The 144,179-nt window shown below is 43.2% G+C and overlaps 1 protein-coding gene and 1 long non-coding RNA gene across 2 annotated transcripts; both read right to left on the reverse strand.

Moving 5' to 3' along the window:
- Positions 1-26,620: 26,620 nt before the first annotated feature.
- Positions 26,621-48,514, reverse strand: LOC138829077 (uncharacterized). Its single transcript, XR_011372481.1, has 3 exons — positions 48,291-48,514; positions 48,126-48,195; positions 26,621-26,816 (listed from the first exon to the last, which is right to left on the reverse strand). It is a non-coding gene; the product is annotated as an uncharacterized lncRNA (long non-coding RNA).
- Positions 48,515-73,391: 24,877 nt separating this feature from the next.
- On the reverse strand, positions 73,392-111,966 carry Apob (apolipoprotein B). Its single transcript, XM_070025064.1, has 29 exons — positions 111,822-111,966; positions 111,526-111,564; positions 110,101-110,216; positions 108,659-108,804; positions 105,976-106,129; positions 105,124-105,279; positions 103,182-103,306; positions 102,454-102,539; positions 101,063-101,282; positions 100,187-100,414; positions 99,836-99,953; positions 99,578-99,724; positions 98,666-98,877; positions 98,194-98,431; positions 97,624-97,800; positions 95,399-95,590; positions 94,220-94,387; positions 93,510-93,721; positions 90,943-91,125; positions 90,239-90,360; positions 88,790-89,000; positions 87,841-88,016; positions 87,542-87,729; positions 87,005-87,150; positions 85,150-85,523; positions 77,099-84,622; positions 76,466-76,580; positions 76,180-76,363; positions 73,392-75,294 (listed from the first exon to the last, which is right to left on the reverse strand). The coding sequence occupies exons 1-29, from the start codon at positions 111,895-111,897 to the stop codon at positions 73,675-73,677; spliced, it is 13,653 nt and encodes a 4,550-aa protein (XP_069881165.1). The 5' UTR covers positions 111,898-111,966; the 3' UTR covers positions 73,392-73,674.
- Between the last annotated feature and the right edge of the window lie 32,213 nt (positions 111,967-144,179).

A 144,179-nucleotide genomic window follows, 5' to 3' on the forward strand; every position in this document is an offset into this window, starting at 1 on the left:
AAGGTTTTGATATTTAAGAAGGTCAAAGCAAGGGTGAGTAATATCATAGCATATTCCACTTAACATCAGACCAGTATTCCTGGGTTCTACTGTTTCTGCTCCTTCTTCATGCTGGAAGAAATAGGCTTTCTGTACATTTGGTTTATATTGCAAGATTATGGGCTATTCATGGTTTTTATGAAACCATCACCATATTTTAGTTATAATTGGATGACTGGTGTGGGAAAGAATTGGAAAATTGCCAGAAATAACTCTTTTTTGCCAACTGTCTTAATATTCTGTTCCAACCAATTATTCACTGGATAATTGGCATATTGCCAAAGAAGAGGCCCCAGGAGACAGACGGCTTTGCTCATCTTAGAAGCTTTGGGATTTGGCTCAGTTGGATTTCCTGTCTTTGCAGACCTCATCTTTATCTTTTCAAGGAATAGAAGAAGTCTGGCTTTCAAAGCTGGACTTAGTGTAGTTTGTTGGATTGGGGCTACGCAATGAGATTGGAAAGGACTTTGGGATTATAAGGCTGGCATTCTGATGGCAGAACTTCAAGATCTAGAGGCTTGGAAAGAAGAATCCGGAAGTAACGAGAGGATGAAGGATGCTGAGTCTCACTAGGATGTCCGCAGGCCCAAGGAATTTGTTCCTTTAGGTCCCTGGGCACCTTAATTGTTTTTTTTTAAATAAGTTTTTTTATTGTGAAAATACTGCACAGAGGGGTTACAATTACATGAGCAAGGTAATGAGTCCATTTCTTATCAAGCATTGTTGCCTCCTCCTTTGCACCTTAATTGTTTAAGCCAGGACCACTATGTATGTTATGCACAAAGGTGCTCAGTCAAAGAGATGAGAAGTGAGTGAGTCTTACCCTGTGTTCCCTTTGCTATCCCTGGTTCTGGGCTTCATCTATTCAGAGGAAGAGTGAGCAATCTATAGTCCATGAGCGATCAAATCAACCAATTGATTTTGTAAATAAAAAAAAAATATCTGGGGCATAGCCATGCCTATTTGTTGATGTGTTGTTTGTGACTGTTTTTGTGTGATGATGCCATGATGGAGGAGTTGTGGGAGAGACCTTACAGTCTGCAAGTACTACATACAATATTTACTATCTGCCCTTTGACAGAAAAGGCTCGCAGACAACTGATCTAGAGGTAAGGGCACCTTTTTCTAATTTGCAAAAGGCTCTGACTGCCTGCCAAGTTGGATCTGCATCTTAAAGATAAGGCTGTCTTTTTCTAATTTGCACAAGGATGCCTTACAGGTTAGCAAGGCCCAAAGGAGGAGACCTCAATCCAGTCTCTGAGGGTGGAGCCCTTAGGGAAGCCAGGACTTCTGGGCCTCACCCAGCATTCTGCAGGCCTATGCTGGATTCCCAGAGCTCATTCGAGGCAGAACTAGCTCTCTGAACTTGAGCTCAGAGAGACTGGTTCAGAAGCCAGAGGCGGTCTGTAGAAGCTCCCGGAGGTAAAACAAAAGCTTTCCTTGTTCCTTTTCCAAATAGCCGTAAAAGGGAAAGCTTGGTTTTTGGATCTTTGTCACTGGCCACTCCGTAAAGAAATGCAAACTGTCTCATGACTTATCACCAACCACTTGTTTGCACAGCAGGGCTGATTGACACGGTTTATTTCTCTGTGGTTTTTCTTCTAATCCACAATGAAACATGAACTAGAGAATTCATAGAATCCCATCACCTTTTGTAACCCAGAACCGGCAAGGGAGGAGGTGCTATTGGTCCTGTCTGTTGCCCTCTCACTCTCTTCACCAGTGGTCAGACCCACATAAAAGGTCTGTACCATTGTACCTGAAAATTGGCAGAATCCATCATCATCCTCATGATGGCAGGACAATCAATGGGCATAGTAGCAATAATGAATTGTTCAACAGAAGGCTGGGAGGGAACTCAGAGAAGCTCCATCTTTTGATAACTCTGTAATCCTTCACACCTCAGTAGAGATATAGCATCTACTCAATGATACACCTCTACTGAGCTATAGCAGCTTCCCCAAGGTTTCATGGGATTGTTGCTGTCTCATCAGGTCAGCCCCCCATTGGCAGGACATGAAGTCAGGGAAAGATCTTCCATCATGGTTCAGAACACAGGGAACAGGAGTCTGGTAAGAGTCATAATGTTAACACTTTCTGCATGCTCAGTGTGTGACAAAGCTGGTTTTAATGACCTCTGACTTCTGATTTCATTTAGCCCTCCCCACTGTCCTCTGAACATTCCATCATATATATCTATATGTATCTATATCTATCTCTCTCTCTATACTTTCTTTTGATATAGGATATCACTATATATTCTAAGGTAGCCTAAACTTTCAGTCCTCCTACCTTTGCTTCCTTGGTTCTAGGAATATAGGCAACTATCGCCCATACTAAGCTCTCCATAACTTGTATATAGTTCAGTGTTCCTTTTAAAAAGCCATATGGATGGGATAGGATGATTAATTTAACAGGTCGCACATGGTATAGGAACAGTACAACTGTTGTTTTGGACTAGTTTAGAAAAAAGCAGATAAATAAAGTAAAGCCTTCCAATTTTGTTAACAGTGCCACAACCTACTTTGAAAAAGTTGACCACACAGATCAGAACAAGAATGGCCTGAGTAAAGAAAAGGTCATGAGCATCACCTTGGAATCTGAGGTGAGGGTCTTGAATTCAGGATGAGGAGGCTGCTTGTAGAGGATAGTGGCACAGAGGCTCCATCACTTGGAACATTGAGTCCTGGGCTGTTAGTTGCTTTTTCTCTAGTGAAGAACTAAGATGAGTGGGATTCTGTATTCTCGAAGCATTGCTATAGCACTTGTAGGGCTACAGCCCTTTGTGTCAGACTCTGAGAAGTCATATCCTTCTCTATTTTTTTTGGTCTTTTTCTACCAACTTTTTGTCTCCAACCCCTTGGAGCTCTAGAATATGGCCTGGGTGTGTTTTGTGGAATATATCCAAACCCTAGATCTGTTTGGAGGCTGTTTTCCCTAGAACTTCATACCATGTTGCACTTACATATGTGTACTCCCTCCATACTTACATACATGCTGACACTCATGTAGAACATGTATTGGCTATGGGAATTGTGAGGTTGGGTGCTTCTCTCATAACTCAGATACATCAATTGGTCTTAGTACCAGAATAAATTCTAAAGCAATTTGGAGGAGTACTATTGTTCTACTGTCCCTAGATCTCTCTCCCCCCCTCATATGTGTGTGCATGTGTGTGTGTGTGTGCATGTGTGTGTGTGCGTGTGCGTGTGTGTGTGTGTGTGTGTGTGTGTGTGTGTGTGTGTGTGTGGTGTATGATATGACCTCATAAGAACATCTGCCTTCACTGGGACAACTTGCATGCATCCAGCAACATTTCAGTAGAAACAAAAGAAGCTTTTCAGTCTTCAATCAGAAGCTCTTGAAGGAAGATTTGCCTGTTCAGGGCCAGCAGTTGTGTAATCCTTTGACTTCTCCCTCAGTGCATGCTTCTCCCTCTTTTGAGTTGGGTGAACCATCTAATTTTGACCATATTAGTCAAGGCTCTCTCCAAAGCTTCTGTCTCTGGAATCCAGGACAAAGAAGAATTGTGCTTCTTCTTCTCAGAAGTTAGGAACACAGTCTTTGGGTTGTATCATCTGGAGAAAGGACTCTTCCAGGACCCATTTTCTCTGATGTAAGAGCCACAGATTCCTAGGGGGATGCCTTGGATTGGGGTATGGGGCGAGGGGACTAAAAATGAATGTGGTGCATGGTGAGAGAGAGTGAGAGTCCAGCATTTCAGAGGGGACATAGATTTTTGTTACGCACAGGAACCCTGAACTGTGGAGATTTGTCTAGATTAGCTGAGTCATTTGTACACTAGGAACTTGGGCTCTCCTCCTCTGCACATGTATTGCTGACACAAGCAGAGTCTTCTCCCATTCTCCATGCACTCGCTTTTAAAATTTAATTTTATTGTCAAGGTAATGTACAGAGTGATTACAGTTACATATATAAGGTAATGAGTACATTTCTTGTCAAACATCATTACCCCCTCTCACTTTTCTCCCACTTTCCCTCTCACTAACTACCCGCCCCCCAATTGTAAAGTTCATTTCCAACATAGTGCCTTGTGAGTATCACTCTTGCATCGGTGTGCTCTTTGTCTTTTGTCTCACCGTTTTGTTGTTCCCCTGCACTTCTCCAAATCAGATAAATGTATATACAAGACACAGGGTACCAAAATCAAATACAGTGACAACAGGGGATAAACCAAAGGAAGTAAAAAACAAAAGAAAAAAGAAATAACTTCATACAGTACATTAAAAAAAAACAAAGAAAAACCTCTTGTTTCCATATCTTGGAGTTCATTTTGATTAGCATATGGTCATATGTATATAGCTATTGCGCTATTGTGATCCTTTGCTAGGTCTAGGACTATCCTAGACATATACTAATTATTACAAATGAGGGAAACCATGGGATCTGATTCTTTGGGTCTGGCTTACTTCAATTAATACTTTTTATCCAAGTCTTTTCATTTCCTTATGAATGGGGTGATGTCATTCTTTCTGATGGAGGGATAGAATTCCATTGTGTATATATATCACATTTTTTTGATCCATTCATCTACTGAGGGGCATCTGGGTTGGTTCCATATCTTGGTTATGGTGAGTAATGCTGTGATAAACATAGTTGTGCTGGTAGCTTTAGTGTGGCCTTGTCTGTGGTCATTTGGGTAAATGCTCAGGAGTGGATTGCTGGGTCATAGGGGAGCTCTATGAGTAGTCTTTTGAGGAGCCTCCACATTGCTTTCCAGAGTGGTTGAACAAGTTTACACTCCCACCAACATTGTAGTAGCATTGTTCCCTTTTGGCCACATCCCCTCCAACATCTGTTATTAGCTTTCTTGATAATGGCCATTCTAACCGGGGTAAGGTAGAATCTCTGTGTTATTTTAATTTGCCTTTCTTTTATGGCCAGAGATATGGAGCATTTCTTCATGTGTCTATTGGCCATTCTTATTTCCTCTTCAGAGAAGTAACTCTTTAGCCCACTTGTTAATGGGGTGGTTCTTTCCTTGGGGATTTGTTTTGGGGGATTTAATTTCTTGGCCCTTGTCTGTCATATGGCTAGTGAAGATCTTCTCCCAATCCGTGGGCTTTCTATTGATCTTGCTGTCTATGTTCTTTGCCATGCAGAAGCTCTGCAATTTAATGCAATCCCATTTATCTAACCTTTCTTTGATTCATTGTGCTTCTGGGTCTTTACTAAGAAAGTTTCAACCTGCATGCACTATCTCTTTACCACTCTCCTTCCTCAGACTTTTTCTTCTTCAGGTAGGCTTTCCTGTCTACCTTTAGTTACAACCCTTTAATGACCCAGTGTCTCTTCAGTCTTGTTGTCCTATTGATGATAACTAGCATAACTCAACTTTGCTTCCACACTCTTCCTCCAAAAGTCTTCTTCTCTCCTAAGCCATCACAAGCTGCAAGACTGGTCAGTTTTGGATCCAGTAGCATAATCAGATAGGTGGGGGCAGACAGAGGCCAGGTCATATATAAATCAGGATATATTCTTGGCAGTGCAGTACTGACTTGGCCCACTGAGTATTCCAAGATGTGGTGTGACTTTGTCTCCAATTGCTTGCTAGATGGGTCACTGGTCTTCCCAGACTTCTCAGGGCCTTCTGTCTTATCATGGATGTAGTGGAAAGTTTTGGGTCCCATCTCTTTGCTAAAATCACTATTTTGAAGAGTTTATTTGTACCTAATCATACATCTTTTCCCTTAAAGGAACAGAAGCCCTTAAATGACCACAGTTGTTTTTACCCCTGTTTCTTTTAGACATTCAGGATTTTAGGGGCTGGCCAGGATTTCCCGAGACCCAGAGTACTTTTGAACACTTATGACAAAATAAAGAAGTAAAAGACTCATGGAGATTAAAAGAGAGGCTAGAGCATTTATCTCTCCAAAAAGTACACAAATGGTTTTTAATACATAATCTTTGAGTCTCATTCTTTGATGCTATTGGACATCACCAAACATCTTTGAGAGCATGAGCAAGAACCAGTTATATATCAATTTCTTGCCACTTTGTGCAAAGGGTTCTTTTTATTTCTTTTGTTTCTATGTTTTCTGCCTCAGATAATGTCTGCGTTGAAAGACATCTGACTGTTAAAAATTTAGTAAGAGTACATCTCTGATTATTGACTGGCCTGTTTTGCAAATACTTTCTGGTCTTACAGAGAGAAGAGCACACTCTTCTCTTTAACTTAACAGAGAGAAGAGTGTACTTCTTTAACTCAGGGAAGATGGGAAAGGTGTAACTTGCAAACACTCATCTGAGTTATTCAGGGAATAGGAGATCACCAGGACATAGGGCCTGGGGAATGGATGATATAGAGGACAAGTCATGGTCCTCAATCCTTTTACAGAGAGTAAATAGGATATATGGCTCCAAGAGGTAATCATAGGACCAACAGAGGACTCGAGATGCTAATAGAAAGTAGAACTTTATAATAATGAAAGAGCAGAGTTGTCTTGAATCCTGAGATAAGATATCAGAGGCAAAGGGAATAATCAACACAATGTTCCTAAAATATAGCATGAAAGTTAAAAAAGCCAAATGTACTAAAAACATACAAACCTAGTGACCTTTAATAAAATGACACACATACGCACACCCCTAATGAAGTGCTATCCTTTAAAATTTAATGATATTTCATCACTAGTATAAAAATAAGGGAGCAGGAGAATGGATGGAGGGAAGAATTCTACAAGACATTTGGTTATCATATATTTCATTAAGAAAAAAAACCCCAGTGCTTGATCATCCAAGATGAGCATCATCTTGGCAGTCTTGGTCAGAGCTTGACCCTTCTTTCTAGCTCAAAGGAGAGTGGTTCCTGCTGGAAGGAAACACTATGCTAGTCCCCCTCTTGAAAAGAAGAGTCTATAAGGAAGGTTCCTAAGATGAGGAAGACTGGCTTGTGTCCATTTTGTACCTATCGTTTGCACACAGCTTGCTTCAAATAGTGACCAGTGAAAGGAAGTTCCAAGGGCCTCCTTGCACAGTAAACCTCAAAGGCCATCCAGTGTCCTCTCTCACTCCCACCATTCTCCATCTCTCTTTGAGATAATGCTGGTTGCTGGGTTACAGTTCCACCCTTCAACTGCTGCACAAAGGACACACTCGGGCAACTCAACAATAAAAACAGCTCGAAGGGAGACCAGCTGTACTTATAAATAAACATCCCAAGTACATTAATCTGCTGAAGGTTTTTATGAGGGGAAGCATAAAATTTCAAATAAAGGGCTAATGGGAAATATGTCCAAAATGTTGGAATTAGTGATGCTGTACAGTAGGGAACTGCCCAGCTAGGTCCATAAAATAAAATGTGACTAACAACTGATTGAGTTTTAAGACCCCCAGCCCTCTACTCCCACACCTGAGTTGTATATTTTATCTGAAGGGCTGTTTCATGTTCCAGAATCAGCTGTGTTTGCAAGAGAGCTGTCACAATTTTATGGCCTCGACTTTAAAGAGCAGGACATTTCTTTCCTGGAGAAGAAGGCTAATAGGAGGTAAAATGCAAGGATTATGGGCTCTCCCACAAATCCAGGCCAGCAGATGCGCCTCTTTCTGTAATCAAAATGAATGTTTTCTTTGGAAACAGCTAGAAAGGTCCTTTTGTAACATTCCTAGGAAGAGGAGACATGTGCCAGGCCAGAGCGCAGATGGAAGCAGATGGTGAGGAAAGCAGGTGTTTAGCTCTTGGGAGTACCTGCTGCATCCCCCCCTCCAGGACAGGTAATGTTTAAAAAAAGTCACAAGGTGATTTTCTTTTTTAAAGTGAAAAATGAGTGATGGCATATGGTTAACACTGCTTCCTGCCCTACCCTTCACCCCTGTTAACAATCTGCCTTCTCCTTCCATCTAGGGTGATGCCGGCTCTGCTTTGCATTTTTCTCCTTTTTAACTTTGTGCCAGGTCAGCCTGGACTGAAGAGGAGGAGCCCCACCCCCCTTCCCTTGTTGAATTAACAGCCTTTGGTGCAGTGTAAAGAGATTGGTCTGGGAATTAGTGTGAGTTCAAATCTGCTGTTCTCCAGACTTGTTTGGCCTCCAAGCAAGTCACTTAGCTTCCATTTTCTTATAGGAAGAAGGAACAAAACAAACCCACCAAACCACAGCCTTACTGTGGGTATAACAAGAGGCAGCACCTGTTCAGCTAAGGTCACATTGCTGAAGTTTGTAGTCTTAGCTCTGCCTCATCAAACAGTTGCCTGTGTTGAAACCTTGGCTTCCCCATCTATGAAACAGAGCTAAGAATTCTTCTCAGGGTTGTTAAGAGGATTAAGAGACATATGCACAGAAAGGTCCTAGTGAAGTGCCTGTCATGTAGTGGCTACTCAGTGAAGCCTTCCTAATGCTGCTAAACATGAGCGGGAATCCAGCTGTTTTATAGAGTGTCTGATTCACTTAAACACCACATGATTCAGGGCTCACAAAGGCCAAAGGTCATTCTAGACCATCCCCCATCTTTCGCATTGTGCTTTAAAATGCCTACTGAATTCCACTTCTAGCATATCTATGACCCTGGACTTCTCTTCCACTTATAGGGCACTTCATATGCATTGGGCTCATCAGATAAGCTTTGTTGCCCAGTTTAGCTGACTCTGAACCTTGTCTAAAGATCTGGCTTTGATTTCCCACTGGCTATATCAGCCCTTAGATGTCTTAGAAAGTATCTTCTGCATCCCAATATAAGGTCTGGTCTCCTCAACCCACTTTCCATGGTCAGAACAAATGATTAACAGAAGGGAAGGAGAAGTTAGTTCATCCTGGATCTTTTCCCTACTTCTAACTCTGAGATCCACCACTCCTTTTATTACCTGCTTTACTCCCCCCTACTTTGATATCAAGAATAGACGAAACACAAAGAAAACAAACAGATTTTCAGAGCAGTGGGAAGAATGACAGCTCCAAAGCTAGCATCGTGGGGTCAAGTTTATGTTCTGGCCATTGTGAATCATCTTGATAGTGTAGGTCACTTTCCCTCTGTGCTTTAATTGAAGTAACTCATTCTGTTAGCATTTATGTGTTTTTAGGTCTCAAATTTGGGGCACCCTCTCTATAAGAGTGAGACTGAAGGGGGGCTGGGAACACCATGGCCTATACCTTTTTATTTTCTCATCACAAAGAAGGCCGTTAATAAAGACAGAAAGAAGAAGGCCAAGATCACACAGGAGGGCCATGTTGGACATGCTCAGGCTAATACCACAGTGGAGGAGGTCCCAGGCTCCTTACCTGTGGACATGAGAAGGAACAGCTTCCAGGACATCTCCTGTCCCAGCCACTGCCTGACCATACAAGGCTATGGAAGGAGAACTGGCTGAGTAAGTCCAGTCAAACTTAGATCCATGAGAAATGCCCATAACAAAATTTTTAAAAAGTAAAGAAATAACCCTTTGGGTTTGGAGGCCTGGTTCAGTTGGTAGAGTGCTAACCAATGAGCAATAACATCAAGTCCCAGTCTCAGACCAAAAATTATAAAAGAAAAGAGAAATTCCTATAGCAAATGCTGACTCCTGATCTCTTAACTCTTTTGGTTAGTCGTATGGTCATGATAGCCACACACCAAACTTATTAGGCTTAAAATGCTGCTGCCAATTGGTAGTAAGCAGTGGCTCTAGGATGTCACAGCATTTCTGTTCACCCTGTGTTTCCAGCCTTGGGACTAACAAGACACAAGGGATTCCTTTGACTGGACCCCTGGCCTGGGAAGGCGTTGGCTGTCTGGCCCTGGTGTGGAGTGGACCACCCTTCCTTCTCCAGCAGAGCCGGGATGATATCCAGGGCCAGCTGTGTGCTTTGGACAGTGGCTTCTCTGATTCCTCAGCAATTTTCCTGGTGCAGGAGGATAGGGTTATCCTCCAATTTCACACCCTGGAACTCCAAGAATCAAACAAGGCACAGTGTTTTTCAGGTGCATGTTCTTTATTTGGCTTTTAGCAAATGAGTACAATAACAAGCTAGAACATGCAGATCCTCAGGGGATGAATCTGGGAACCACAAGAGTAAAGGGTTTCCAGTTACCCTCTGGCCCATGCTCAAAGTCTTCACTCTCCCCAAAGAATGGGTGTGAAGGCTGGGGCTATGCAATGGTCTGGGAATGGAGACTTGGAAGTGAGAATGGAGGTTCCCCAGACTTATAATGCATGCCTTTAGCCAGCAAGCAGGTGGTCAGATAGAAAGGAAGGGATGGGAGAGCTGTACTGAGGCTGTATGATAAGCACTGTCTGTTCCTTTGAGATCCCCTGCCCAACAGCTGTACTCAGCCATCAGCCCTGCTATGGACTGAATATGTCTTTTATTGGAAGCCTGAATCTCCTAAATTATATTATTTAGAATTAGAGATTTGAGAAGTAAATAGGTTTGAACAAAGGCGTAATGATGGCCCCATGATGGGATGAATGCCCTTCCAAGAAGATGAGGAGAACAGAGTTTCTCCTTTTCCCCTCCTATGCTCCTAGCATTAGAGTACTGTCATCTGCAAACCAGGAAAAAGGCCTTTCCTTTCTCACCAGATCCTGCATCTGTTGGGCAAGGGATGATCTTGGACTTCCTGGCCTCAGAGCAGTTAAAAACCTGTTATATAAGCCACCTAATATGTGTATGTATACATATTTGTATGTACAGCAGTCCAAGCTGACTGAGTCAAGTTCTAAGAACCTATTTTTACTTTGTTTTTTTGAGCCTTGAAGGAGCCCAAGTGATCATCTCCTCCAGTCTGATCCTATTACAGGCGAAAGTTCCATGGCTTAGGGACTTTCTCAAGGTCACGGAACTGCAGGTAGAGAAATCTGCATAATGCCGTGCCTGTCACACCAAAGCTTTGGCTTTCAACTCAGAGAGACACTCTGACTTTCAGTGGTCATCTTGTCCATCTGTACAGAGAAAGTAGAGAAGAAAGTCAGCGTCTCAGTGAATCCATGAAGCAAGTTCCATGGAGAAAGGAGAATTTCTTCCCAGGGATTTGTTCTCTTTAGGGATTAATGTAGTAGTAGCTCTTCCTGGGGTTGTTATGCAGATTTTATTCCTTCTCCTTTCTGTCACTATCTTCGAGATGTTCTTGGTCATTAATTGCAGTACTATTGTTGGGTTATTTTAACTTTACTCTCCATTGTAACCAGCACTAGTGAGCTCACAGCCTGCAGAGGGTATACCTGGTGTGTTTTATTTTGATAGCATGGTGTTTACGTGACTGATGTCTACTTACTCTCAAGCTTGTTGGTTCTCTGATGTTTATGATACCATAAACACCACAAATTTTATGACACCAGTCAGGCCTCTCTCTCCTCTTTTATTTTTCAGGTTTGTCACTTCTGGTCTATTAGGGAGATAGCAGACATGGGTGCAAGGATCTCTGCTAAAGGAGGTTAGGACTGAGGCCAGTGGAGTGTACTGTGGTAGGGGTAAGATCATGTTCCCTCTTTGATGCTGCATTCAATGTCCATGGTAGTAATGACAGAGCCAGGGAAGTCTGAAGCAGTGACTGCTCACACGCAGGCCCTTGCATATCCTTGCACCTTCAGGCACCCGCAAGGATCAACCCTAGTTCAAAGCCATGCAGCACTGGCTCTGTGGCTGCCTCATAACATGTGACTTGTTCAGTGGCCTCTAGTGAGTCCTCAGTGCTGACAAATCCTCCTCCATCTTCCAGGACCATGCATCATAGAATAGCTCTTCTGCAGCAGTGAAGGAGTTCCAGGTGTGGGGCCTGGGGACTGAGGCTTCCCACCGATGACTGGCCAGAGTGAGCAGTGCTTTGTGTTGAGGTTTCCTCACAGGATAATTTTCTTTGATTCCATTAGGATGGAAGGGTTATTACAGCATTTGTGACAATATGACAATGGCTGCAGGTGTAAAGGCCCCTTTTCTTCATTGGAGCTTCAACACAAGAATATAGAGCAGCATGGGTACTTACTCTTGTATTCATTTGTGTCTTTATCTTATGAATGTTGAAGGCCTGGATTCTAGGTAGTAAGAATTGTTCTTGTCTTGAATCCCCCTGTTGCTGTTGGCATGTTTATTTTGGCCTCTGCTACTCAGATCTATCATTTTATGTATATATATATATTTTTAATCAATAAGTTTTTTTATTGTGAAAATACTGTACAGAGGGGCTACAATTACATGGACAAGGTAATTAGTACATTTCTTATCAAGCATTGTTGCCTCCTCCTTTGTTTCTCCTTCCCATCCCTTCCCATCTCTCCCCCCCACCCCTGTCTCCGTCCTTGCCACCCCCTAACCCCCATCCCCCCACACCAAAGTTGTAGAGTTCATTTTTCAACATAACATCTTGTACATCTCATTGTTGCAATAGGTCCACCTGTATACCTATTAAAACAATTTGTTTTCCCCCTTCCCCTTCACAAATTATACCAACATCAAATACAATGAAAGCAGGAGATATACCGTGGGGGAGGGACATACAAAGCAACAAAAAAATCACCTTCTAAATATGTTAGAAACAATAGCAAGAAAGAAAAAACATTTGAGGCCTTATCTTGGGGTTCATTTTGGCTAACATCAACTTATCTGCTGTTTCTGCTTGTCTCAGACATATGCTATATATTGCAAATAAGGGAAACCATGAGACCAATGTTTCTCTGGGCCTGGCTTACTTCACTAAATATCATTTTTTCCAAGTCTTTCTATTTCCTTACAAATGGGGCAATTTCATTCTTTCTGATGGAGGAATAGAATTCCATTGTGTATATATACCACATTTTTTTGATCCATTCATCGACTGAGAGGCATATGGGTTGGAGATCTTCACTAGTCATACAACGGACAAGGGTCTCATACCTAAAATATACCTGGAACTCAAAAAATTGAATCCCCCAACAACAAATTCTCAAAGAAACAACTGCCCAATAAATAAGTGGGCTAAAGGTTTACAGAGAAACTTCTCTGAAGAGGAAAGAAGGATGGCCAATAGATACATGAATAAATGTTCAACCTCCTTAGTCATAAAAGAAATGCAAATCAAAACAACATTGAGATACCACCTCACCCCAATTATAATGGCTATAATCAAGAAATATAATAACAACAGATGCTGGAGGGGATGTGGACAGAAGGAAACCCTACTGCATTGTTGGTGGGAGTGTAAACTTGTTCAACCACTTTGCAAAGCAGTATGGAGGTTCCTCAAAAGACTTCACATAGAGCTCCCCTATGACCCAGCAATCCCACTTTCGGGCATGTACCCAAATGATCACAAATAAGACCATACTAAAGCTACCAGCACAACTATGTTTATTGCAGCATTATTTACCATATGGAACCAGACCTACAATCTTGATAGCCCAACATGCCTGTCCTTTTTCTGAATTGTCTCAGCAAAAAAGTAGCTATTTCTCAAATCAAGAACTTTTTACAAGAATGTCATATTATTTTAGGTCTAGATTAAATATGTGCACAAAAGATGAAATATTTATTTTTCTGAATCTGGCTTGTCTCACTTAACAGGATGATGTTTCTCATTTTCCACAAATGACATCTGTTATTCTTCTTTATGGCTGAATAATAATCCATTGACTATATGAATCATAGTTTCTCCATTGAAACACTGGTTACTGGGTATCAAGGTTGTTTCCATATCTTAGCTATAGTGAATATTACTGAAATAAGCATAGGTGTGCAGATATCTGTCTTGTATGTTGATGTAGACCCAAGAGTAGTATAGCAGAGTTATAAGGTAGTTCTATTTTGAGTTTCTTTAAAAAATTTTTTTTATTGTGAATATATCATACAGAAGGGATACAATTACATGGACAAGGTAATGAGTACATTTCTTATCAAGCATTGTTGCCTCCTCCTTTGTTTCCCTTCCCCCTTTCCCATCCCCCCTCCCCCCGGCCAAAGTCGTAAAGTTCGTTTTTTGAATAACGACTTGTACGTCTCATTGTTGCAATGGGTCCACCTGTATCCCTATTTAAATGGTTTGTTTTTGCCCTTCCCCTCCACAAATTATACCAACATCAAATACAATGAAAGCAAGGGTTATACCATGGTGGGGGGTGTCTATTTTGAGTTTCTTGAGGAACCTCCATACTAATGTCCATAGTATCTGGATCATTATATTCCCACCAATTGTGTATTAGGATTCCCTTATTCCATTTGTTATTGTTTTCTTTTCCTTTTTCTTTTTTGGGTCCGGTCGTGGGACCTGAACTCTGGGCCTGGGCGCTGTCCCTCAGCTCTTCAGCTCAAGGCTAGCACTCTACCACTTGAGCCACAGCGCCACTTCCGGCTTTTTTCTTTTTGCTTATGTGGTGCTGAGGAATCGAACCCAGGGCCTCAGACATGCAAGGCAAGCACTCTACCACTGAGCCACCTTCCCAGCCCTTGTTGTTGTTTTCTTAATGACAGCCATAGTGACTAGAGTGAAATGGAATCTCAGTGTAATTTTGATTTGCATTTCTCTTATAGATAAGAACATTAAGCATTTATTTATATATTTATTAGTTATTTGCACTTCTTTGTTGCCCATATATTAATTGGGTTATTATATTTTAATGTTTAATTTTTGTGTTTTTAATATATCCTGGATATTAATTCAGGTGAATAGCTTGTGAAGATTTTCTTCCATTCTTTGGGTTTCCTTTGATAAGCAGATGCTTTTTAATTGGATACCATCTATTTGTCAATTCTTGCTCTTATTTGCTAAGCTGTTGGAATCCTCTTTAGGATGTTGTTGCCGAGACTATCTTCCAGTGTTTTCCTTACACTTTGAAATTGGCAGTGGTTGGTTGTTGTTTCACTGTCTTCTATGAAATGTACGCCATCTCCCCGGCAATGCATGAAAATGCCAGTTGCATCACATCTGCACCAAAAAGTGTGATATTATTTTCATTTTTATCAACCTTCTAAGTCTTAATGCTGTAACAGTGATTTTGTATGCATGTATATATATATATATATATATATTTCAATGCATCTCTGTATTTCCTTTTCCACATTGTTCATCTCCTCTCCATTTTCTATTGTATTGTTAGAATAGTTTATTTTTCTACTAATTTGTTGGGACTTATTGGAAGGAGGAGGATTTCCCTTCTCCATGCTTTATTTCCAAATGACAGGATGTTAATTAATGTCGTAGTTTTATTCTGATCCTTTTCCTCTCCAATTGTGGAGAGGAGTGAATTATCCAAAGGTAAATCTGAGATGAGGAAGTATATATGCCTGGTTTAGCCGTTTCTCTCTTCCTTCCTGGCTTTGGAATCTGCCACCAGAGAACATTCGCTCTTGGCAGCCCTTGGCTATGGCATAAGCTTAGTGGCAGAGGTCTGATTCTGCCAGGAGAGGTCTGTGGACTTCCAGAGCTGCCTACCACTTTATATGTAGATCGGCTTCATTCTGGATCTAAGACCAGGATGATTGTTGTTTGCATGCCAAAGCCACATTCTCCAATAGCTGCATTGCTAATAAAGCTGGTTTCTGAATCGTTATTTGCATACTCCTTTGTTGGTGGAGAATTTTGGCAGGAATAAGGACAGCACTTATTAGACTTCTTACCCCCCAAGAACTTTATAAGTATTATACATGATATGAATTCCAAGTGTTTTCTTCAAGGTTCTCCTCTAAACTTTTCACTTGTTTATTTAAATTTTTGATGTTCTAATTGGCTTAATATTTTATAGACATTGAGGTTTTTGTGCCATTCTTTATTATTATTATTATTATTATTTTGTTGATACTGTGGTTTGAAGCCAGTGCCTTGTGGCTTTTTGATGACTTTCCTGCTTGGGCTGGAAAAGATCTCAAACTGAGATCCTACAGATCTCAGCCTTTTGAACAGCTTGGATTTACAGGTGTGAGCCATCAGTTCCCAAGGTTTTGTGTAATTTTTCTTAAAACCTTCCCCACTACTAGATTATAAAATACATGTGCCTGTGTTTAATTCATGTAAATACCAGGTTTCATTTTCCATGTTCAAGTCCTTGTGAGGTCTTCCCTGCATCGCCTGGAATGGCGTTGAGGGAGGTGACTTTCAGAGTAGAGACATAGGAACAGAGGCAGAACAGAGACTCTGCATCCATGCTGCCTGGGAGTGTGCAGTTTCTGTCCAATTACAAGCCTTTGCAGACATCTGAGCCCTACAGTGGTCATTTCTAGGGAGACAGCCAGGAAGGAGCCCTCTCTATTTACACTATGAGTTAGTGGGAAGACTAGAACCCAGAACCCCCAGTAGCAATGCCAGACTCACCAGAGTAATTCTAGTAGACCCAGAGAACACAAAAGGCCCTGGAAGGCCTCGCTGTATGTCTTTGCCCTGGCTGAACTAAGACACCAGTTCTGCTGGCATGATTAGAAAACCAAGGCAGCGCTGTAGTTATGGCTCCCAAGAGGAAAACAAGTGGTGATTTGCCTCCATTCTTCTCACCAAAATGAACAACAGGCTGCAAACGTGGGATCACTTAGAGACCAAAGTCTTCCTGCATCGGGTCCTAGTTACTTTCTAAGTTCCTTTCACGTGTTAGAAGGGAACATGCCTTCCGGGGAGCAGATCAGGCATGTGCTTCTTTCCCTGCAGCCCCTTGAGGCTCAGCTGACTGGAGACCACATCCACCAGCAGCTTAATTTCTTCCCACCTGTCTGCCAGCAGCCCCTCCTTTCCACCAGCCCATCCCCAGACAATCAGACCACTGTGAGCATTTTGTTTTTTATAAGCATAATTAAACACTGCGAGTTTTCTTCTGTCCTGCTCTGAAACTTCTTATATGAATTAGTATGTCTAGATGTATGTAAAGATGCCTTATTGTGTGTGATTGTGTGCTGTGTGCACCTTTCTGCTTTGTGTGTTAGATCCTGTACTATCTTTTCCAAGGGTTGTGATCAACTTGCATGATCTTTGGTTGTTGTTTCTCCCTAGCCATCTTCTCTTGTTGCTCAAATAGCCCCAAACAGCCTCTATCAAGACTTCAATAAACAGCTGAATGAGCTAGGCACTACACAATGTCCTAGCTGCCATTGATTTTCTATTCTAGATTGCTGAAAATTTTCCCCTGGAGTCAAGGACTCTGGCAGCCCTGCCTCCATCCATTGTGTGGTCATGATTTACATAGGCAATTCTAATTCCTTTGTATAATTAATGACTCATATGTTATATTCCAGAGCCACATGGAAACCTTTCTTTTGGATTACCTGCTGTTCTGTATTATCCATGCTTAACTCTTCCACTAATGCATGTGATTAAGAGTTACTCCCACTCTCTCAGTTGAACCAAATCAAGGGGATAAGAAGGAAATGTCAGATTAAGCTGATCCACACTGAGGTGTGAGTGACAGAGGTGCCACCAGGGCCCTGGAGAGCTGGGGAGGACTGTAGTGATTTTGAAAGGGACCTCACTGACTGAAGGAAGGTTTCAGCTGTGGAGTGTGACGAAGGTACAGAGGAGTGGGGAGAGTTTCTGTCTCTGTAGAAGAAAGAAACTCTTTTTTAAATGACCCCAGAGCCCATCAATGCTATAGCCAACAGGTGTGAATGGAATGTTTCTCTAGGGAACACCTTCGGTACTTGGTCACATTTGAAAAATTCCTGAGTTTGTGAGCTTCCTGACTCCTGCTATGAAAAGCAGAAAAGGCTGGGGGGGAATTATTCTTCATGATTCTGACTGTGAGCTTACAAACACAGGCCACAGGCAAGAGAAACCAAGAAGCAGCAGCCGTTTAGATTTTTCTCTGGCAGAAGGGGGATGTCACTGTCCAGAGCAGTGGGGACTGAGAAGAGTGAGATGAGGGAGAGGAAGATCTATAAACTACCTGCCTGCTCTGTCTTCATAATCCACTGCTGCTTAGGTTCATCAAAGTCAGCTTCTGCTATTTGCAACCTGGAGCCCTGGGAGGAATCCCATCTGACTGAAGTCAAAGTGATGCTCTCTGGAAGCCAGTAAAACATTCCTATAGGGAGGAAAACACAAGTTTTCATTCATAGTACTTGGTGATTTGCAATTTTTAATCCATCCATGGGCAATTTTGAAAATGCCAACTTTCAACTATCAACATTCCTGAATATTTAACTATTGGCTGTCATGAGCCACCCAGGCTGGCTTCAGCTAGCACTAAGCCTTGGAACCTAACGGCTTAACATGAGCCATGAGGGATGCTGTCAGAATGTGGTCAGCATAGCACTGAATGCCATCAGCATAGCACAGCCAAGGTTACAGCTTCGCCAGGCTGATTGTATGGAACCTGGTGAGGCAGAGGGTGAGCGAGGTCAATGGGGAAACTGAGACATTAGAATTGAGGCCAGACCCACAAGCGAGACAGCTCTTTCAGCCAAGGAGAGCCCCTGGAGAAATCTGTCACGACGCTGATTCTAAACCTTGACTGGCTATTAAACAAGGTTCTATGACTTTGGGTAAACTGCTTCTTCCATCCCAGACCCAGATTCTCCATACAAAAATGGAATGGAACCTGCTGTGTGGATGTCACAACACCCTTGTATTAAGCAGCCCTCTTTTTTTTATTGTGAGAATACCGTACAGAGTAAGCAGCCCTCTTATGGAGAGTCCATGGTGAGATGGCTGTGCAGGAAGAGCTATAGACTTGTGGGTTTGAGGTTGATGGACAGCCTCCGGAGAGCCTCTCACTGTGCATGCTTTGTAGCATCTGTAGGAGGCAGGCCTGGTGTGTGTCCATGTGCTGTGGTAGAACAAGGCCCCTGGGGACAGCCAGTGCTTGGTGGCTCTGGCATGTGTCTTGGATTACTGGGCCTCAGTGGGTGAGCAGACGACAGAATCCTGTTTTCGAGGACATGAAGAGGATTTGAATGTTTAATAAGAAAATGATGGTCAAAACATGCTGCAAGAAATCCCCCAAATGTCATTGGCATCACTGGCCTGCTCCCTCTGGTGTGTGTTGACAGCGTTCTGTAAATAGATTGATGAATCCATGTGCTCTTGTGACCCAGAAATTCACAACTGGATTGTTGAAAGTTACCTCTGGAATCAAGAACTGTGGAAGCCCCTGGTTTGTTTTAGCTTTTCGTTTTCCTCCTAGGACTTAAATGTGTTGGCCAATCAGGGAGAAACCAAAAGGGGTGCTTGATGATTTCCTGGCCGCACATCAGTAAAGCCATATACATGACTCATGGGCCATGATGAGCCACTTGCCTCCACACGCCACCAAAGCTCACCTTCCTGGGTGAGCTTCATGCCCTGTGTGTCCCCAGACAACTTGGATGAATAGCCTGTACTGGGAGATAAAGATGGAGCTGCAAAGGCCCTGCATGATGGTCTTTACCCATAGAAGGGACTCAAGTCTACTACTCTTGCCCATTTCCTTCTCTGCTTCCCAAAGCATCATACTAACATTAAACTGTAGAGTGCTGGGCAAGAGTAGAGGTTGTCAGTAGCAACTTTGACATTTGTTTATTTATCCAGTACTGTCTTTTTAAGTGTTTTTTTATTGTAAAAATATTGTACAGAGGTGTTACAGTTATGTACATTTCCTATCGAACATTGTTACCTCCTCCTTTGTTTCCCCCCTACCATCCCTTTCCTCCCCACCTCCTCAACTCTGTCTTTTTACTCCCCCAATACTGTCTTTTAACTCAGGGTCTTCCACTTTCCCTTGGTTTCATTGCTCAAAGATGGTACTCTACAACTTGAGCCATGCCTCCATGTCCAGCTTTTTGATAGTTAGAGATAAGCATTTCATGGACTTTCCTGCCCAGGCTGGCTTCAAACCCCAACCCTCAGATCTTAGCTTCCAAAGTAGCTAGGATCACAGGTGTGAGTCACCAGCACCGTGCTAGAGTATCTTACAAATTTATAAGCCACTTGATTTTAAAACTATTCCACATCAACAATTTTCTAAGAAAGACTGTAGTTTACTTTACATTTGCTGTACCACTAGGTGTCTCAGCATTCTTGGTTTAGCCAAATTCAGTACCAGCTTCACTTGCATCTATCAGGTCTTAAAGCTGAAAAGGAGTTGGGCTGAAGCCTCAAGAGTCAAATGGAAGCTGCCTGCCCTACACAGCTGTGTGAGGGTTCCAGGTGAGGATTATACTGCTCCCATGACTTTCCCAGAGACCCAGGACAGCTTCCCAAGAGAGAAGTCAGATCTCAGATTTCTAGCAAGCAGACCCACCTGCCTCCTAGTTCACTACCCACTTCCCCCTTGGATTTGTGCTGGGAGTTTCAGTCATCTATCTCCTAAGGGCAGCTAGAAGGGAATATCCTGGCCTGTTCTCATTCATGGAAAAACAGACAACACATTATTTTGCTCATAAAGTTGAGAAAGAAGGTAGGTTCTCTAGACATATATTTGGGGAACAGGAAATTTCCTCTATCATTCCCCTTTCTCCTTAAAAAGCATGTTAAAGCAAGAGTCCAGCTATCCAGCCTTGAATGAGTGCCACATCATTCAAAATTACTGTTTGTCTGAGTAATCTAAGTAATAACCCCCTTCACCCAAAATAAGCATTACACATGCTTAGCAATAGGACTGCAGAATCTCAGAAAGTGGAACTGGCATGAATCTTTAGAGGTTACTTTTCTGATGAGAAAATGGAGGCCCAGTGAAGGATATCTGTTTAGTCAAGTGAAAAACCAGAATCAAGAACTCCCATGGCCATTCTGGGGGCTTCTCAGCACATAGCATCAAAGTGTTGACATAGGAAACTTATCTGAGAGGGTAAGTGGGTTCCACTGTGCTGGTCTCCTTTGAATGTTAGAAGCACTTGCGTATAGTCTGTGGGACCATGACAGGAGTGTAGGCGTTTGCTACTGTTTTAGATTCCTGTGTCGATTGCAACATTCAAAGTGATTGGATTGATTGTGGTAGGGGAACCTTTGTGTTGATAACCAGTGTGCTTAATTATTTTTTTGGTTAAGTTAAATGGGAAAAATGGGTCTCATTTGGAAGGGAAAGCTCTGAAAATGTCTGCCACTTGAGCCTCTGTGGATGATCCCAGCAAATGCCAATGGTTGCTGGAGAAGACAGGGCACTTTCAGCTGTTCCTAAGATTGGTGAAGCTGTTTAGGAATGACCAGGAGAGCCCAGCAAGGCAAGTGACCCCAGTGAGGACTGAGGAGCCAGACTTGACCTTAGAGTGTGGTGGTGGGGGGGTAAGAGGGAGCGAGGGGTACATATAAATGTGATCCGGTAGGGCAAGAAGACCTTTCCCCCATCATGGAAGGCCTGTGGTAATTTGATGATGTCATATTGCAATAGAGATTTCAGTGGCACTAGAAATATGATATACTATCTTTTGATTACTAAAGAATGTGTGTGAAAGTGTTTATCTTGCAGAGATAGGTAGGTAAGGGATGATAAATGCTGGAGGGGATGTGGACAGAAGTGAACCCTACTGCATGGTTGGTGGGAGTGTTCAACCACTTTGGAAAGTAGTATGCAGGTTCCTCAAAAGACTCCACATAGAGCTACCCTATGACCCAGCAATCCCACTTTGGGGCATTTACCCAAATGATCACAAACACGACCATACTAAAGCTACCAGCAAACCTATGTTTATTGCAGCATTATTTACCATAGCTAAGATATGGAACCAACCCAGATGCCCCTCAGTAGATGAATGGATCAAAAAAATGTGGTATATATACACAATGGAATTCTATGTCTCTATCAGAAAGAATGACATTGCCCCATTTGTTAGGAAATGGAAAGACTTGGAAAATTATATATATATTTCTTTTTTTATTGTGAAAATACTGTACAGAGGGGTTACAATTACATGGGCAAGGAAAATGAACCCTAAGATATGTATTCAAATGTTTTTTTTCTTTCATGGAAAAAATTATATTAAGTGAAGTAAGCCAGGCCCAAAGAAACATAGGTCCCATGGTTTCCCTTATTTGCAATAACTAGTATATGTCTGAGACAATCAGAAAAAGTCAGATAAGATGATGTTAGGTGAAATGAACCCCAAGATAAGGACACAAGTGGTTTTTTTCTTTCTTGCTATTGTTTCTAATGTATTTATAAGGTGATTTTTTTGTTGCTTTGTGTGTCCCTCCCCGAGGGTATAACCCCTGTTTTCACTGTATTTGATGTTGGTATAATTTGTGGAGGGAAAGGGAAAAAACAAATTGTTTAAATAGGGATACAGGTGGACCATGGCAACAAGATGCTATGTTGAAAAACAAACTACTTTACAACTTTGGTGGGGGTGGGGGGAGTGTAGTTGTGGAGATGGGAGGACAGGGATGGTAGGGGAGAAACAAAGGAGGAGGCAACAATGCTTGATAAATAATGTACTCATTACCTTGCTCATGTAGTTGTAACCCCTTTGTATGATATTTTCCACAATAAAAAACTTTAAAAAATTGTGACATTATTTGGTGAAAACAAATGAGAAAGAAAAAGAGTGGTTACTGAGATATCAATAGGGGCTCAGTCCCAAAGAAAATGAGAAGATGCTACATCTAAAGCTCGTGCTTTGTGTCTGTAGTTGCCCATAGTTGTGGGAGAAGCCTGAGAGGTACTCCTGTGCCAATAGGTACTCAGAGGCCCAGGGCTTCAGCTGCCTTCCTATAACCACCCTCCCTACTGCTCCTGCACACCCTCAGGGTAGCTCCCATCAGGCCCTTGCCTCTTTCAGGAAGGGCTCCATGCTCCAATTAATTTCTCCTTCAGGATGTGCAGGAGGCTGAGGCTGTGGAAGGTAGTGGGGAGGAAGGCTTGGGCAGTTATGGGGTCCCTGAGTCCCCTCCTCCTCTATTGCTGTTTGTCCCCACTTGCTTCTTCAGTCCACGGCTGATTCTTGGATATGCATCTTGTGGTGGACTCCAAAGAATGACTACTTCAGGGATGTGTCTACGAGCCTTGCTGTTCCTGGAGCTTCTAGATTCTGGAAAATGGAAGTCTTTATTCAGAAAGGGCTCTATCTGAATACTGTACTGGATTTGTTGTCCAGAGTAACATGGCCTTAGCTCAACCTTGATACGACATGCGTATCATAGTTACTGTACTAACTGTCCCAAGTCTTTGCATTGGTCTTGACAAATGCTTGAAGAGGGGATTGGGTCATCAGGCCTCTGATTGCCATTGAGTTCACATTCCTTAGGGCTCCTTCATCTCCTGGAAGAGGTAAACCTACATAGAGATGCAGACAATGAAGGAGTGTGTGCTAGACAAGTCTATCTAGACTGGGAAACTAGAAGGTGAGGCAGACCAGAACATCTGTATACAATAAAGACCTAATTGAAACATTGAACAGAAGAGGCTTAATGACACCTTAGAGAGTCTTTTCTGGTTTCCAATGGGCTTTGTCTAATCTTTGGGGGGTACCTTCCTCATAGAGGCCTCAAGAATAACCTTTTTATGACAGTGCATTAATCTCAAAATTTTTACCCCCACAGCAATAGCCTAAAACTTAAAGATTAGAATCATTGCTGTCCCTCACCACCTTCAGTGATTCCATAGGTTTTCTACTCTGTGTTCTATAGATTGTTTGTCTGTCCCTTGTGGTGTTCCTGAAAGATTTGTTTTGGTGGTCATGCTAGTCTTGAGGATGAACAAGATACCCTGGAATACTTCACAGTCCTGATAAGCTTTTCAGGGAGAGATTGGTTTTCCTTGCTTGCACACAAAACACTAGCTCCCTGTATTTTCCCCCCACTTAACTCCTATTAGCACAAAGCAGCAGAAGGGGCATATTTTGGTTAACATTAACCTAAAGTAAAACCAAACAAATTATATAAATTAAATAATAAAATTAAATATAGTAGAAACCCACAGATTCAAGAAATGTTCATTTTGAGTAATGGTACTCAATAGATTTTTGAAACCTGCCTTCAACTAAGGCTCTCCCTGTCTCATAACCACATGCTCTTCCTTCCATTACCCCATGGATCCTCTATCTGGGGTGCTCTGTGTGCTGTGGACTAATTTCCCCAACCCCCAATTTATGTGTGGAAGTCCTAACCCCCAGTACTGTGGAATGGGAGTATATTTGGAAATAGGGTCTTTGTAGAAGTCATGTAGTTGAAATGCGTCCATTAGGGTCAATTCTAATCTAATATGATTGGGTAGAGATACCAGGATGTATGCAAAAGGAAAGGCCATCTTCTGGACTGGGAGCCAGGTCTTAGAAGGAACTAGCCCTACCCTAACAACATCTTGATCCTAGACACCTAGACTTCAGAACATTGAGAAAAATACTTCTGTTATTTATGCTGTCCATATGTGGTCATTAGTGATGGCAGCTGGAGTTGCCAATCCCCAAGCAGACTCAGGACTGAGAGTGCTCCACTCCATGCATGCTTAGGGGCCATACTTCTTCTGCAACCATCAAAACTACCGTTCAGCTGGGTGCCAGTGCCAGTGGCACAAGCCTATAATCCTAGTTACTCAGCAGCTGAGATCTGAAAAATCACAATTTGAAGCCAGCCCAGACAGCAAAGTCTGTGAGACTCTTATCTCTACTAAATTATTCTCAGAAAGCTAGAAGTGGAGCTCTGGTTCAAGTGGTAAAGCAAAAGGATCCCAGGCCCTGAGTTTTAGCACCAGAATGCACACACACACACACACACACACACACACACACACACACACACACACACACACGCACACATACACCACCACCACCACCACCACCACCACCACCACCACCACCACCACCACTACCAACAACAACAAACTACCCTTAAATGAAGCACATTATTCCTGTCTTTTAGAGCTCTCTTAAGTGTGTCTCTGTCCTGATTCATCCATTTGAAGTGAATGCCTTTCACAGTGGTGCCTCTGAAATCCTAAGGTTGTCAGTTTTTCTCCTCTACCCTCTGTTATGGCAAACCGTGCATGTTTAATGTTTCATCACCTTGTTGGAGCTCTGTGTCTTAGTATGTAGAACATTACTTAGCACTTAGAAGTGCTCAATACTTCTGCCTCAGCCAGGCAGGGGAGACCTGAGTATCCCTTGCCCCTGGCTGGTGTTCCCCGTTGTCTGATGCTGGCCCCAGTGTCTCTGCTCTGGGCCAGGGAGGGCTGTGTTTGTGGAGGAGGCCATTTTGACATAGCTTTGAAAGATGCAGTAGGTGAGGACAAAGTGGTCATGCCACAGAGAGAGCAAGGGAGCAGAGAGCCACTTTATGTGAGTTTTAGACATTGTTTCCGGACTTGATTTCCCAGGGACTCTGGGCTGTGTACATTGAAGACACCCAATAACTACAGGATGAGGATGAGGATGGGTAACAAGCCAGCTCCCCAGGGCTGTGGGCCCAGCGGCCTGGAGAAGTTCCTTGCAGTGACCCGGTTGCAGCCAGGAGGCACAGGCAGGGGCAACCTTGCTTGCATATTCGAGACCCAGCTCCAGGAAGGGAGCTCTGACACCCTCCACTCTGATCTGAACACGGGTTTTTAATGTCTCAGGGATTTGCCTTTTCTCCCTCTCCCTGGTTGGCTTCCCTGTCACTTCATTTCCTGCCGAGTTCTCATCTTACAGCAAAGGTGAAAAGAACTGACCTCTCCTTGCCCCAAAGCGGAATAAAATACAGAACAGATTTTTGTGAATAAAAATAGGACTGAATACCAGCAGCCAGTCGCTGTGGGTTCCATTTGGCCCAGCTGGCCTAGTCCATCCCCAGTCTTCCTGCGCCAGCCCCTCGGCAGGGCCACACAGGGCAGGGGTCAGCAGCCAGCAGAGGCTAGCTCTCCGAGCCTCATGAAGGCCACGTTGAGTGCTATTGGACCATGAAACCATCTTCCAAGAGGTGAGGGATTGTGCATCTGGAAGCGTGAAGACCTCCTCACAGGTTGCCCTTTCTAGGAGTCCAAGGAAGAAAGATTAAAATGTCAACACCTACTGGGAAAGAAATGTCTGGAACATTCAGGAAAATTCCAAGAGCGATGCAGTTGCCCCAAATAGTAGCAGGGCCTGCGGCTTAGGGCCAGATACATACCAGGTCTTGTCCATGCTCTCTTGCAACTAATGTGCTGTGCAAGGAAGTTCATCCCCATTAACTCCCCGTTTTCCCACCTGTTTGATGAAGGGGTGGACTGCAGGTGGGCCATGAGGCAAGACCCCATGAGGAGGTGCCCAGCACAGGACCTGTGTGTCCTTGCCCTTCAGATTTTAGCTTAAACAGCAATTGGGTCATGTATGAACCCCCCTCCCCGCTTTGTTTTAGATCCTCAGCACCATCTTGAGGTTCTGTATGTATGTCAGATCTTTGCACAGAATGGATGCTTTTATCTCATCTCTGTTTTTGTGTGTTGTCTGGCTCTCCTTTCGAGAGGGAGAGCCATTAAGCCTTTGTCAGTATCCAGCAATGCTGGCATACAAGCAACTCAGGAATGAGTTGATGCACAAATAATACTATTTTAAACATTGTGTTACGTAATTTTTTTTTTACTGTGTGAATTTAAGTGTGGTTCCTCCCTGTATTTTCCTTCCCTGCTTCAAGCACTCAGCAGGGCTGGGCTTCTTGGCTTCAGGGGAGTGTCTTGGTTTGGTGAAAAGCCAAAGTTGCCTGCAAGACACTTTCCTTCTTGGATCTTTGCTTCCAAAAATTCAGGCATCTATATGCCTGAAGGCTTTGAGGAGACAGCCCCCAAATGAATGCATACAGAGAGAGGGACAGGGAAAGCAAGAGAGGGTCAGAGAATGAGAGGGAGGAAGAAAGGAGGAGAATGCTCAGGGATTCCCCAGCTAGATCAGAGATACTCCAAGAAGTGTCCAGCGCTCAGAGCAGGTGACTGCATTGGGGTGTCTCCAGGGGAGCTGGGTAGGCCGGGGTGAACAAGCTCTGATGACTGGTGCCTGTAGAGCCTCCAGATGCTCCTTGCGACCCTGGTAAAGGCAAAGACCCTGGAAAGACAGGAGATAAGTGAAGGCTCAGAGGCAGAGCCCAGTTGTCCATCCCATTGACACTATGTAATTACTGAGTGTTTTTGTTTTTGGCCATTCCTGGGGCTTGAACTCCTCAGGGCCTGGGCACTGTCCCTGAGCTTCTTTTGCTCAAGGCTAGCACTCTACCACTTGAGCAACACTGCCACTTCTGGCCTTTTCTGTGTAGTGGCTTCATGCATCCTAGGCAAGCACTCCACCACTAAACCACATTCCCAGCCTGTGAGTATTTTTTTTTCCTGTATGAGATTTCCTGTGTTTGGAGAAAGGTATTTATTGATATGAGCAAAGCCCTTCTTGGTCCCAGATATAGCGGAGACACAGTGTCCATGTTCCCACTAGCATTCTGGGCTGTGGTTTTGTTCAGCTCAGGCTGTCATACCTGTAATGATGGGAGGAGCTTATGTATCGGGATATATTTTGTTTTCTTTGGTGGTACTTGGTTTTGAACTCAGGACCTCAGGCTTGCTAGGCAAGCACTCTATTACTTGAGCCACCCCCATCCCAACCCTCAGGGGTACATTTTCTCAAGCATGAGAATGGCTTTTGTCTTCTATAGCACAACTCAATCTCATACAAAGACCCTCTGTACTGTAGTTGATATCTAGAGCCTGCTAGTTTTCAAAGCTCTCTTCCTTACTCCTGTTATCTCAGAACCTCAGGGAATTGCAAGTCATGAGATACCTGGAAAAACCTAATGCCCTTTTAGGCTCAAGAGCAAAGTTGGAAGTAGCTCCTGCTGCAGGTCATGTGATCCTTTAGTAGAAAGCCAGCACCAGTAGTCTTGAACTTGGGCTTCTGACCCACTCCAAGCAGTATGTTAGTGTTTGCTGAGGGAATAAATGAGGAAGTAACACTAATACAATGAAGCTAATGGCTAGTGGTAGCTGTCACAGTATACTTGTTGGATTGTTATTCTCTGTCTTAGACTGGAGAAGTTCGTCCTAGATGCCTGAAATTCTTGCAGGCTTTGGGATTCTGGGTGGACAGGATACTGAAATGCTTTATATTTCTTGGAGGTCTGTGTTCTAGGTTACCCTTCAAAGCACAACTGGTGACCAATTAGCCTAATATTAAAAAAACAAACAAGGGAGGGATGAATGTTTTGGAAGAGCAGCTGATTTACGGTCTACTAAATGTAGGTTGTGATGGGACATACACTTCTTACCATAGATCAAGATGAATAAAAACAAGTTAGAACTTTCTAGAATCTTTGGGGAATTCCATGTTTCCTGAAAATAGGTGTTGAGATCCGATCAGGCAACATCTTCACTTGTAGAGTAAAAGTGCACAAGCTATTCACAGTGTTCATTTCCTGACACCTTTGGGGCAAGTGAAGGACAATTGGCTGGAAGTTGGAGGCTGAGGTTCAGAGCCTGGGTCTGTTGTGTATTTGCTAGGAGCCCTGGGCACAAATGTTAATGAACCCCTTTTCTGGCCTCAGCTTTCTCTTTCCAGTGGGGTTACCTTGTGTCTGAGTGCACTGCTGCCCTCTGGTGGGAAATCTATGTAACTGGCTGTAGCCACTACTCACTGGTTTATTGATTGGTTCTGTCTGTCTAGATTGTCAGGCCCCCTTGTCAGATGGGACAAAGTGGAGCCTCTCCTGGGTGAGTGTGCAGCCCTCCATGTGCATATTATGAGCTCTTCACAAAGGCCCTTGCCATTTGAATACTGCTTCTTGAGATATATTTCCATATTGCTGGGCCAAAGGGCACAGCAAAGGGCACGGGGACCCACTTTATAGTCAAGGGTTTGATAAAGTCCACCTACTTTGGGACACTTCACTCCAGGTACTCAATACACACCTGACAGGTCTGAGAAGTGTTTTCTGAAGCTGAGAGAGTGGGATGAGATGTGTATAAAATGAGCTTATTTGTCTAGTCACTGTCCCGTTTTTTTTTTTTTTTTCCTTACCTGCACCTAATTGTACTTCTCAGTAGTTTCTGGTGAAATTCCCTTCTGGCTGTAATATAACCTATTTTAAGAAAAGTGATTTTTGCAAAAGAAGTGTTTACTTAAGCAGCATGCTGTGCTGTTCTAAGATAAATGTCTAGCAAATTAAGAAAAGTCTGAATGTTTTCTAGCCTTGTCCTTAAGTTGAGAAAGCATCAGTTGTCTGCATAAATGTGGTCTAAGCTCTCTCAGAGGTTTTGTATTTATGGCTAATGACTCTTCAGATATCTTAAAGCAAGTATCTTGAATTGTTGCATTTACCAGGTGCTTAGTAATTATGTATTTGGATGAATAGATGATGTCCACAATGCACTTTCTAAGTTATAAAGTCACAGTGCATGAAGAGGAGTTTAGGACAAAGCCCATCATCTAGGAAACAAGTTAGGGCATTCAATCAATGGGCTTGAAAGACACATGAAAATATTTGTCAAAACTAGACTTAAACTATTTTCCAAACAATCATTTAGATTTATTAAGCCACTACCCAGGGAGCAGGTAGGGTAGAGGTATGAAGAAAAGTGTTTTATTTTTAAATAGTTTACTTTGCTGCACACTTCAGGAATTCTCATGATGGTTTGGTTGGAGGGTATTACTAGTCAACCACAGCCAAAAAGTGACTAGCAAGCACCTGCTATATAGACAAGGGGCTGAGCTCAAAGCAGACTTCATAGTTTAATAATAATATGGGATTAGTTTTCTTTTAAAAGTTCACATGCTGGAACCATTTTGAATACATATGCATGTGCAAGCGTGCGCACGCGCGCACACACACACACACACACACACACACACACACACACACACACACACACACACACACACACACACACACACACACACACACACACACACACACACACACACACACACCCCACCACCACCACAGAAATATCAATGGAAGTTTGTAGGACAAAGAGGTGGAAAAAATGTTAAGTGAATATTTGAGTTTTTGTCCTCAGCCATGAAGAACATGTTCCCCTTTTATTCTCTTAGTTGGAAATGGTCATTGTTTCCGAAAAGACAAAACAAAACAGGGCTTTAATCCCTCCCAACATCAAGGAATACACCACAAATCAGTTCCATGCTCACAGAACCATGGAGAAGGAATGTTAAAATCTTGCCTATCATTTATTACAGTGTCATTCACATGAATCTGATTATCTGAGTACTAGTGGCTCATGCCTGTAATCCTAGCTATTCGAGAGCGAAAGCATGGGGGATTCTGGTTCAAAGCCAGTCCAGGGAGAAAAGTCTACAAAGTCCATGTCCAGTTAACCAACAAAAAGCCAGGCTTGGAGGCATGGCTCAAGTTGTAGAGCCCTAGCCATGTAAACAAATGAGTAAACATTAGCTCTGGGTTCAAGCCCTGGCACTGGCACAACAACAAAGCTGATTTAAAGGGTTGGGAGAGTAACACTACTCTTCAGATGTTTGGAACAGATGTTTAGAAACTACCATCTATTTGGGGTAAGATTCAGGCACTGTGATTTGGTTTGGTGGAAGCCTGGCGATGGCAGCCACCCTTTTTCTGTGTGTGTGGGCCACAGGAACTGTCGAGAGCCATGTGCCCAGCAGGTAGAACGACCTTTCAAGGAGTGGCTCTTCCCTAGATTGGCTCTCAGAACTCCTCTCAGGTAACCTGACATTCCAGAACTTTCCCTCTGTGCAGTCAGTGTGCAGCTTCCCACCATTGCACTAAATGTGCAATGCACTCATTGCATTAAATGAGTTCCAAGCTAGCAGCAAAGTGACTCCTCTAGCATTTGAGGGTGTGACGGTTAGTTCTGAGCCCCCCTTGCATCTTGGGGAAAAGAGACAGGAGAAGTTGGCTCTGCCTTTTCTTACATTGCTGAGGCTTTGGTGATAGAGAAGCAACCTAACGAGAGAATTTTAATGGACAGTTTGACTACCCAGGATCTTTTCTATGGCTCCTCCTCATGAGGGAATCTTGCCTAGAAAATGTTCTCCTAAGCTGGTCTTGCTCTGTACTCTCAGAGAGAGAGAGAGAGAGAAAGAGAGAGAGAGAGAGAGAGAGAGAGAGAGAGAGAGAGAGAGAGAGAGAGAGAGAGAGAGACAGAGACAGAGACAGAGACAGAGACAGAGACAGAGACAGAGAGAGAGAGACAGACAGAGACAGAGAGAGACAGAGACAGACAGAGACAGAGACAGACAGAGACAGAGAGAGACAGAGAGACACAGAGACACAGAGACATACCGAGAGAGACAGAGGCATACAGAGAGACAGAGAGAGACAGAGACAGAGAGAGACAGGGAGAGACAGAGAGAGAGGAGAGAGACAGAGAGAGACAGAGACAGACAGAGACAGAGAGACAGAGAGACACAGAGACATACAGAGAGAGACAGAGACATACAGAGAGACAGAGAGAGACAGAGACAGAGAGAGACAGGGAGAGACAGAGAGAGAGGAGAGAGACAGAGAGAGAGAGAGATGGGACGTGGGAGGCACCGGGAGGTCCCAATTTGCTAAGTGAGACCACTTCTTTTCCAGCAAAGGGACATAAACAGTGCCCAGAGCTGGTGCAAGGATGCCATTTGGTGGTCTGGGAGTTTCTGATTGCTTTCTCTGTCACAAAGCCTTTGATTTCCACCGGCTCATGTGTACACATGTGGGTATTCCTGGTGGCCTGACCATTGAGCATAATTAAAAGAAATGATTGGCTTTCTCTTGATGCAAACATCTGGTTTTACTTGAAACAAGATGACTTAGCTGTTTCAGAAACATTCTTGTAACCCTGGATTCACATTTTCTTCTTAAAATATATATTTTTTCTATTCAGGCAGCATGTTAATGTAAACACTCCATGTAACTGACAACCGACAGTTTTAGAGGTATGTGGGGCTCCAAGCACCGGAGGAACCGCAAGAATGATTGCATTTTTGATTTGATGGCTAGAAATCTGTTTCAACAGTCACTCTGATTTAAACAATTACTCTGATTTATACTCCAAACGCTGTAATTTGCAGAAAATGTAACCATGTGAGGACATTTTTGTAGAGTAAGTCTTGGCAACTTTGTTTTGTTGTGATGTCATTCCCTTCAGCTTCAAGGAAGCAGGGAGGGGATAGAAGAAGGAAAACAGGGTTCCTCTTTATCCTCTTCCTGACTGCCAGGAAAAATGTTCTTAAGTCTTCCTGGATTACCCTGGTTTGCCCCTCTTAGCACCAACAGGGCTACAAAAGGTGTTACAGGGAGACCAACTTCGCTTGAGGGTCAAAGAATTAGGTCCAAGAGATAAGGTAGCTGATTTGGTTTTTATGCCTTCTATTTCACAATTTGGGCAGGACAGGTGGAATGCTTATTTTTGTACTATGTTCACGCTTCAAAGCCCAGCAGAGTATTAGGTTTAATCCCTTGATTGCTCAGAAAGGAAAATGAAGCTGAATTAGGGAAGGCTGCCAAGGTTTTAGAACAGGTTCTAGAGCAAGCCAGTGTTGGAATCCAGTTCTAGAGAAAGCTAGTGTGAGAGCTGAGGAAAGGATCAAATTGCTGGTTTTGGTTCATTGTAAGCTTGTAGATGTAGACATGTAATCACAAGTTGGTCCCATTTTGTATACAGAGAATGCATATCAACAAAATTATAAGACAAAGTTATAAATAAAAACAGTTAAGTGGTCTGTGCTTTGTGAAGTACACCTGTAGGAGATTAGTGTTTGGGTATTAACCCTAGTGCTGCTGGTTGGAGGGCCAAGGAAGGCATGCAGGGGGCTTCACAGTGAAGAGGTACTGTGCATCTGGTGGTGATGTCATTACCCACCGTGGTGGTGGGATGATTCAGCTCTCTGACTATGTAGTACTAGGCCATCTGTCTCCAACAGAGCGTCAATCACTGAAGAGCCACAAAGAGATAGTTTTATTTAAGGTTCATCTCCTGACATCTTTATATTTCAGTTATTTTTTCTGTAATTCATTCAAGTCTACTTATGGGCTGCCATTGCTGGGTGCCATTTTGAGTTCCAACTCCACCTCTGATTCACTGGGTGACCAACAAGGCAGTTAATTCCCTTTGGCCTCAATATCCTCATCAGTCATCAAGGGAGCAGATCAATAGAAGAAGACTCTTCACCGTTTGAATTTGTGGCCTGTGCGTTTTGTTGGTCTGTTTATCCAAGTGATAGACACTTTCACCCTAGAGTTGGAAGTATTGAGGTCTTCATGTGAGTTGGCCTTTTCAGAGTCTGGGAAGAGGGCACTCAGCCAAAAGCATGCCTCACAGCCCAGTGTGTCTCCTTACACTGTCCGGAGTAACACTCTCTATGTGACATTCCTGTATGCTTCTGAATTACATTGGTCTCTGTGGTCCCTGTAAAATGAAGGGGGAACCTATCAATTACTCAGGTCCTAATGCAGGAGTTGGCACACAGGCAGCACTCAGAAATGTTTGCTAAATAACACTGGATTGCCTATTGGATTAAAATGTCACTGGGTAAATAGGTTTATTGATACTAAACCACACTGACAATGGAAATGATTCCTTATTTTCTTAAAACCAATCTGATATGCTACATGAGACCTTATTCACTGGGTAATGTAGGAAAAATAAAACTAGATTCAATTCAACATTGTAAAACTGATTCCTGTATTCAAACGCTTTACTTACTTAACTATCCTGTCATTCAGTTCCCTTCCCTTCCCCTCTATCTTATAACCTATGGTATTTGGCTATGTATCAGTTAGCTTTTTATTGCTGTTGACAAAATACCTTCAGTGATCAACTTATAAGAAGCAAAGGTTTGTCATGGCTCCTAATGTCAGAGGTTTTAGTCTTAGGGTCACTTGGCCAGGTGGCCTTTAGGCTTGTGACAAAGCAGTTCATTGTGGTGGGTGCCCCTGGCAAAGGAGACTTTTCACCTCATGGCAGCAAGGAAGTGGAGAGAGTAGGAGCAGCATTCCAGTGTCCTCTATCTAATCTAACTTTTTCTCCTAGGTCTTACTTCTTCAGAGGCCATTTAAGATCCGTATTATAAAAGGGGTATGTAAAGAAAGAAGAGCATGTTCTCAGATCTCTGAGCCACTGATGATCCTTTATTCATTTCTTCCATAACTGAATTAGGCACCCCTCTTCATACCACCCCAAAAATATATGCCTTCGCTGGCTAAGGTACAGATCATGTACAGGAAAATACAAAAGAGAAAATATACATATTTTATGTTGTTATTTCTCAAAATAGTGCTCTGTTACAAATGGAAACATACAAAAAGTGTTCATTTGTTATGAAAAATAATACCCCACCCCTCCTTCTCTTCCTCCTTTGGGTGGGAGGATTTGCTTTTGCTGGTTGGCCTGTTTGCTCTGGCCTGGGCAACTGCATGTTGATCATCTGCCTTCTTCCCTGCAGCACAAACATTACCTAAGGTGGTTTCTACATTGATACAAAGGGTTTGACTCCTTGCAAATTAGCAGAGAAAGTTAAAGGTAGATGTGTTAGATTCTCAGAAGCCATTTTAGTCAAGACTCCAATTTTCCAGTGTTAACACAGCCTGTGTTCTCACCCACAGGGTCAGGGTAAGTTGTGTGATTCTTGAGCATGAGTACACACTCATTTTGGTTAGTCTCTGTGCACAGGTCTGATTGTGCAGTTGTATATGCATTATACCCATGCTTATATCCCAGAGGCCAAAGGTAAAAACAGGAAATGCTATTCTGAGTGTCAACCCAGGGAAGGAGGAGAGCATGAGAACAGCATGTTCAATACGCACACCTGGTATTGGCGACATGAACTTCTATCACTTGTTTAGGTGGCCTTTATTTTATAATTTATATGTAAATGATCTAGGTTCAAATCTTGTTTCATTTAGTTTTAGAAAATTATTTTTTATGAGCCTCTATTTCTTGATGGGAAAAACACCATTAATAATTCACTTATGACAGTCACTCAAATACTAAAAGCTCAGTATCCCTCATGATAGGATGCTGTATCCTATCTTCTTTTCTCTGGATAAAAATCATTTGCCTTGCCTGATAGTTCTGGAGGCTTTATTTTCAGGTGGAGGATGTGAGGGAGGAAAACCATAAAGGTTTAGGGGATTTCTGTTTTGTTTTGTCAGTGCTAGGATTTGAGCTCAGGGCCTTGTGCTAGCTAAGCTGGTCTCTACCACTGGAGCCATACCTCTAGCAGATTTTCATTAGTTTTTGAGTAGGGTCTTGCATATACATTCACAGCAGCCTGGACTTCAACCCTCCCTATTTATGCTTTTCATGTAACTGGGTTGACAGGCATATACCACCTGGCATTTATTCACTGAGATGAATCTTGTCAATTTTTTTTTGCCTTGGTTAGTCTTGAGCTGCAATCCCCTCTCTTACTATCTTCTGAGTAGATAGGATTACAGGCATGAGCTACTGTGAGTAGATAATTTGTTTTTTTTCTAGATGAGTCTCATATTTTTTTCTGAGGGCTGGTCTCAGACCCAGACTCACCTACTTCCACCTCCTGAGTAGCAGGGATTATAAACATAAACTACCATGCCTAGCCTGGCTTAGAAGCAAATGGATGGTGTTTCTTTTTGAAACACAGGACACAGTGAGAAAGGGAAATGATACAGGGAATGGTGATATTGGTGGCGGGGGGGAGTCTCAGATAAGCATGTGAGACAGTGATAGAAGGAAGCAGGGAAAGATCATTTTTAAGAAGACTGTCCACGTGTTATGATGGCAATGCCACGTGAGTGTTTCCTCGAGGAACCACAGTGCTCAAAAGAAGAGCCAGAAAACTAAACTTGGCTCAAGTTAGAATCAGTTTGCACTGTTGTTGTAAGGAATGAATATGGATTGAGTGCAATTTCATGTATAAACCATCAGCACAAGAACTGATAAACGTTAAGCACTAAATAAATTACAATGTTTATTTATAAACCCACAATTAGGATATTAATCACTGTCTTGTCTCTCCACAGACCGACTTGAGCCTCGTAAGTGCACATTCTTATTTATCTAGCACTTAATGTTTACCACTTATTTAATGACTTGTTTTTAGTGGTGTGGACTTTCCTTTGGCACCCTTAACCCTGGCTCAGAGCTGCGTGTGCATCTACAATTAACTTTTCAAAATTTCTTAGGGAGCTAGAGAAATGAGGCTCGGCTTTAAAGGATACTAAAAGGAATGGAATGTTTGGACCTTTGGAAGTACCTAGTATAATCAGGAGGTGTATTTAGGATGGGAAGTGCACGTAACAGCTGGGTTCTCACCACACAGCCTGCTAAGAGGTCCCAGGAACCCTTCTTTGAGTGAGATTACCATAACCCCCGGACTTGCTCCATGGTTCAGGGACTATGATTTACTTCTTCACAGTCTGACAGACTTAGATCAACTTAGTCAGCAAAACCTGGTGATATCTCAGGACAAGGCACGATCCAGGCATGGACCACCTGTAGAGAGTGTTTATGTTACCTCAGGGCCTGGAACAGTGCTCTACCCTGCAGAAAAGCTTCTTCTAGAACTTGGCTACTTGCTTGTTACAGCCTCTGGCCTCTGCAGTGTCCATCCTTCTTGCTTAATCCTCCAGGCCCCTCGTGTCCTCTTCTCACAGGGCAGTATTTATCATGTTCTGGTCTCTTGTAACACAGGTCTCCGTCTTTCCTGAAGAGTAGCCTTGTTGAAGGGAAAGAGCGCAGACACAGGTGCCAAAGCCTGGAAGTGAATTCCCCTTCCACTACTTAGCAACTGGATGCCCCTGCCAGTGCCTGAACCTGCTTCATGTCTCAGTTCCATCTGTTGTTCCAACACCAACTCTTTGTTTTCTTATTTTTGAAATGGTCATGGAAGTTATCTCTTGTTATGTATTTGTTCATATGATGATTGTCAAGTTCAGCTGAGGAAGTGTGGGGTTAACCTCTAATGTGCTAGCAAGTGTTCTGTCCCACAAAATGTCTACAAATGCAGAAGAGCGAAGACTTAACACTGCTTGAAATGTAGTGAGAAAAGTATTTGGAACAGATGGAAAAGAAAGTTCTAGATTACATCTTGAGTTGGAGGATAAAAATTGCAGTGTGAAGCCAGGCCTTTCCCCAGAAAGGCCATCTTTTACTTCTTATCTCCACTAAGCTGCTTCTAGGGATGATCTGGTGCCATAAACAGTGTGGAAACATGATCCCTCCTAATATAGACACTTCTTACCAATGGTGCCTCAGTGGATTGAAGTATGTTATGGTCCTGATTCTCTCCAGGAACCCAAGACTTATGGTCAGGTGACCCAGCTACTTTGCTTCTAATTGTGTTAGGGACTTAAACTTCTATGGAAGGATCTGAAGTGTGTTCCTGGGAATCATTGGGTATCATCTCAACCTTGACTCTGTGTGTGTGTGTGTGTGTGTGTGTGTGTGTGTGTGTGTGTGTGTGTGTGTGTGTGTGTGTAAAAGGATATCCCAGTAAGGGAGCTGAGAGAGGAAAACAGACTCATCCAAAGGATAGGCAGAGGAAGATATGTGGGGCTAGAGGGAAAGGGATGCAGCCCACTGTGCTGAGGTAGTGTCTCCAGACTGGCCAGCTCACATGAATATTTGATCCAATTAAGTGGTGAATATGGAGGAGAGGTCTCATATATGAATTACCTAATTGTGTTCTACAGGCTCAGATGTTCCCGACCTTGGCAATTGTGGAGGAGGCTCTGCTTTAGGGAGTCTTGGTTAGTCAAGTTAAAGAATGTAGTGTTCCTGGATAGGACAGGGCTCCCCTCTCTGGGGAGCTAGAGGCTGTTGGGGTATGGTTGGATATCAGCAGCATTTCAGAATTAACAATGACTTTGCTTACACAGTTTCTGATGGTGGAAGCAAGAAGTGTACACATTGAGACGGTCACAAAGACTCAGAGGAGAAGTACAAAGAAAGTGACGCATATGCTGTCACTTTTTTGATTATAAGGACACAGTGTTGTTGCTGTTGTTATTACTATTATTATTAGTTTTGGGGCTTGAAATCAGGGCCTGGGCACTGTCCCTGAGCTTTTATTACTTAAGGCTAGTGCTCTACTACTTTGAGCCACAGCTCCACTTCTGGTTTTCTAGGGGTTATTTGGAGATAAAAGCCTCACAGACTTTCCTGCCCCAGCTGGCTTCAAACCTCGATCCATCTTAGGATCTCAACCTTCCAGAGTAACTAGGCTCACAGGTCTGAGCCACCAGCGGCCATTATTTATGCGACTTACAGTAACAACTATTAATTTAACTGGGTCCTGTGGGTCAGCGATTTGGACTGGGATCTCTTGGGCAGGCTAAGCTTGGCTACTTTTGGTCAGGCTCTCTCACACCTCTATAATCAGTGCTGGATATACAGACGGGTGATGGGTTGAAACAGAATCAGTGGGATGACTTGTCTTGCATCTATGTGGTCCCTCATCCTCCATTAGCTAAGTCTAGACTTTACCATGGTGGTAATAGGGTCCCCAGGGAGAAAACAGAATTGTACAAAGATTTGAGCCCCAGGTTTGGTACTCATATAATGTTGTGGTATCTGCATTCCATTATTCAAACCAAACCACAAGGTCAAGAAATAGATTCCGCCTCTAAATGGGAGAAGCTGCAAAGAATTGTGGCAATTTTTGCAATTGACCACAGGTGTCGTCTGTGCTTTTGCTAGCTTTAAGGATTTGCTTCCAGCCTTTTGAAGTTCATAAAATCATTCATGAAAGGGAAATCTGAGAAGAAAGCTAGTGTTTGAGAGATTACAAAGATTCGTTTTTAATGTCAAGAAATTTTCCAAACACCATAGAATAATTCATGGACTTTTACAATTGGATCTTGGAAAAATTACTTAGTGACCAAACATTACTGTAAGTTTGAGAGTCTTGACATAAATTTGTAACTTTTAATCATACTAGCATTGCTCTTCATTAAGATGTATTTAAAGTTCATATGAAATAAGGCATATTAAGGTATAGGCATTGCTTAATGTGCAAACAGCCCGAAGCACCACCCTTAGTTGCCCTGAGGCACAATAAAGACTCCAGAGCCCTAGCGTGGGGACCTCTGTTCTAGCCTGGTCACTTGCTGGTGTATTTTGCCCACCCTGTCTCTCCTCTGCCTTTAGGGTTTGTGCACTTACACATAGTTGCCCTTCTTGAGAGTCTGAATAAGAAAATATGGTTCTTCTCTGAGTGGGATGCAGAGTTTGGCCTCGCTCCCTGACTTACTCTGCATCTTCCTGTCAAGAAGGTGAGCCAGGTGGGAGCTGTTGTACACAGCCATTGACGTTCTCCCCTTCCCTCCACACTTCAGGTCTCCTCAAAGAAAGTGAAAGCTGAGAAAGGTGTCATAGGAGTGGGGCTGGTGGGCACACCTATAATTCCAGCACTCAGGAGGCTGAGGCAAGAGGAGGGTGAGTTCAAGATCAGCCTTGGAGTATATATCAACACGCTATCTCAAATAAACAAATACCCTCCCTCCAAAGTAGAGAGGTACTGGGGAGGAAACTTTTAGGAGAGTTAAGAATGAACCAGTAGAAGTAACAAGGAAAAGGTGAGTTTCCTAGGCCAGGTACACAACAGAAACCAACCCTCATCACTCTCTTGTATTTCTGTTTCTTCTTCTTTCCCTCAAGTCTCTCCATGCCAGACGTGGTCTCTCAACAAAGTGCAGCCATTCAGGGGACCGTCTTTCCCTGCCTTGCCTATGGATTTCTGCACAGGAAACCTGTAGCTCTGGTACAGGGCATTCTGATGTGTGCACAGAACCCTGCCATCACAGCTTCTCTGGACACTCAGGAAGAGACAGAGGCAGGACACCATGAAGAGGTGGTGAGTACAGCGGGAGTGAGCAGGCATCTTGGCTTGGGGCATTCTCCCTCCTGTCTGGCTGAGTTTCTTTGAGGCTGGACTTCTGTTGTTGTTGTTTTGGTGCACCTCGAAACTTTGTTAGCTTCCAACACACTTCCTTTTGACTTATGTAGTATGAGTAGAGCTTTTACAGGCAAATTGGATTGAGCTCAGAGCCTCCTGCATGGCAGGTAAGTACTCTACCACTTGAGCTATGCCCCAGTTCTTTTGATTTTAGCTTTTTTTTCAGATTGAGTCTCATGCTTTTGTTAGGGCTGGTCTCAGTCCTTGACCCTTTTCCTTCTGCCTTATGAGTATCTTGGATTATAGGCATGTACCAAAGGCATGCTCTGCTATGCCCAGCATTACTGGCAATCTTGGTAGTGGTGATTAAGATACATTAATTCAGCCAGTTAATAAAACATGTCCATCTGATATTTGTCTGTGCTGGGCCTGGGAAGCTATTATGTTTGCCATGAATTCTACTCTTCCAGCTGAAGTCTATATCAGGAGACTGTTAAAGAAACAGATAATTGTAGTGTCACTGAAAAATGTGCATGTGGAAGTTACAGGCTAATGATGAGAAGGGGCCAACATAAGTAAAAGAGGAGATGATAACATGGTTGGATTTTGAAGGATCACTAGAAGTGCAACAGGAGCAATAAGACTAAAAGTGAGAAGTAAAATAGGGTGTTTCCAGGACTAGCAGGTGAGGGATTTTTGCATGGCTCTGGTGTGTAGGGAAGAAGAAGGAAGATGCTAGGTTTCTGAGGACAAAATGGCAGCAGCAATTGTAGCAGTCTGCTCAGAGAGCCTTCCCAGGCTTGCTCCACGGCTCTTAGCTCTTGAATTATGAAGGAATGAGCAGGTGTAGTTTCATTTCTCACAGTCTCAGTGAAGGTATAACATCAAGTGATGTTGTCATCTGACCTGAGGAAAGCCCATCACCAATTTATAAAACAGCATCATTTGAAACATTCTTGACAAATGCTCCCAGCATCTAATTTAAAGAATTCAGTATCACTGGGTGCCAGTGGCTTGTGCCTGTAATCCTAGCTTCTCATGGGGCTGATATTTGAGGATTGCAGTTTGAAATCAGCCCAGGCAAAAAAGTCCTCATGAGACTCTTACATCTAATGAATCTCTCAAAAACTGGAAGTGGTGCTGTGTCTCACAGTGGTAGAGTGCTAGCCTTAAGCAAAAGAGCTCGGGGTCAGTGCCTAGGATCTGAATGCAAGTCTCACGACCAAGAACAACAAGAAAAAAATTTCAGAAAGGTGGGAACAAACTGCTTAATAAATGATTTCTGTCCCAGCCCTTCTCCCTCTGCCATGGAAGATATCTTTCAATTCATAAGCACGGATAATTGTCTGGAAATAACTGTCTGTGCTGAGCTCAGGCACAGCCTGCTGGTATTAGAAAATATATGGGACTTGCTGGCTTACTTACATTTAGAAAACGGGGTCATGGATGTCCTCGGCTAAGAACCACTCTTATCTTGCACCGTGGTGAAGACTCATGGGGAACTGAAGGTGATAAATCCTGTCCAGCCCCCCTCAGAGCCCCACTTCAGATGCCACCTCTAGCAGATGAACTCATGTCAGGGTCAGTAAACTAAAACCACGGAGCAGCCCATAATTCATTTTTCTCTTTCAACTGGAATATCAAAGAAGCTTTTACATTTCCTACAAAAGTGCACTGCAGAGTTCATGTTTCCTCCTGAGGGACGCTTTGGAGGAAAACTCCTCATTTGGAGCCTGATTTAATCCAGGAAGTGCTTGGGAATTAGGCAGTGCCAACAACCACCAGCAAGCTACAACCTTAGTCTGAGTGGCTTTCTGCTGTTACTGATGTACCCAAGTTAGGAGGCCATTCTGCAGCTAGTTACTGGGCAAACATCCCTATACTCATTGTCCCTGCTGCTACCATCACCTGCATTACTATCCCCACTTTTGTAAAACATCATCACTTCAAAATCATTACCACCATGGACTCTGTGAGCTCTCACAGTGGAGCCTGTCCATCCTGGGCATGTTAATTAACATAGAGGGCATCATGTCTACAGGTCTGCAACTTCCCCTTCTATAGAAATAGAAGCAGTCAAGGTTGATTTAGAAACTCCCTGTGATATCGGAATGAGGTTCTAGGATCTGTCTTTGTGGGAGGAGGATGCAATCCAGAGCTACAGATCTCATCTTATAATTAGGAGACATAGCACTATACTACAAACCCTTGAATCCAACAGCTTCTGGTTGGTTGGGGGCATTATGGGTACAGAAATCATTCTTTTGTGGATCAGTAGTGGCATGAGACTCGTTCATTGATAGGACCAATGGGACAGAGGTTTTGAAGTTCAACACTCTTGGAAAATCTAGGATATTGGAATATTGAGAAGAAGACTCTAAGAAGACTCCTGGAAGACTGGTGGATGAAGACCTATGTGTGATTTTCAGCCTTTGGAATAGTGGCAGAATGGAACCTCTCTAATTCATATATTGACACCTAATCCCAAGTTGAGGGTGCTATGGGGTGAGTTTTAGAAGGTGATTAAGTGACAAAGGCTCTGTCCTCAAGAGTGAACAAGTAAGTGCCCTCATAAAAGAGGCCCAATAGAGTGAGGACACACAGAAGGTGCCATCCATGAGGAGAGAGCCCCCACCAGATACTGAACTTACTGGTGCCTAGATCTTGGAATTCTAGCTTCTAGAGCTGTGGGTGATAAATTCCTGTTGTTGATAGAGTACAGTCTAAGGTATGTTGTGGAAGCAGCCCAAATGGACTAAGACACAGATGTCCCAAAGACTGAGCTGCCTCAGAGACTCTCAAGAAACTAAGTGACTCCCTGTATCCTTTTGGAAATAAATCTATTCACCTCATGAAGTTGAGTTGTATACTTAGGGGGGGTGCGCTGTTTGTAGAAGTTCTAAAACAGGCAGATTTTGCTATTCAGGAAACATTTGGCAGTGTCTGGAGGAAATTTTGGCCGTTACTTCTGGGAGGGAAGTCTTGTAAGCCTCAAGTGAATATAGGCCTGGATGCTATTACGTGTTAGAATGCATAGGACAACAGAGACTTATCTAGCCTTGAATGTTTATAGTACCAAGGCTGAGAGAGTCTGCTTTGGGGAAGATCCAGTCAAACTGCATGACTAAGGGTGGAGCTTGATGAAAAGTAAGACCGGGAGGGAGGGGCGGGGGTAAACTGGCTAGTATTATAGCCAGAGTATGTTGGATTATAGTTTGGACTTCCTAGCCTTCATAACTGTGAGCAATAAAATAAACTGATCCAGGAGCCTGGAACAACTGAACTTGACACCAAGTTTTAAAAAACAGAAGGAAACTTAGCCAGAAATAAGCCAAATGAGTTATACCAGAATCCAGATTTGTTCTCGTAAGTGTCTTTCTCTGCATCTATTGCCACAGTGGGGCATCCAGAGGGCATGAGTGTAATCAGCTCCCACCAAATGAAGTATCTATCAGACATGGCCCAAGGTACTGACTGCTGGATGGGGCGTTAGCTTCAATAAAATAATCTTGCTTATTGAAAACATAAGTGTCTACACAAATGGCTTCTGACTCTTCCTTATGGAAAGTTGGCTATTTTCAGGAGCAGGAGGTATGTAGGAGGAGATTTTGGGGATTTGGGGCTGCATGCATGAATGAAATACTGGCTCTGCAGTCTGAGGTCCCAGAGGCCAGAGCCTGGATGAGCACATTTCTCCTGGTGGATATTTTTGGCTTTGCCAGGACTTGGTAGCTCCTGCCTTTCTTTCTAGCCAAATGAACTCACTGAGGGAGCCACAGGCTTGTGTTGCAAAGTGCAAGAGCTTTTTCCAGGCGTGGCCTTAAACTTGATGAGATTGGCAATCACCATCACCCTTTCATATGGTACAAATAGATGCAGGCATTCCTGTCCCCACACTGTAGGGAAGGAACATGTTAGCATGAAGATTATAGGGCAAGGCCAGAGTAGCTCTCCCTTTTCTGTTTCTGACTATACCTGTTGAGTAAGGTTGAGCACAATGGCCCGAGAAGGACTCAAATGATGAGCTCTTTGAGAGCTGGGGCAACTCAGTGTTACTTTGGTTCTGTATTCCTAGTCCTGGTGATGCCTAGTTAATACAGAAGGAACAGATGAATGGATGAGTGAAAGGACAGATGAATATGGATCAATATATTAGCGAAATGGATGAGTGAATGGATGGATGAATATGAATCAATATATTAGTGAAATAGTGAATGGATATATTATGAAACAATCATCACTTTTGCCAGATACTTGATGATCCCCAATAGGTTGTATGATCACTCTCCCCTCTCCCTGGTATGTTCCATTCCAGAGATGTCTCTGAGGGATATGAGAATCGACAAGAAGGATGTTAGATAACTGAAGGACTCTGGTAGGCCACGGTTATATACTATGATTGTTGGTACAGCGGACAGATTTGAAAAAGTAAAAGTCTTGTTAGGGAACTAGAATGCTGTTGGCAGGTACCTCCATGTGTGCTAAGACTGGCCTTGATTGGAGGAGACTGGGATGAGAGGAATATGGAACCTGTTTTTCAGAGGTGTCCATCGAGTTAGGAAATAAGTCACAAATATGGAAAATGTTAAGTAGCTATGCTAAGGTTTGGCTCTTTGATTATAAGAAACAAAAACTACTTAAGCTGAAGCAGTGGGGATGAGCAGCAGGAATAGAATGTTGCTGAACACATAGAGAAAGTTATTGCTGGAACTCTCAGAATGTGGCAAATTATCAGGAGTATCTTGTCATCCTGTATCTCCTTGTCCTGCTCACTGGCATGCCATTTTCATTCCTTTTGGCTTCTCTCAGCTCCAGATTCCCTCTCTGGAATGTCCTCTACCAGGGACCTTTATTTCTGCTTGCTCAGAATTTCAGGTTGTCCTAACATCTAAAGAGACCAAGTGGCCTAAACTCTACTTGACCTCTTTCTTTCTAGTTCCCCCAAACTCTTTTTTCAAATCTTTATTGTAAAGGTGATGAACACAGAGGTTACAATTACATAAGTAAGATAATGAATACATTTCTTTTTAAACACTGTTTTCCTCCTCCCTCATTTTCTCCCACTTACCCCTCCCTACTCCCCTTCCCTCCAAGTTGTATAGTTCATTTCCAAAATCTGTGAAGTATCACTGTTGCATTAGTTTATCCTTTGTACTTTTCTGTGATTCCCTTTCCCTTTCATAGATAGGATAAACTTATATACAAGACAAAGGGCACAGAAAACTAAAACAGAACAAAAGAAGTAACTGCACACAGGACATAATAAGAACCTCTTGTTTCTAATTCTTGGAGTTCATGTTGATACACTTCATTATATATGGTCCTATGCACTTAGCAATTGGGTTATTGATAGTCCCTGGTAAGAATATCATAGACATATTCTAGTTATTACAAATGGGGGAAACCATGCAACCTACTTTTCTTTGGGCCTGGCTTACTTTGCTTAATATTTTTTAAAGGTCTTTCCATTTCCTTATAAAAGGGACAATGTCGTTCATTCTGATGGAATCATAGGACGCCATTGTGTATAGATACCACATCTCCTTGATCCATTCATCTACTGAAGGCATCTGGGTTGGTTTCATATCTTAGCTATGGTAAATAATACTGCAATGAACATGGTTGTGCAGGTAGCTTTAGTATGACCTTTTTTGCAGTCATTTGGGTAAATGCCCAGGAGCTCTATATTTAGTCTTTTGAGGAACTTTCATACTGCTATCCACAGTGGCTGAAAAGTTTGCACATGTTGAAACATCCTTAATAAAGACCCAGAAACACAACAAATCAAAGAAGCATTGGATAAATAGGATTGCATTAAAGTACAAAGCTTCTGCATGGCCAAGGACATAATTAGCAATATCAATAGAAAGCCCACAGACTGGGAATCCTTATCTAGCCATACAACATACAAGGGCTTCATATCTAAAATATACTTAGAGGTCAAAAAATTAAAGCCCCCTAAAACAAATCCCTAAGGAAACAAACACCCCATTAAATGGCCGAAAGAAACAAGAAGAAATACTCAACATCTTTGGCCATAAAAGAAATGAAAATCAGAACATGGATTATCAAGAAATCTAATTATCAAGAAATCTAATAACAACAGATGCTGGTGGGGTTGTGACCAAAAGGGAACAATACTACACTGTTGGTGGGCGTGCAAACTTTTGCACTCCAATTATCTCTTAGTTCAGTTCTGGAGAGAGAAAGAAAAGAAAGAATAAGAAATCATATTGAGTCAGCCTGGGTCATATTACTTTCTCTCACATTCCCTTTACTCAGGCTGATAACTGTGTTGAAACTCTCCCAAAAGGTGTATGAGCAGTGAGGACAGTTCAGGAAAGATAGATGCAACTGATGCTGCAAATGCATGCTGAATGAATGTCAGATGAACCAGGACATATATGGAGGATATCAGGATGTTAGAACTATGAGATGGGGAGAATGGGGAGAGTGGACGTTCACTAGATAAGGAGGCAAAGTTACTTTTAGGGCCACTGAATTTGACATACTTCTGGAACAGAGATGCCACTGAAATTCATGGGAGACCAGAAGCTTTATAGGTATGCTTTCCTCTCCTTGTAAGTTTTCTCTACTACTTATAAAGGTAGACAGGCTTTTAGGATGCAGCAGTGAAAACTCTTCTGAGAGAAGCGGAGTCAAAGGTTACTTGCTATGGGTGGGGATAGAATCAGACCTCATGGTTTCCTCTAATCTTGTCCTAGGAAATGTGTTTGGAATGCAAAGCCAATTTGATTTGAAGCCCCCCAAAAGCCCCCTCTTTGAGATCTTATGAACTTTGGCTGGAAGGTGAGATAATGGTTTGAAAGACCTAGTTTGAAGACCAATTCAGACTGAAGGAGTATCAAGGAAGGAGAGGAAAGGAAAGAAAAAGGAAGGGAAGGAGAGAAAGAGAGAGACATATACACAGAGAATGAATTAGAGGAAAAGATGAAAGGGCAAGTTGTACAATAGTAAAGAACATGGGAGCTAGCTGCAGGGTTCTACAGGAAAAGAAGGAAACATTGGGACTTGGTGCCCAGTGACTATGCAGGATGGGAACCAAGGGTCAAAATCACTGACATTGTTCTTTCTGTTAAGGATCGCTTTTACTATTCAGGGTCTTTCATTGTTCCATATGCATTTTTGGATTGCCTCTTCTATTTCCTTGAAGAATGAGGTTGGAATATTGATAAGTATCGCACTGAATTTGTAGATAGCCTTGGGAAGTATTGCCATTTTCATGATGTTGATCATTCCATTCCAGGAGCATGGGAGGTTTTGCCACTTTCTAAGTTCTGTTTTGATTTCCTTTTTCAGGTTTTTAAAGTTTTCATCATAGAGATCCTTCACTTCCTTGGTTAAGTTAATTCCTAGGTATTTTATTTTTTGTGGGGCTATTACGAATGGAATTGCTTTCCTGATTTCAGCCACGCTTTTCTCATTGTTGGCATACAGAAAAGCCATTGATTTTTGAGGGTTAATTTTATACCCTGTTACTTTGCCAAAGTTTTGAATCATCTTGAGTAATTTGGGAATGGAGTCTGTGGGATTCTTTAAACAAGATCATTCTCTAGTGCTTAGATGGTCACAAGTCCAAAGTAACTGGAAGGTAAGATTTGAATCCATGACTTTCTAAAGACTGCCTGGCAAGAACTTTGTCTTAAATCAAGCCAGCTTAATAACTCTTTTTAGGGTTGAACTGATGCCTGGTGTATGTGTGTGTGTGTATGTGTGTGTGTGTGTGTGTGTGTGTGTGTGTGTGTGTGTGTGTGTGTGTGTGTGTGTATTCCCCTTTGTCTACAGACTCTCCTTTGTCCACAATGACACACTGAGAATCTGTTTATCCTTTGGAAAATCATTCAATTCAGATGACAAGAAAGAGGAGAGCAGATTCTGACAGTTCTTGAGCATTCAGAGCAGAAGCACCTGCAAGGATCCTCACCCCATTTCCTCCTGGCTTGGGCCACCCGGAGATATAGAAGATAGTAGCTGTGGGAAATACGAATCTGTTTGGAGGAGAAAAGTGAGACCTATGACAAATCTCTATGTTATTATCTTATGTTTATATTGAAAGACACCATCATGTGCTGTGCTATTATAAAATTTCTCATCTGCCTGAAAAAGCAGTCTTGATCAGTTGCAGGGACACATTGACAATTGTGTTTTGGCCTTTGCCTGGTATTTCATTCCCCACTTACTTGTCAATAATTAGCCACATACTTATTCAGTTTACTCATGCTAATTGCAACATTCCTGTCTCCTTATCACAGCCATGTCACTTCTGTTCAGTAAGAGCTGGTATTCAAGCTTCACTGCCTTGTTTGGGCAGGTAGAAAACCCACTATGGAACTACAACTCCAGAAATTCTTGGGAGAAGGTCAAAAAGAAGTTCTGATTTGTTGATTGTTTTAGATTTTCTATGGCCCAAATAAAGACTTAAGCCAGGAGCCTCTGGGGATAAAGTGGAAAGAAGGGGGTGGACCGAGACGACAGACTCGAGTTAAACATGGATTCACACACCTGCTTTATGACCTATTAGCTGTGAATCTTCGGGCAATTAGCTTAGCCACTCCATCCTCCAGGTCCTAGGCTGCAAAATAATAATAATAACAATAATAATAATAATAATAATATACAATACCAACCTCAGGGAGAACTGAATTTGAAAATATAGCAAATACTCACCCCCATAGCTGCTACTAGTGTGTACTCCAAACACAGCTTTCTTAGGGTTGGATCCTGATGCTGCATTAGCATTGCCTAATGTTTAGAGTTTGGTGCCAGTACTTCATGGAAGCAGGGAAAGCTGGTTGCCTGCTCTACCTAACATCTGGGAAGACTGTCACGTATTGGAGGTGCCAGCCAAAGAACATTTTCTTTCCAGCCAAGCACGTTGTTTGTTCAGCTACGAAGTGTTGGCCTAGTTATCAGAGACAAACTCACCCCAGCCTTATTTTTTCCTATTTTCATCTCAGGAAGTACAGCTAGAAGAGGAAATGGCCTAGCCTTTTGGGCAGCTCAAGATAAAGATGTTTCCTTTTAGATGGATGCGTGCTTCCTTGCAGTGGCCCGGGGAAAGTTGTAACTGACCATCAACTTACAGTCAGTGTCTCCACTGACCATCTCGACAGCCTCTGGGAGAGGACTGAGGAAAATGCACTGTGCTGCATAGTTTCTTGTAGCAGGAACAAACCAATTAACTAATGGAATGTGGAACATCTAAGGGAACTGCAGGGGCCTTGCAAGGCCAAGAAAAGCAGCAAAATAGGTCCCCACATGAACAGCAACATGCCACTGGTACAAAGTTTGTCCAGAACTGAAGCTCGGTGACTTCATGCTAGCTCTGGGTCATTCAACTGAAAACTTCTTTTCTTTCTAGCATTCCTCTGGGGGGGGCACATACCTCTTTGACAAGTTAAATTTCTATATGGGGGCCAACATCAAGCCCAATGCCTCCTTTTCAGGAATTCTGAGTTTCTATCCACTAGTGGCTGTGCTGCAGTACTCATTTGTGGCAGGTGTGCCTGGATTTGCTTTTTTTTTTTTTTTTTTTTTTTTTAAAGTTCTACCTCACATCAAGGCTGCTAAGTCATACCCAGACTTGAATCCCAGAGATGGAGTGGATTTTCAGTGGGTTTTTAGAGCACCAAGTAAAGGATGTTTGGGAACATATTAAATTGTCCATTATAAATGTCTGCCATGAACAGGGACACATGCAACACAGGTTACTTAGGAATTTGTACACAGTGTGTGATTTAGAAATACTTGTAGGGTAAGTAGTCAAATGTCAAGTGAGTCAAATAGACAGGTGAGATATCTTGTTGAAGGTCACAGAGGCAAGCTGTTAAAGACTGCAACACATCTTGATTAGCAGCTCTGAGTTCTCCCTTGTGCAAATTACTCTCAAAGCATGAGAGTTAGTGGGTAATCAACAACAAATATTGGGAAAGGAGATAGTATGGGAAGGACCACAGCTCCTGTTTGATCTGGTTGGAAGCAGGTACATCTGGACTCATTCTGGGGAAGAAACATCTTCTGAGAAGAGACCACTAGACCAGGGAGACTCTTGGCTTCTCTGCTACTCAGAGTTCAATGAAAGTTTCAATGGGGATTTCCAGACATGTGCATGCTCCATCTAGAAACCATTTGTAAATCAATGAATACACATTTTCTTGTATGTTGAATCACATCTGGAAATGATCTGTCTCCATAAATTGATGCTCAGGAAGATGATTAAAAAATTCTGATTGTGTTCAAGTAAGTATGGAAATGTTTAATAAGGAGCTGAGACCTTAGGATGCCCGTAAGGCACATTCTTCATGGCCTGGACCTCTTTTGGGACAAAGGGTATTCAGTAGAGGATTAGAGAGGTGGTGGTTCAGTTTCCTATTCTGCTGTGGAACAAAGGCTCCCTGAGACCTTGATTTCTGGTCGTCCAGCCTTTGAGTACTACTTTTGATGGCCTGTTTCTAAGAGCAGAGTGAAGGGAAGAAGGAGAACATATGATTGTCAAAGTTTTGGCAGAAACACCATGAGGACCATGGACATGGTGACTACTATCCTTCTTCCCTTTGGAGAAGTTAAATGGTGACCTCTCTGGGGCCTAAAATCCCATAGCTATCACTTACATTAGGTCATATAACCAACCAGAGCCCAGTTGCTCAACTCCTAGTCAGTACTTTTTGTACAATATGCTCTTCACAATCCCCTTTCCTTCTAAGAAGATTCCTGAGGTAGATTGGCAGGGGGATTGTTCTCATGAGATAAAACCAGTAATTCAGAGGAAGGAGAGCCTACAGCCAGTGTACTTCAGAAAGGGAACCACAGACAGCAGGAATAAAGAGAGCATTCCCTTTCTGCATTGTCTTAAATCCAAGAGAATGTCTTGAATGAGGCCCATTTTATTTTATTTTATTTTTATTTATTTTATTATTTTTATTTTTGTCGGTTTGTGCTTGAACTCTGGGCTTGGGCTTTGTCCCTGCGCTCTTCAGCTCAAGGCAAGTACTCTACTGCTTGAGCCACAGTGCCACTTCCGGTTTTCTGGTGGTTTATTGGAGATAAGAGTTTCACTGACTTTCCTGTCAGGGCTGGCTTTGAACCATGATCCTCAGATCTCAGCCTCCTCAGTAGCTAGGATTACAGGTGTGAGCCACCGGCGCCTGGCTGAGGCCCATTTTAGAAGTCAAAGGTGACTAGCACTCCTTTTACTACAGCTATTGGATAGGTAGGTTACTTAGGGACTCACTATTCCCCCCTTATGCCCAGCAACCCAGGCTTAGTTCCTCCAGCTCCTGACGTTAATAATGGAGATTGCTGGTTGACTATGTTAGGTGTGCCAGTCATTGAGCTCAGTGCTTTCTAACTAGCGCCTTTGCAACAAGTTATTTCCTACTGTAATACATCTTTTACACATGAAGAAATTGATGTTGAGGGTTTAGAAGCTCAAAAGTGACAAAGCCAGCAGAATGTAGAAGTTTCTAGACCCTAAAAACTCAGTACTCACCATCATACTCTTCGTGGGCCTTTCTCCTGATGGTTTGGAAAAGGAACTGATAAGAAGAGGACCAAAGGATATTTCTGAGATTTTTTCAAAGGCATTTTTTATCATATATTAATTATACAAAGGAGTTTTACTTATTTATTATTCATATATACTTTTATTATTATTACTAACTTATTTGTTATTGTTATTACTTATTTATTTTCATATATACATATATTACACATATAATATGTATACTTTTTTGCTTTGATCAATTTTTACCCATCAATTATTCTTTCCTAGCTCCTTCCACTCTTTTTAAAATTTTAATATATATTTTTATTGTAAAGATACTGTACAGAGGGGTTACAGTTACATGAGTAAGGTAATGAGTACATTTCCTATCAAGCATTGTTACCCCTTCTTTGTTTTTCCCCTACCATTCCTTCCCTCCCCACCTCCCTAACTCTTCTTCCCCCCACCAAGTGGTAAAGTTCATTTTCAACATAATGTCTTGTACATCTATGGTTACAATGGATCAACCCGTATTCTTGTTTTAGCATTTTGTTATTTCCCTTCTCCTCCCCAAATTAGAAAAATGTATATACAAGATACAGGTGTAATCCTAGCTACTCAGGAGGCTGAGATCTGAGGATCATGGTTCAAAGCCAGCCTGGGAAGGAAAGTCCATGAGACTCTTATCTCCAATAATCCACCAGAAAACTGGAAGTGGCAATGTGGCTCAAGTGGTAGAGTGCTAGCCTTGAGCTGAAGAGCTCATGGACAGTGCTTTAAGGCTGACAAAAAAAAGATGCAGGGCACTGGAATCAAATACAGTGACAATAGGGGTTGTACCATGTGGGAAGAACATACAAAAGAAACAAAAAAAATCACATAGTACATTATAAGTACATTAAAAACAACACCAACAAAGATAAAACCTCCTGTGTCCCTATTTTGAGGTTCATTTTACTTTTTGGGTCCGGTCGTGTGGCCTGAACTCTGGGCCTGGGCGCTGTCCCTCAGCTCTTCAGCTCAAGACTAGTGCTCTACCACTTGAGCCACAGCACCACTTCTGGCTTTTTTCTTTTTGCCTATGTGGTGCTGAGGGATCGAACCCAGGGCCTCATGCATGCAAGGCAAGCACTCTACCACTGAGCCACCTTCCCAGCCACACTTTGCATTATCTTATATGGTCATATGTACATAGCTTTTGTCCTTTTCTGCTTGTCCTAGACGTATACTAGTAATTGCAAATAAGGCAAACCATGGGACCCATGTTTGTTTGGGCCTGGCTTACTTTACTTAATATAATTTCCAAGTCATTCTATTTCCTAACAAATGGGGTGGTGTCATTCTTTCTGATGGAGGCATAGAATTCCAATATATATATTTTTATGTATATATATACACACACATATATATACATATATGTATATATGTATGTATATGTGTATATATATGTACATATATATGTATGTATATATAGCATTTTCTTGATCCATTCATCTACTGAAGGGAATCTGGGTTGGTTCCATATCTTAGCTATGATGAATAATTCTTTAATAAACATAGTTGTGCTGTTACCTTTAGTATGGTCTTGTTTGTGATCTTTTGGGTAAATGCCCAAACATGGGATTGCTGGGTCATAGGGAAGCTCTGTGTGGAGTCTTTTGAAGAATCTCCATACTGCTTTCCAAAGTGGTTGAACAAGTTTACACTCCCACCAACAGTGCAGTAGGGTTCCCTTTTGGCCATTCCCTCCAGTATCTGTTTTTATTCTATTTCTTGATTATAGCCATTCTAACTGGGGTGAGGTGGAATCTTAATGTTGGTTTGATTTGCATTTCTATTATGGGTAGAGAAGTTAAGCATTTCTTCATATGTCTACTGGCCATTCTTATTTCCTCTTCAGAGAAGTCTCTCTTTAAGTCTTTAGCCCACTTATTAATGGGGTGGTTTTTTCTTTGAGAATTTGTTGTTGGAGGACTTAATTTTGTGCGTTCTAAGTATATTTTAGATATGAGGCCCTTGTATGTTGTATGGCTAGTGAAGATCTTCTCCCAATCCATGGGCTTTCTATTGATCTTGGTAGCTATGTCCTTTGCCATGCAGAAGCTTTGCAGCTTCATGCAATCCCATTTGTCCAACCTTTCTTTGATTTGTTGTGTTTCTGCATCTCTATTAAGAAAATTTTGGCCTGTTCCAAGGAGACCTAGGGTTTCTCCTATTTTGTCCTGTAATGTTTTCAGGGTATCTGCTTTGACTCTGAAGTCTTTGATCCATTTGGAGTTAATTCTTGTGCCGGGTGATATATAAGGATCTAGTTTTAGTTTTTACAGGTAATTAACCTATTTTGCCAGCACTATTTACAGAAGATTATTGAAGATTAGGTGCCTATTGGTCTGTGGGTTCATTTCTGTGTTTTCAGTTCTATTCCATTGGTCCTGAGGTCTCTTCTTGTGCCCGTACCAAGCTGTTTTGATTACTATGGCTTTGTAGTAGAGTTTGAAATTTGGTATTGATATTCCTCTAGCACTGTTCTTTCTGTTAAGGATTGTTTTTGCTATTCGGGATCTTTATTGCTCCATATAAATTTTTTGATTGCTTCTTCTATTTCCTTGAAGAATGAGGTTGGAATGTTGATAGGTATTGCATTGAGTTTGTAGATAGCCTTGGAAAGTATTGCCATTTTCACAATGTTGATCCTTCCAATCCAGGAGCATGGGAGGTTTTTCCACTTCCTAAGTCCTGCTTTAATTTCCTTTTTTAGGTTTTTAAAGTTTTCATTGTAGAGGTTCTTTACTTCTTTTTTTTTTTGTTAATGATTTTTTTATTGTGAAAATACCATACAGAGGGCTTACAATTACATGAGCAAGGTAATGAATACATTTCTTATCTAGTTAAGTTAATTCCTAGGTATTTTATTTTTTATGGGGCTATTACAAAAGGAGTCATGCAATCCCATTTGTCCAACCTTTCTTTGATTTGTTGTGTTTCTGGGTCTTTATTAAGAAAATTTCAGCCTGTGCCAAGGAGCCTCCCTCTCCTCTTTTTAAAACAATTTTGAATTATTTTGTTTTCATACATGCATATGAAGTATTTCAGGCTTATTCACACCACCCATCAGCCTTTCTCTGTTTCTCTCTCTGTCTCTGTCTCTCTTTGTGCTGGTTCTGGAGATTGAACTCAGGGCCTACGTCTGTCCATGAGCTTTTTCACTCAAGGCTAGCAACTACCACTTGAACTACAGCTCCACTTCCAGCGTCTTGGTGGTTAATTGGAAATAAGAATTTAATGAATTTTCCTGCCTGGGCTGGCTTAGAACAGATCTCCGCCTCCTGAGTAGCTAGAATTAGATGTATGAGCCACCGCCAGATTTCATCCTCTCTTATTCTCTCCCCAGTCATTTTTACCTTGAAGCAGAGAGTCCCCATTTTATACCTGTGCCATTTTTTGACACAGATTCTGCATAGGAGAGAGAATATGCAATATTTGTCTTTCTCAGTAGGCTTATATTGCTTAACATAATGATCTCCTGTTTCTGAGATTTTAATAAACATTGCTCCAGATGACCTGACATTTGACAAACATTCTGGGCCTTGGATAGTGTGTCTCATTGCTCTGTCTCCTTTTCCTAACTTTGTACAGAAGGAAAGCAGAAAACCCTTGGGAGAGTTCGGGTTAAAGGTAACTATGCCACAACTTAATTCCTTCCAGCTGAGAAATGCTGACTTTGACCAGTGTGTTCGATTGGCTCTCTGGGCGGTGTCTACAGGGGGACCCTGTACTAACAGGGACCAGAAAGGAATGAAGATTAGGGAGGGGCAGAGTACCAACCCATGGTCTGGAAGGAGGGTGAAACACAAGGTTCAAGACTTGGGGCTTTGAGGAATCATTTATCCTTTAAAGGCACAGGGCTTAAGGTCCCCTTTGGACCCTGGAAAAAATGGAGATCTGATGGAGAGAGGCCTGGATGTAGACACTGTTTTAGGTTGAATTGTGTTCCCCAAATTCACATGTTGGAGTCCTTACACCTAGTTAGAACCTTCACTCACCCGTGAATATGCCTTTTTTTCAAAGTAGACCCTTTGCAGATGTAATTATTTAGGATAAGATTATTTATGGGTGGGCCCCAATCCAATACTGCTGGTCCTTGTCAGAGTTTGGATACAAGTACACCAGAGAACACTATATTCAGACGAAGGCAGGAGTTGGAGATATGCTGCCACACATCAAGAAAAGACAGATTGCCTGCAACGATCAGAAACCAGGGTGAGAGGCATGGGGCAGGTTCTTCCCCACAGCCCTAAGAAGGAGCCAAACCTGCTAATGCCTTGATTTATGAGTTCTGGCCTTTAGAACCAAGACAATAGATTTGTGCTGCTTAAAACACAAGAGCGCAGTGATTAGTTACAGGAGCTCTGGGACTCTTAAGCACAAGGTACAGCTAGAAAAGCAGAAGAAGAATCCAGGCTCATTGTAGTACTTTCTTGTACAAGGTTCTGTATAAGATCCTTGCTAAGGATGGAGCTGAGAAGAACAGGCTAAAGTTCATTTTCTACCAGTTTTGCAATTTCTGGTTAATTGGGTAAGGATATGTTTTAGCCTATAAGTAAAGGCTAGTTTGGTATGAGACTATATAGTCCATAAGAATAAGATGACCATGTAAGTTTGAAGGATTTGGATTTATGACTTAGGGTCTGTTTGAGGTTTTAGGGCTTACCAGTCACATCCCTAGCAGGCTAGAGGCCAGAGTTCAAGAAAATGAGAGTCTGCATTTAGCGAGGAAAGGAGTGGTTCTGGCTCCTGGAGTTCAGACCTGTTGGTTTGGGGATTGCGGACCCCAAGTAGAGATGTTGCTGTGCATGCTGTGCACACTCAGTCCTTGATAAATTCATCCTGAAGTCACAAGAGTGAGATGAAGTGACCCAGATTATCTTCAGAGCTGCAGAGTAGTTCACTCAGCTGACTGTTTCCCAAGCTTCCTCCCACTGTGCTGGCCTAAGGCGAGGAACACGGACTGTAAAGTCAGGGTATGGTAAGGCCAGGGGAGAGGACCTTCTGCTCCACAGAGAGGATTGAGACTAATTCTCGGTCTGCTCTATCATGGGTCTTCCATCTCAGTGAGCTCTTCATAGTCTTGAGAATTCCACTTGGCAGGGAGTGGGCGGGGAGCAGCTGTGAAGACCATGACAGACTTAGGCTGTGGGTATGTAGTTTGAGTTTTGACTCTGGCTTGAAAGCCAGTTTAGCCGCTCTAAAAATGGATGCTATGTATAAGCTACCAGTCTCCTTTGGGTAGAGATGGACAAGTTGCTTTCTCAGCCCACAGCTGCTTATAGAAGCAAAGGGCTGGTCACAGTGAACAATGGGGAGAATTCTGGTCCGCTCCATGGATCTGCTGGTCCACGCCACCCAGGGATCTGCTTCTCATGTTCATTTCCTTCTTTCCAGCCAGGTGGCACAAGGGTAGTGAGCGGAGGTAGACTCAACACGTGCACTTTGCAAAGTAGACTCTTCTGAAGGCCCAAACCGTCAGTGAGTTTATGGGGCCATGGCCTCTGTTGTGAAGCACGAGTTTGCTCCTTGCTGTGCAGAGATGCCAACCCTGTGGCACTGTAATTGTTGGCAGCTCTCCTTGCATCTGAGGCTGAGGAGCCTATCTTCACTTACTGCGTGGGCTCGGACTTTTCATTCTGTCAGGCTCTCAAGGTCATTTTAGGTCAGAGTGCCTGCAGACAGCTTAAAGAGGTTTGTTTTTAAATCATGTTTGCAGAGGGGTTGCAGTTACATAAGTAAGGTAGTGAGTTACCCCCTCCCTCATTTTCTTTCACGATGCCTTCCTCCCAACTCCCTTTTCCCCAAATTGTAAAGTTCATTTCTGACATAGTGTCTAGTGAGTATCGCTGTTGCATTGGTTCCCCCTTTGTCCTTTATTTCACCATTTTGTTGTTCTCCTTCCCTTCCCTGAATCAGATAGACACAGGGTACCAAAATCAAATACAGTGACAACAGGATAAACCAAAGGGCAACAATGAAAGAAAAAAGAAATAACTTCACACAGTATATTAAAAACAGCCTCTTGTTTCCATATTTTGGAGTTCGTTGTGATTGGCATCATTTTATATGGTCATATGTACATAGCTATTGAGCCATTATTCCCTCATTTGTAATAATTGGTTGTTTTTTCTTAAAGCAGGGAAGCTTCTGCTTTGTGGCTTTGTTTCATCTCTGTGCTAGGTCTTCTGCCAGGGGTGGAGATGCCACAGATGTTGTAACACATGATCTCTGCATATAGCAGAGGTGCAGTGCTCACTTCAGGCTAAAGGCAGGTGGGTGGCCCCAGGAGAGAGTGGCTTGGTTCAGGGGCCGTGACTCTGGAGAATGGCTCCCGAAGCACAGCTCTGTCCCTCTTGTCAATCAGGCATGAGAATTGGATCCATCAGTGTCACTTCTGGAATTCCCCAGAGGTTCCTCTGCATGGAATGGAACAGGGACAGTGTGCATTTCTCCACCAGCAGGGCTCTGGCTGGCCCTAGAATGGGGTCTTTCAGGTGGGTTAAGTTCAACTTTTGGAGAATCTTGCCATAGTCAAACACTCTGCAGGAATTTGATTCTGGGCCCATGTGAAGGAGCATATCCTTTCTCCAGGAGAGAAAGGGCAATTATTTCTATACCTGACGCACTCAGGCACTGCACATCTTTCCTTGCAGTCTCAGCTGTGTTTCTGGCTATAAGATGAGATGTCTCTGGAAGTAACTGAATAAACGGTCTGAGCTGAGAGGGACGTGTGTGGTTCTGAGGCACAAATGACTTGTGATGACTCTAGCAGAAGTCGCAGAGGCTGACAGCTGTGGCATTACTGTGACACAAGGGGAAGTTGATGATGGAATACACTCCATCCCTTCTGCGCTTGTTGCTTGGCATTGAGTGTTACCAGCTGGAATAAGAGGTAAGGATCTGAGGCAGTGCCGGGCCTCCTTGCTCAGGGCTGACTTCCACAGTTGATTGGAGAGCAAAGTGCTATTTATAATGCTGTGTGCTGGAAAGTTCAACAAATGTCAGAGAACCATATCCACTGTGTGTCTTGGAGTACCCCCATGGAGAGCAACGGACTGTCTGAGGAATGATCCAGCAGGAAAATTGGTATCAGGCTGGTCTCACATGTCACAGGCAGAACCAAGACTCCTTATCTCCTTCCTGAAAATAGTTGCATGAATACGTGGTCCAGCTAGAAGCTCAGTGACTACTGGCCACCACAACTGGCTGCCTGTGACCAGGTGTCTTCTCCTTAGTTGAGGGAGCAGCTCTTAAGCCAAGCATTGATGTGTACTAGTCCTGTGTGAGTACTTCAGGCCAGGGTGATAAGACTTTCTTTTGGTCCTCTCCAAATCAGACCATCTGAACAGGGCTGCTGAGTCCCCTCTGCTTTCATGTCCCAGGTAGCTCAGCTCTTGGTTTCTAGAGTAGAGGCTGATAATCAGGCTTAGAATGGGGTGTCTCTGGCAGCTGCAGAGATGCACCCAGCGGAGGCTGAGCTGTAGTGTATGTAGAGGGTAGGTGGACGGTGATGTTTGTGTGTGTGTACATAGGGGCATACGTTTATGTGGTGTGTGTGTAGAGGCCTGTGCCAGCACTTAGGCAGTTCTGTATCCTTGTGTTCTAGCTGTGGAGGTATCAGGCAGTTAAGAGTGTAATGTGCACCTACATGCCTGTGTAGATACTTAGGGAATTGTCACCAAGGGGTAGCACTTAGAATATTTAGAATCCAGCCTCCTGCAGGCAACCATAATGGATACTTTCAGTATCTCAGAATTGGCCATGGAAGGCCCACAGGAACCCATGGGAGGGTCCAGAATGACAAATGCACAGGAGCATTTGCAGAAATGAGGCAGCAGCTAGGAACTAATTGGTACAATTATATTACCATATTTTAATAGTTGGAAGCTTTCCTTATGTTACTGGAGCAAATATCAGTTCTGCTTGACAGCAGAACTTTGGTGACCAAAGATAACCTTGGGCAAATCGTTAGGACAATGCCATGGTTAAAGTGGGTTTTTGATTTACAACACAGATGTAAAGCAATAGGATTTGCATGTTAAGAGATCTCTGTTAATTAACCTTGGATAAAATTGGGATAGTTGTAACCTTCTTTAGTAAGGTTGGTATAAAGATGTAGTACGGTAACACCTATGCAAATGTGCCTGACATGAGGAACTTGTAAATGCTATTGGTGCCATCATTTTTTATTACAAAATAACATAATGTATGTTTCCAGGTATCATCTAGGAGCTGATGCAGATCTAGATCTTAATCCCACTTAGCTGTTTATAAATCACACTTAACCCCATCTGTAAATACAGATTACCCTAGGTTACTGTGGGTTTGCTGTTACCTCATTAGCACTGCCTTGCATCTACAGATGAGTCTTGTCATGGTTTATCTTGGTGATGATGGTGATGAGGATGATAGTGGTACAGCCTTTCAAGACCATTTGATGCAACCATGTCATTGCACAGACTGGCCTGCTGCGGTCTCCAGAGGTGTCACAGGGACTTAACAGAGGCATAAGAAACTTCCACGTGAGGACGGCTATGCTTCCTTTGCTGAGTTCTGGGTTCCATGGCTCATGGTGGGACTTTGTGAGGCATTGATGCCAGGTATGTCTTCATTACTTTCATTGAATTTCTAAGTTGATCACCTGGGTCACTTGCTTCCATTCCTTTCTGTGGACCCTCCTGTGACTGTGGGGGAGGAGGTGCTCACTGAGCATCTTCCCTATTGAATGGAGCGGCTGACTTGTCCAAGTCCACCATCTACGCTGACCCTATCCCCAGAAGAACTTCTCATTCACTTGTAGACCAATGTACGTGCTTGCCTTTAAGTGAGGAGAAGAGGCAGAAAATCAGTCAAGACATGGCTCTCAGGACCCAGATACTACACATTACAGAAATCAGTAGGTACTTTTGAGGACAGTGTGGGAAGGAGTGGTGGATGGCTAGTGAGACAGGTTTCTGAAGGCAGATTGTAAGAGAATGAAAATAGCAAGCACTTAATAGAACACTTATATTAAAAATATTATAAAGGTGATATACAGACTTACAGTTACGTAAGTCAGGTAATGACTACATTTCTTACCTTGTTTTCTTCAAGTCTTGTCCCTCCTGATCTCTCTCCCCCACAAGTTCTATAGTTCATTTTCAACATGGTGTCTTGTGAGTATCACTGGGAGCATTTACATTATGTGAGATACTACTCAAACAGTTCCCACACAGTAACTTTTATCATCTTCACAGGAATTCTCTGAGCTAAATACTCTTCTTTTTCCTACTTTCTATATGTAGAAATGGAGGTACAGGACAGCTCAGAAGCCTGCATTAAGCCTTGACTGTGCATGAGTAAGTAGAATCTAGAATTCAGATGACCTGTCTGTTCTTTCTAGGCCTCAGTTAGAGGATAGGAAAGAGGGCAAAACCTCTTTCCCTTTGATGAAATTTGGGCTGAATGCTGAGAATCTGTGAGTGTGGACATTTCTTCAGGCAGAGAACGAAGCCCTGGCACTTCTAGGAGGGGCGTGGAGGCCCTGGAAGGCAGCTCGCACTGCATTCCATGGCAGCCCAGGCAGTTGCTTGGAGAGCCTCAGGGAATGCTGGGAGCATCATCAATCATGGTGATCCTCTCTTATGAGGACTGGCCCCTCCTTCCCATGACTTCCCTCTCACTGGCCTAACTCTCATTGGGAGATGGACCCCAGGAGGGGAGCTCAGCCTTTCCTGTTAGGGTGGGCACCGAGCATCCTTGAAGACCTGTGGCTAGGATTAGCTCTGCACAAATTGATCTCCGAGGTTTTGCTGAGCCTTGTTAGGGGTCTGGGTCCCACATAGGGGCTTTTGAGAGGGGGCAAGCCTGGTGAATCTCAGGCCCAGCCACACCCATAGGAGGTGACAGCCAGAAAAAGAGTGGGGTCTCTGTAGAGGTGAAGTGTGGGAAGGCTCACTGGATGAAGTGTTCTGGGAGCTTTATGAGGGTATAGAGATGGCATATCACCGAGGAAGAGAAGGGAAGAGGTGGAAGCATGCTGGGAAAGTTCTGGAGGTGCAGTTGTGAACCGCTTTCATTTTATGTCCTGGGGCTGGTTGTGACTCACTGAGGGGGAGGCTGCCATTGGTCCAAAGGCTTCCTCCTGTGGTGAAATGCAGTTCATTTTCTTATGCCTGTGTGTTGTTTGTGTTACCTAGCCCCTTTGTGTGCCCTGTGGGGTAATTCCTGAAGCCCACACTAGGCTCTTGAGGTAGATTAATTGACAGAGAAAAGGAACTAAGAACCAGGAGTGAGCATCTCACCACTCTGACCAAAATGTCGTAGCAGAGTCCACCTGGGGTGGAAGGCTCTGCCAGGTGTGCATGGATTCCATGTGGCTCTTCCCTGGCCCTTTGAATTTCTGGAATTAGATCTGTTTAGGTAGTGTGACAGCAGGGCCACATCTATTCTGGCTCCTAGGATCCTACTTATACTCTTCCTGGCTGCCCAAGGAAGGCTCAGATCTGACGGATGCATCTTTTTCTTCACCTTCTTGGGGGATGGCATGACTGGCCCCATCTTAACGGGGCCACGGAATTTCCTGGGAGACAAGCTGTGGATGGGAGGAGGCCTCTGTTTCTTATCCAAGGGAAGGTCACAAAAATATCTTCGCTCACCTTCCTTCCTTTCCTCTCAGTGTCTTCCCGAGTCTAGGGCAGGGAGCCCATGCAGGTTTGTACACACTGAAGAATTTTAAGTTTGATTTTCTATCTGTGGGCAGCAGGGGAAGCCAGTGGCTAGTTTGTCCTGGTGAGCAAGTGGCTTCTTCCTCCTACCCTTCAGCAGGCCTGAGTGGGCAAACCATCAATCCTCACCTCTCCAAGCCTGTGGCAGCAAATTCTCAGGGGTCTACAGGCCTTAGATCTGAGCCTCTTCTGGGGGATTATCTTCTCACCTCCAGCTTGGTATTTGGTCCACAACTGACCACATTATACTTTTGCATTTCATTCACCAACCATAGAGGATATGCCCCTTTTATTTATTTTTTTTCTTTCTTGTTTTTTTTTTTTAAATCTTTTTGACCTAAGATCATGTTGGTGCCAATTTCCTTTTAAAATAATTCATTACCTGTAGGCTACTGGTGCGAAGCCCCAGCCGTAGCTCCCGCCTTCCCTCCCTCCACAATTCCACAGCCCCGCTGGGCTCACCCTCCCTTCAGGGGCCTTGGCCTCTGTGTTTATACACTAATGTTTTTTTTCTCACACATTCATTGTCGGGCTTTCCTTAATTTGGTGTCCTGCTGGGTGCCAGTGGGAGACCACTCAAACATTATGTCAGTGATCTCAAAATTGAACCCCAGGGCTTTCTTCTGCCAGTGGCTTGAGCAGATGTGTGGCACACTTTATTAACTCAAGTACTCATGAGTTGAAAATTTCATTAGTTTGAAGGGAGGGCTAAGTCTCATCAAGAGACCTGGTCCGGACAGATTCTTTGTGTCAACCTGACCCCTAGCAAAATGGATTATTGTTCTAAGTGAGACAAGTGACCTAATGTTCTGCCTATTATGCACACATGGTCTGTAACCTTTTAAAATACGAGTGTGGGAAAACAGCGCATTCTGCCACATCCCTGACCGCACATTCCTGACAGGTGGCAGCCAGCCTCTTAGCAACGCCTCAAGGAGCTTGAATTATCCAAGGGCCATGGTGGTTCTCTTAGGCCAGGTATGGGGTGGGGTCAAGAGACCACCTGCTGAGGAGGAAAAGGAGCCCCAAAATGGCAGATCTCAGCCTCCAGTGCCACCCTGTGACAGGTCAAGGGACAGCCTCAGCCTGGTGGTGAAGTGGGGTGATTTGGGAGCAGCCCCATTTTCCTTGCCTCGTCACTGTGGAGCTGGGCTTTGCAGTAGGACTGGAAGGTGGATGGTGTGTGTGTGTGTATGTATGTGTGTGTGTGTGTGTGTGTGTGTGTGTGTGTGTGTGCGTGTGTGCAAATCTAGAGAATTATCAGGGCTCTGTCCTGAGCCTCAGATACACCCTCATGAGAACACCTTGCCAATCATGCGTTTTCCCCCATCCCTGTTGTGTTTTCTGTTGGTGTATGTATGCTTGTTTACCTGTTAGACATAGATGGTCTGTAGTCTTTTAAAACGAATGTGATAGAATCACATTTTGTGCCACAATCCTGGTTACCCATAGGGAGTAGTAAGTAGCCAGGCTTTGTGGGAAAAGGAAGACTTGCTGAGTTGAGTTTGGATCCTGACCCTGGGGCTGTAGAAGGGATAGGGGAGCTCCTCCATGGCCCAGGTGTGTGCAGATTGGCTATAGGAAGGAGGAAGGACAGCGGGGAGGAATAGTTCACATGTGGAGGGTAGATAGGGAAGGGTAGCAGTTCTAACCATGGGCCTTGAAGGTTTACAGGGAGGAAGGCTAGAGCAAGGCTGGAACAGTCAGAGGTAAGGAGTGAGGAAGCATTCTGGGAGTAATTCTGGGACTAGGGTTGGGTCTTGAGGAGGGTTTCTGAGAGTACACAGAGTGCCTGTGATTGTTCACAACAACCTTCTCAGGATGCCATTTGGGCTCAGATATATGTTGAGAGAAAGCCTACCAGGGAGCATTCAGACAATGTTTCTAGTGGCCTCTTGATGTCCAGCGGGGCCTGTGATGGGGATCTAGCTTTTGACACACTCAACCTTTGTGAAGTGATTAAGAAGGCTCTCCAGACTCAGAATGCAGCCTCAGGATCTCAGCTTTGCTCTCCCAGAGTCTTAGTGACCCGGCCTCCCAGAGAACTGAGGGTAGTGAGCGCTGCACTGGAATCTACCTTCTGACAGACACAAAGCAGAGCTGGTTGTAAAAACTTAATTAAATGAAATATTTTAACAAGAAATTCCAAGAACAGAATGCCCTGCTTGTAAGCAAGCTATCATGCAAATAAAGCTGACGGGAAACGTGTGTTCTGTCCAGTGAGAGAGTTTCTGCAAGCAACAAGACAGTTCAGAGAGCTAGGCTGTATGGAGACGTGTATAGTGGCTGGCTTCTAGAGGCAGACCCCTGCAGATCCAGGCTCACCTGGCTAGGGAAAGCCATGGGTTCCTCCCCATTCATTTGTACATTCAAACCTTTCCTTAGTGCCTACCATCTGCCAGCCAGTGTGGTTGTACAATACTGTCAAGTCTGTCATGTGCTACTGTGAGAGGGATAGCTCACAGGAAGAGGACATGGGGGGTCAGGAACATGGTATGACACAGGGTACTGCTGAGGCTGAACCAGAGTTCACTTCTAGGACTGCAGATCCATAGTTCTAGGCTATTTTGCAACCCGACCTCCTCTTTCCACCATGCCTCAGGTAGAAGTGCTGAAGAGGACACCCGGGAGCTTCTGTGCTTCCAGGAAGTTGTAGTGGCCCCAAGCAGGATCACTTCCTGAGCTGGAGTTTGCCACCCAAATTTCCTGGTGGCAGACAACCAAATGTCTTCATAGCAGACTGAGGTGGTCCAGAGACATTGTTCTGCATTGAGGCCTGCAGACTCTATAGAGTGCCCAGGGACTGAGGGGCCAGGTTGAGGTGCCTCACCTCAGATAGATGCATAGAGCTGAGGGAGAACAGGGCGGATGGTTGGTGGGCCAGGTAGTCAAGGCTAAGGGAGCTTAGGAGAGGGGTAGAAGGTCTCAGAAGGCTTCCTTCAAGAGGTGGATATGAGAGGACCTGTGTAGTGAATGAGTCCTGAGAAGAAGCAGCAGGCATGAGGTTACTAAGGGACAAGAGGAGCCTTTCCTGGCAGAGAGAGTAGAGCCCCAGTCAGGTGGAACTAATGGTGCCGGGCAGTGTTGGCCTCTGTATGATTCAGCATTGAGGAGGCCATGACGCATCTCCTGCCACCGTGACAGTCTGGGTCCTGTGTGAGGAAGAGGCTCTGTACATACCAGGAAAGTAACTGGCCTTATTTCTCTTGACTGATTATATCATGGAAGGAACTGAAATATTTCTATAATACAGAGATAAATCCCATTTGTCTCCCAGATATCCATTGTTACCCTGTCTTCCATTGGCCTTAGTAGACCTGCGTGGGTACAAGCTAGATTAAGAAAGCACCTCAAGAACTCCTGAATCCTACAAGAAAAAACTGTTTGGTGGAGTGGTTCACAGAGTAAGAGGAAACTTTGCAAAGTAAACCAGGTTCCAAAGGACATAGGTTGCATTTTTCCCCCTCATATACATATTCCAGATCCAAAAGATATGCAAGCAAGCAAGACATCTACCTGAGGCTCACCCCTGTAATCCTAGCTACTGGGAATCACAGCTTGAAACCAGCCCAGGCAGGAAAGTCATGAGATGTTTTATCTTTAATTAACTACCAAAGAGGTGGAAGTAGAGTTGTGGTTCAAGTAGTAAAGTGCTAGCCTTGAGCAAACAAGCTCAGGGACAGAACCCGTGCCCTGAGTTCAGGCACTAGGATTGACATAAAAAATTTTAAAAAAATATACAAGCAAATACAGGAAAACACACACACACACACACACACACACACACAAAACCATGCTTGTAATTGGGGGATTGTTAGAGGGAATTAGAGGATATAGGGAGAGGAAAAGAGAATGTGAAAGGGTAAACAAGACTGCAATACTTTGTGTCTACTCACTGAGAGCTGTGGATAATAGGTGGTAGTAGGGGTGGGCAAGGTGAGAGTAAGCAAACAAGGGGTCAATCTGATTAGTGTGGTAAGTATACATGTGTGAAATGCCATGGTGGAACCCCTTTCAATGATTAATAGATACTTAAAGTATGAATGGCAGGGATGTAAAACAGATCCTTTCCTGGGAGTCAGTTCTTGTGGGAGAAGTGAGGGTGAATGGAGAACATACAGGAGGGTGAAGGTCATCATGTTTCATACACATGTAGAGGACTGGAACAGTGAGGCTCTTTGAGATAGGATTGGGAAAAGTGGGGAGGGAGGAGGGAGAATGATGGAGGCATCTGATCAGGGTCCATTGTGTGCCTATATGGGCATGTTGAGATGAATCCCCCCTTTACAACTAATTGATGCTGATAAAAAATGTGGAAAACAATATTTCCCATTGGGTTCTCTTATCTTGTAAGCTTCAAGTTTTATTTGATTTCTCTAAGTGAACACCCAAATGTCCTGCGAAAACTTGAAGTAAAGCAGCGACACGATCAGTTCAGAAATCATGTTGCAAGGCAAATGACTCCTTCTGAAGAATTGCCTGCAACTTTCTATCTACCCACTAGGAGTCTCCATGTTTGTTCTTCCTTTAGCCACAGAAAGGGAACCATGTTCTACCAGGGGCCAGCATCTCTAGGGCCCTTCTTCCTGCTGGACATCTACAGACTGCTAATTTGCCCCTTTTGGAGGTTCTTATCTCTGCCCTTGGTAGAAGATAAAAAACTATGGCCCTCTCTTTGCCCATCTACCTTGTATCAGGAAAAAAATCACTAGAAACTTTTTGTTAAATTCTTGCAGTAACATGGTAGGATGAATCATGATTGAACCTGGCTGCATGTGGAGCCTGGAGTCAAAAAGGAAGGCAAAATGTTCTCTGGTCTGAGGAGTACTTGCTTTCCTTAAAAGAAAAATAGCCCTGTGGAGCTGTGGGCTCCATCCCTCTCCAGACATCATCCATGGTAGAGCTCTCTAGCCATAGAAGAGTTCAAATCAATTTACATGGTTAGGGTCTTCTTTCCGATCTGCTTCATAGGTCTGGAGATCTGAGGCCAGTTGGAGGAGGAGGAGGAGGGAGGCAGAGCAGATGGCTCGCAGGGACAGCTGTGGGTTAAGGATGTCTGAGAGTGTGGGGGATGAGGCTCATGAGATTAACTCAGATGTTAGGTGATGACAACCCAGAGAGGACGACCGCAGAACTGGCATAACCCAGGCAGCCAACACTTGGTGACAGTGGTTGTTAGCCTTGTACTTCGCAGTTCCCACACTGTCAGTACTGGGTGGAGATTTGCCCATGGTTACACAGTCCATCATGCCATCAGTAGATGGGGCCAGGATGTAGGCCTCCTGATTCCTGTGGAAGAGCTCTCCCAAGTAGAAGCTCTACCAGTAGGATGGAGAACTCACTGGAGGCTACAGTTCTCTGGAGGACTCCAAGGACTCAGCCCCCATGGGAAGAGTCCTCTAGCTTCTCCCTGGAGAAGTTGGGCAGCCCTTGGGAAAGGAGAAGAGCGTTAGTTAGGCTTTGGAGAATTTTATATCTGCATGATTCTCTGCCTCCAAGGTTATTGGATAATTGGCCTGGTATGCACAGTGCCTCACAGCCTAGTTCTTCCAGCTCCCTCCCCTGACACACAGGGCTGGGGGAATGGGGAGAGCCGGCATCCTCAGTTCACATCTGCACTTGTCAGGGAAAAAGTTGGGCAGGAAAGCCTAGGGACTTGCGAATGGGTAGGAATGGTTTGGGGTGGGGCAGTCGGGGCAGTAGCAATAAGCTAATTCAGGATGAAAGTGGCTGGATTGTACGAGCACCAGACAGTGAGGTGGGGGGCTGCCATTATCCGTTACCATATATTAAGACTCCCCCCCCCCACTAAATCACATAAGACTTTGGAGAAAGAAAGTGTAGTGTGAAAAGCCTTTAAAAATGGACCAAGTAGAATGGGAGCTAGACTCTATAAAACTTAAATCCGTGCCTTTGTCCTAAGGCAAAGGAAGTATAGGTTGTAGGGGCCAGGAGCTATAAGACAGCAGGTAAGCAAGTGGGGTTGGTTGGCAGGGTGTGGCATCTGGAGCAGGTGTGGAAGAAAGAACCCCTGTGACGTGTCTCTTGTAAGCATCTGCTGCCAGCTCAGCCTCCGTGGAGAACAGAGAGAGTGTCTCTCTCAGAAGAGAAGTTGGCATCATGGAACTCAAGCCCTCCTCTTCTCCTCCAAACCCTTTTATGAGAGGAAAAGCCTAAATGTCGCAATTTCTTAGTAATTTTTAGTGTTTAGTAAATAGCACATACTGGTGCTGAGTGAAGTGTTCAGTGGCTGCCAATGAAAGGAATGATGATTTCAGCCAACTTAGGGAACCCCTACTAGAGAGTACTTTTACCAGCCAGCCACAGAAGAAAAGACACAGAAGTGAAACGAAAAGGTTCCAGGGTAAGCCTTTGGCATGGGCAGGTTGATCAGAGAAATAACATGTGAGATCAGTACACACATGGCCACGTGTGCCTCAGCAGTGGTCAGAGGAAACTGCTGGGACCAAGGCCTTTTCTCTCCTGGGCCTTGTAGGAGATTTTTAGAGAGATGAAAAAGAACCAGTCTTAGAGCTAGAAGGCACAGAAGGACCCAGACCATTTCAGTGCATTATTGTTCATTGAGTTTCCATTTTACACACGAGATTACTAAGGGTCAGAGAGGCAAAGAAACTTTCCCAGGGCACCACAGAAAATTTGGAACACTCAGCCAGGCCCATGTCCCAAGTGTGGTCTGTCTTTCTCTTGCCTGTCTGTCCCAGTGACCCTAGGATTCCTATGAGTCATGATTTGGGACCCTGAAGGTGAAGGCCACCTAGGGCTGCCCTGAGATCCATGATTCTGTAGGCACTTTGGTAACGGCCTAGATGGGCCTCATTTGAGGAAAGAGAGGGGCCAAAGCAGAGGCCTCTTGGGAACCAGGGGACACTGATGGAACTGGGATGTTCATGGAGCTGCCCTTCACTCCGGCCACTGTCCAGGTCAGTCTTTAGGCTCCGGAAGCCATTGCTCGGTGTGGTTTCATGTTCTGCTGTATGTTTGCCAAGTCTGAGCCTCAGCTTACAAACAAGGATGGGACATAGTTCTGCAGCTCAAACATCAGGCCACCTCCAAGGCTTGTGTCATCCCTTTCACTGAATACAGAGCCTTGGTAATACCAGTCTACGGGGAAAATGGACACAGAGCCAGAGCTTAGTTCCTAGTACCAGAGGCACCCCTGACTGGAAACCCAGGTCTGTTTTGGGAGGCAGGAGTCAGTTTGAAGGACAAGAAGAGGAGGGCTCTCTCCTCCAGAAGACATGTGTACCTGCTCCACCAGCTTTTATGAGGCACTGGAATGTTGTTTGTTGGTGACCACCCAGCCATCCCACCAACAAATGGAGCACTCTTGAGGGAGTTGTAGTGACCTCTTAATCTGAAACAGCATACAAAGGGATGAGCTAAGAGGAAGGGTCTGTTTCTGCACATTTATCTCTGGTTATTAGACACTTTTAGAGGGAACATCTGTTTGTCCACTCTGGCTCCCATATTGCAGGCCCCATTTGAGGACCATCTTGGCTCCTTCTCTGACTGAATGGGGACTAAACCATAAATTAAAGCCAGACGGGGGGCCTAGCATGGGAAGTCAGAGGGGACTTTGCCCTTCTCACCAAAAAGGGGAAATTGAACTCTTCAACCGACCTCAAGCTGACCATTTTCTTCAGGAAAAAAAAAGCAACCTAAAGAAAATGCATATAATTCTACAGGGTCTGACAGTACCCTGTCCAACGGGACCTATTTGTTCATTGTAAGACTGGTCCTGGGGACAGCATCCCTAGTCTAGATAGAACCGAGGATCAAAGCCCAAGTGCTTTCCAGATATTCAGGGACCTGGGCTGGGCTTCATTGTTTGATTCCTCCTTTGGTTTTAAACCTTGGGTATTTGTTTTATAGGAAGAATACTTGTGTTTATGGCAGAATTTTCCACATCACTTGACAGTACGTTCTTAAGAGATGTACATGTTGCCTCATTCTTAGGACAACTGACCAGTTAATTGTTGAAGAAAATTCTTTGTTTTCTTGTTAAATTTCTAAAGGTACATGAAAGTAACACAATAATTGTCAAAAATTTCCTTTGTACTCATTCCTTCGGATGTTATTTCCGTAACTCACAACTCCAGTTTTCCTGCTAGTTATTTTCCACTTGAGCACACCACTGCAAATTGACACTAATATTCTCTCCCTGCCATTTCTATTCCTTCCTTCCCCATCTATGGTTGCCTCAGAACTCTTCAGGTTACACAGCTTCAAATGCCATTAATTTTGCATTCTGATTTACTCATTGTTATGGTTTTGAATGTATCCTAAAGTTCATGTCTTGGAAGCTTAATCCCCACAGCAGCAGTATTAGGAGATGAAGCCTTTACCAGGTGATTAGGTCACCAGGGGACTGACCTTATGAATGGATTAAGACTGTTATCAAGGGAGAGGATTGGTTATTTGAAAAGGGGAGTTTGTCTTATTTCCTGTTCAGTCTTGCTCATCTTGTTTGTCTCTCTGCCATGATATGACACTGAATGAAAAACTCTTGCAACACTTGCTTTTTGACTTCCTAGACTCCAGATTTGTGAAAAATTATTTCCTTATTTTTGTTGTTGTTGGTCCTGGGGCCTGAACTTGGAGCCTGGGTGCTGTCCCTTAGCTCTTCAGTTCAAGGCAAGCATTCTACCACTTGAGCCACAGCACCATGTCTGGCTTTTTGCGCTTATGTGGTGCTGAGAAATTGAACCTAGGGCCTCATGCATGCAAGGCAAGCCCTCTACCACTGAGCCACCTTCCCAGCCCCACTTATCTCTTTTTTAATGCATTACAAATCTGTGATATTCTGTCATATCAGCAGAAAACAGACTAAGATGCTAAATCTTCTTCTTGTTATTCTCCTCTCTCCTGCAACTCCTCCAATTCTTGGCTCCAGTGATTTACTATGGCAGCTCCATTTCTAATGGCTTTTTTGACTTCATACTTCATGTTCATAATGATCACTCTCCTGATCCTGTCAATTCTGCTTTTATGACCCTATTTTTATTTTATTCCTCTTCACCATTCTCAATATCTATGACTTGACTGAGTTGCACAGCTCATCAGAGATGAGTCTGTATTTTACTTGGATCCAGGTTGAGCCACATTCCAGAATCATCTGTACCAATTAATTATCTATATGTTGCCATATTGGTTTTACTAAATTGCAGCTCATATCAAACTCCTGACACAGGACTTTTACTGGATGTTCTTGTTTGTTTACTTCAACATTCAAGCCCTCTGCAATATTGTGTAACCCGTTTTCAAATTCTGTCTCCCTTTTATTTTTCTTGTATTCTGGACATAGTAGATAATCAGTATTCTTGAAACAACCCCTTTTTTCTTCTTCCTGAACTAACTTTGGTCCTATATTTGCTTATCAAAGTCCTTTATCAATAAGATTGGGTTTCAACTTTTTCCTTAACTTCCTGTGCGGCAACATAGTTATAATCCCCATATTACTTCCTTTATACCCTTCCTTAAACAACACATCCCATCTTTGATAGAGAGATAGAAGCTGCATCTTACTAATTTCCCCTATCTTGTAGTCTTTGCATAGTTTTTAGCATACAAGTAGTTTAATAAATTTCATTAAAACACTTAAACTTTCTTCCCTTCACTCTCTTGAACCTAAACTTGAATAATTAATCATCTAATGATAACCGCACTTCATTTTTTACATGACATTAAAAGCTATAAAACTTTTTCCTACCTATCATTTCATTTGATGTTTATGAACAATCCTGTAAGCTATAGAGGATAGAGCTCATTTCATAGGTGAGACAACTGAGCAATACTTTCCCCAAAGTAAAAGAATATAAGGAATGCAGCAGTTAACTGAAGCCAGATGAATCCTGTTACAAAGCAGATTAAAGAAGAGGGCAAGCAAAGTCTAAACTCTTCAGAGAATTCTTTCCTTCTCCAACTTTCTTCAGCTTGATGAATTCATTCAGGCTAGTCATGTGGCACCTCCCAGGAGGGATAGCCAATAGGAAGCTGAGCAGCTGGTATGGTGTGACTGACTGCATGATGATTCTGAATTTATGATGATTATTTCCCTTCATTTCAGCCCCAGATGAAGATGTCAGCTCATTTGCATGGGGAATATGTGATTCTTCTTTCAGACGAAGCCATATTTCTAGACCTTCCTTCAATTTAAAGGCTCAGCAGATCCTTGTTGTTTCTACTTCAACAGGAAAATTTGCAAAACTAAACACCATTCAGGTGGTGTCCTTGGATCTAGGCCTAATTTTCCCCTTCTGTAGCCCTCACAACTGTTCCCCTCACAACTCATCCATTCATTGGTCCATCAGTCAATTTATCCATCCATTCATCCACCATCCAGCAGACACACCTTAAGTGTCAGGTCCAAATGCTACCATGTTTTCCATCTCCCCGAACTCTTTCTAGCTTCTTAGTTCTAGATGGAAGAACACTAATAAAGTACTAATAGGGTATGTGTTCATTTTCTAGATAATGTTTATACATTGTAACAGTGGGACTCATCAAGATAATAAAATAGCTGTTTGCAAAAATGATGGAAGTCACTGGTATTTTTGCATAAAATGGTTTTCTTTTGTTTCATTTTTGTGCTGTGAACTCAGGGCCTGAACTCTGTCCCTGAACTTCTTTTGCTTAAGGCTAGTTCTTTACAACTTGAGCCACATATCCACTTCTGGCTTTTTTGGTGGTTTAGTGGAGATAAGAATCTTACAGACTTTCCTACCTACGCTGGCTTCAAACTGTGATCCTTAGATCTCAGCCTCCTGAGTAGCTAGGATTACAGGCATGAGCCACTGATGCCTGTCTAAATGGGTCTTTTTCTAAGAGACCTTATGAAGGATTTAGTGGTCACTTCTAAGTTCTTTTTTAGTAAGTAATTACATATTGATAATATAAAAGGTATTTTGTATATGCATATATTGTACACTGATCAGATTAACCCATCCTATTGCCCTGTTCTTTACCTATAATCCTTATGCTTCTATTTTCAACAACTTTCAATGGGGTTCTTATTCCCCATGGATCTCACTTTCCTTTAGTTTTTCAATGACAGCCATTTAACAGCTGTTCACCCCGGTTAAGATGCAGGGAGACTTCTGGGATCCCTGTGTGAAGAATCCCTAGGGACTAGTCCCTTGTTTTGGACATCCCTTCTCCAATGCTAACAGTCAGAGGGAAATAAAATGCCTTCTCCAGGTCCAACAGAGAGCCTTGCCTGGCAAAGGCAGACAGTTTGCTGGGGAAAATTGTATGGCACAGATGTGGGATGCTCCATATGATCAAACTATGTATAACATCTTTATGAATACTTTTTTCCCTTCTACTTGGCACATACAGTTGCCTCTTTCAAGTGGAAAAGTAGTTTGCTCCCTTAAACTTCTAACTTCCTCTGTTTTTCCTACCACTTGAATCACAGTATATGTTCTTATAGTGATTTGCGAATGTCAGAACATTTGAGCTGATACGTTCATTCCACTATGGGTCAAAACAAATGAGGCACAGTGAGTGGTGTATGATACACAGTAAAGACTCCATTTATTTGTTTATCCCCCTTCCCCTAAGTTTAACAAAAAAATAATGCAGACCCTGATTCTCTTTAACTTGCCAGAAATGCCTCAGAGTTCAGAGACCTTCAGAGATGCCATGTCGTTTCTCAGTAAAGGTCTTTATTGTACCTGCTTGTACTTGCGGTGCTGTTTCGGGCCTGGCTCAGTGGATGTTTTTCAGTATTCCCACTTCTACAATGTGAAAGCTTAATTGGAATAGATTAATAATTGAGGATTGTTTTTAAGAATTAGTAAGTGATTGTCAGTCCTCCTGGAACAAGGCTTACATAGGGGCTCATACCACTGACTGTGGCTGACTGTAGCTTTTCCAGTAATTCAATGATGTAGCTTAAGACTATGCTGTAGCTTTGAATGGACAGGTCAATCAATCTTTTGGACTCGGCAATGAATTTTTCATGGTAATCAGAGAGTTGGTCTGAAAACTTCTGCAGTTTAGATCTGAGCTGCTGGTGGTAATCGGAAATGATTTCCTTTATTGCAAGGAACCAGCTTTGAATTATTTCCTGAGCAGTGTTGTAAAGCTCTTCAATCTTCTCTTTCCCTTTTCCATCTACATCTGCAAGGACGCTAAGATATTCTTGGGTCTCTCTGAGCATAAACTCCTCAACTTGAATTGAGAATTGTGAAGCAAAGTGAGTCACAGTGGCAGTATATGTGTAATGGAAGTCTGCAAGGAGCTCCGCAATATATTTGACCAAGTGGACAAACTTTTCTTCAAGTTCATGGTATTTCACTGACTGACCAATTATGCTTGGATCAAAATACGCTTCACAAAGAGCCTTTATGTGCTCATGGAATAGCTGTAACTTGTCAGAAGCTTGTTGGAGATTGCTTTGAACAAATTCATTGAACTCAGTGAAGTCAAGGTATAGGTTTTGTTTCAGGAATCTAAAGCCATATAGAATATATTCCTTGAAGGTAATGCTACTATTATTCAGGAGATTAGTTAATGTGATCTCCCTTAAGTTTTTAATTCCTTCTTCTGTCCCTTGCAAAAAGCCTTGTAAAACTTTCTGAAGCTCCCTCAAGAACTCTATAAACTTGAAAGACTGAAGATCATTAGCTATGTCTTGAACTGATTCTGATATAGTGTCCAACAGTTCCCTAGACTCGGCAATTATATCAATTAGTTTGTAGCTCCTTGAATAGAAAGGACATTTAATCTTTAGATCTTTAATTAAGTCAGATTTCTCCACCAGGTTTTGGGCATAAGAAAGCAGCTTTTCTAAGCTATTATGGATGTTTGAATACGCTTGGGACAGTATCTTCCCTGCTTTCCTGATGACCATAGTGCAGAGCTCATCACTAGTATATGTTGCATTTTGCCCTGGGAGCTGGAAGCTCAACTTCGAGAAATGAATGAATGAGTCAGTCAGGTGTTTGACTGCCATGTTATAGTGCCGAGTGACTTGTATGATGCTGTCAAATATTTTATCTTTACATCTGTGGAAAGTGCTTTGGCCATCCTCAGCCAACATTTCCTGGTAAAGGTTCTGAGCTTTGTCCTTCCATTCTTGGTAGGTGGTGCCACTGGCTGCTGTCTGGAATCCCATACCCAGTTCTTCAATTTGGCCCATGGTCCCCTGGTAGGCCCACTTGGCGTTGTTCTGAATACTTCTTCTCAGCCTTGTTGAGGTGTCTTTCAGGCTGAGTCCTGTGTATTCCTGGTGGTATTTGTTGACATAGTCATAAAAAGCTTCTGTAGCTTTGGGTACATTGTCTTTCAGAGAACTTAGCAGGATGGAAATTGCCTCCTCTTCCCAATTAAACTTGATCTCACTTTCATTATCAGATTTCTGGTGTATCCACTCAGTTTTGAGTATGTTGAGTTTTTTATCTGGGGAAGACTAAAACCAGAAAAACAATATAGATAAAAATACTCTGATTGTATAATATGCTACACTAAAAACTTCATTAATAGTTAAAAGTAAAGATTAGAGGCTATTTCAGATTCTAAAGAGAATGCCAGTTCATGTGTTTGTTTTGGTTAAACAAGCCTACTGTTGTTAATTTTCCTTTATCACCTACCCCTGAATGGATAAAAAATATACTTGGCATTTACAGGCCTCCTGGGATTGAAAACTGGGAGAATGGAGATGAAAAGGAGAAGGAAGAGGAATGGGGAAGAGGAGGAAAAAGGCAAGGAATGATACATTCAGGGAAGAAGAAATGGAGGAGGCAAAGGAGGGAAGAGTACATTCAGGGAAAGAAGTAGCAAAGAAACAGAAAAGGTACAGAGCCTATCCAGCAGAGCTCTAGAGTACCAATTTTAGTATTCATTCTCCGAGAGTATGAGAAATTTTAGCTTCAAGTCTCCCCTTCTGGTAATGGCATCTTTGATCAACCCTAGCAGAACTTGAAGTTTGACACGTCTCAGTGAAGAGTTTTAAAGCTTCAAATACTCCAGAAACACCATTTGAAAAAACAAAAGCAAACTCCGTGCATGACAAATTATGCCTATGATAGAGGCAATGAAGTATAATTCTCGTATTTCTGGATTTGCTGAAAAATAATAAAATTATAGAGCTGATGTGATATCATGCAGGCAGCTAATAATTAAGTTCAGCAAAGGGCATGTTAGAATATTTTCTAGAGAATAGTTCCCCAGGGAAGGAGATCAGCTTGCTTACTGCCTTTTACCTAGATTGAATACTCTGAAAAAATTGCCTTGAAATTAGTATATCTGCTCCAATTCTCTTACTCTTGGGTGTGTGCCATTAGATGGGACTCACCTGAGGGTGGAAGTAGACATCCCCCATAACAGTATCGTTAACCACCCACATGTCCAGGCCCACAGAGCCAATGGCTGGGGAGGCTACCGAGAAGAAGAATCTCCTCTCAGTCCCTTGGTAGTTCAGGTGGAGATCGGTGAATGCTGGACTGCTGATGTCAAGGCGAATCTCTTCCTGTGCGGTCCTGAAAGCAGAAGGGTTGATGAATGGTTCGGAGTGGGGTGCAGGGATGGCACACATCACAGAGTTTTGTAAAGGGGGCGAAGTTTCAGTAAACATTTCCTACCGAAGTCCTTCATATTTGATATCTTCATAATATTCTGCATTGAAGTCACGATGTGCAAATGTTCCTTTGGTCTTAGAGATAAATGTGTAGTCTTCAAGACTGTGTGTTCCTATGACTTTAGAGGAAAGATTTTTATATTCATTAGGTGAATAACATTGTGAAAACTATCATTATATCTGCAAACCCAACTTACAGGTTTAAAGATGTAGTGTAAAGTTTTTAAAATTTTTACTAAATTTGATTTTTTTCTTTGTTTTTGCAGTGCTGGAGATATTACCCAGCACCTCATCCATGCTAGTCACGTTCTCTATCAGTGAGTTGCTCCAGAATGTCTACAGCTTTGTTAAAAAGTAAATAAAATCTTAAAAACAATTACAGAAAATGTATTTTCTTTGAATCTTCTTGAATATCAGCTATTTTACAGTTTATTTTCCATATACAGAGTATTTGCCTATATATCTGTCTATCTATCCACCTATCCATCATCTATCTACCTAGTTCCTCCTTTAAATTTTGGTATAGACAGCAATTGTGTTTTAGTCATAACTAAATACATCATCATTTACTCATAACGCTCAATGAAAACATAGAATAATAGCTCAGGGGAGGGAAGGACAAGACATTTTTCCTTACCATTGAGGTCATATTCCAGAAACTGTAAGGTTGAGCTGCATGTGGAATCCAAGAATGTTTCAATATGATCTGCTTTGTTTTTCAAACCAGCACTCCAGGTGGCATTATACAGGGGAGAGGTCACCCCAAAACTTGCAGTCAGTGTTCCAAAGAATGGAACAAAGATCCCCGCGGGTACAGAGAATTTCAAGGAAGGAATCTCAATAGTTTGCTCAGGTATGATGATGGTGGGCAACTCAAAATCAGCAATCTTATTGGCCACCTCATTTAGATCCAGAGCAGCCTTGCCAACTGGAAGAGTGAACTGGGATACAGTTAACTGAGCTTCAGGCATAGTGATCTCGAAATATGGAGTTGAGGAATCTTCTGATTCAGAATATTTTGTTATCACATCAACTTGGGGGAAGTTTACTTTGGGGAGCATTGGTAGGTTGAGAGCAAATGGTGAAGTACTTAACTTCTTATAGATTTCAATTCCACTGAAGTCAAGTTTGTAGGATGGAATCTTAAGATCTGTAAAAGGGACTTGAAATGAAGGTGTAACAAGATCTGAGCTCAGATCATTGAGTTTCAATCCTGGGATAATGAATTTGTCAGCCAGTTGTTGCACAGGGATAGAGAAAAGATGGCCATTGCAGTTTTTAGTGTATACAAGAGAAGTTGAAGCATGAAGATACTGTTTCTTGCCAGTTCTGGTAGTTAAATCCAGCTTCAGGAGGTCTGGTAAGCTCTTGTCATACACTGGCAGGATGATGTTTTTGAGATACCCTAGGTTTCCTTCTAAGGATCCTGCCATGTCAAGGCGTGCCTCTTCTTGGTCATTGGAAAACTCTACATTGTTCCTGAGTGACCCAGAATGCACCTGGACCTCACTTTTCCAGCTCACCTTCTGGATCTTAGTGTTAGCATTCAGAGCCACTTCTTGGCCAAAGTAAGCGTTATCAAGGAGAGAACTAGGTTGATTTGAGCGAAGCTGAACAAGGGCGGACATTGTCCATGGGGAAAGCTCCAGGGTGGCTTTGCTTGTATGCTCGCCACTGGTGAAAAAGAGACTCTTTAGCTGTACGTGGTTCTTCGTGTTGTGTTCCCAGATGGCGTATATGTGTCTGAGAGTAACTTCGCCAGAAAAATTTTCTTTTACTTCAAGATTCCCGATACCATCAACTTTGGAAGTCCCTTGCAGCTTCACTGAAGATCGACTGCCTTTGGAATTCAGGTAAGTGTTAGCTTCACTGGCAACACTTCCAGAATATTCCCGTGAGAGGATGGAACCCTTGACCTCCCCTTTCGTCGATGATTCAATGGCGAGGTAAGAAGTAAGGCTTTCTAAGCTGAGCTTGTGGTACAGTGCTCCTTTTGCAGTAGAGTCCAGCTTGGAGGAGCTGAAATCATATTTCAGTTCAATGGATGAAGAAATAGTAGGTTTTGACTTGGTATTTCCATTAAGTTCTTGCTTGAAGTTCATTCTCAGAGTTGGAAAGTGGGCTTTTGCAGTGGTTGTCACTGATGCCTCCATGCTTTTCTTGGTTAAGCTAATGGTGCTGTCATGACTTCCTTCCACATATTTGTTACTCAGGGACAGAGCTGTGGCTAACTTCAGCCCTCTTTTCCTCGTCAGACTTGACGTACCTTCTAGTTTGTATTGCAGTGCGTCCATGACAAACCAAGAGGATGAAAGGAAATGGGCAACAATATCTGACTGGTTATAAAGCACAGCATTGGTATTTAGGGTCATAAAACTTGATTTAAAGGAAAAGTCATAGGTAATATTGCCCAGAGCTGGAACCAAAATATTGTTTATGGTACTCAGTTCCTTGAAATCTGGGAGAGAAAGCTGGAGTAGATTTCTGGGGACATGAAGGATTGGTAGCTCTAGGGATTGCAGATCTAATGTATACGATGGCACAGAGAAACTAGAACCCAGAATGGAGAAACTAGGAGTGCTGATGGCTTTGGGGATCACAGGGCTGGAGGCCAAGGTCTCCACCGTGAATGGAGACACTTCCATGTTGGCAACTGGGATCTTGTATCCAGGAATTTGAAAGGTCCGGGGAGGCTTGTTGAGGTTTTCAGCTTTATACCTGTCAAGCTTAACTTTTGCTTCATTATATGAAGTGGTAAGAACATGCAATGCATCATCTCTGACTTTCTCAAAATGCCAGTTCATTGAATTGATGCTGTGATTGATAAACTCATAAAACAGGCCCAAAGGAATTGCAATGGAATGTTTGTCTTTGTTTTTCTTATACTGAGCATTTATGCTTAAATCAAATGATTGCTTTGTTGTTTTCAAGAATTTCTTCAAGCCTGTTTGTTCCCATATGGAGAAATCTTTCAGTGGAGGAGTTGTAAGTAGTGTGTAGGGTAGATTCACTTCAGGAATTGTTAAAGGAATGTTTAAGAAATCCAGGTTGGCATCTCCATTGATCCATACATGGGCTTCAATGCTGTTCTCATTGTTGGTAGCTGAGAAATTTTGGTTGTACTTGTATTGATTGAATCTAGCACTTGCTTGCCAACTTGTTTGCTGGGCATCAGGACTCAGAAACAGTGCATAGTTATTCAAGAAGTCTATCTTCCCTGTCAATTTTAAGGGAAAACTAACTTTCAAATTTCCTTCATTATTTGTGGATGCTGTCATCTGAAATGGCTGTGCAGAAAAGAAAAGAGAATTTTTCAAAGTTCCAATAACTTTTCCATTTAAATGAGCGTTGTGGTCACCAGTTATCTCTGCAATCATTTCCCTGCGCAGTGCTGTGCCTCTAGCAGTTAGAACACTGTGGCCCACATGCTGGGATTCAACGTCTGACTTAATTTCCAAGTTAAAATAGTCAAAGAGGCTAGACTCAAAAGTCAGGTTTTGGTTCACACTCAGGTGTTTGCTGTTGATCTTATTGGAGAATCCAAAGGAAGCAATGGGCCTTTTCACAGTGAGGCTACTTTGTGATTCATGTGTTCCCTCATCTGAGAAGTTGGGGCAGGACCATTTCCATGAGCCTGATCCAGAAGAAGTCCAGGCTAAGTCTCCAGCTTCCACTAGTGTCTTCATTTCATTGAGCAGCTCAGCCTTACTAGAGAAGTCAAACTGAGGGATGTTCAATTTGTGAAAGTATTTTGTGTGGCTGTCCAGGGCAAACTGATGGTTTACCTTGAGAATCACATTATTATTAAACTCCAATGTGTTTTTTTCTGTGTGCAAGCTTGCCATGGTATCTGATTTTCCCTCAATGGAATTTCCATAAAACAGCATTTTACTCTCATGCTCCATTCTGAGGTATTTGCTGGAGAAGTTCACAGACTCTTTCAGAGCCAATGGATGGATCTTGGGTTCTAAGAGTTGTGCATTTGCTTGAAAGTCAAAATTGAGAACTTCCAATTTAGACTGTCCTTTGGCAGTGATGGAAGCTGTGATCTCTGCCTTGTTCTCTGAAATAGTTACATTCTGTATGTCAGCATTTGCATCTAACGTGAAAAAGGGAGACTGGATTTTCAAAATGCTACTCAGCTTGCCAAAAGCAGGGATGGTGATTGTATCTGAGATGTGGGGGAGCTGGAATTCTGGTATGTGAAGGTCAGCCACTTGAAAATCTTTAGGGTTGAGGTTTGGGATTACAAGTTCTGGAACCTTAATTTCTGGGAAATGGAAGTCGGGGAGAGTAAGTCCAGTAAGAGGTAAGTCTCCCATCATTAGATCCTTCAGGTATATGTCCGGAACTGGCCACCGCATTTCACCATCCATCAGCTGGTCAATGGTTCTGATGACTTTGGCTTTTATTTCTTCCAAATCAATTGTAAAGGAAGGAATATGGAAGGTGTTGAAGATAGTAAACTCTGGTGTTGAAAATCTAGATGGAATTTTTATATCTTTCAACTCTTTGAAATTTATCTTAATGGATGGAATCCTCAAATCTGTCAAGGGGACGATGAAGTCAGGAGTCGGGAAGGTAGCATTCTGCAAAGCACGAAGACTGACCTCAAAGGCAGGCATGGTCCCAAGGGCAGTCTGGATTTCAGGGATGATGATCCCTTGTTCCACCAATGCGTTCACCTTTTCAGCCCAGTCTTGGATAGAATATTGTTGGGCAAAGTCAGTAAGGTTCTTAGCAGCAAGAACCCACCAGTCAGCAATGTAAGTGACCAGTGTATTGTAAACTTGGCTTACCAGAGACAGGTATCGCTCAATTTCCCACTGAATGTTTAATTGATAAAGTCGGTCTCGTACATCTTCTAGAGGATATTGGAAATAATCTTTCACAAGATTCACTGCATCTAGAAACCAATCAATGAGCATAGATACTTTGGCGTCAGATACCAAGTCCTTGATGTCTCCTATAAACTGTTTTAGTGCTTCAGCTTTCCGTTGTAGGTCTAGCCCCTGAATTTCACTATTGATTTTCTGAGTCACTTCACGGATCATATTGTTGGTGCCATCTACAAATTGGTGGTAATCAAATGACTTCAATTTCTTTACCAACAGGTCAAGCAATCTGTTTACTTCTTCAATGAATTTTTTAAAGGACAATGCTTTAAGCTGCTTCACGGCATCATCAATAAACCCACCCAATTTCTCATAGTAATCTTTTATCTCAACTTGTAGTAGGACATTGCTTAGTTTCTGAACAGTCTCCTTTAGCTTATATTGGTGGGCCAAATGTACTAATTTATCCCCTAAAATCTGGATTTGTAGTTCTAATTCATATTTCTTAATGAACTCATGGAGGATGGCTCTGAAAGAATTGATTTTATCAGTTACTTCAAGAGTATCAATAAAATTCATAACAAAGTATTTGACATGCTCAATAATATCATTTATTCTTTGAAATTCAATTGTACTTCTCAACTGATCTAAAAGCATTCTGATATTAGCAGCTTCAATCTGTTGATTTAACTTTGCAGAAAATTGCTGGATGTCTGTATCCTGAATCTGTATCCTGAGCTGCTGTAATTTTTCTTGTATCTGGATTCTGATTTGATACTTGGTATCTACATTTTGAACCCACGATGCAGTATTTCCCCCAATTTTGTTAAAATCAATGTTTTCAATAAACAAATGTAGATCATGGATTGTCTTTGCTAAATTCACACGGATATGATAATGTTCATCAAGAATTTTTACTTTTTCAAGGATTCGATCAATAATCTTAGCAATAGCTATCTTAAAATCATGTAGATCATAATTATCTCTAATATACTGATCAAATTGAATCATATATGTCTGAAGGTCAGAGAGTTTTTCATTGATATTGATTTTGGCATTATCCAATGCCACTTGTAGATCATTTTCTGTAATTCCATAATTTTCTGTGAAAGTGGTTAGTGTCTCTTTGGCACTGGAAACTTGTCTGTCCCAATTGAAATTGTTCAGATAATCATTAACTTGCTGTGAGAGGCTTCCCAGGGATGCTCTGTATTTTCTTACAACTTGGTCAATATCGATGCTTTTCAGTTCTTTCTGTATACTTTCCAGCACAGCTATAATGACTTTTCGATTTCTTTCCACATAGTCTGGCAAGATGTTCAAGAATGGGAGGCTGATTGTGTGAACATCTTGGTTCTTATCATACTTTATGAAAGCAACAATTGTAAATGCTTGAGGCTTGTCAGCAGCATCCTTCATCTCCAAGGAGTTCAGCACATTGACAGGTTCGCTGAGTAAAAATGGCACTTTGATTGGGGAGTTCAGCATAGAGACATCAGTCAGGGCTTGCCCAGTAAACTCCACACCGATTTTTTCTTTAGTATTGTAAGCTTCAAAGTCCTGGCTGTACTGATTATCATTGAATTGGGTCTTGAATTTCCAGGTGCTCATCTGTTCAGCTGGAGTAAGCAGGGCACTGACTTTGTGATCAAAAGCTGTGCTGATGATTTTCCTGGACCTGAAACGGTGAGTTGTAGATCCTTTGTAATCATGAGCAAAAGTAAGAGCCAGAGGTTCTGCTTTCAACAAGAATTTGCTGTAAAGCTGCCCAGTATGTTCTCCCCAGAGAGACAGAATCCCATTGGCATTTGTGTGTACATCCGTAGCCAGGGTAAAGGGAGCTATATCAGAGTGGACAATGTTGCTGAAATGCAGCGAGTCTGAATTGTAGGTTGTACTGATATCCACAGAGGAAGCCAGTCCAGCAATGTCTGTGTTGAACCGATGGCTGAACTCTGCACCTTGAACTCTAGCGACAGTATCTGCTTGGTAGCTTGCTGATAAGTCAGCATAAGACAAGGCATAGATGTGTTTGATTTCATTATTGTGGTAGGTTCCTTTTAGATTCCCCCCTACATTGAGCTTCAGGGGTTCCAGCCGTAGCTTCCCGTTGCTGTTCCAATCTAGAGCATTGTATTTCAGGTCATTGTTGAAAGTAGTTACAAGAATCAAGGGCTGCAGATGCAGGTTAAAATTTTGTTTATAAAGCTTGTCAGAGCTATAAATGTTGTCCATTTTTGAAGAGAAGTCCAGGGACAGACCTGCAATATTCAAACTGTTGGTATGGTCAAGTTTCATCTCAGCATAGGAACCCTTCATGTCATTTGAAAGCTTTAGCCCTTCCCGGCTGATTCTGAAGTTGAAAACATTGTTACTGTCCATGCCCAGAATCATGGCCTGATAGACACTTCCCAGTGAGACCTCTGTGAGGGCAGCTTTTCCATCTAGGCTGAATTTTGCATAATGCTCTCTGAAGCGGCCATTGGTGGTTAGTTTCATGGATGCCCCAGAGAGGCTGAGGTCTGCATTCATCTCATTCTCCAGCAAGAGGGGACTGTATTTTAGGTTGGTGGTTGCACTGGTAGATAGACCATCCTGTGAAATCTTCAGCGTTGCCTTGTGAGCACCACTATTTATTTTGTCATTGCCTGTGATATCAGCATTTAATTCGATGCCACGGGAATCTAGTGATCCAGAAAGCTGGGTGAGGAATGTCAGGGACTTGTAATCAGCCTGATACTCAGAACGTAATGATGCTTTTTGTTTAGAGAAGGTCAGGTCCAGCTTGTTAGAAGTGGCAAAGTTCTCATACTTCCCATTGCTGTCAGATTTCAAAGTCAGTGCATAGTTCTCATACTTCAGGGAGGCGGTATTCTTGAAGATGCCATCTTGCAGATCAGAGGTGGAGGCAAGGGAGAGGGTGCCGTCCTGGTACTGTCCCTTTATCTGGTTGGTGCCCTGGAGGTAAGAGGAGTTAAACCTCATATTGGACTCTCCACTCAGCTGGCCAGTGGTAGAATCCATCTGAAAAGTCAAGCCATGTGTGCCTTTAGCATAGAACGAAGAGGCTGTAAACTGCCCATCAGCCTTGACATCTTTGACATACAAATTTTGTTTCTTTTTGGAGTCCCAATGAACTGAAGCAGACATCTTTGAGTCCCAGGAACTAGATGCATCGAATGTCAGTAAACCTTTTGAGGCTGGGTTGTTTCCAAGTTTTTCTACATGACTGAATTTGACATTTGAATCTAGAAATTTGTGGTGTAGAGACCCATCACTTGACAATGTGAATGTATTTCTGTAGTCATACGTTGTTTCTCCAGATCCTGAAATAAAAATGAAAGACATTGGTTATAAAGTAACGTGTTCAAAACAGTGTCTGTTTGAAAATTTCTCAATCATAAAGTCTCATTTATTGGAATCACTTGAGCAATAGTTTCCTTAACTATTATATATATATATATATATATATATATATATAAAAATACAATTTGATATAAGTAGGTAGGAAGCCTTCCCTGATCACTGCCTTTAGTGTACCTCATATACCCTATTATAACATTTGTGAATTTTAACTTCTGGTTTATATAAGTGCTCTCTTTGTAAAGGCCAATAGAAGAGAAATATATATATATATATATATATATATATATATATATATATATACACACACACACACACACATATATATATATATATATAATGTTAGGCAAATATTTCTATCAGTTGAATGCATGAAGAAACTTCCAAGAGGAAAGAAAACTATCTGTTGGAAAGTCTAAGTCCTTTCTTCTCTGGAGCAGTCTGTTCTTGTGAATTAGCATCGTACTCCCTGGATTTGAGAGGGGCTCACCTTGTACACTGTAGGAAAGCAGGTCAACTACAGAGTCAGCCTTCATATGATACTGAGCCTTAAGGCTAAAGTGTTCTCTGCTGGTGTTGCCACCAGTATAGGAAGCAGACCAGTTGTACAAGTTGCTGTAGACATTTGTGGAGAGATCTAGAACACCCAAGAGTGGCACTCGCAGTTGGTACAACTCGGGGATTGTAAAAGTGGGGACTTGGAACTGTTGAGATGGCAGGTGGATTCCCACAAACTTGAAGTTGATGGCTGGTATCCTGATGGTTTCTGGCATCTTTAGATCTTTGGAAGATTTACCACCCAAAGGCAAAGGAATCTCAAGTTTCACAGTGTTCTGATTAAAGGTGTATTTGACCCGGCCATCACTAAAATGAACAACAAGAACAATGTCCCCACGTCAGACGTCAAGAATTCAAAATTCAAACCTAAGTATCTGCTCCATTCCCAAACTTCTCTCACTTTTAATCATCTTACCCTCTGTGTCTACATCATTTGCTTTTTCCTTTACCTGTCAATCTGTTTTAAATACTTCCAAGAGCCTCACTTTATCATTACCTTCACTTAAATCACAGATCATTGCTCTCATTCTTACAGTGAAGTAATCAATTAAACTTATGTAACAAAGAGTCTAAATTCTACTTTTATAGTTATTTGGTGTCTGCACACAATCTTCCTAGAAGGGAGGAATTAGACCTTGTGTAGTTTGTCTATTCATTACATGAACTCTTGTGTTTTGTACATAGTGGACAGTTGATGTATATTTGCTAAACTTAAGTGAAGCACCTTGGTGTGCGGGAAGAATATAGGTGTGTGAATCAGTAAACTGGGATGGTAGTTTTAGCTACCACTACTTGATTAGTTATCTTTGTGAATTAGTCTCCCTGAATCTCGGTGCTGCCACCTGCATGTTAGAAATAATAGTGCCCACTCCGCTAACCTCCAGAGATGGGCTTGGGTGTCAAATGAAAAAGTATCCCTTCAAGTGCTTTGAAATTATGCACATGGGAGAGGCTATTATGATCATCTATTAAAAAGAAAGCCAGATGGCAGGGTTTGACCATCATAAGTAAATACATAATTTATTATATTACTACAAAGTGGGCTGGATGCTGTCTCCCTAAGACTCCCACTTTCCGCAGGAGGATGATTGATGGCCACTGAGACCCTATCCAGTTCCGAGGTCCTGAAATGTCTGTAGCAAAGGGAGGTCCTGGGGTCCTCTAATCTGCTACTCTTTTATACTCAGTAGTCTCCGTCAATTGCAGTAATTTGTCCTATTACAGTGTGCTGTTCAGCCATAGACTACAGAAGGGCCCATTTAACATAGGGCACTTAGTTTTTCAATCTTGAGGATAATATACAGATCAATCAACGTAGAAAGACCATTGCTTCTTTCAGCTCACTGTCTTATTTTCATGAAATAAGGTGATCAAAGCATTATATATGTTTTTGTAAGTATAGAAATGGACAGGGAAGTATGGCATCTGAGTTTCTTATTAGTGTTAGGTTGTATCTCTCAACTGAACATCTTTTAGGAAACAGCTTTCATTCTACGCTCTGTCTATTCTGACCTTTCATAGCTCAACAGCAAGCCCACCATCAGTAAGCTCTCCAGCCCCTCCCCCCCCACTTTGAAGTCTTTGCAGGCAAACAGGTTACTTGTATATTCTGACCTGGAACAAAGTGGGCATGTGCTTGTGATGGAAGCAAGCAGAATGCATTTTATATTCGTTTGAATGGTTTGTAGTGAATAAAGTTACAAAAGTCTAAATGATGCGAGGTAACAATTTCCATTTACTTTACATCATTTGGGGAATTTCTCTAGTTATTTTTTTTTTGCTTTTACCTTTTTAAGAAGAGGTTGTCTGGGATGTGGAAATCTGGCAGCCCCATTTTCTGGAAGTTCAACTCTGTTAAGCCATTGAGGTGGTCCTGCAAAGTCTGGGCATAAGGAAGAGTCCGCGATGCCATCTGAAGCCATGTGCTTGTTGCCTACAAAATGGTGGGAGATACTTAGAGCAACTATCATGCCTGGCTGGACCTCAGAGTCCAGTTAACATTAGCTGATAATCCATATTTGATACGTCAATTGTTAGGCATAGTGATGCACTGAAAGCCAGAAATAATGCACAAGAAATTATGAATTTTGAATGACAGTCACGGATCTCTTTCTATTTTATAAAATGAGTATGGAATACAGTTAGATTCCTAGCCACTTTTGATACCTTTTGGAACAGCAAACTCTTTGGCTTGAGAGTAAATTCATTTGGTCACAGTGTTTCTTTTATACATCTTTGTATGCCCTCTTATACCTAACTCAGAGCAGGATGTGATTAGCATTAATAATCCCCTGTATTGTTTTTGCTGGCCGATTCATACTTACAGCTATTAATGTGGAACCCATGTGTCGGAAAGTCATGTCTGTTTCAGGGATTCTGTGATCCAGGAGACTATTGACATAGTGATGCAAGCTTCTAGGGTAATCAGAGAGATCCACAGGGAAATGGGAAGACACTTTTTTGGTGTCCATGTTGGTGCCTGTATTCCAGTCAAATTCAATCTTCTCACCATCTGAAAATGCACAGAGTACATGGCTGTCAACGGTGCTAGGTCAGTTGATAAGCACTCAGTGGTTACCGTCAAGTGCCCTGGATGTGCGCACGTGAGAGGAAGAACACGTACCATAACGCCATGCCACCTTCTTGGAAACTGTCGAGCCGTAAGCTGTAGCAGATGAGTCCATTCGGAGAAGCAGTTTGGTGGGGGACCAGTGAGTGTGGACCTCGCTCCTGGCTTCTGCTTGCAAACGGGGTATGGAAATGACACCTTTGATTTTGCCTTCTCCCTTCGTGTCATAACTATTGGAAGGAGATCAGTTGGTATCAATGAGTTTGTCTACTCACTCCAAAGCGATATAAATGATTCAACTGTTAGGTTTATTTTTGCTGATTAAAAACAGGACCTGGCTCAGTGGTAGAGTGCTTGCCTTACATGCATGAGGCCCTGGGTTCGATTCCTCAGCACCACATAAGCAAAAAGAAAAAAGCCAGAAGTGGCACTGTGGCTCAAGTGGTAGAGCGCTAGCCTTGAGCGGAAGAGCTGAGGGACAGCGCCCAGGCCCAGAGTTCAGGCCCCACGACCGGACCCCCCCCCCAAAAAAAAAAAAACAACACAAAAAAACAGGACCCATAAATGGATCAGAGACATTATAGTAGATAGACCAAATTCATTAACTTTTGAAACTAATGTACAGCATAAATTCAGGACTTTGCAGGAACAAATTAAGCTTAAAAAAAACCAAACAAACCTGTTTCCATGTTGCTCTGCTGTTTACTAGCTCTCTGCCTCTGGCCAAGTGAATAAACTGCTCTGAGCTACCATTTCTGTGTCTATAAAACAGCAAAACAGGACTGAGATAATTTTTTATTGTGCTCAGCACAGTGAACGAGAAATGGATGGCAAGTGCCTGATGACTGACGGGAAGATCCAACTGGGTGCTGACGGCTCCATCTGCTACTCAGACTATGAAGCATGGATACCCCTGGGCTTTGTCTGATCTAAAAATGGGGGAAGAATAGGAAGAGCCACTCGGGTCTGCAGCTCTGGTGGGGTCACCTTGCCCCTTCCTTACCTTACATAGCCAGTGAGTGCAGCTTCAGTGATCTTCTTGTTCTGAATGTCCAGGGTGAGTTTGTAAGATTTTTTGTCTTCATCAGATTCATCATTAACTCTGAGGATTGTCCCAAAGTCAATGTCAAAATCCGGAATTTGGATTTCACTGGATAAAGTCCTACTCCGCCTGTTGTATGTGAACAGCATCGTAGTCTCCGTCTGCTTCACACCTGAAAGAATGTAGAGGAGAGTCAAGAAACACAATTAGGAAGAGGAAACAGAGGAAAAGGCTGTGGATGGGCATAGTTCACAGGATTTCCCCTTATATTTTAAACTGGACATTCATCTGATTTGCAAGTGTTTATTGATGTCCTGTTACATGATGAGCACTGCCCTTGGCATGGAGCTGTCTTGCTCTTATGTAGCTTGCTTTCTAGTGGGGGAGGGATTGTATAGACAATAAGCGAATCAGTTACTTAAGGCAGATGGCAATAAATGTCATGAAGAAAAACTAGAATGAGAACAAAAGATGGTGATAGAAGCGATACTGTATCATGCTAACGAGATAAGCAGGCAGGACCATAATGAAGCGAGGGCAGAGCCATGCAGAATTCCTGGTGGAACACTCCAGGCAGAGAATCTGACATGTGAAGACTCTGAGGTGGGGAGCTCAGCATGTTCAGGGAATTTAAGAACTATTCCTCAAGATATGGCCGGAATCTGACCACTTAAATCTGTCCTATCATGGTAATCCCAAAGCACCTCCATCTCTTCTCTGGATTATTACAGCTTTGTTCTTGTACCTAGACAACCTTTTCTCACAAACATGAACCAAATAGCAAAAACTCTCCAGTGGTTTCTTATTTCCTTTCTAAGAGATGTCTTGGTTTTTACTATGGCCAACAAGACCATCTGTCCTCTACCTTCTCTTCTCTTATTTCTGTGATCCTAATTTCTATTTCTTCCATCCCTGGTCTCTGTTCTTCAGCCATACTGTCTACCTTCCTTTCCCTCAAGCATGGAAGCTTTGTGCCAGCCTTCTGGTCTTTGTACCTGCTTGCCCCATAGCCAGTCAACTCTCTTTCCACATGGCTTATCTGCTTATCTCCTTTCTTATGCTCACTTATGTCAGTGAAACTTTCCCTTATTCTCAACTTCACAGCTTCCCCTACTCATTCTTCTTTCTACCATTCCTACATCTCCTAGTCCTGTCTATGCTGTTTCTCTCCCCACACCTGGTAGGACATCCTGAATATTACCTGTGTGGTTGTTGACTGTAACGTCTATGAAAGTAAAGACTTAATCTTCATTGTTCACTGATCTAGTCTCAACTCTTCAAAGAGGCTCCATACTTACTGGGCACTCAATTAGATATTAGTTAAGTAAATTTCATCAAACCCATTCTCCTAATGAATCTAGAACCAGACACCCAGGATGGAGAAGGAGTAGCCTATTTTTGGATACTCACCTTCTGCCTGAATTACAAACTTCAATGTGTCTACCAAGGCTTTCTCCTGGGTCTGGAGTTCATAGGTCGCACTGGCAGCATACTGCTTTACCTCACCAGAAGGCTGCAGTTCCAACTCATATCTACAGATGGTACAGTGCATAGTGTTAGAGCTTTCAAGATAGTAATAATGTACCCCAGAGCCTTAAGGTGTCACATTAATATGGTCTCTTTTGCCCTTAACTAATAATGACCTTAATGATCTCCTTCAATTCCCCCATTGCCCAAAGCAAGGGCAGATCCCAAGATTCCCAGGGCTTCTGGTTAAGTTAAGAGGAGTTAGTTGTTTCTGCCAGCAGCACTGAGAATGTGCAGTGACAGTTCCGGGATGCAGATGAGTCTCAAAGCATGGCAGAAGCTTTGAGCACAGAGGCAAGTTCCAGGAAGTTCATATCAGTGAGGTCTGGAGACTCAAAACCTCATAAATCAAATTGGGAGCAAAATCAGAATCTGCTGCAGCCTCCTCCTCAAGCTCATAAAAGGGACCGAGAGTATACCCAGTGTTTCCTGGAGAACCATTGCTTTAAATAGCCATAGGCTATTACATGTCCCGAAGGCTGATGACATAGACCTACAATGCACGGGATTTCCCTATCTATCTTTCCAGTGGTCCAACTTAATGTATGAGGTCAGCAGATGCTGGCCAGGCACTATGTGTCTCTCACCTGGTGTCCCCTGTCAGTGGGTAGAAGGAGGCAGACTCCGTGGAGCTGTCAGTGGAGTAAGCACCTGCGGTGCAGTAGTTCAGGCCTGGGAAGAGAGGCTTGCAAGTTGACCAGGTCTGTCTGTTCTCAGTGAGAGGTGGGATTGCTTCCATTTTGGTGGTAGAGACCAAATGCAGGGTGTTGCTGGTGAGGTTAAAAATTTGAGTTATCTTCAGGTCACAAATCAGATGAACACCTCTGAATCTCACCATGCACGGGCCCCCTAGTGTCCTCTCTACCTCTCCTCTGTCTATACCCACCTTATGTTATAAGTTATTTCATTTACTGAGAAACAAGTAACAGTAGGAAGAATGTTAACATGACTGACAATCACAGGGACTCTTCTGTCTCTGGTGTTGTTGCATTGAGTTCTTTATGTGTGTGGCACTCCTAACCCCCACCACAGTAGGAGCAAGGTTCTTGTTTGGTCTTGAGGAGCCAGAGGCTCTGGCGCTAACCAATGGATCCCTGGGGCTGACTCTGTGTTCCTTCCTTTTCATGATACAGGGTGAGAGGAACCCCATTTTGCTTCCCTTCCTTCTGGCATCTTTTCACCAGCATTAAACATGTTCACATCACTCTGCCCTTTACCCCTCTCTGTACACATCTCTTTCTCTCTTATGGCCCTCCTTTTCTTCCTTACAGTCAACAGGCTGTTGGCTCTTTCAGTGTTCTTCCATCACACTTTTCATAGAACTGCAGTCTGATTGCCACCCTTGTCTTCTGTGTTCACCAATGTACCCGACCCTCTTCTGGCCCCTAAATCTGATCAAAATATTTCTAGGCTTTATGTTCCCGGCAGATGTATTCAGAACAGATGCTCCTTTAAGTTCAGATTAAGGTGTCAGAGCCTCTGGCCTCTAAAAAAATTGTCACCCTCCAAAGTGTTGGGGCCCCAGTGCCAGTGATGGTCTGCCTGTGCTGTGTCCTAGCCGATGGCTACTCCTTGGTTTCTATGACCCCTAATAACCTTGGTTTTCCTCCCAGATTTCTAGTCCTTCCTTCTCAGTCTTTACAGGTCTGTGTTCTTCTCATTCCTGTCCTAGTCTCTCCTGTTCTGCTCTGCACCAATTTCTGTTTGATTTCACTGAGGAGTGATTTTGCTGAGGAGCTCCGTACCCACGGGACTTGGACCCATAGGTTCACTTGCTACCTAGATCTTTTTAACTGGTTGTTTCGTAAGGACATCCAACACATCTTCTGCTAAGAACTGCTAGCAGTCCTTACTGTGTGGGCTCTGTTTTAATGAAGGGAACTCTACCCTCTTTCCCTTTCATTTTTCTTTATCCTGATATCTTTCCTGTAAGCCACCAAGTACTCATGATTTTACCTCCTTGCAATTTCTAGCGTCTCCCCATTCTTCCTACCTCTGGCTGTCCTCCGATGTGGGGCATGGTCAGCTAGCTCTCCCCCTTACCTGTCTATAGCAAACTCCTAACTGCTCTCCACTTGGTCTTCCTTCCCAGCAGTTTCAGCACAAGCTTCATCATGCTCATGCTCTCCTTTTCAACTCCTTTACCTTCAGAAGAGTTCAAACTCCTTTAAGCTGCCTTCCAGGGCTGATCACAGTCGGACCTGGGCTATCTTCTCCCCAATGTATCTCGCTTATGTTCCCGGCACATTTTACTCTGCTCAACTTTTTTCAGCTCCTTCAGCTGCTTTCTTTTTCCTTCAGGCCATTAAACATGATTTGTTTTCTATGCCTAAGCCTTCACTTCTTCCTCTCTCTCAGATGACTGAAACCCTTGATAGCAGATCAGGTATACTTGCTTCAGAAGGCATTCCCTGTTTCCCACAGGCTCTGTGACCCCTGATTTCATGGTTCCAATACCTCCCTGAACCTGGTCCTTCCTGGGTCACCATTGTTTCCGTTATTGCATGTCTTCTCTGTATAGAGGGGCCTTGTATATCTTATTTAACACACTGAGTGCAAAGCAGGCAATTAAATACTATTTTTCAATGAGCAAGTGAATATGTCCCAACTATGAAAACTAAGTTACATCTGTAGTTGAGGACTATTGACAGTAGAACTTTTCATCTGAGGTTGGATTCCATAATCATGTTATCTAGAGGTTCATGCTTTACCCACTGAGTGATCTACCACAAATCAGTATTTGGTATTTTCCTTGGAGAAAAAGAATGCTCATTTTCCAAGAAGGATTTCTTTAGAACTACTGTCTCTTTACTCGCAAACCAAAGAGAAAACACAATAAAACAAAACTGAAAAGCAAAAAGACAATCTTGATAAAAAAGTCTCATAACTTAGTAATTACTGACTAGCAAGTAGATCTTAATTTTTAATGCAGAATGGTTTAGGAATAATTTGAAAACAAGATGAAAAGGTAATTAGTGTGTCTAAGTCTAGGGTAGGTTAAAAATCGTAATCTAGAACATTCTCTCCCCACTTCCCTTCTGTTTCACTGGGACCACAGTGATCTGAATCAGCTATCTATCCTAGCCAAATCCTGAAGATAGGTTTTCAACTCTCTCTTTCAAAGGGTCCACGCAGCACTGGCTGTCAGAATTACCTGCTGCTGAATAGCTTGATGGGCCTCGGTGGAGAGGGGAGGATGAACTTCAGTTGTCCAGCTTTGAGGGCCATGCGCACCTCCAGGCCTGACTCATGGAATAAGTTGGTGTTCATTTGGATGCCACTCCTAGCAAAGTCTGGGACAGTGATGCCCATATGTGTTACAAACTCCACAGAGACAGAGGGCTTTGCTACCAGTTCAGCCTGCATCTGTCAATCAGAAAGGAACCTATTCAGTTTGGTTGAGCTGCTCAGATCAACAACCTTTTCCCATCTTTGGGCAAATCCTCTGGAAAACTCATACTGCAGGAAATATTATTATGATTTATTGGGAGGAAGAAGAGCTAAGTTATTAGTTCCTCAGAGGTAGACTGCATTACCCAGGATGAGAAAGAAACATAGTTAATTTTAGACAAAACTGGATTAAAGAAAGATGACAGGAACACTCATTTATTGAGGGAACAGCTGAGTTCTCTTCTTGCTGTACCCCAGGTAGGGGTGGTGGGGTGGTGCATGTTTGTGGTGCTCTCAAATTTTTCACAAAAATTGATGGTACTGGACTGTAATCATGAGTAACTTTCACAATGATAAGGGACTTGGTTTGCCCTAGAAATACTTTCTAAGAATTTGCACAAGAACCCCCGCCCCCAGAGGTAAAGAGCAATAATCACTGATTTCCTCAGTGATCAACACCAGCGAGAGTCTCACCTTGGCTAATTCCAGCTTTACGTCAGCCTTGGTCCCGGGCGTGACCACTCCAGATGAGGACACTTGCAGTGGGAGTCCCATGCCAGTGGGGAGCTCAAAGGCATTGTCCATGAAGATATAGTGCAGAAATAAGTCATTCTTTGAGCCTTCCCTCATGGCCTTTCCGATCTGTAAATCCAACAGGAAGCTCAAATTCAGGTCAGCCTTACTAGGTGAATTTTGCTAAAAGCAACCTCACAAACGTGAGACCATGATCCATTTTTAATTCAGAAAGGAGGAAATTAGCACACCTTAGTTAGCTCAGTAGTTTGGTCAATACAGATTAACTACTACCAACTGGAATGTGTGGGGATATAGAAGAATTTGCTCTGGATTGAATAGCACATCACTTTGAAACAGTGTTGGAGGCACTTGGGAATACTGCTGGGCCTCAGAAATTTGTGGACTTTAGATATTATGTATGGCAGTATGACATGGCTTAAAATTGTCTTTTATTTTATCTGAATATAACTGAGAGCTAACTTAAAGGATATTCTAGTGAAATAAATTTGTCGAAAGCAAGGAGCTATTGAAATGTTAGTATGTATTGGTCTTCATTTCTTTAAAATAATTTGGGACGATTGTTTTTCGTTCTTTTTATCTTTTTCTTCATTTTTCAATGCTGAGCATTGAACCTAGGGCCTCACTGAGGCTAGGCAAGTGCTCTACTATTGAGCTACATCCCAGCCCTTGAGATGTAGTTTTGAAAGGCAAGAATTACTATTTATCTAAATCATAGGGGCTATTTTTTAAAAAATAGATTTTCTTTTTATTGGTACACTGATAATATAAAAACTATAACAAATATTTAGATTTGCCATATACTTTCTTCCATAATCACTGTATCATTTCGATGTTAAAAGGAGCCTGTAGCACAGGCAGAGGAAGGCACATTTAATACCATTTCCTAGAAGATTAAAGTGCTGTTCTCAAAAGGTGCAGCTAAGATGATGAGTAGCTTTATTTCTGAATGCTAGCATTTTCTTACATACCAACAGTGAAAGTCAAACTAACCTGTGCCTTTGGAGGAAGTATAAGTGATAGTGCTGGTTTGTTGGGCCGGGATATTAAAGGGATTTGGGATATCTGGGAAGAGTCCCAGCTAATGGAGGGCCCTGCAGTGGGGCCGGGCTGGCTTACCATTTGGGGGATTCCCTGGAGAGTGCGAGCACCGTTCAGCAGCAGCCTTCCCAGGAGCTGGAAGTCTTGGAGCTTTACAAAGCCGAGCTCTTCTCCCAAGAGGCGGAGATAGGCTCTGGCTTCTGGGATTTCTCTGGATTTCAACTCATTGATCAACTTGTCAACCATGGGCATGATGCCTTTAACCATGTCCTGAAATGTTAGAAACAAAATGTCCCGTGAGATGCCAGTTCTGCCCCACACAGTCAGATTCCTGAAGTGGGGTTGGTCTATCTCATCTGTGAGGGTCCTGAACAGAGATCACTTGAGGTGGGGATGCAGGGTAGACACTGAAATCAGCCTCCCACCTTTGATTGAGAGATAATTTCTCCAAATAAAGGTGAAAAATCCTGAGGTCTTGTCAGAGATTGGAGTGCTTTCCAAGGTGTTCGTGACTTGAGGAAAACATGTAGGTATAGCATGGGGACCCCATTCTCCATGAGGGCAGGCCTTTCCCCCCATACTCCCAGGTTAGAAGATCACCTGCTCCCCTCCTCTGCTTAGCTTTGTCTCTTTTACTAGAAAAGGGAGCCAGGGGCTTCCCAAGAAAAATCAGAGGCTATGTAAATCAGCTACAAGCTTGAAAGACACGTGATTCTAGACCCTTCTTAGACCTGTTCTTCAGATATATTAGAACTGATATTGATAAAGGTATTGATAAAGAAAAGAGACTAACAGACTCAGAACAGATTAAAGACCTTCACCTTCAAGTGGAAGCCAGCGCATCAGAAGATGGAAGTAAGGCTGCAAGTGAATATCTGGGATTAAAGCGTTGCCCTGCTTGTCCATCTTGAATGTGCTCGATGGACCTGAGAACCGTGTATTTTGGTTGGCATCGATTAATTGTATGGGAGGGACTTCATCCTGACAGGTCCCTATATGCATGGGTACCTCTGCCAGTCTCACCTCTGCCTCTCTCTCTCCTCCCCTTCCCCAAGCAACCCCAGCTAGCTTTATTGTTTTATTTTCACACATTTGCATAAAGCAATTGATCATATTCATCCTCTTTTACCCTTTCCATTTTCCTCTCTCTCCCACTAGTAACCCTATTCCAGAGAGGGCTTGTTTTTTTTTTTTTTTTTTTTTTTTTTTTTGGGTCCGGTTGTGGGGCCTGAACTCTGGGCCTGGACGCTGTCCCTCAGCTCTTCAGCTCAAGGCTAGCGCTCTACCACTTGAGCCACAGTGCCACTTCCGGCTTTTTTTTGCTTATGTGGTGCTGAGGAATCGAACCCAGGGCCTCATGCATGCAAGGCAAGCACTCTACCACTGGGCCACCTTCCCAGCCCCCAGAGAGGGCTTGTTTTACATTCCTCTCCTTCGTTTATGCCCTTTGTCCAAAGGAGTTTCACTCTGGTATTTATAGTAGTTTAATTAGTGTCACTCCCTCCTTTACTCTCATCTTCCTCATCACTATCTCCTATTATTTTATGGCTTTCAGTGAATTTCATTTTGCTATCTTCATTCACAAATGAAGTGTCCTTCAGTATTCTTCATCCTCTAATGTTCTCTTTCCCACTCTGATCCCCTTAAATAGCTCCACAACTGTAAACACGGAGAACCAGCATTTCTAACACTCTGATGGGTCACCAATCACCAGTCTACACTATAGACAGCAGTAGAAAATGAAATAATAAGAAGCTCCAGATTATACAACCTACTTTCCACTGCTCTAATAGGAGCTGACGGCCAGTTTCAAAGTGGTTGTTTGGTCTTATTCACTAGTGAACTGATCTGAGTGAGAGCTTAAGATAAAATATTAATTTAAAGCTTAGTGTCTGATTATTGAACAATCAATATGTACTGTGCTTAGCACTTTAGATACCTAATTTCATTTAGTCTTCAAATAACCTTGTGACATATGGATTATTAATAGTATTTGGGGAACAAAGAATATCAAGCAACTTGTCCAATTTTGTCCAGTTTGAAGATCGTGAGATTAGCATTCTAACTCATGCCCTACTTCACACTCTTAGTCATTTTGCTAAAGTGGTTCCAGAGACGCTGATTCCTGGACATACAGAATTTCCAGAGGTGCCTTAACTTCTGAGGACACTGGTCCTAATCCCCCATAGATGAAAGGACTGATTAGTATATAGCCACACTGATAAGATTTGGAACCTTGATAGCTTCCAGTCTAAGCAAGAATATACAAGCTGTCCTTGAGATGATACTTCACAAATACATACCTGCTCATGTCTGTCATCTTTGGTATAGCCAAAGTGGTCCATCAGGACCTTGGAGACATGATCAGGAACTTGACCATTGACCCAATACAAAGCTTTGTTGACACTGTCTGGGAAAAATCCCTGCTTCCCAAAAAGAGCTTCTAGTGTTGGCTCAAATCCTTTTCCTTCCAAGCCAATCTGGAAAAGAAAATGCAGCAAGAATTTGACACTGGATTTTGTTTTTAATGTATAGTCTCCTGCTCTCCTTGTTATGTTATGTAACTAAATGGTGTTTCATGAAAGCTGTAGGGAAGGGCTGAGCATGTCATCGGAGTTGTCTCTTTAAAGGTAAAACCCACTTGTCATTTTCTAGAAGAGGCAGGTAGAATAAGTAATTACGCAGAGAGGGATTTGGATCTGGGAGTGGATCTGAGGTTTGAACCTGCTGTGATTGGATAGTTCATGTATTTTGAGGTGAAGGGCCTCTCCTGAGGTAACAACCCCAGTTATACCAGGAGTCGTGCTTCAGGTGCCCTCTAGTGGCCAGAGGTGGTGGCAAACTGTACAAACAAAAACGGATGTCTGACATACCTCGAAGAGGTCTGTTGAAGCACATCCAAAGGCAGTGAGAGTCGTTTTCAGCATACTTTCTTTAGGAAGGTAGTTATTTGGGTCAAATATTAGATTCCCTTCGATTTTGGCAGAGACTGGGTCAAGCGATGGAAGAGAAACAGATTTGGAAAAGTGATAGTTTTGGGAAAATCTTCTGAAATCCATGACTGTTGGAAGTTGAGATTCCTTCAGAGCTTCCGTCACTAAATCTTTCAGACTGGATGAAAGGCAAGAATATGCTTTGAGTCAAAACACCACATTTCTGGCTTATTACCTCTCGAATTCCAAGTAGATAGGGATTTCTAATCACTACTGAAAGAAGTGGTCTTTAACCCCTTGACTTTTGCACATTCCCATAAGTCTTTGCTCCAGAAGATTAGAAGCACCTAGACACCTGGAATTCCAGTCCAGCACTCTTAGTGGGAGATGATGAAAAATGACTCCTCCTTACCTGTCAATATGCAGTTCTTCTGAGTTCAAGATGTTGGCGATGTGAGAAGCCACGAAGTTCTTCACTTGCTTATTGAGTTCCCATGGCAGGAGCTGGGTGATTTTGTGAATATCTGAGGAGGAGGGCTGCCTCATTAGCATGAGGTAGGCAGCTAGCCGCTTCTCCACTGGAGCAGTGCTGTTGACAAAAGTCTGCAGAAGGATCCCTCGCACCTGCAGCCAAAAGGGGGAGACAGTTGGTGCTGTTCTTTCAGCATGCCAGACCGACATGGCATAGGATAGCTCTTGTACGGTGTGATGCTCTAATAATGCTGTGAATGCTGGAACTGTGTCTTCTCCCCAGTGCTTCTCAGGCCAGCCAGCTCAACCAACCCAGACCTCCGCCAAGCGCGTGGAGAATCCAATCACATTAAAACACACAAATTCTGACCAATTTATAACTTTTTTGGATACTTTGCCACTTCATGAAGATAAAGTTCTTTTGATGCGAGTTATTTCAGTGTGAGGATAAAGGCAGAAAGGGTGACAGTTTGGGATTAATAATGAATACCTTTGAGAACTCTAGTTCCCAAAGCACTGGAGTTTTTGTCATCTGAGGTAGGACCAAATTCGCTATTCTACTTTGGTGAGATTGGGGAATATAAATATCTTCTCAAGATGACAGTCTGCTCCTGGGATAGCATGTGACATAATATTTCACGCTCCCCAAGGTAGAGTAGCAGCAAGCTCAAATACATCTTTTCTGTCCACACACTGCTAGGCAGTCAGGCCACTGGGCTGGTTGAAATTCACAATTAGAAAACAGTAGAAGTGGGCCAGGGGAATGAGGAGATTTATAATTTTATTCCCTTCTTCCTCAAACCTCCATGATGAGCATAAACTGTCACTTTCAGAACTCCTCTGAGTTCTTTACCTCATCTTCAAGTTTCATCTTTCTGAGGGCCTGGATGGCAGCTTTCTGAATCATCAGCGATGGCTTTGTGCTTCTGATGCATTTCAGGATGGAAGACTTGAGTCTTGGCATTACCTGCTCCATGGTGCTGCCCATATTTCCAATGACCTGCAGTGAAGAATAGACACAAAAACCCATCAGTGTGCAGGAGGTGAAGTAAGAGATGGTCAGGAAGAGCATTCCAGACAGGAGCCATATTAAATGGAAGACAGAAAATACCCTCAGAATCAAGTAGGTGTGCTCTTCATCTCCTGTGCACTCATTGCGAATCTGTTCCAACAGGTAGTCAGCAATGTCCTGCAGGTCCTGGGTCACCGCCTGGTTTATCTTATGATAGCTATGGAATAGCAACAGCAGAGGATTCGGTCTCAGTAGGCAGTATTAGGCTTCTCTTAAAACCCGACCTGGTCTTGGCTGATTGCTTATTTCAGAATGGCCAATAGTACAAGTGTACATAGTACAATGGTGCAGTAGTATAAGCATAAATGCCATGGGTTGGAAAATGGAGAGAGGGGCTCCATGTGGGGTTTCCTCTGCTCTCAGAGGCAGCAAGGCTGGGTAGAAACTCACTTGTTGACCACGTGGCTCAGGGCATATAGTGTGACCCGGCTCTGCTGCTCCTTGGCTGTGTTAAAAACTTCTTGTAGCCTCTGTGCCGAGGGCTCTGGGATCAGGGCCACCAGGTAGGTGACAATGTCTATCAGGAGCGGGTGAGCTTTCTCATTCCTCAGCCACTGGAGGATGTGAGTGTAACACTGGGGCTGTCCACACTGAACCAAGGCTTGCAGAGTGATGGGGCTGAGAAGAGAAGCACAGGGCGTTACCCAGAGCAATAGCCCTGGATGCATGTTGAATCCTCTGCTGGGAAGTTCCTTATTCACTATACAGATCTCTAAGTCTTCCCAAATCCAACTTGGAGCCCAAGAGCTAGGATGCCTTCCCCAGAAATATTTCTAGTGGAGAGTACAAGCCAACAAGTCAGGAAAAGTCTGGTCAGGATTCAGAACATGCTGGGCCAGCACTGTCATGGTCCGTTCCTGGCCTCCGGGCCTCCTGTGATTTCACAGCACACACAGACAGTGCCTTGAAGGGCATAAAGGCACATTATTTTGTTTCCTCACGTACATAGAAGAGGGCACAGACTTCCTTTCCTTCCCAACTTTTCAGTACACATGCAATAGAATTAGGATAAGGAGATACCTACCAAAATGAGAACTATTTGACTTTCATTTTAAACATTCAGATACCCAATGCAGTGTGTGTGTGTGTGTGTCCCCTAGTCATGAAACCCTAAGAAACTCAGCTGACATTTTTGTCAGCCGCTATTGTTGACTAAGTATATGGGTATTTAAATGGTCCCTGGAATTCTATGTTTGGCCAGAGTTCCCAAGTTCTGCGCTTCCGTCAGGTGTCTGGAAGACTGTGCTCTCACCATTAAACACCCACCTGGACAGCTCAACCAGCTGGGGCAAGAGAGCCGAGACCGCCTCATCGCTGAGGCCTCTCAGCTCCATAACCAGCTCATTGAAGAGAGTTGCTCTCTTGATGTTCTGCTCAGAAATGGACAGTTTTGTCAGCTCCTGGAGGGTCTTCAAAACAGCCTCAGCTTGCTTCGGTAGCGACGTGGACTTGGTACTCTCAAAGGCCAGACCGACTGGCTCAGCACCTAGGAGAAGAAAAGCATCACAGGAGTTCTTGCTTGCTTTGGCAGCTCGGCCATGTCTTTGTGTAATGAAAACCGAAAACTGGGGACTTTTCAGAAGCAGGGGAAAGAGAACAAAGCAATTGTATTCATACCACCTGTTAGAGTATCTGTTTCTGCACTGGGTGATGGATTTAATTATTTTTACTGACTTGTTGGAACATCCCTGAGGGATATATTATTCCCAAACTTGAAGAAAAAGGAACTAAGTCAGAGATGTGTGACTTACTTTGAGATTTCTTAAATAAGAACGCTCTTATTAATAAGCTCTCCATGGACTTACACAGCCAAGCTAGAGGTGAATCAAGGCTTTGTCTGGATCTGGTATCAGATTGCCCCCTGCTGGAAGGAATGGAAGGAGACGCTGCTGCTGCAGCCATGGTAGCAGTGAAGGCTAGACTCAGTGGTCTTCATTCACAGGGTTTTCTAATTGGATCTACTAGCAGCTTGTGGGGAGGAGACCCTGTTACAGTGCTGTGAGCCAGTGCCGGGGAGATGGTGAGAGCTAGCAGGGAAGTGTAATGCAGTGGAGAGTCCTGGCTTCAGTCAGACCTGGGCGCTCATTTTGCACCATATCTCAGACTGGATGACCTTGACTACATCCCTAAGCCTCTGTGAAGTGGGTACAAACATTCTACCTCCACCACCTGATAGCATAGGCTCTAGGAACAAAGGGACAATGTGGTAATGCAGAGGAAAGAGATAGGTTTAAATACAGCATATAGTGCTGGGTTCAAATACAACGCAGTACTAGGGATCTATTTTTGCTCTTTGGATCAGTTCTCTGGATTATTATCCATCTAGACCCTGAAGATCTTTTCTCAGTTGCCCTCACCTCAACCCAGAAGGCCTGAGCCATCTAAACTGTGTGCTTGCCAGTGCTGCCCAGGTCACATTCCATTTCAGGCTCCAGTTTCCTACTTATAAAATCCTAGGGGACATGTTCCTTTCCTTTGTCCCGCTCCATGGTGACACGCCAGAAGTCTTTCTCACTGGTGGTGGCTCAGCAGCCAGAACACGAGAGCCCACTGCTTGCATGAGTCAGCAGACCTGACTGAAGCCCTGCCGAAGGCCAGCTACAGTTGGCACCCTTTGGGCAGATTTCTCCCACACCTATGCAGGCATAAAGTCTCACCTCCTTCAAAGAAGCGGCTGTTGATCATGGGAGTGTCTTCAAGTTTCACCTTCTGCGTGACGTGTGCCATCATCCCATACTTATTCCTGGCAACAGAGGAGGCCTATCACATCACAGAAGCCCATGCCCCAGAACACGCCCTCCTCCTCACGCTGGAACCGCTTCTCTCTGAATGCTGTCCACCTCTCAGATCATGGTGAAAGCCAGCAGTGCCCAATGAAGAGTGCCCGCCTGCTCCTGATCATGCTCACTAGCCTCTCATCAGAAGGACAAATGTACCTTACGCCGTCTACCAATCTGTCACACCAGTGGGGCTTACACTGTGCCTTGAAATTATTTTGTATCTCCAACAGCACAGTGGCAAGAATGGAGGAGTTATCCAATAAATATCAGTAGACTGTCAAGTTTTCTAAACAAATCCCCAGCTAAAATCCCGACTCCTATAAGAAGCCATTTCTAACCAGGGCACTTGCTTTTTTCTATGTTTGCAAAACCTTAAAGCTGGAGTTTTAAGGTAGATACCTTTTAGTAGCCTCAGAATTGTTTCACATGCCTGAGACCTTTATCCTGAATTACCCGTTGTTTAAAAAGGTGACCAGGAAGGGCTTTTGCCTGATGCCTTTCTGTGCTCCCTTCTGGAGCCAGGCTGTCCAGAACTGGGCATAGAGAGGTGTTTGGCTCCCATCAACCCTTTACATGATGAACTAGAGGAGAAGTAAGTAACCCACATGTAGGAGAACGGCAGGAACAGGTGCTGCTCTTGGCAGGTGGCTTCTGACACATGCTTTCGCTTGGGGTCCAGGGTATACTGGCAGGACTGGTTGCTGCTGATCAGAGTTGACAAGGGGCGGACCTGGGAGTAGATTGGTGGGGGGGAGCATTTTGATCAGTCTCTGGGTCGTGAAGCTTTAAGACAGGAAGGGGCAGGGGTCTCACACCATTAGATAAACTCAGTGCAAGGGAGAGCATTTGACACTTGGCATCAGACAAAGGGGCATAAATCAGACACTCGAAGGCTGTAGACTATCCCGCCTTGGTGCAACACCCTCCCGTACAACCTCTCCTGTACATGCTGCCCGTCGAATGCATACCCACCCCAACACATGACCTCTCCTGCTCATCTAAGCGTCTCTGCCCAGAAGCCTGTCCTCACCTCTCTCTTCCATTTATAGATCTTAAAAAAGTATTGTTTGGTGGTACTGGAGATTGAATGCAGCTTCCTAGACACTTGCTGTACCAATGAGCCATATTTTGGTCAGTCGTGGGGCTTGAACTCTGGGCCTGGGTACCATCCCTCAGCTTTTCAGCTCCAGGCTAGTGCTCTACCACCTGAGCCACAGAGCCACTTTCTGGTTTTCTGGGCTAGCTTTAGAACTGAGATCCTCAGATCTCAGCCTCCTGAGTAGCTAGGATGACAGGTATGAGCCACTGCGCTCGGTTCCTGCTCCTTGTTGTGTTGGTTGTTTTTGAGTAGGGGCATCCTGGGCTGTGATCCTCCTACTGGTGCTTCCCCTGTGGCTGGGGCTGATAGGCAGAAGCCATTGCACCCAGCCATGGAACCTCACCTCTGGCTGGGACAACAGGCATGTGCCCTCACACCAAACCATTGAGTGACAGAGTCATGTGAACTTCAAGGTTATCCTTGAAGCAAATGGCGGTCGCCTGATCCCTGCCTCCCAAGTCGCTGAGAGTGTGGCCGGCCACGGTGCCTGAGGATCCTTTGTGTTTGGTGAGGTTTGTGCTGTGTGTGCTGCACGGCTCTGCCCAACTAGCTAGGAGAATAACGCTTTCATCTTTCTGGTCTGCTTCAGACGACCTAAGACTGCTTCTCTGCCTTTTCAGTTTATCATTCCATCAGCCGTGCAAGACCGTCATTGTTCCATTAGCCTGAAAGTCTGTTGAAGGGAAGGCTCATGGCTCATCGCAATTCTTTCTTCCTGAGCTAAGCATGTAACAAGTGCTCAGAAAAGACCCTAATCCATGCCCTTGGCTCCTTCTGAAAAACCCCAACCCAGTGCAGGCTCCTTCTGCATGTGGCTCTCATGGTCATTTGACTCCCTGTGTTTTCAGGCCCCAGGGCAACAATCCAGAATATTACCATGATTACTCAAGTACTTCACATTTACTGAGGCAGCCTGCGGCTCCTCACCACTGTGCGCGAGATGGTGCTGTGTGATCCCGGGTAAGAGTGGAGAAGGTCAGCACTGAGTGAGGGTAGGCCTCAGCCTGGGGAGGAGGCTGAAGGTCATGGCTCTGGTCAGGGTCATCTGTGCCATAGAAGGACAGGAAGCTGGGACAGGCGCAGGCATGTGGCTTCATGGGGAGAGGAGGTGGTGGGACATAGCGTGGGACTTCCTTGGAGACCAGAGCTTAGGGCAAGCAGCTCTTGTACAGGTAGCTGTGCCTTCTCAGGGATGGACAGTCATTATTCTAAAGTGATGGCAGATGGTTTGGCGCCATGAAAAAAGGGACAGCAGGAGGAAGAGAGCTCTGTGCTGGGGAGTTGGGAATCTCACTGTAGTCCTGGTAAATGAAGAACCTGCCATTCAGCCTTGGGGGTCCTTGGCCCTCAGTGGCCTAGAGCAAGCTGAGCAGACTCTTCTCTTAGGCCCTGTTAGCTGGAATGTTCTGTGACTTTCCTAAAGGGGTTCAATGTGGTGTGAGACTCACCAGGCCCTTGATGAGGGCCAGGGGGCTGACGCCCATGCCGACAGGCTGGAAGCCATCGCACTGCTGCAGCTTCCTCTCCGTGGACACCTCTGTCGCCACGTTCCCCTGCCTGGTCTGCACGGTGACGTCAGTGGAGCAATTTCCATATACAGTGTCCTGTGGAGGACATGCCACACAGTCAACCATCTGTGCATACTGAAGAGGGGCCTGGAGAAAAGTCCAGGAGCCAAGGCAGAAGGAATATGAATTTTTGAGGGCTGGTCTTTTCTCCCAGAAAGGCTGGGAGGGAGGGCTGGTGGGTGGGGAGGGCTGGCGGGTGGGGAGGGCTGGTGGGTGAGGAATGCTGGCGGGTGGGGAGGGCTGGCGGGTGGGGAGGGCTGGCGGGTGGGGAGGGCTGGCGGGTGGAGAGGGCCATGTGGACAGGACAGTGCAGAATACTCTCCCAGCACTGTGAATATTCATGGGGCTAAAGCACATTCAATTCTTTGTACAGCTGAAACTTGAGCTGTGTAAGAGAGACTGGACAATATCCCAAACCTTCTTGGTGTCTAAAACATACAGGCTTTTCTGTGTTATAATGTATGGAAAGGAGAAGAAACAGTAAAACAAAAAGCAGGTAGAATGGTGAAGACTGTCCAGTAACTGCTTTACAATTTGACCCAAGATGAGTCACCCTCCCTGGGACGAGCCTTCAGCGAGCTCAGGAGACAGGAGAACCATGGACTCTGATATTTCCTACCAATGAAGGGTTTCCTGTGTATTCACCATGATTCAGTTTATCTGCAGTGGATCTGATCTTTTACTTGAAGAGGGAGGGAGAGGACCACTGTCCTCAGCTTTCAAGTTTCTCACCAGAAACAGCACTTGTTGGTCCTCTTCTATTTCTGGGGGAGCCAGGAGGGCAGAAATGATGCCTCTCTTGATATTCAGGATGTGTTTAGGTTCATCCTTCTCTGGGTAAAGGACAACTTGCTTCCCCTCAGAGATAGCCAGTCTGAGCTCGTACCTGTAAGGAAGGAAGAGAGAGAGAGAGAGAGAGAGAGAGAGAGAGAGACAGAGAGACAGAGAGACAGAGAGACAGAGAGACAGAGACAGAGACAGAGACAGAGACAGAGACAGAGACAGAGACAGACAGACAGAGACAGAGAGACAGAGACAGAGAGAGACAGAGACAGAGTAAGAGAGACAGAGACAGACAGAGACAGAGACAGAGACAGAGAGAGACAGAGACAGAGAGACAGAGAGACAGAGAGAGAGACAGAGACAGAGTGAGAGACAGAGAGACAGAGAGACAGAGAGAGACAGAGGGAGACAGAGAGACAGACAGAGACAGAGAGACAGGGAGAGACAGAGAGAGACAGAGAGGCAGAGAGGTGGGGGATGTGTCACTGCCAGTGCTTTCTCCATTTTGAGCCTACGGGAAGAGAGCCAGTGCTCGGGAGCCCCTTTCCATTCAGTTATTCTTTAACATGGTTTCTTTATAAATTTATCTCCTCGCACGCACACACACACACACACACACACACACACACACACACACACACACACACATACACACAAGTGCATTCTCACACATACATTTTTGAAAGAGTGAACAAACTGACGCAGATTTTGGCAGTCTTTTCTTATTTGTTTTTTTGAGTTTGCCTCATTTATCTCTTCTTTGTGTTTCCACCTACCAGTCTGCTCCCACGTGGACACAATTGGGTATTTCATTTGATCTCCATGTGCATGAGATCCCATACAGGTGTGTGTGGGTACAAACAACACGTGAGGATTTTTTTAATCATTTCGTTGTTTTATACAAACAGCATTGTTTTGTGCATACTTTCCTTCATCTTATTATACTCTATGAAAATCCAGGACCACTTGAAATAGCTCTACTAGACTGTTTTATAAAAGCTGCATAGACTGGGTGCTGGTGGCTCACATCTGGCTGAGATCTGAGGATTGTGGTTCAAGGCCAGCCTGGGCAGGAACATTTGTGAGACTCTTATCTCCAATTACCCTCCCCCCAGAAAACTAGAAATGGTGCTGTGGCTCAAAGTGGTAGAACGCTAGCCTGAGTGAAAAAGCTCAGAGACAGTGTCCAGTCGCTGAGTTCAAGCCCCCTGCCCAACAAAAAATATAGCTATGTAGCTTTCCATTCTATGGTTATAGTTTATTCAACATTGCCCCATATACTGGCATTCACTTCCTCTTTTTCTGGAACATACCTCCCCCTCATTGCTGATATAAACATCCATATTCATCTGTGTTCACACATTACTGGGCTTATTTCCAAGGGCTAGTGTTCCAGACACTGGAATGGCTGTGTCTAAGGTATAAATCTTTCCAGTCGGAATACACACTACTCTAGGGCCGTCATGTTTACCAGCACAGCCACACAATATATTTTTCCTCTCCAACCTGCCAACAACAGGTGCCATAACTGCTGAAAGTTCTATAGTCTGATGGATGTTAGTGGATCAACGTCTTTTGAACCATTTTTCATGCATGTGTTGGATATTCATGTTGAAAAAATGATCCCGGGCCATGTCTGAAGTTCATGTTGACTTTGGCTTTAAGCGTTTCCCATTGGGGATGCTTTGAGTTTCTGAGGCCCTCCATAAACCTGCTCGCTCTATTTATGTCCGAAGGTGGGAATGAAGATCCAACATGCCCCTTATGGCTCTATAGCATCTAGAAAGTTCCAGGCATAGGAGTGTAGCTCTGAAAGGCTTTGGTCACCAGCTAGAACCACTTGTGCTTGAAGAGGAAAGCCACGCGGTAGCCGCTCTTCTCTCCTGCCACCACACCCTTCCCGCACACACCTACCACCCTGGTGGAAGACAGAAGCTTCCACACCTATTTCACAGAAGGAAGAACTGGGCTCTAACTCTGGAGAATTGGAAGACAGGCAGGGATGCAGTTTCCCTGTGCTACCAAGCTAACAACCCCATGCCTGCTTATATTTCTGCACCGAGGGCCCTCTGACCTGCAATTGGGGTCCAGGTAGGGGTGAAGCTGGACGTCGTGAATGCCTGTGCAGCACGGGCGCTGCTCTGTTACAAGCAAGGCCAGCAGTGATGCTTCGTGTCAGCTAGGCGGGCAACGGCTGCACACCAGCCCTGGGCGGGGACCTGCTCAAGTCCTGAGAGTCCTGCGCCCTGATCTGAACAGATCCTGAGCTCCACCTTCAGACAATAACCGTATAGAATGCCCCAAACAGCACCTCACTTGGTTAAATAAACCCCCTAACTCCATGGCCTCAGCGAGTTTGAAACCATGAGATGTTTGAGAAGCACAATTTCAAGGATAACCCAGGGAAGTTAACTAAGGGAGTATAGAACACGCCTCCCTCTTCCCTTGACAGTTGTGAAAACGCTACTATCCCTTAAGGCAGGGTGAATATTGAATCGAGACGCTGTCCTCATGGGCACGCCCAATTTAGACAGACATATGCACACCTCCACAAGCACAATGCACGCCATGCTCACGTGTGTCCAGGGATGGCCAGAACTCGTGTGTTAACACGCTCACGCCCCAGCCTTACCTGGACATGGCAGCCGCAAACTCCTCCGAGTTCTTCGTCTTCTTCAGAAGGGCCTCTCCGTCGGGGCTGAAGTCCCGCAGCTCCTCCAGGGTGCACTGGCTGGCTCTCAGGACAAAGCTGCAGAGTTGAGGAACCTCCAGCTCCACCTGAGAATGGAGAACAGCAGTGTTCTGTAGAAGCAGGAGATGTCCCCGTGCCTGCACCCTCAAGGGGAACATGAATGGTGTGCTCCCTGGCACCACACGCGCCCTAAACTTGTCTCATGGGTCTCTATGCAAAGCCTAGGCTTTGTCCCATTTCTGGCCTCTTCCTCCTCCTTGGCCAATGAGTTTCTTAAGTGTGGCATATGCATGGGAAATAGGACTTTTAAAAATGTCTCTGATATTGGGGCTTGAAATCAGGGGTTTAGGTGCTGCCCCTTAGGGTTTTTTTTGCTAATGGTTGGCACTCTACTACTTGAGTCACAGCTCAACTTTTGACCTTTTGCTGGTTAATTGGAGAAGAGTCTCACAGACTTTGCTGCTCAGGCTGGCTTTACACTATCATCCTCTGATGTCAACTTCTGGGTAGCTAGGGTTACAGGCGTGAGCCATCAATGCCTTTATCGGTTCTAAATATGCTTCCTTTACTTAAAAAACATTGATGCGAATAGTTAGAAGAAATGGAGACCAGAGTTAGAATTAAGAAGCAAGGAGAGGAATGTGATTAGCTTGTTGTTGTTGTTGTTGTCTGGTTTTGTTTTTTGGTTGTGAGGCTGAGCTTTTCTGCTCAAGGTTAGCACTATACCATTTTGAGCCACAGGCTCCATTTCCAGGTGGGGTTTTTTTTGTTGATTAATTGGAGATCAGAGTCTCATGGACTTTCTTGCCTGTGCTGGCTTCAAACCAAGATCCTCCAATCCCAGCTTGATGAGTAGCTAGGATTAATAGGCATGAGCCACCAGAGCCTGGATTCTCATTAGTTTTAATATCAAATGTTTCCTTAACATTATCTTAAGAATCTGATTATATATACTAAGGCCTAATAAGAACTTTATACAAAGCTGCAGCTGAGATGGATTTGTAGTTGTTAAGTTGGACTATTCAAAGAAATTCATGTCATAGTAGAAATATTTGTACCATCTAATATGGGAAATGAGAACCGTGGGTGGCTAGAGGGCCCTTGAAAGGGGACTAATGGCACTAGGAAGTGAATCTTTAATTTCAATTAAGTAGCCATATAAGGTAATGCTATGCTTTCTGATGATACAGACTAGCACTTTGACATCCAAGAGAGAAGAGGGCAACTTGACAACTTGATTTCTCTTCCTCAAATGACCCTCTGGGGAGTCCCAGGATCTATTCCATACTTTTATCGAGCAGAGTACAATTAGTTTCTAAGTATGTTCTGGAAGACCTTGGTGTTGTTACCCTGTGGAACACTGGCTGCAGGTTCCCCCTTACCTTGCATTTGATCTTGGTGGCACTTCGTACTTCACCCGTCCCGGGGATTCCGCTTGAGCTCTCAGCCTCATAGCTGTATGTGTACTTCCGGAGGAGCTTGAATCGAGTTGCATCTTCTAGAAAGAAGAGAAACAAGTCAGTTATACAGCTTGAATGCACACTCCCAAGGACAGTCGGTTCAGGGCAGAGAGGGGCGCGGTATAGATAATGAAAAAATTGGCAATTGTGCTCAAATTATTTCTAATTGATTTTGCCTTGTACTTAATTTCCTTTATAGATTGATCTTATTCATTATTCCCCCTCCCCCCCCAGACTGATGTTTAAATTAACTCCAATTCTTTGAATATGTCATCTGAGGGATAGGAGTACGGGGCCGAGAGCCAAATAATGGCGCTCTGAAAATCTGAAGAAGAGACCCTTTGACGAGGTAAGAGTTGATATTAAGCAAAGGGGCGAGTGGGGCTTGGAGGCTTTCTCAGTTTGAAAATAATCTTACTCTGTGACTCTTTTTTGACTTTATGAAATTCTTGGGGCAAATTCTATTAAGTATAGGGATATCTGATTGACCTTGTGGAAACCTCTAGGAAGAAATTTCTGGAGGATTCCACGGTGCCTGAGTAATTTTGTGAGTCTTTAGAGAAAGAAAAAAAAAATCTGGGTCAGGAGCCCAGCTGTAGTGATGCATGATGGCCACCAGATGGCGATGCTGCCCCACCAGAGGAGAAAGCCAGGGCTGGCGCCCTCCACAGAACGCAGGGTGCCATCAGCGGGCCAGCTCCTGTGACCCCCTAGGACTAGGTAAATACAAAGGGGGCGGAGGGGGGGCGAGGGGTGGGTGGCGGTGTTGATTTCTGAGCAAAGGTTAAAGTCAGCATTTCCTCATCCTCACACACATGGAATCGATGCTTAGTCACTGATAAACGGGACGCAGTGGTGAATATTTCCAAGCGTCCAGGCACCGCGCTAGCAGAGTGCCAGTCCCGTCCCTAGTCTGCCCTCAAGTCAAGCATGGGGCAAGAACCGGCGGAAGAGCGCTGGAATCCCTTCCTTGGAAGTGAGCAGAGGCCCCAAAGCTCTTGCTTTCTGGTGTGGGAGAAGTCCACATCTGTGTAAGCAGAGTGTGCTAGGGGCCCTGAGTGACCAGCTTGCAGAAGAAGGGAGGGGAGGAAGGAGAAGAGGAGGAGGGAGAGGAGGAGGAGGGAGAGGAGGAGGGAGAGAGAGGAGGAGGGAGAGGAGGGGGGAGGGAGAGGAGGAGGAGGGAGAGGAGGAGGGAGAAGAGAAGGGAGGGGAAGAGGGAGAGAAGGGGGGGGGGGAGAAATGTCTTACTTGGACATCTCAGGATGACCAGAGATGCAGGAGGAAGAGGAGGATGGCGGGGGGAGGAGGAGAGGAGGAAGGAGGGGAGGAGGGGGGGGAAGGTCTTACTTGGACATCTCAGGCTGACGTTTTCCAGTGCTTCATCTTCTGTAAGAGAAGGAGGCAGAGGATGGGTCCCCGCGTTCTCCTGATGGGGCCCCGCGGATCGCCCCTTGCACAAGGCTCACTTTGTGGCCTGGAGTAGACCCTGGACACCCCACTCTCCACTTCCTTCATCCGGAGCCCTGCACCCCACCCGGGGTGGGGGCGCCATCCCCTGCTCCTCAGCCTGGGCCTGGGCCTCTGGGTCAGCTCTGCCTCGCCACCCCGTCTCCCGCCCCAGTGCCAGCCCCACCCGCACTCACGGGCCAGGACGCTGCTGTCCAGCAGCAGCAGCAGCAGCAGCAGCAGCAGGGGTGCGGCCGGCCTTGTGGGGGCCATGGCCGCTGCAGGGCGCGGGGCTGGTGGCTGCGGCCCGGCCGGCCTGGCGGCCTGGCGTGGGTGGCTGGCGTGGCGCGGGCTCGGGGCCGGGCGCGCTGGGGATGCCCGCTGCGCAGGAGCAAGGCCTTTATAGGACGCCTGGCTTGGGAGGATTGCCACAGGTCCAAAGGGCACGGCCGGGGCCTGTTTGCTTTTCCACACAGGCTTCTCTGGGAACAGAAGGGCGGGGCCGGCCAGGGCCCATTGCAGATGCAGCCACGGCCACCCCAGGTCTCCTGGGCCTGGCCTGGCCCCCCGGGTCGCCAGGGGCTGTGGCAGTGGTAGCGCCCCAGAGGCCGCCCTGACCTCGGAGGCCTCAGCAGATGACCCACCCCAGAGACAGCACCCAGCCTGCCCCGCTTTGACGCAGGGTCCCTCTAGGGGCCGTCCTTAACCACCTAGCCCGGGCATTTCCTTAGGATAGGTTCCATTCGGGTGGACTCTGGGCATCCTGTGGCTGTGGAGGGGAGGAGAGGGAAGGGCAGCGGGGGCCCTGTGGGAAGGGCAGGGTCTGCTCACAGGCTGACTTCCAGCCGGCCTGTGAGGAGGACCCGGCCCCCAGGGACGCCCTGGGCAGGGTCTTCTAAGAGAGGGAGCTTGCCCCCCCCCTTCTCACTAATTGTCTTAGTCTTTTCCCAAGATGGTCAGCCAATGCTTGCTTCCTCTGCCTGGCTGTAGGAAGAACTCAGGCATTGCAGGCATCTCACCAGGCTTATTTTACGGACCAGAGGTCATCCACAGAGGGTGGATGGCATGGTTGTTAGAGTTACTGGGTAGATGGCTAGAACCTCCTCCCCTCTCCAGGGTTCCCCCAGTGTGGCTGGGGAAGTAGGTGGGAAGACAGGAAGCTGCAGGTGGGCAGCACTCACTGCCCGGGGCACTGGTGGTCGAGGGCCCACGGAAAGGCAGAGGGGAAGGTGGCCTGGAATGAGGAGGGCGTCTGAAGCGCAAGCAATACTCAGCGACTGAGGAGCAGCCCCTATATACTATCAGCAAGGCCTTGATGTTTAAAGGTGTTTCCTGATAGAGCCCCCTACTTGCCAGACTGGTTAATCTGCCGATGGCATTTATAGATGGCTCCGGAAGGGTCAGTCCTGAAGTTGTAATCTCGTGTGGAGACCTCTTAACCTCTCTGAGGAACTGTGCCAGGATGTTTGCTTTGTTCTTTGCATCAATCCTCATCCGTCTCCTCACTCAGGTGTTGCTGTCTGTAGTCACAAACTCCCACTGGAGAGCTCGACTCCCCGAGCCACTGGTTGCTTTGCACCCATAAACGCTGACGTGGTTTCAGGTTGGGGCTCCGCGGAAGGCTGGCCGAACCTCCGCCCCCATACCTCCGAGATCTGGAAAAGTAATTGTCGCCATATTGCACTTCGCGACGCGCTTTATTTGCATTATTGTGTGTGGCTTGATTTCCCACAGGGCCAGCATTGTTGATCCACTTCTCCTCTATATTTACTTTAGGGAGAATGGGTAAGAATATTTGGTATAGAGAAAGCAGAAAGACACGTGAACATTGAAGCGGACGTTCTCTGATGGTGACAAATGAAACTGTCCTCTGTCTAGCAGTGGAAAACACAGATTTTATACGTTGGGAATCAAAACTGAATGGTTTCACTGTCACCGTCTTTAAAAGAAAACACCCAGCCCGTGGGAGCGTGGCCCGGAGGCTCTGCCCCTCCCCCCCAACCACGGTCACACCTCATGTGTGGGTTTTCCTGACACTACACAACTCAGCTAGATCCTGAGTGAAAACCGACATGGAAATAGGCTATTTTTTTGACCGCTAATAGCACCCTTTGCGCCTTTTCTGTTGAGCAGAACTTTCTTACTTTGCTGTCCTAAACAAGTTTGAAGTTTCAAAGGCCAGTTTTCGGAGACTTCACATAGAATTGGGAGTCAGGAAGGCATTTGAGTACAAAGAAAAGCTACTCACGGAGCAGAGAAAATCCTGGTCCAGAGAGGCCAGCTCTTCTAATGGAAACGGATGAGGGTATTAGATTCAGGAAGAGCTGTGAGGCCTCTCTGCTGGGTTCAGGTGAGTTGACAGCGCCTCCCATCTACATAGCCTCTCTGTGGCTGCCGGATTAATGATATCCACTGCCTAGGCATTTTATTGAGAATTAAATAAAATAGTTACATGAAGCCTGGGCATGAGGCTTGGTAAATCACAGGCACTCAATAAATGGTAACTGTTGCCATTCTTTAATTGTGCGATACCATGGAAGTGTATTTGCCAGAGACCACTTGAGCTAGCTAATCACAGCCCACATATAAACAGGTTAATAAAACACAAGTGAGAAATGAAGGCCAAGGAACGGGGCCAGGGGGGCACAGGCAAGTATGAGCACCGGATCTAGCATCGCTAAGCATCCGTTTGGATCTGGTGATTTCTTAGAATTCTGGGCCTGGAAAGTCCGTGTCTCTTCTGAGGTAAATGGATGCTCTACCGAAGACAGCTGACTGGTGACTCTCATTGTGTGTCAGGAATCTCAGAGTCACTCTGCCTTATCAAGTCAGGAATGCAAAGTCCTCTTGGGCAGTCCCTCAGTCCTAGTAATCACAGGGCTTTGTGCGTCCATCTGAAAGCCATTGAGCTAGGGCATTTTAAGGAACTAGACCAAGCTCAACAGTCTCTAGAAACAGAACTGTCCATTACGCCTGCCTCTCAGAAGGTGCTGGCCAAGGGAACTCTGGAACTAAGAAGGGTCCTCAGAAGCCCCGTATGCTGAGTTCAGTGCCTTTTGCACACCGGTGTAGGTGCTCAGTAATGACTTGCTGAATGTAATGAACAAGTCTATGCCAGTTAGTTATACCCCATTGCTTCCAGGATATTTATGCACAGTGACTGTGATGCTAAATAAATGCTTTCAGTGACATAAAGTGAGGAAATACAATCTGATACAAATTATTCCCAGCCATGCTGTTCAAAAAACTCATTTGGCAAATGGGGACTGATATGGACAATGATTAATTAGCCTATCTCTCTCTTTTTCCTTTCCTTTTTTTTTTTTTTTTGACTGTGACAGCATTATAATTGCAAATGATGCCCAGAAGCTAGAAAGTAAGTTTCAAGAATCATCGATGGAATCATGCCCAGCGTGGTCTGACCATGTCGGAGCCTGTGTGTGTGTGTGTGTGTGTATGTGTGTGTGTGTGTGTGTGTGTGTGTGTGTGTGTGTGTGTGTGTGTGCGTGTGTATAAAAGCAGTGCCTTGGGGAGTGGATCAGGTGGAAGGTGCTAAGGGGGTGTCAGTGTCTGTCAAATGTAGACATTGAGTGAGTGATGATTAATCTTCTATGAGGAAGCAAGAGGAAATGTTCCTGCACTGTCATTCTGCTGTGTGAGAGATAAGGTCAGAATGCGAGTGCAGCTCCTAGCTGGGACAGGAGTCAGAAGTCAGCAGGACTAAGGTGCAGGGTGAGGAGTGCACTCCCTCGCCCGCCCCTTCAGATCTCACCCTTCGGCCGGCCCCACCCACGGTGAGGAGCCCTCACTGGAGACCAGCCCATCGCTCAATCCACACAGACCAGGGATCATGAGGGATCTTCGTGCACTTTGCATGACTCTGGGCTTGCATTTGTTTCCCTCTACTAATATGAGTTCATTTTTCACATTTGCCTATTACCTTATCAATTACGAAGATAAGCTTAGAGGGCAAGGCCCATGGTTTCTTTACATCTTTGGATCCCCCCCCCAACTACTCCCCTCCCTCCCTCCCTCCCTCCCTCCCTCTCATCTGTGCCAGGCGGGGGCAAAGAATAGCTCAGGAGCAAGTGACTATAATGCCGTGTCCTCCGGCGAGATGGAGCTCTTTCCTTCACACTTTCGGTTTTGCTCTGGCGTGCGACTGTCTGCACTTGTATCTGAATTTAGAATGCATGGTGAACTTGGAGCCGTGGGAGAGAAGCAGAGTCTGTGTGCAGGAATCTTGAGACAGGGCTGGAGCCTGGGGCCCATGCCAGCTCTGACTACTGATTTTAAGGAAACTTTAGAACTTAAGAAACAAATAACACAGGTAACACTAGGCTCCGATGTCATAGTGATCAGGAGATGCGGGAGCATCAAGACGATGAATTTTCTTGGAGGCCAAGATTGTCCTCATACTGACCAGCAGGAAGAATTCTTCATCCACGTTGAACGATATCCAAATCAGGACAAGGCACTTCCTTGAGGGCACTGGGAGCACACTGAACCCAACCCTGAGGAAGTTCTCCCTGAAGTCTAGCTTTAGGCTTCATCCATTCCTTGGCCCCAGACAAGCTTCCTTGGGTGTAATTTGGTGTTTTCAACTACTCTTTACTGATTCCTTTTTGTCTTTTCCTTTAAAATTTTTAATACATTTTTTATTATAAAAATACTGTACAGAAGGGTTATAGTTACATGAGTAAGGTAATGAATACATTTCCTACCAAGCATTTTTACCTCCTCCTCTGTTTTTTCCCTACCATCACTTCCCTCCCACCTCCATACCTCCACTCCCCGCCCCCCAGCCTAAATTGTAAAGTTAACTTTTCAACTGTGTCTTGTGTATCTTATTGTTACAATGGGTCAACCTGTATCCCTATTTAAGCATTTTATTTTTCCCGTCCCCTCCCCAAATTAGAGAAGTGTATATACAAGATGCAGGGCACCTACATCAAATACAGTGTAAACAGGGGTTATACAGTGTGTGTGGGGGAACATACAAAGCAACAAAATAAATCACATGGTATATTATTAATACATTAGAAACAATAGCAAGAAAGAAAACAGCTATTTGTGTCCCTATCTTCTGTCCCTAGCTTAACATCTTATCTGGTCATAAGTACATAGCTTTTGACATTTTCTGCTTGTCCCAGACAGGTACTACTTATTGCAAATAAGGGGAACCATGAGACCTATGTTTCTTTTGGTCTGGCTTACTTCACTTAATATAATTTTTTTCTAAGTCTTTCTATTTCCTAACAAATAGAGCAATGTCATTCTTTCTGATGGAGGCATAGAATTCCATTGTATATATGTGTATATGTGTGTGTGTGTGTGTGTGTGTGTGTGTGTGTATCATATTTTCTTGATCCATTCATCTACTGAGGGGCATCTGGGTTGGTTCCATATCTCAGCTATGGTAAATAATGCTGCAGTAATGGCCTGCAGATTGAACCCAAGGCCTTGCATTGTTAGACAAGTACTTGATCACCTGAGCCATTCCCCCAGCTCATTTGCCTTCAGTTGTTTTACAGATTGTGCCTTGCTGTGTCCTTGGACCACGATCCTCCTATTTCTACCTTCCAGTAGCTGGGCTCATAGGTGTAATAACCTGCCACCGTGCCTGGTACTCTTTACTAAATAATTTTTTTAAGTTTGATTAGGTTGAGACTCAGGCTCAGAATGCACTAGCTTCAGCAGGCTGTGAGCAATGCAGAGGGAGAAGCAGGCAGGCCCACTCTTCTTCTGCAAGCATTCCAGGGTCCCTGAGCACTGTCCCGCAGGGGCTCCTAGACCAGCAGAAGGGCATCATTTCATGTCGCAGCTGAACTCGCCTGCACGTGAAGTGCACAGCGTGGGCTCCGCACAGGTAGAGTGCAGTGGTTCAACGTGGCCTCAGGGATCTCGAAGGAGGAGCGAAACTGGTGCTGGGTCGTGGCTGGTGGGCAGGATTTGGGTCTTCAGAGTGGGTGGCACTGCTGCAGGAGCAGTGACAGGAGGCTGCGGCTATGTTTGATGTGTCTGACAGGCGTTGGCATGGCTGGCCAATGGGAGTACATGCTGACGCTGGGAGAGGCGACACGGGGCGCGGGAGGGAACTCGGGGTTTGCTGCGTCTGGGCCAGGGACAGAGCTGCCAGGCTAATTAAAACCCTTGACTTCACTGGGGGTTCCTGTAATGCCATGCACGATATGCTTGGCGCTAAACAGTGCACATATGGCGGTAAAGCTGTAGATTGTACAGAAGGCCGTGGACATGGGTTGGATTCTCCTTGTCAAGAGCTGTGAAGGAAGACGTAGAATCAAACTCACAGTCTCTGACGGAGGGTGAATCTTAGACAGACACCAACTCTTGTATAGTAGTCTTGTTTTATAAATAGGGAAGTCAAGATCTAGACAGAATAAAGTGGGTTTTTTTTTGGTTTACATGTTTATTTTAATTTTTGTGAATTTTTTTGTTGTTTAAAAATGTTTTTCATGACAATAACTGGGCTGGGATTTCCTAGTTTATAATGTAGACTATTCATTTTTTTTCTGTCATTGCTCTAAACCTATATTGACTTCATAAAATTGCTTAGAGATTGCCTTTAAAAAAGATGAATCTTTAATATCTATAGCTCCCTGTAATTTATTACTCATTAAAATTGAAAAGTGAATTCACTTTTAATTACTCATTAAAAGTAAAAAGTTTTAATTGGGTTTTGCTTGGATTTAGAATAAACCCAATCTAGCTCTATAGAATCATAGAGATTTAGAATAAATCTAAGTTAACCCGATAAGTCACAGCAATTTCTGGCCAAAGGTCACTGAATGTTTAACCTTTCTCCCAAGATGGATGTTCTCTGAATCTGGGAATACTTGGGTGCCAGGAGAGGCTGCCCATCTGACGGAATTCAATGAAATTAAGTGATTCTCTAGCCTGCATGGCAATTAAGGATCCCTAAAAGGGAAAGATTCCTAGTCTGCCTATCTACATATGGCCAGATGGATCCCGCAGATGTAGAGCAATGCTTTGTGGTTGCATCTCAGGCTCTTGCTATTTCTGTCCTCCATCTGGGTTGCAGGCCATCTATTAAAAGGAAAGCTGGCAGCCATGTCCGGCACAGTGCTGAAAGTTTCTCAGACACCGCCTTTACCTACATGCTAAAGTCAAAACCAAACTGTTCCATTCAAATGGTGACACAATAGTCACCACTGTGCCTTAAAAAAATTATTTGCTCTTGGGCTGGGAAGGTGGCTCAGTGGTAGAGTGCTTGCTTCACATGTATGAAGCCCTGGGTTCAATTCCTCAGCACCTCATAAGCAGAAAAAGCCGGAAGTGGTGCTGTGGCTCAAGTGGTAGAGCACTAGCCTTGAGCTGAAGAGCTGAGGGATAGTGCCCAGGCCCGGAATTCAGGCCCCAGGACTGACAAAAAAATTATTTGCTCTTTATATATGTAAAACACCTATCTACAAGAAATGAAGAACACTGGTTGTCCGAGATGTGGTAAACTGGGTGCCAGGAGGGTGGAGGCAGGAAGGTGGGAGGCTCCTGGGGGATTTCTTCTTTAGTCTGTTTGACTTTTGAAACTGAATGTTTTAACTCTTTATTAAATAACAAATTACTAATCTATCTATTTAATCTGCATATAATTATTACTAGATTACATGTGTTTTTATTGGTCTGCCCTTTTTTTCTCTGCTAGTGTAGTAACTGAAGTCATCACCAGACCTAAGCTATTTGGTCTCTGCTAAGGTTTTAATGTTGAATGTCCCCCAGAAGCCCATATGTTAAAGACTTTGGCTCCAAAGGTGGCACTGTTGGAATGCGTTGTGAAACTTGGAGGGAGGTCTTTAGGTCATTAGAGGGTACTCTGAGGTGTGGGGGGTGTCTGACCCTTGTCTCTTTTCCTGACTTCCTGGTGATGATGAGAGTTCTCCCACACGCATGCGTCCTTCCTTTGTCATGATGTGCTGCCCTCCAACACCCACATTAGAGCCCTGAGTCTGATCTTAGGCTTTGAGCCTCCAAAATGTGTGCTTCATGTATCTTTCCCCCCATATACATTAACTACCTCAGGCATTTTGTGGTGGTTATTAAATTCAACTAAAGCCGAAAGTTAGTAGAAATGTGCTCTTTAGTATCAGAATTTCCTGTGATGTTGTTTCTTCTTCTTCTTCCTCCTTCTCCTCTTCTTTCTTTTTCACTTCCCTTTTCCTCGTCCTCGTCCTCGTCCTCGTCCTCCTCGTCCTCCTCGTCCTCCTCGTCCTCCTCGTCCTCGTCCTCGTCCTCGTCCTCCTCCTCCTCCTCCTCCTCCTCCTCCTCCTCCTCCTCCTCCTCCTCCTCCTCTTCCTCCTCCTCTTCTTCTTCTTCTTCTCCTGCTGCTCCACCTCCTCTTCCTCCTCCTTCTTTTTCTTTCTAATGGTCACTTAACTTTTTAGCAAAGTTATTTTTGAAAATAATGGCCACATTAGCTGTTCTAAAGCCCAGCCTGGAAAAGACTTAAAATAGATTTATTAGGTAAAATCCACATATCATAAACTATTTACAGTATACAGTTCAATGGGCTTTTTTGTTAGTGAAATTAACAGGAGAGTTTATTAGGAAAAAACACACTTTCAGTAGGCCAAAAGTGAGTAAACACTGGGGTAAGATTGACCTCAGTGGACCAATAATGCATTTCCCACATTGTGCAACCATCCAAATAAGACATCTAGTACTAATTAATCATCATGCCAATTCTTTAGTTTTAGGCCTACCTTTTGTAGTATAGGTTTTTATTAATGTTTTGTATAAATAGAATCAAATAAGGTGTACTATTTTATGATTGTCCTTTTGCACTTCACATGATATTTTTCAGAGGTCAGCCATGTGTTAGCATTCATTCCTTTTTTTTAAAGTAAAAGAATATTACCTTTGAACAGTTGTGCAGAGGAATTCCAATTTATCATATCAGTTTATGAGTATAATGCATCTTGAGCAGTGACACTTCGCCTTACCTCCCTCAGCCCTACCCACCCTCTCAAGATTCCTGCTCCCACTTTCACATACATACATATGTATATAGAATATTGTGATCGTATTTTCCCACTCTTCCTCCTGCCCCTGACCTCTGCCTCTTCTGATAACATGTTTCGTCTTTCTGGTATTTAATTTTTTTTGAACTACAAGTTGTTCAAAGGGTTGTTTGAAGGAATTACACCACTTCAATTCTCCCCTCCATATACCATACTTTGGAAAATATTCTTCCCTCCCTCTCCCTGCCCCGCCCCTGTGTGTGTGTGTGTGTGTGTGTGTGTGTGTGTGTGTGTGTGTGTGTGTGTGTGTGTCTGATATTTTATTGCCCCATTCGTCTATTGTAGAGTATATGGGCTGTGTCCATATTTTGGTTATGGTGAATATTGCAGCAATGAACATCACTGTACAAGAATCTTTACTCAATCCCGACTCGGAATCTTTTGGATAAATGCCCCAAAATGGTATTACTGTATCATAGAGTAGTTCTATGTTAAGTTTTTTGAGGAATCTCCAAACTACCTTCCACAGTGGTTATACCAGTTTACATTCCCACCAACAGTGTGTTAGGACTTCTTCCCTTCCCTCCCCCCATCCTGCCATGTTTGCACCATCATTTATCCTTGTTTGTGTTCTTGATGATGGCTGTTCTAACTGGGTAAGATGGAATCTCAGTGTTGTTTTGATTTGCATTTCCTTTATGGCCAGAGATGTGGAGCATTTCTTCATTTCTACTCCCTTTTCTGAGATGCCTCTGTTTAGCTCTTTTGCCCATTTATTAATTCAGTTACCAATTCTTTGGGGGTTTAGTTTCTTGAGTTCTTTGTATATTCTGTATATTAGGCCCTTGTCAGACATACAGCTGGCAGAGATCTTCTCCTATTCTGAAAGATTTTGTCTTTTTAGCTTACTAACCACTTCCTTCACTGTGCAGAAAACTTTCAGCTTGCTACAGTCCCTTTTGCAATTCTCTTTCCTGAGTCCTTGGAATTCCACTCACGCAGTTCTTGCCTATAGTGTTTCCTTATTTTTTGGTTACTAAATAACATTCACTGTGTGGATAGAAAACATTTTATTACAAATTCATCAACCGATGGACATTTGTGTTGTTTCCACTTAATGACTATTTTGAATAATGTTGCTATGGACATTTGTGTTCACGTGTTTGCATTGGACATGTAATTCATTTTTTTAGGTATATAACTGAGTGAAATTATTGGTATTTATGGCAATCCAGGTTTAACTTTTTCAGGAACTTCTAGAGTGTCTTTACCATTTTACATTCCCACTGGCTGTGCATAACAGTTCCTTACCAGCTCTTTTTTTTTTTTTTAATTATAGACACTTAGTGGGTGAGGATGTCAAGCATTGGCTAGTGTTTTCACTCGCAGTTGTATGGGTTTTTTCTGGAGAAATGTTTAATGAAATCTTTTGGGCTCTGATTTTTTTTTTTGGAGACAGTCTCATTGTATACCCAGGGCACCCTCCATTTGTGAACTTCCTAGCATAGTCTCTGGATTGTAAGGTATTACATTTGGTTGTTTGGACTTAGTGTTGATTTGTAAGACTTTCTCATATGTGGTAGATACATGTCCTTGTCAGACATGTGATTGGCAGGGATTTTCTCTCATTCTATGAGTTCTCTTTTCCCTTCTCTTTAATATACACGTTTCAAATTTTGATGATGTTCAACTTATTTATTTTTTTCCTCTGTTGCTTGTCTTTTGGTCTCACATCTAAGAAACTATTGTCTAAAAACAAGATTGAGAAAACCACTCCTACATTTTGTTCTAAGAAGTTTATAGATACAGGTTTTCCATGCAGTCCTACTATCCAATTGGAGGTATCTGTGGTGTAGAGAATATTTCTTCAAAGCCTTACCCTTAGAACTTTCTAGGTTCTGTGACCCTGTAGGAACTCCTGAGTTACCCCTTCTGCCCCCTTGCTAACAGGGTATAACTTCTTCCCCAGAAGATATCATCCCTATTGCATAACAACACGTTATGTTCTTATCGAGATCTGATCCTCCCTGGAACTTTCCAGAGCAGTGCCCAGCCCACAGGATGGAGGGGACAGTTCCAAAGCCTTTTCCTTTACACAAGTGAATAAAAAAGACGTCTCTGAAGCTGAAGTTTCAAGCTCCTTTTGGAGTCCACAATGATCTGAAAACGACTCTCTTCTCTTCCTTCAGTAACTATTTATGGTTTGAAGAGCCAGGCAAGGTGACATGTACCTGTGATCCTAGTGATACAGAGGCATAGTAGAGGAGGACTTGGGCTCTGAGGGTCTGAGGCTGACCCCGAGCAAAGAGCGTGAGATGCTATCTGGAAAGTAAGCTGAAGCAGGAAGGTCTGAAGATGTGGCTCAGATGGTATAGTACGTGCCTAAGAAGTATGAGACTCTGAGTTCAAACAAGGTCAAAACCACGACACTGTCAATAAACAAGGAAATAAATAAGAGAAAAGGAAGACAATTTATGGCCAGAGAAATATGGCACTGCAAAGAAGGTTTTGTGTTCTACAGTATACATATAAATAAAACACAGTGACATCAAATACTTTAAAATGGTCGCTTTGGGTGTGAACGGTGAGAATGGGAGTTGGAAGTATCGATAAGGATGGCTTTGATATTTATTTCTTTTAGTCCTCATAACTGTGAGTCTCATCTGTACATCATAGGTAAGGCACTCAGTGCTCCCTGTAGTTAAATGACATTTCAGGATCCTTAGCACATAAATAAATAAATGCTTTGGAACACACGCGCACACACACACACACACACACACAGAGAACACAAGTGTTATGTCTATGGCTTGTACTTCCTGCTCCAGTGTCTTGAGGAGAGGATTCAAAATACAAGACTGCTTGCCATTGGTGGCTCACGCTTGTAATTCTGGCAACTCAGAAGGCTGAAAATGGAGGATCATGGTTCGAAGCCAGCCAGGGCAGAAAATTATCAGCAAGATTCTTGTCTCCAATAAACTACTCAGAAAAAATAGCTTAAGTGGTAGAGCTTTAGCCTTAAGCAAAAGAAGCTCAGAGATAGCACCCAGGTCCTGAGTTCAAGCTCCTGGATTAGCATCACCTCCTCCCCCAAACAAACAAACAAACAAACAAAATCCTAAGAACCTAAGACATCTATAGTGTTTGTAAGAAAAACAAGACAGGAAGGTTCTGAGCCTTAGCTGGTTCCTATGGAAGGCAGTTAAAGAGGTGACATGATAAAACCATATTGATCCACGTCCAGCAAAGACCACAGGGCATAAGTGTTTTTCAGGGTATGTCTTTGATGATAAGCAGCTTTCTGATGAAAGGTGCTAAGGAAGAAGCGTAGGAATGCCGAGGCACCCATACTTACGGCTCTTGGATACATTTTAAACAAATGGAGATGGTTGTTTGAGTGCAATAGTTGTCCAGGGGAGTGCCCCGTGACATTTCCATCCATGTTTACAATGTACCCCAATCAGCCTCGGGCCTTCTGCTACTCTTTCTAATCTTTACTGTCCCTTTCTTAAAATAATTCAACATGTTTCAAAGTTCTGATTTTCTATATGCATATTTTCCTGCGTTCTCTATTGGCACTCTCTCTCACACTGTACCTGTCCTCTAATAGGCCCATTTTACTTTCTTGTCATCCTTTATTTTCTAGTGCGTATGAATTGCACCTCGGGGGTTTCCTATGGTTATTTTTTTGCACATGGATATATTATATTTAAATTAGCTTAACGTCCTCTACTCCTCTTTCTTTCAGTCCCTGATGTTGAGCAGCTTTCAATGATGCTCTTTATACCATCTACATACCTAGGTACATTGTCCTTTGATATCAATCCCCTTCCGTCTGTGTGTGCTCTTACTGTAAATGCTGCTGATGATAATTTTCCCCTTCTAAATGCCTTTGTGCATTTTCCTCAAGTAGGTAAATGGGAAATTGGCGTGTACATCTCAAGTCTTTTCCCAAAGCCATCTTGCCCTGGTTCTTTATGCCTTATTACATGCCTAAGTCTCCTAGATTAATAATCTTAAATGTGAGACATAGCATCACACCCAGAAAATACCTCCAAGAATGAGTCAGTATGGAAAGAGTTGTCTATCTTACCATCTAGACCAGTTATGTTCTCTCCACTGGAGTCCAGAGAGAATACTGACTAGCAGTACTCTCTGTCACTGGTTGACCTCTAGGTAAAGTCAGAGGCCATCTTTGTCACTGAATTTGGGTGAGCCTGATGCAAAATGGTCAATTGAAGCAAAAAATTCAAATCCATCTATTCCTTTGACTCCTCTACCCCTTCTACCTTGACATTCTAGTCATAGATAGGGATAGATGCTGAATTATTCAGATAATGACAGTCTTTTGACTTTGTTCAAAATAGCTGGGCCTCCTTGGGAGAAGGCTGGTGAATTATTAGTTTTCTTACAGATCAGAGGAGTTAGAGTTTCCTGAGAGGAGGGGACAGAGAAGTGGACCCATGAGAGCATTTGATTTGCTTCCAAGTGCACCCCAACGGCAACCTGGGTCCACTATTAGCACCGACTGGCATCTGCATCTCTTGGGGTCCTGATGTCTGCTGCTCACATTCTTCCATGAAGGGAGTGAAATCCTTTCTTGGCATGACTTCGTTCTCTCCGTACCTTATCCTCCACCATGCCTTCTCTTACCCTTTCTTAGGGCAATCAGTTCCCAGGCATCAGCCCTGGTCTCCACCTTCTTCATGAAGGTGAGCCATCCTGTTCTCCTATTCCTCACATCTACCACCTGGCACACAGAGTGTCTCTGAAGTATTCTTCTTGTGAGTTTTTTAATGGGCCATAGTACCAAGCTGGCCTATGTGAAATGCTCCATAATGACTCTTTTTTTAGCCTTATTTATTTTTAAATATTTTATAAATTACAATTTTATTTTCTTTAAGTAGTTGTACAGAACAGCTGCTATTCGACAAAGCAGGTTAATACTCCAGTGCGTGTTGATTGATGCCACTTGTTTCACAGCATTCTCACCCATCCCTTCCGGCCCCACTCTTCCCCTGTTTTCTTCATTGAATTTTATGACTACATTCTCCTTTCCCTGCACTTTTCTCTCTTCATTCATCTACCCACAATGACTTCACATAGCCTGTGTATTAGTCAGCTCGAGCTATTGTAACAAAGTGCCACAGTCTGGGTGAGTCACTCAAAGAGATAATTATTTTCTCATACTTCTGGATTCCAGAAGTCTGAGGTAAAGCTCTTGGCAGGGATAGTTTCTTGTGGGTCCTTTCTCCTGGGCTTGCAGATGGCTGTCATCTCTCGGTGTCTTCCCACGGTCTGGTGCCTGTCTAGGTGTGTCTGGGTCTGTTTGTGTCTGGGCCTGCCTAATCTTCTCTCCTTACAAGCACACACATATTGGATTACTTCGTACTCTAATGACCTCCTTTAACTTAATTACTTGTTTAAAGACCTTATCTCTAAATCATGACACTTTCTGAGATATTGAGGACCAGAGCTTCTCCATGCATGCTTCAGTCACCTTGGGCTGCCATAGTTAAATGCAACACAACAGTGGCTTACGCAGCAGAAATAATTTTTTTCTGCTGTTTTGGAGACTTGGACTTTCTTCCTGGCTGGCAGGTAGCTGTCTTCACGTGGGCGAGTGGTGGGTTAGAGAGAGGGAGCAAGGGAGAGAAAACTCTTTCCCGTGTTTTTATAAAAGGACATCCATTCCATCTTGAGGTCCCATATTGATCTCTTTTATGCCTGATTACTTCCTAAAGGTCCCCGTTGGGGTGGAAGACCTCACTATATGAATTTTAAGGGATGCAGCCGAGCCATGACAGCTTGACTGTACATTTAATAAACAGGAACCAAGCTCAGTACAGTGGTCAATGGTACAGGCCCACGGCTTCCTAGAAGGTGTTTGGAAAATATCTTGGCTCTGTCAACTCCATGGCTAACTATAATCCAGATGGTCTTGGAGTTGCCTCCCTAAGTGTGGTGTCCCCAAAGTCTGAGTGCTTCCTCAGGTGTGTTTTGGCCATGGTGACAGCGATAAAGAAGAACATCGGTGAAGAATGCTTCTAGGACATCCCGCTGGGAAGCATGGCTTCTGTGCTCTGCTGGCCACCCAGCCTTGAAGTCTGGTGCCATTCATTCCAGGGTAGTTCAAACCTAGAAAACAACAGGACAGGAAGAAGAATGATAACGTGTCGACTTTTGCCCTAAAGCCCAGAGACTGTTTTTCTCTAAGCAGAGTGAGTGGGGATTAAAAGCAGGCTGTAAAGGCGCTGTGGACTCCCCCATCCCTTTAAGCCAATGATTGCTTTAGTTCAAGAGACAGCCCAGCCACTAACCTTGGACCAAGCAGGAAGGGCAGATTAATACTTCACTAGTACTGTGATTCCTTTGGTTTGGGAAAAGAAAAAAATAAGATGCTTGTGCAAGAATGGACTGAAACATCTGACAAACTGAAAAGACTGACAAGACTTCTTCAAAGGAAGCCTAGAAAAAACATTTTTGGAACTTTATGAGATTTTTAAAGAAATACCAAGGACCAGTGATACCAATAGAATATTTAGTAAAATGATAACATGACAAATATATGCAGTATAGCTGAACACTGAAATAGTTTGATTCCATTATGGTCAGAGAATTTTATCTATGATTTCAGTCATTTTAAACTTGTTGAGATTTGTGTGTAGTCTGAATATAGTTTTATTGCTGGATGTTCCATGGGTGCTTGAAAGAGAATATGTGTTCAGCTGAGTTGTTTATAATTTTATTTTTCTCTTTTGGTCAGTGTTTGGGACTTGAACTTAGGGCCTGGGCTCTATCCTTGAGCTCTTTTGCTCAAGGTTAGCACTCAACCACTTTGTGCCCCCATGCCACTTCTGGTTTTGTGGTGGTTAATTGGAGATAAGAGTTTCATGGACTTAACTGCCTGGTTTGGCTTTGAACCGTGATGCTCAGAACTCAACCTCCTAAGTAACTAGGATTACAGCTGAGAGCCACTAGTGCTTGGCTTATTTGTAATTTTTATGAATGGCAATTAAATCTTCTTGGTAGATGGTGTTGTTGAGTTCTCTTATATCATTGCTGATTTTGTCTTTTAGTTCTGTGGATTGAACAAGTTATTGAGTTCCCAACCATAAATGGAACCAGGCTCAAAAACAATAAAGCTTTCTGATATCATTGAGTCAGTGGATCAACAAGAAAGCATGTGTTGTCCATGTTTAGTATCTTTCACTCCTTATTCTGAGTGGTAGAAAAAAGAAGAGAAGGGAAAAGCTCAGTTAAGAAAGTGGGGAGCTGACATCATATGAAGAGTAGATGTGCGTGGCTTACACTCATATTATGAAAAATCTGCAGCTTCACTTTCTCAAGATTCTTGTTTGTGTATGACTAGTTCATCTGATTATCCAGACTTGGTTTTGAATAGCCACATGGAGCTTCTGTATCTTGGGTGGTCTAGAGTGGCTGACCCAGGCAGACCCAGTAGATTCTCACCATTTTATTTAATTTTTTTTCCACTGCTGAGAACCAATGTTTCTTTTACTCAGGTATATCACGTAAAAATATCCATTATAGCCAGGTACCAGTAGCTTACCCCTGTAATCTTAGCTACTCAGAAGACTAAGATCTGAGGATTGAGGTTTGAAGCCAGCCCTGGCAAAAAAGCCCTCATGAGACTCTTATCTCCAATAACCTTCCCCAAAAAGCCAGAAGTGGTACCATGGCTCAAGTGGTAGAGTGCTAGCCTTGAACACAAAGAGGCTCAGGAACTGTGCCCATGGCCTGAGTTCAGGCCCTAGACCAGAATATATATATATATATATATATATATATATATATATATATATATATATGTATATATATATAAATATAAACATATATATATTCCTTATAAGGTCTAGGTTTATTCTATATGTATATATTTATTCTATATTTCTATATGTGGCTTCACATTCTCAATATATTGTTAAATGTCAAAGGTCTTTTATGACAAGGTAGGGATTTTAGTGATGAATTTTATAGAGCCTAGAACATTGAAAAGGCTGAGTAGGAAAAGAACAGAAATGAGAAGCCAAAGGTCGAAGGAAAAAAAAATCCACCTTCATGAGGATAGGTACTCATCCAATTTGTCTTCCACCAATCTAGGAAAAGGTGGACATTGAAGGCAAGTCATTTGAGTCTTTTATTTTGACTCATTTTGAGCAAGTCATTTGACTTCCTTATTCCTTGGTTTTCTCACTATAAAACTGGTGTTCCTCATATAGGCGTTGTTATAGTTGTAGATGCCCAAGCCATGGCTAGACCTCTACATACTACACTTAGCATGGCTGATGCTCTTCTTGGTCCTTCCCAGCCCCTCTTCTGCTGTCTTTTGTTTCCACCAGGATGAGGCTTCTCTGAAAGTACTTGTGTTGGTGTACTTCCAGCCATTGCCAACTGCTTTTTGATGCATACATGATTGAATATTGAGAATCTCTCAAAATAAAATGTAACCTAAAATAAGTAATGTTCTTGGCAGAAAATCTGGACATCTGACAACTTCCTTTACACTGTAAATTATTACCTTGATGTACTTTTGGAGGACCAGCTCTACAATCCTGTCAGCTCACCAAGTTTTAGTATTACCCATTCTTGGCTGGTTAGTCCTACCACTAGCCAAAGGAATAATAATAATAATTAGTAGTAAGAATATAGGCTTTACTTTAACTTAAGGTTATAATTGAGAGTTCGAAGGGAAAGAGAAGTTACCCCAGCTTAGAACAGCTTGGCTAAGACTTGAACCCTTAGGTAAGGATAGAGTTAAATCATAGGACACACATAGACATACGATAATTTTTCTTACCCCATCTGCCTTAGCTTTGGGAAACTAATTATAATATGCAAGTGACAAAAGTTGTCAACTTGTAGCTTACCATTAAAGTATTTGCATATTTTGGTACTACTTCCTCACCACACAGGAGGAATGATCACAAAAGACTATTCTTTTCACACTAACAGAAACAACAGATAAAGTACATAAACAGGCAAATAGTTTATAAATAGCAACATAATTCTTAAACATATGAAAAAGTGCTTATTTTAAGAAAAAAACCATGCACAGGTGGCTCACTCAGGAGGCTGAGATCTGGAGATTGTAGTGTGAAGGCAACCTGGGCAGGAAAGTCCCTGAGATTCTTATCTTCAGTGAACCAGCAAACAGCTGAATGTGGAGGTGTAGACCAAGTGGGGGAACACCATGCTGGAGTGGAAAAAAGCCAAGTGAGATCACCAGGCCCTGAGTTCAAGACCGACTGTTGGCGGAAACATTTTAAAAAAAGGAGGGAAATATAATCACGACTATTCTGAGTTTGTCACATGACAGACCTCTCAGGGGCTGATGCTCCTGGAGGGAGAATGTGGGGAGGGGAAGGCTGACATTGCGGTTTCTCTCTGGCTCTCTAGGTACTTGCTTTATTCCCCAGCCAGTTTCTAGTTTAAGGGCGAAGCTTCTTTGAGAAGCCAGTTAGCACGGGTCCTCCTGTGCTTATTTGTTTTGTGTTCTCTTTCCTGGAGACTGCCATTCCTCTTGTCAGTAGGCTGCGGGGAGCCTGCTGAGCGCTCAGCATGGCACCGTCCACATAGGGAGACACCGGTGACACATTCTTGTCCTGGAAAATTAGAAACCAGAACAGCACGTGAAAAAAAAAAAGGTAGGCTCCTGCTCTTCCTTGCTCCCAATTCAGAATTTGGAGACTTAATTTAATTTTTTGTTAGTATTTGGCTAACCTGCCAAACTGTTGAGTTTTAATAACTCAAGGGAAGTGGAGAGTCAGTTTGACTACAACTTTCTGGTTCTTCTCCTGGAGTAAAGTCCAGATGAGACATTATCTGCTAACGGCAATTCTCCTGGAAAACCCAAACTGGAATGTCCCCTATCCTTTAGATGGGAGGATGCTGGGTAAACCATCTCCTGGTACATTGAAAGGCTGGAGAGAGCGAGAGGCAGAGGCAAAGAAAGAGGGAGAGGGAGAGAGAGCTATTCTGTTTGGACAAAGTGCTGAGCTAAAGGAATTCGCTCTCCTCCCCTCTCACAAGTATTTGTGAATGAGTTTATGTGAATCCTCTTCTACCCCCTCCCAAAGCCTTTGAACCTCTTTACTGAGCAGGGAACATTTTTCCTGTTCTGCTTTCCTTCTTGCTTGCTAAGAAGAAGGCAGGGTAGCCTCTAAGGATTTCTTTCCAGTCCTGTGATCTGTACATTCCTGAATCTGTTGACGTTTTAGATTGTTCTTTCTTGTTATCCCCTCCTGCATTTGCAGGTTCTCATTCCTCCTATCATGACTTTTCTCTCCTATCTCTGAACTCTGTCCCATTGGCAACACGGTTGTTCCAAGCCTTGGAATCAGGCTCAGGTTTATCCTCCTTTAACTCATTGGCTGGCAGTGTAATTGGTAGGTTGTTTAACCACTTAGAATCAGATGAGAACATCTTTAGAAGGTCACTGCGAACTCTATTGTGACTGCATGGAGTTTGAAACCAGACTTCTTTCAGTTTTGATAATTCCTAGCTCTATCACAGTGACATACTTTACTACTTTGTCTCAGTTTTTTTCACTGTAAAATAAGAGTGTTAATACCATTTATAATAAGGTGAGGCCTAAATGAAGTAATGAGTATTATGTACTTAGAACAATGTCTGGCACACAGCAAATACTTCCTGAGTGTTATGAAATGAATACCACTCACTTTGAGTCTGAGGAAAAACTAGGAAAACATATATAAAAATGACTAAAATAAGCACCTACAAAACATACCTTCTCTACCACTCCAAACCATAGCAAAACATCTTGTTAATGTCGCCCAATTTTTATGTAACAAATCCAGTGGCAGCATCTCAATTATTTCTTTACTTGACAACTATTTTGTTTTTACTGACTGATGTCTAACAAGTACTTGAAAAAGTGCTCCATATTACCAATCACCTGGGAAATGGAGATGAACTCCACCTGACAATGGAGCCAAAAAAAGGTTCACAAGATCCCTTTCTCAACCAATGGCTGAGTGTGGCAGTGTGCAACTGTCATCTCAGTAATGTAGGGGAAACACAAATAGGAGGATCACTAGATACAAAATGAAACCTAGCTTGAAAATAACCAACATTAAAAGGCCTGACAGAGTGAATGAAATGGGACAGCACCTGCCTATCAAGCATGAGGCCCTGAGTTCAACCCACAGTACCCTCTCCCAAGGCCCATACCATCGCATTCTAGTCAAAATGTATACCATCAGAAAGGCCATCATGTTTCCATCCCCAAACCCAAAAACCCCAAACAAATGCTATTAAGAATGTAGAGGAAAAGGAATTCGTGTATGCTGTTCGTACATAAGTCAGTACAATTGTTAAGGAGAAAAATACGAGGTTCTTCAAAAGTAAGCAACCAGGTTCATAAACAAAGAAACACTGCAGCTGTGTCCTGCACTTCTACTGGGCTTCATTTCGTCATGATCTGCTAGTCCTACTATGTTATATATAGGATCTTTGCAGTCTGCTTTACAACTAACCTTCTTCCTATGCTTTGCATGTTGAGTTACTTGTGAGCTCTGCATTTGCAGTCCTGATTTCATTTATCCTATAGTTTAAACTTCTAGCTATATAGTAATAGCTCCACATTGATATTTTCAGGCTATTTTTTCTTTGAATTCTTAATCTAAAGATGAATATAATGGCCAACCAAATCGGATGTCCCAAAGGCATCTCAAACAGAAAGTATTCAAATTAAATATGTTATCTTAGGGATTGTGGATGCAAATCAGAAATCCAGCAGTCACTGTGGTCTTCTCTATCATTTACTTCTGCACCTAGAACTCTCCTGTCCTAGTCCTCTTCCACTGATCTGAGCATGTCACCTGTACTATTGCAACAGCCTCTCCCTCTCTCTCTCTCTCTCTCTCTCTGATCTCCAGCTTCAGTTGCACAAATCAGCCCCTGTTTTCCTGGGTTGTTCAAGATGTCTCATGACATGGAGTCCTTAAAGATGCTTATCTCTCTGCCTGGAATGTGTCCTCATAATCTTGATTAAACAACCTTAAAATCCTTTTTGTAGCACTCCCTGATTTCCCTGGCAAATTCAGATGTTACTTTGAATGCTACTCATATGCTTTGTGTGTATATCCATTATAAAATATCCTGCCAGGTACCAATGGCTCATGCCTATAACCTAGCTACTCAGGAGGCTGAGATCTGAGGAGGATCATGGTTCAAAGCCAGCCTGGTAGAGACTCATCTCCAGTTAATCACCAGAAATGCTGAAAGTGGAGCTGTGGCTCAAGTAGTGGAGCACTAACTTTTAGAAATAGACAGGCATGTGTACATGCACGTGTGCGCACATGCACGCATGCACACACGTGCGCATGCACACACACACACACACACACATACACACACACACACACACACAGAGCTAGCCTCCCTTCCATTATTTTGAACATTTTCAGTAGGGAATATACATTTCATTTCTGTCATCTTAATACCAGTTAGTCCTAAGTGAAATATTTGTTCCTTGTATAATGTCCCACAAATATTTCAAATGTGACATATTGAATGAATAAATGGATGAATGGGTTCAACAAATCTTTTCCATTTTCTATTTTCCTAAGTGTGAAAAGAACCTATCTTCACCACTTTCAGTAGAAAATATTTAATCACCATTTGATTGATGGAGAGTCATAACTTACCAGTGCAGATCTCATTTGTCATTTATAACTTGATCCCTTCCCAACTTTCAGCTTCCTATATAGAATGACAGCTTTTTTCTCCAAGGAAATGTCCATTATTCCATGGAAAAAGTCATTACTTGAATTAAACCACAATAATTCCTAATGCACATTTTTTTCCATCTTCAAAGATTTATTTATTTTTTATTTTTTCTATTTTTTAAATTTTTATTTTTTTATTGTGAAAATACTGTACAGAGGGGTTACAATTACATGGGAGAGATAATGAGTACATTTCTTATCAAGCATTGTAGCCTCCTCCTTTGTTTCCCCTTCACATCCCTTCCCATCCTCCCCCCCACCTCCCCACCCAATCTTCCCTGACCACCCCCCCCCCCACCAAAGTTGTAAAGTTCATTTCATTTTGAATAGGACTTTGGGACAGTACTGGACTTTGAACTCAGAGCTGGTTACTGTCCCTTAGCCTTTCACTCAAGGCTGGAGCTCTACCACTTGAGACACAGCTCCATTTCAATTTATATTTTGCTGGTAAATTGTAGATAAGAGTGTTATGGACTTTCCTGCCAAAGATGATGGCTTCAAACTGGGATCCTCAGATTGCAGGCTCCTGAGTAGCTAGGATTGTAGGTGTGAACCATTGGGGCTTGGTAGGACATTGGAATTTTAAAAGTATAGTTTTATTTTTTTACTTGGCATGTACTTAAAAAAATCAAAGATAAAAAATTTAAGAATCATATGCAGTTCACTTTTAAAGGTTCTCCAGCTCTATGTTTATCTATCTAGAGCTACTCACCCATTTCTGCCTCTGTATTTTATTCACAAATTTTGAAGTACTTAATGAGCTATGGTAATCTAGCAATTCTACTGTTGTGTAGGTCCTCAAAAGAATGGGCTGAAGAGCTTGAAGAGATGCTGCACAGCCATGTTCTTAAAATGTTTAAAAATTATTTTAAGTGGTTGTACAAGAGGTGCTATATAAAAATCAGTTTATAAATACAATGCATCTTGATCAGTGCCTTCCCCTTCAATGTCCTCTCTCTCCTTCTAATAACCCCTTACCTTACTTTCCTTAATTTTGTTGTTTAGACAATGTCCATGTTGATTGAGACTTCCTCACATAGCCAAGATACGGAAACAATTTAAATGTCCATCATCAGATGAATGGTAGAGAAAATGTGGTATATATGAGCAATGTAATTCTGTTGGGCTCTAGAAAGAAGGAAATTCTACAATATGCAACAATATGTATGAACTTTGAGGACATCATGCCAAGTGAAATAACCTAGATACACCAGAAAATATTGGGTAATTCCTCTTAGAATAAGGTATCTAATACATGAATATAGTCAAATTCAGACAGCATTGTAGAATGGTGGTTGCCAGAGGTTCAGGGAAGGGAAAATGGGAAGTTTCTAATTATCAGGATAAGGTTTTGGTTAACCATGATAAACAAGTGTTAGATACCTGTTGTATATCATTATACCTATAGATAATGGTAAGGTATTATACACTAAAAATTGGTTAAGAAGAGAGATCTTGTATTCTTATCCTAATACAATACAATATTAGCTGGGTGCTGGTGGCTCATGCCTGAAATTCTAGATACTCAGGAGGCTGAGATCTATCTGAGGATTTCAGTTCAAAACCAGCCTGGTCAGGAAAGTCCATGAGATTGAGCCGGGCGCTGGTGGCTCACGCCTGTAATCCTAGCTACTCAGGAGGCTGAGATCTGAGGATCGCGGTTCAAAGCCAGCCCGGGCAGGAGAGACCGTGAGACTCCTATCTCCAATAAACCACCAGAAAACCGGAAGTGGCGCTGTAGCTCAAGTGGTAGAGCGCTCGCCTTGAGCTGAAGAGCTGAGGGACAGCGCCCAGGCCCAGAGTTCAAGTCCCACGACCGACAAAAAAAAAAAAAAAAAAAAAAAAAAAAAGAAAGTCCATGAGATTCTTATCTCCAACAAACAACCAGAAAACCAGAAGTGATACTGTAGCTCAAGTGGTAGAGTGCTTGCCTTGAGCTGAAGAGGTGAGGGACAGCGCCCAGGCCCAGAGTTCAAGCACCAACAAAAAACCCACAATATTCAGTAAATATCAAAGGAAAAATTACATATGTCTTAATTGAATATGTAGTTTAGCAGTTTGTGTTGTCTAGTTAGATGTGAAAGACAGAATGCTTTTCTTTTGGATTCTGTGGGATTTCTTCTGGTGCTACATTTTAGAAGCCATTGTTGTGCCATAAGAAAAAATCCAAGTCTTCTTTTATTTTTTTATGACTTAGTAATGAGATAACATTTCACTTTATAGTATGGAGTGTCCTCAAAAGACTCCACATAGAGCTCCCTTATGACCCAGCAATCCCACTTTTGGGCATTTACCCAAACGATCACAAACAAGACCATACTAAAGCTACTAGCATGACTATGTTTATCACAGCGTTATTTACCATAGCTAAGATATGGAACCAACTCCTCAGTAGATGAATGGATCAAGAAAATGTGGTATATATACACAATGGAATTCTATGCCTCCATCAGAAGGAATGGCATTGCCTTATTGGTTAGGAAATGGAAAGACTTAGTAAGCCAGGCCCAAAGAAACGTAGGTCCCATGGTTTCCCTTATTTGCAATAACTAGTATACGTCTGAGACAAGCAGAAATGGTCAGATAAGTTGATGTTAGGCGAAATGAACCCCAAGATAAGGACTCAAAATATCTTTTCTTTCTTGCGATTGTTTCTAACATATTTGTAAGATGATTTCTTTGTTGCTTTGTATGTCCCTCCCTCCATGGTATAACCCCTGTTTTCACTGTTTGATGTTGGTATAATTTCTGGAGGGGAAGGGAAAAAACAAATTGTTTAAATAGGGATACAGGTGGACCCATTGCAACAATGAGATGTACAAGACATTATGTCGAAAAATGAACTTTACGAGTTCCGGGAAGATGGCAGAGGAGAAGCTGGAATCTGAACAAGCTCTCGCATAGAAAGCAGTTTTAGAGTTCCAGTGAACAGTCCTAAGCCAGAGAATCACACCAAGTGTGCCATCACAGGACAGAGAGTTAGACAAGAGAGGGGAAGCCAAGGAAACACATCAGCTGCCGCTGCGGCGGCAGGGTCGCGGCGGCGACCACCGCCGCGGGGTCATACCTGAGACACAGAGAGTCCGGGACGAAGGAGCCAGACGCAGCGGACGAGCGGATTCTACTCAACACCAACAAGAACCGACAAGGAGCAGACATCTTCATCCTGCTGTTTGCAGACCAGAGACGAACCAGGATCCAAGACTCGGTGTGAGTACAAGCCCAACGTCCTCACTCCTTCTCAGGGAGCAGAGGAGGGAAGGCCACCCCTCCCCCCCCCAGCACCGGTGATCTCCATCTTGGATACCGACAAAGCTCAGAGGAGCTGCTAGCTCCAGCTCAGGCCTTGGAATAAAACGAGTCATTTAGCAGGTCACAAGAACTTAACGGCGAAGTGACCTGCCAGACTCAGCTCCATCCAGGGAAAAGTCACCCAGCTCAGGCGCCAGCCATTGGAGTGCCTTGCCTCACTGGGTAACCAGAGTCAGAGGCTGCCCCTCCCTCTAGCAGCCACCACAATCAATTGAAAAACAGAAACCCTGAGAATGGCTCCAGGCTGGGCGCTGTGAGCTTTATCACAAAATAGCCCCAGGGAAAAGCTACTGTTTATTGAAAGGCCTCAACTCTACCCAGAACCTAGCCTCATCACGCATCCCCCTCTTTTGTGATTCTCAAAGCAGATCACCCTCCCAGAAAACTAACCTGGGAGGGGGATCTCAAAATCTTGGGTAAAGCAGAGCATTTTTCTGCCTCTTCCAACCAACCGACTTAAGAAACCAATCAAGCCACAGGACCTCAAGCTGACCAGAGACTCCAACAAGAGACTGGTTACAGACAAAAGGGAGATACAGGATTCTTCCCACTCCTCCCCCCCCCCAAAAAAAAATCAAAAGACTTTTTTTTTCTTCTTCTTTTCTTTTTTTTTGCTTGTTTTTTGTTTTTTTGTTACCTTATATATTTTTTTCCTTCTAAAACTTTTATTAATCTTTAATTTTTACCTCTTCTGAAAAAATAATTGTTTTCCAGTAACTTTTTTTTTCTCATCTTATAATTTTTATTTTAGGAATATGTGAATGAGCGTTTTCCTTTCTTTTCTTGTCTTCTTTCTCTTTTTCTTTCTTTCTTAATTATCTTTTTGTTTTTTGTCTAGCTCTACTGAACTTCTGATCTTTTCTTCTCCCTTTCCCATCCTTAAAGTTTTTCACATCTCCTCTATGTCCCTCCCCTTCTCTGAACATATTCACATTCCTCTCTAAATAGACGGTCTTTTAACCTCTATAATAACATTAATTTTTACGTTTCTATTTTTTTCTGGTCTCTCTTCATTCCCCTTTCCGTCTCTTCTTTTTCTCTCTCTCTCTACTTGCATCCTACCCAACCCATTTCCTGCATTGTGATTAGGACATAGTTAACTCTCCCTGTGCCTCCCCACACCAATCTATTCCTATTTTTTACCCACATTCTCCCTAATCCTAATAATTTCTGGTTTTCCAAATTCTTTTCTGCGGTTCGAAGTCCTTTAACATATAGTTGTTTGATGTTGAATAGATGTATCTGTTGAACTAGATTGTATCTGTAGACTATTGACTGTACAAATGCAAACTTTGGTTGATGGTTGCCTTAAGATAGAGTTCTAGCACAAAACTGGTACAATCTTCATCTCAAATGGGCCGAGTAAGCCGGAAAAACACAAGAAAAATGGCAAATTCGGGTATCTCAATTCCCAATCTTGATAATCAGGGATTAGAACAGATAAAGAATAATCCAGAGGAGAGTTCCCAAATAGCTCTACAAACACTAATAGCAAACATGATAAATGAGAAGTTTGACAATGTACAAAGGACTCTGTATGAGCGTGATAGGGAGAGAGAGGAGGCATCCCAGAAGTTTATACAGGAATATCATAAGCGTGAGGAAGCTACTCAAAAACTGATACAGGATTTGCGTGAACAACTTGAGAATACTCAAAGAGAAAGGGAGGAATGGCATGAGCAGGCAGAGAACACTCAAAGAGAACTGCAGGAATCCCACGAACGGGAAGAAAGAGAACTGCAGGAATCCCACAGACGGGAGGAAGCTAATCAAAGAGTAATTCAGGAATTGAGAGACCAGGTAGAGAATACACAAAGATCACTAAAGGCATTCATGGAATCCATTAACAAAGAGCTGAAGGAAGTCAGGGAGACCACAAAGGGAATGCTGAATGGAACCCAACAGAAGGAATGGGAGTCCAAAGAAACCATAACCAATCAACTAAGTGATTTGAGAACAAACACTGAACACCAAATTAAGGAAGTAAAGAAATTCATACAAGACCTAAAACAGAGCTTCAACAAAGAACTTGAAGCCATCAAAGCTGACCAATTAGAAGGAAAAGAGATAAAAAACAAAGTAGAGAGTCTTGACAGCAGGTTAGACCATGCAGAAGATCGAATCTCAGGGATTGAAGACAGCCTAGATATTATAGAGAAAGAACATACAACCATCCAAGACAAGTCCAAGAAATATGATAGGTCTATCCAACACCTGGAAGACACCATCAGAAGGCCCAATCTAAGGATAATGGGTGTAGAGGAGCACCTAGAAACAGAAGTTAATGGTCTAGGAAATTTGTTTAACAGGATCCTAGCAGAGAACTTCCCAATCATACAAAAAGATAGGCCTATTCAGATACAAGAAGCTTTTAGAACCCCAAATAGACCAGACCAGTATAGGACATCCCACCGTCATATTATAATCCACACAGGATCAACCCAGACCAAGGAAAAGATCCTTAAAGCTGTCAAGGAGAAAAGGTTAATCACCTATAAAGGGAAACCAATTAGAATCACCTCAGATTTCTCAGCAGAGACAATCAAAGCAAGAAGAGCCTGGAATGACGTATGCCATGCCCTAAAAACAAACAACTATCAACCAAGAATACTGTACCCAGCTAAACTCTCCTTCATAACTGAAGGCCAAATAAAAACCTTCCATAGCAAAGAAAAATTGAAAGAATACATCTCCACCAAACCAGCCCTACAAAAGATTCTTAAAGATGTCCTACACATAGAAAACCAACAAGACCGCAACAAAGGCCAAGAAACTGCACCCAAACTGAGAATCCAAGAACCTTAGGAAGAACCCAGTTTTCGCAGCCCCCAAGAAGGTGGATAACATGGCAGGAACTCCCAAATACCTCTCAGTCCTATCTCTTAACGTTAATGGACTGAACTCTCCAATTAAGCGACATAGACTGTCTAGTTGGATTAAAAAACAAGACCCTTCTATCTGCTGCCTGCAGGAGTCACATCTTGCCCGTAAAAACAAACACATTTTCAATGTTAAAGGCTGGAACAAAATCTACCAAGCAAACGGCCCTCATAAACAGGCGGGAGTTGCAATCCTAATATCAGATAAAATAGACTTCAAATTAAAATTCGTGAGAAGAGATAAAGAAGGTCGCTACATACTAATTAAAGGATCTCTCCTTCAGGAGGATATTACAATTCTAAATATCTATTCGCCAAACAATGGAGCACCCAAATTTATCAAAGAAACACTACTTTCCCTCAAATCCCATATAGATCCAAAGACATTAATTGTTGGGGATTTTAACACACCACTCTCCCCACTAGATAGATCAACTCGGCAAAAACTCAACAGAGAAACCGCAGATCCAAACAGCTGCATAGATCAACTAGACTTAACAGACAATTACCGAACATTTCACCCAGCAGCATCAGAATACACGTTCTTCTCAGCAGCACATGGAACGTTTTCTAAAATAGACCACATTTTAGGCCACAAAGCAAACTTGTCTAAATTCAGAAACATTGAAGTTATACCTTGCATTCTCTCTGACCACAAGGGAATAAAATTAGAACTCAACACCAAAAGCCACCAAAGAAAGTCCGGTATCACATGGAGGCTGAACAACACACTGCTGAATCAAGAGTGGGTCATGGAAGAGATTAAAAAGGAAATTCAAATGTTCATGCTATTCAACAAAAATGAACACACAAATTACCAGCTCCTCTGGGACACAGCAAAGGCAGTACTCAGAGGCAAGTTTATAGCTCTGATCTCCTACATCAACAAATTGGAGAGATCTGAAACTAGCAATTTAATGACACATCTAAACCTCCTTGAAAAAGAGCAGCAACATAAACCCCAATCCAGTAGACGGAAAGAAATAATCAAAATTAAATCAGAATTAAATGAATTAGAATCCAAAAAAACTATAGAAAGAATCAACAAAACAAAGAGTTGGTTCTTCGAAAAACTTAACAAAATTGACAGACCCTTAGCAAACCTTATCAGAAAAAGGAGAGAACACACCCAAATTAATAAACTCAGAGATGAGAATGGAAACATCACCACGGAAACAACCAAGATTCAGAACATTATAAGGGAATACTTCTCAAAACTTTATGCTAATAAGTTTGAGAACTTGACAGAAATGGACCTTTTCCTAGCAAATATTGACATGCCAAAACTAAACCAAGATGAGTTAAACCAGCTTAACAGGCCCATATCAAGCATTGAAATAGAAACAGCAATAAGAGACCTCCCAGCTAAGAAAAGCCCAGGACCAGATGGTTTTACAGCGGAATTTTACAAGGCCTTCAAAGCAGAGCTCACACCAATACTCCTCCAACTCTTCAATGAAATTGAAAGAGAAAGCTCACTACCGAACACATTCTATGAAGCCATCATAACCCTCATCCCAAAACCAGGCAGGGACTCATCAAAGAAAGAGAACTATAGACCCATTTCTTTGATGTACATTGATGCAAAACTTCTCAACAAAATTTTGGCCAATCAACTTCAACAATTCATCCACCATGATCAAACACCATGATCAAACAGGATTCATTTCAGGGATGCAAAGCTGGTTCAATATACGCAAATCAATTAATATTATTCATCACATCAACAGGAGCAAGAATAAGAACCACATGGTTATCTCAATAGATGCAGAAAAAGCATTTGACAAGATCCAACACCCCTTTATGATGAAGGTTCTGGAAAAATTAGGAATCCATGGATCATTCCTCAATACAATAAAGGCTGTATATGACAAACCTACAGCCAGCATTATACTCAATGGTGAAAAACTAAAGCCATTTCCTCTTAACTCAGGAACAAGACAAGGATGCCCACTCTCTCCACTTCTCTTCAATCTAGTATTAGAATGCCTAGCTACAGCAATAAGACAAGATGCAGACATAAAGGGGATCCAAATAGGGAAAGAAGAAATAAAACTCTCCCTCTTTGCAGATGACATGATCTTGTATTTAAAGAATCCCATAGACTCCACTCCCAAATTACTCAAGCTGATTCAAAACTTTGGCAAAGTAGCAGGTTATAAAATTAACCCCCCAAAATCAATGGCTTTTCTATATGCCAACAATGAGAAAAGTGTGGCTGAAATTAGGAAAGCAACTCCATTTGTAATAGCCCCACAAAAGATAAAATACCTAGGAATTAACTTAACCAAAGAAGTGAAGGACCTCTATGATGAAAACTTTAAAATCTTGAAAAAGGAAATCAACACAGAACTTAAAAAATGGCAAAACCTCCCATGCTCCTGGATTGGCAAGATTAACATTGTGAAAATGGCAATTCTTCCCAAGGCTATCTACAAATTCAACGCGATACCCATCAAAATTCCACCCTCATTCTTCAAAGAAATAGAAGAGGCAATCCAAAAATTCATATGGAACAATAAAAGACCCCGAATAGCAAAAACGCTCCTCAACGGAAAGAACACTGCTGGAGGAATATTAATACAAAATTTCAAACTCTACTATAAAGCCATAGTAATCAAAACAGCTTGGTATTGGCATAAGAACAGACCTCAGGACCAATGGAATAGAATTGAAAACCCAGAAATGAACCTACAGACCTATAGCCATCTAATCTTTGATAAGGAAGCTAAAACAATAGAATGGAAGAAAGACAGCCTCTTCAGTAAATGGTGCTGGCAAAATTGGTTAACTACATGTAGAAAACTAAAGCTAGATCCTTATATATCACCCTGCACCAGAATCAACTCCAAATGGATCAAAGACCTTGAACTCAAAGCAGATACTCTGAAAACATTACAGGATGGAATAGGAGAAACCCTAGGTCTCCTTGGCTCAGGTCGAAATTTTCTGAATAGAGACCCGGAAGCACAACAAATCAAAGAAAGGTTGGACAAATGGGATTGCATAAGGTTGCAGAGCTTCTGCAGGGCAAATGACATAGCTAGCAAGATCAATAGAAAACCCACGGATTGGGAGAAGATCTTTACTAGCCATACAACGGACAAGGGTCTCATATCTAAAATATACTTGGAACTCAAAAAATTAAACCACCCAACAACAAATCCTCAAAGAAACAACTGCCCAATAAATAAGTGGGCGAAAGACTTAAAGAGAAGCTTCTCTGAAGAAGAAAGAAGGATGGCCAATAGACACATGAAGAAATGTTCAACATCCCTAGCCATAAAAGAAATGCAAATCAAAACAACATTGAGATATCACCTCACTCCAGTTAGAACAGCAAAAATCAAGAACTCTAACAACAACAGATGCTGGAGGGGATGTGGACAGAAAGGAACCTTACTTCATTGTTGGTGGGAATGTAAACTTGTTCAACCACTTTGGAAAGCAGTATGGAGGTTCCTCAAAAGTCTTCACATAGATCTCCCCTATGATCCAGCAATCCCACTTTTGGGCATTTACCCAAATGTTTACAAACAAGACCACACTAAAGCTACCAGCACAACTATGTTTATTGCAGCATTATTTACCATGGCTAAGATATGGAACCAACCCACATGCCCCTCAGTAGATGAATGGATCAAGAAAATGTGGTATATATACACAATGGAATTCTATGCCTCCATCAGAAAGAATCACATTTCCCCATTTGTTAGGAAATGGAAAGGTTTGGAAAAAATTATATTAAGTGAAGTAAGCCAGGCCCAAAGAAGCATAGGTCCCATGGTTTCCCTTATTTGCAATATCTAGTATAGGTATGAGTCAAGCGGAAAAAGTCAGATAATGTGATGTTAGGAAAATGAACCCTTAAATATGTATTTTAATGTTTTCGTTTCTTTCATGCATGTGTCTCTAACGCATTTATAAGATTATTTCTTTGTTGCTTTGTATGTCCCTCCCCCACAGTGTAACCCCGCTTTCACTATATTTGATGTCAGTAGAACATGTGGAGGAGATGGGGACAAACAAGTCGTTTAAGGATTCAGGTGGACCTGTTGCAACAATGAGAAGTACAAAATGTCATGTCAAAACCAACTTTACAATGTCGGTGTGGGCGGGGGAGGGGGGTATAATTGGGTGGGGGGAGGGGGGAGGCTGGGAAGGGATGTGAAGGGTAAACAAAGGAGGAGGCTGCAATGCTTGGTAAGAAACGTATGCATTATCCTGCCCATGTAATTGTAGCCCCTCTGTACAGTATGTTCTCAAATAAAATAAAATAAAATAAAAAAAAAAGAAAAAGAAAAATGAACTTTACAAATTTGATAGGGGATGGGGAGGGAGTGTCGTTGTAGAGATGGGAGGGGCAGGGATGGTAGGGGAAAAACAAAGGAGGAGGCAACAATGCCTGACCACTTTGGAAAGCAGTATGGAGGTTCCTCAAAAGACTTCACATAGATCTCCCCTATGATCCAGCAATCCCACTTTTGGGCATTTACCCAAATGAATACAAACAAGACCACACTAAAGCTACCAGCACAACTATGTTTATTGCAGCATTATTTACTATAGCTAAGATATGGAACCAACCCAGAAGC

The sequence above is a fragment of the Dipodomys merriami genome, unplaced genomic scaffold (assembly GCF_024711535.1).
Source record: "Dipodomys merriami isolate MVZ:Mamm:240054 unplaced genomic scaffold, mDipMer1.0.p SCAF_17, whole genome shotgun sequence".
Classification (NCBI taxonomy): domain Eukaryota; kingdom Metazoa; phylum Chordata; class Mammalia; order Rodentia; family Heteromyidae; genus Dipodomys; species Dipodomys merriami.

Excerpts from the sequence above, each read along its gene's own strand:
- Apob (XM_070025064.1), bottom strand. The coding sequence starts at position 111,897 with ATGGCCCCCACAAGGCCGGCCGCACCCCTGCTGCTGCTGCTGCTGCTG. Across the intron at positions 106,130-108,658 it reads TTTGCGGCTGCCATGTCCAG|GTACGAGCTCAGACTGGCTA; the intron begins GTAAGGCTGGGG and ends CCTTCCTTACAG. Across the intron at positions 87,730-87,840 it reads GAAGGTGGCATGGCGTTATG|ATGGTGAGAAGATTGAATTT; the intron begins GTACGTGTTCTT and ends GTGCATTTTCAG.